Here is a 106,023-nt window from a genome sequence, read left to right as displayed (position 1 = left end):
ATTTCTATGAACCATTGGCTTCTTGCTGGACTAGCGTGGGGGTGCCTCTTTCCGGGTGCATACTCTGGGTTGGAGAGAACTCAACTGGAGCCATCCTGGGCTGCTACTCAGTGACGCGAGGGAGATGACTCATGAACCAAGTTTGTTGTGGTGGCAAGGCAATGCAATAACTTTATTGATCAGAAAGCCAAGGCTTTTAAAGGGTAGACCCAGAAGTGGCAAGTTGGAAACAGAAATGGCTAGGAAAGGGGCAGAGAAAGGCAAAAAGGGCTGGGAAGGTAGAAACTTCCTTAGCAACTGTTGCGAGGGTCTTAACTGGTAAGATTAATACTACCCTGCTGGCAGGGAGGGTCTTGAGGGTAGAAAGAAGACAGATCAAAGGAATGGAATGGGTGGGGATCTTTTAGGCAAAACAATGATTATGTAGATAGGCCATAGTATCAGGAATGCAGGGTGCTTTGTGAGTCCTGCCGAGCTCAACCACATCCTCACAATTTCCCAACAGCTTCTGATGCATAGGGGCAAGAGAATGGCACAAACATACAGGTATAATATTAATCTTTTTAAAAAATTTATTTTATTTATTTATTCCCTTTTGTTGCCCTTGTTGTTTTATTGTTGTAGTTATTATTGTTGTTGTCGTTGTTGGATAGGACAGAGAGAAATTGAGAGAAGGAGGGGAAGACAGAGAGGAGGAGAGAAAGATAGACACCTGCAGACCTGCTTCACCGCCTGTGAAGTGACTCCCCTGCAGGTGGGGAGCCGGGGTTCGAACCGGGATCCTTATGCCGGTCCTTGTGCTTTGCGCCACCTGCGCTTAGCCCGCTGCACTACAGCCCGACTCCCAGAATATTAATCTTAATCAATAGGACATTTGCCTAGCACACAGGTACAGGAATAACAGAAAACATAGAAACTATGATGTGATCTCTAGGGAGAAAAGTGCCCCTGGAATGTGAATGTTCCACAAAGCAGGAGGTGTTCCCTACCTGTGCTGTTCTTATTTGGTGATTTTTGTTTTAATAATCAAAGCCTTGGTGATTTTTCTATTAGTGACTAAAACCTTGGTGATTTTTTTCCAGTAGTCTATACCTTGGTGATTTTTGTTTTAATGATCTAAGCCTTATGAGATTATAAAAATAAAGTTCTGCTTAAGTATGACAGAAATGTCTGCTTAAGCTTGATTCAGCATCAACTCGCTCGTCTCTCATTCTTCATTCTTCGCCGACGCCCTTCCTCATTCAGGATACCCTAGTAACCTGCTGGGGCTGGCCCCCAGTAGAGAGACAGGGTAGGGATAGACAACATAATGGTTACGCAGAAACTCTTGTACCAGAGGCTTCATACTGAAGTCCCAAGTTCAATCTCCTGCACCACCATAAAACAGGAGCTACTCATGGCTGGAGAGGTGGTGCAGTGGACATAAAGCACTGGACTCTCAAACATGAGGTCCTGAGTTTGATGCCCAGCAGCATATGTTCCAGAGTTATGTCCTCCTATCTTTCTCATTAATAAATAAATAAAATCTTTAAAAGGGGTGGGGGTCGGGGAGTTGGGTGGTAGTGCAGCAAGTTAAGCACACGTGGCACGAAGCACAAGGACTGGCATAAGAATTCCGGTTTGAGCCCCTGGTTCCCCACCTGCAGGGGGAGTTGCTTCACAGGTGGTGAAGCAGGTCTTCAGGTGTTTATATATTTAAAAAAAACACTGTAATCAAAAAGAGGGGTCGGGCAGTAGTGCAGAGGGTTAAGCGCACATGGCACGAAGCACAAGGACTGGTGTATGGATGCTGGTTCAAGCCCCCGGCTCCCCACCTGCAGGGAGGTCACTTCACGGGGTGAAGTAGGTCTGCAGGTGTCTTTCTCTCCGTTCTCTGTCTCCCTTCCTCTCTTGATTTCTTTCTATTCTATTCAACAGCAACAACAATGACAACAATAATAGTAAGGGCAGCAACAAGGGCAACAGAATGGGAAAAATGTCCTGCAGGAGCAGTGGATTCGTAGTTCTGGCACTGAGCTCCAGCGATAACCCTGGAGACAAGAAAACAAAGCAAGACAAAACAAAACAAAAAAACCCAGTGCTACTCAGTGCTCTGGTTAAAACAAAAAAAGGCGGGGGGGGGGGGGGAGTTGGGCGGTAGCACAATGGATTAAGTGTGGGTGGTGCAAAACGCAGTAAGGATCCTATAAGGATCCTGGTTGGACCCCAGGCTCCCCACCTGCAGGGGAGTCGCTTCATAGGTGGTGAAGCAGGTCTGCAGGTGTCTTTCTCTCCCCCTCTCTGTTTTCCCCTCCTCTCTCCATTTCTCTCTGCCCTATCCAACAACAACAACATCAATAACAACAACAATAATAACTACAACAATAAAGCAAGGGCAACAAAGGGGGACTAAATCAAATATATATTTTTTAAAAGGTGGAGGAATCAACCCATTAACACCCATGTCCAGTGGGGAAGCAATTACAGAAGCCAGACCTTCCACCTTCTGCACCCCATAATGTCCCTTGGTCCATACTCCCAGAGAGATAAAGGAGAGCACAGGGGAGTGAGTGTTGCTGGCAGGGTGGCACCTCTGTGGTGCTGCCTGGGAAGGCGCACGGGTGGGCAGCTGGAGGCCAAGCTGGTGGTCCTGGGTCCTGCCGTCGTGGGTGCCTCCCCCCGAGGAAGTGGGTCTGGGCCACGCTGAGCCGCGCAGCAAAGTGATGAGAAAGACCAAGAATAGGAGAGCTGTCAGGGGAGGGAATGGGATACAGAGTGTCAGGACCCCGATTCTCAATTCGACTGAGTCAGCTGACCCACTCTGTTGCACACTAGAGGAGGGGGCTGAAGGGGTCGTACCAAGGGCAGCAGGGGTGAATACCAGCTGGATCAAGGCAAGAGAGGAAGTCAAGGATCACCCCAGGACACTATTTGCCTATTAGTAGTGGTTTATTGTATGGCAAGCAAGGGTTTTTATAGGTTAGCGTAGGGGGAAGAACAGGGCAGCTATGGCCTAGCCTGATATGGTCAGGAATGTTAAGGGAGGAGGGGACCGCTGGGGGTCTTCAGAGACAGTTACTTGTTTACACAATATATGGTCAGGAGAGCGGGGAAACAGGAAATGGTGAGGGTCTTTCCAGTAACCTTGGGTAAGTGGACCAAATGGTTTGAGAACAAGGAAGTGAACTTTTGTGCTAACATAGAGAGGATGTGGGGCCCGCGTGGGCGGGGGAGACTAAACCTGGAAAGCCAAGGCCTTCCCCTGCTCGACCAAGGTGGGGGAGACTGACGAGGTGGCTGTACTTTCAGGCACCCGCTTTTCAATAGATGGTCCACACCATGCTCAACCTCAGCCTCACAATTCCCCATAACAGAGTTCTGGTGGTGGGAATTGTGTGGAGTTGTACCTTTTTTTTTTTTTTTTTTTAATATTTATTACCTTTAGTTGCCCTTTTTTTTTTTTTATTGTTGTAATTATTGTTGATGTCGTGATTGTTGGATAGGACAGAGAGAAATGGAGAGAGGAGGGGAAGACAGAGGGGGGAGAGAAAGACACCTGCAGACCTGCTTCACCATCTGTGAAGCGACTCCCCTGTAGGTGGTGAGCCAGGGGCTCGAACGGGGATCCTTACCTTGGTCCTTGTGCTTTGCGCTACCTGAGCTTAACTCACTGTGCTACCACCTGACTCCCAGTTTTTCCTTTTGATAAATAAAAATTTTTTAAAAAAAGAGAAAAAGAAAGAGGGGGCCAGGTGGTGGTGGACCTGGTTGAGCACATATATTACAATGAGCAAGGACTTGGGTTTGAGCCCCTGGTCCTCACCTGCGGGGGGGGGGGGGGGGGGGGACTTTACAAGTGGTGAAGCAGGGCTGTGGTGTCTTCCTCTCTATCAACCCCTCCCTCTTGATTTCTGGCTGTCTTTATCCAATAAATAAAGATAACAAAAAAAAATTTTTTTAAAAAGGAAAACCAAGGTGGGGGGCGGGGGTGGGTGGGTGGTGGCATGCCTGGTTGAGTGCACACATTACAGTGCACAAGGACCCAAGTTTAAGCCCCTGGTCCCCACCTGCAGGGGGGAAGCTTCACAAGTGGTGAAACAGGGCTGCTGGTGTCTCTCTGTCTCTCTCCCTCACTATCTCCACCTACTCTTTCAATTTCTCTGTCTCTATGCAATTAATTAAATAAATAAAATAAGGAGAGGGATAGATAGCCTAAGACTCTCAAGTCCCAGATTCAGTCTCTGCACCATCATAAGCCAGAGCTGAGCAGTGCTCTGGTAAAAAAAATTTTTTTAAAAAAGAGGCAAACAGCACTACTTAACCAATATGAAACTTTCCTTCCATAGGTGGAGACAAGAGTTTGAACCCAAGATCTTTGAGCATTGCATCATGTGTGCTACCACAACATGTGTGCTACTGCCAGCCTCAAATAATAATAAATGTTTAGTAGTGTTTAGCAGAAAGCAGTGGATTTGCTTCCCATCCTAAGGCTTTGGAGGTATCTGGGGGCATTCTAGGTGGCACTTTGGAACCGAGGTGGCTGATCTGAGTGAAACATACGTGGAGTTGGAAGGCGTAGACACTGGTGGATGGCTGCCAGGGAGAAGGAGTGGAGTGAAAGGCAGATGTTGGGAGGTGTTCAAATGCACTAAGAATAGGATTTCCAAGTCTCATGCCTGAGGCTCCAAAGTCCCAGATTCAATCCCCTCCACCATAAACCATAGCTGAGCAGTGCTCTGGCTAAAAACAAGACAAACAAGCAAACAAACAAAAAGAATAAGATTTCATTGCTGAAATCTGGATTTCATTAGTGTTCTCTGAATAGAACAGAAAGAAGTTGAGAGGGGAGGGGAAGGTAGAGAGTATGAAAGAGAAAGAGACATCTGAGAACTGTTTCACTGCTTGTGGAGCATCCCCCCTGCAAGTGGGGAGTGTGGACTTGAACCTGGGTCCTTGTGCTTATTAACATGTGTGCTGAGTGCACCACTGCCCCTCCGGGAAAATATTTTCAATAGGTGGTGAATATCTGTATGAGGAAACATCAACTTCGATCCCTAGCCTCATACAATATGCAAATTTCCTTTATTTGTTTATTTTTAAATAATATATTTTTATATTGTATTTATTTTTCCTTTTGTTGTCCTTGTTGTTTTTTATTGTTGTTGTTATTGATGTCAATAACAACAATAATATCTGCGGGGGGTCACTTTACAGGCAGTGAAGCAGGTCTGCAGGTGTCTGTCTTTCTCTCCCCCTCTCTGTCTTCCCCTCCTCTCTCCATTTCTCTCTGTCCTATCCAGCAATAGCAGCAATGGCAACAACAACAACAACAACAAGGGCAACAAAATGGGAAAAATGGCCTCCAGGAGCAGTGGGTTAGTAGCACAGACATCGAGCCCCAGCAATAACCCTGGAGGCGAAAAAAAGAAAGAAGTAAAGAAAGAAAGAAAGAAAAGGCTAACCATATGAGAATGGATGGTAAATTAGAATTTATTAAAATTGAGAATTCCTTGGAGTGGGTGGGGTAGACAGCATTATGGTTATGCAAAGAGACCCCCAGCCTGAGGCTCCAAATTCCCAGGCTCAGTCTCCTGCACTATCATAATCCAGAGCTGAGCAATGCTCTGGTAAAAATAAATAAGTAAGTAAGTAAGTAAATAAATAAATAAATAATAATTCCTGGGAGGTCAGAAAATGGCTCACCCCTTACAGTGCATACTTCACCATGTCTGAGGACCCAAATTTGAGCCCCTGACCACCACACGGGAGCACCATGCAAAGACAGATCTGCACAGACCTCATAAGTGATGCTGTGGTGTCTCTTCTTTCTGTTTTCTTTTTAAATTTATTCATTTATTTGTTAGGACAGAGAAATTAAGGGGGAGAGAGGGGCTAGAAATCTAGAGAGAGGAGCTCCAGTGGCGCAGTTGGTTAGCGCGCGGTACTTGTACAGAAAGCTAGAGAGAGATGCCTGCATCAGTGCTCCACTTCTAGTGAAGCCTCCCCTAGCAGGTGGCAACAGGGATTTTGAACACCAGTCCTTGTGTACTGTATATAATGTACAACCTGGTGCACCACCACTTGGACCCATCCTGTTTCTTTAATTTTAATTAATTAATTAATTTTTTGCCTTCAGGGTTATTGCTGGGGCTCGGTGCCTGTACTCTGAATCCACTGCTCCTGGAGCCCATTTTTCCCACTGTTTGTTGCCCTTTTGTTGCGTTATAGTTGCATTGCTGTTGTTGTTGGATACGACAGAGAGAAATTGAGAGAAGAGGGGAAGACAGGGGGAGAGAAAGATATAGACACCTGCAAACCTGCTTCACAGCCTGTGAAGTGACGTTCCTTGCAGCTGGGGATCCTGGGGCTCTAACTGGGATCCTCATGCTGGTCCTTGCGCTTTACACCACGTGCACTTAACCTGCTGCACTACCGCCCGACCCCTTATTTATTTATTTATTTATTTATTTATTTATTTTGCCCACAGGGTTATTGCTGGGGCTCAGTGCCTGCACTACAATTCTACTGCTCCTAAAGACCATTTTTTCCCATTTTGTTGCCCTTGTTATTAATCTTGTTGTTGTAGTTGTTATTATTGTCATTGCTGCTGCTGTTGTTGGATAGAACAGAGTTGAAATGGAGAGAGATGGGGAAGACAGAGAGGGGAAGAGAAAGACAGACACCTGCAGACCTGCTTCACCGCCTGTGAAGCTGTGGGATTATGTAAAAGCATGGTAGAGCATACGGGAACTCTCTCATCCTTGAGGTGGAGGTCTGAAAAGAAATCACACCTGTCAGTCTCTCCCTTTCAGGGATACAGCTTGGTGGGAAACGTTTTCCTGACTTAGTTCCCTTTTGTCAGTCTCCCAGGCTTCACAGAGGCGTGCAACTTCTAACACTTAGCTCACTCCCCTGCTACAAACCAAATGGTTGCCTGCTTGAATACTCTGTCACACTGCCTTGCCAGTAACATAACAATGAGACCCTCACACACCTCTTCCCGGTTCTTTGATCATCATGGCTTACTTACATCAATACTCTGCCATTCTCTGCTTTAATCACACTCTGCTGATTTAACAACTATGTTTCTCTTAACATCTTTAGATAATTAACATTTCTTGCCTCATGGAAACTAATTGTTTTGACCTTTTTGTATCTCATCAATTCTGGTCATTCCTTAGCCCTCCCCACCACAGGGGTACCGACCTTTTGAAAACTTGTGATTACTGACATATGTGAAAAATGTTCTTTGTCCCACCTTGCTATATAAGCCTTGACCTTTTCTGAATAAAGTGGAAGTTCATACTTGAATTTCTCCTGGCATTTCCTTCTGCATCACACGCATCCCTTGAATCGGTGATAGGAAAGCCAGCAGCTACTTAGGTTGTGGGGCCACCCACGTGAGCACCAGCATGAAGCGACTCCCCTTCAGGTGGAGATCCAGGGGCTAGAACTGGGATCCTTACACGGGGCCTTGCACTTCGCGCCAAGTGTGCTTAACCCGCTGCTCTACCACCTGACCCCAAACTGGGATTCTTTTTTTTTTTCCGCCAGGGTCATTGCTGGGCTAGGTGCCTGCACCAAGAATCCACCGATCTGTGGTTATCATCACTACCATTGTTGATATTGTCCGTTGTTGGACAGGACAGAGAGAAATGGAAAGAGGAGGGGAAGACAGAGAGGGGGAGAGAAAGATAGAACCTACAGACCTGCTTCACTGCCTGTGAAGCGACTCCCCTGCAGGTAGGGAGTAGGGGGCTCGAACCGGGATCCCCACGCCGGGATCCCCACGGTCCTTGCGCTTTGCGCCACGTGCACTTAACCCACTACGCCACAGCCCGACCCCCTAAACTGGGATTCTTTTTTATTTATTTATTTCTTTATTGGGGAATTAATGTTTTACATTCAACAGTAAATACAATAGATTGTACATGCATAAACTGGGATTCTTAACGCCAGTCCTTGTGCTTCACGCCATGTGCACTTAACCCATTGCACTAAGGCCCGGTCCCTCTTCCCTTTCTTCTTTCCTGGATAGAATCAGAGAGAAATTGAAAGGGAATGGGAGATAGAGAAGAAAAGAGAGATACCTTTGGACCACCTGCTTCACCACCATGAAGCTTCCTCCCTGCAGGTGGGTACCAGGGGCTTGAATCTGGGTCCTTGGCATGGTACTTTGTGCTCAACTGGGTGTGCCACTACCAGGACACCCATTATTAGTGTTATTTTTAGATAGAGGCAGAGAAGCAGAGAGAGGGAATGAAAGTGGCTGTAGCAACGGTTTTATTCAATGCAGTGGAGGCCAGGCTCAAACTTGGGTTGAGTACACTATCCAGGTGAGCTATTTTGCCAATTGTATTTATGTATTTATGTATTTATTATTTTAAAATTTTCCACTAAGTTTATCACTGGGGGTGGTGCCTGCACAATGAATCCACCACTCCCAGTGGCCATTTTTTCACTTTAATTAAATTAATTTTTATTTTTATTTATTTATTCCCTTTTGTTGCCCTTGTTTTATTGTTGTAGTTATTATTGTTGTTGTTGGAGAGAACAGAGAGAAACGGAAAGAGGAGGGGAAGACAGAGAGGGGGAGAGAAAGATAGACACCTGCAGACCTGCTTCACTACTTGTGAAGCGACTCCCCTGCAGGTGGGGAGCCGGGGGTTCGAACTGGGATCCTTTTGCCAGTCCTTGTGCTTTGTGCCACGTGCGCTTAACTGACTATGTTAACGCCGGACTACCTCTTTTAACATTTTTAGAGGATTTTTGCTTTGTTTTGTTTTTTATTGCCACTAGAGTTATGGTTGGATCTTGGGGCCTGCATGACAAATCCACCACTCTGGGCAGCCATTTCATTAATTAATTAATTTATTTCCTTATTTGATAGAACAGATAGAAGTTGAGGGGGGGGGAGCCAGGTGGTAGCCCAGTGGGTTAAGTGCACATGGCTCGAAGCACATAGGGCTCCCTGTTCAAGCCCCGGGCTCCCCACCTACAGAGGGGTCGCTTCAGGTGAAGCAGGTCTGCAGGTGTCTTATCTTTCTTTCTCCCTCTCTGTCTTCTCCTCCTCTCTCCATTTCTCTCTGTCCTATCCAACAACGACAGCAATAACAACAATATAAACAAGGACAACAAAAGGGAAAAAATGGACTCCAGGAACAGTTGATTTGTAGTGCAGGCACCAAGCCCCAGCAGTAACCATGGGGGGGGGGGAGAAGTTGAGAGAGGAGAGAGGAAGAGAGGAAGGGAGAGAGACACCTGCAGCACTTGCTTTCCAGCTCCTGAAGCTTTCCTTGTGTAGGTGGGGAAGATTTATTTTTTCCTCTTTTATTTTCTTCTATCTTTCTCTCACCTCATTTTATTAGAAAGGACAGAGAGAAATTGAGAGGGGAGAGAGAGGGAGGAGGGTAGATAGAATAATGGTTATGCAAACAGACTCTGGTGTTTGAGGCTCCAAAGTCCCAAGTTCAAGCCCCTGCACCACCATAAGCCAGAGCTAAATAGTGCTCTGTTTAAAAAAAAAAAAAAAAAGAGGGGAGGGAGAGAGAAAGATAGATATCCCTTAAAGATAGACACCGCAGATCTGCTTGGCAGGCAGCCTCCCTGCAGGTGGGGGGGAGCTGAGCGCTGGAACTCAGATCAATGACCTTGAGTGGGTCTTTGTGCTTAGTACTATGTGCTCTTAACTGGGTGCACCACCTCCCAGCCCTGGGAAGACTTATTAATAATAGAAAAAAGGAGAACTAGAGCATCACTCTAGCACAGGCAATGCCAGGGACTGAACTGGGAATCTCATGCTTGAAAGTCCAGTGCTGGAGGTCGGGCGGTAGTGCAGCGGGTTAAGTGCATGTGGCGTAAAGCACAAGGACCGGCATAAGGATCCAGGTTCAAGCCCCCGACTCCCCACCTGCAGGGGAGTCGCTTCACAAGTGGTGAAGTAGGTCTGCAGGTGTCTGTCTTTCTCTCCCCCTCTCTGCCTTCCCCTCCTCTCTCCATTTCTCTCTGTCCTATCCAACAACAATGATAACATCAATAATAACAATAATTACTACAACAATAAAAAGCAACAAGGGCAACAAAAGGGAAAATAAATAAATAAAATATTTAAAAAAAAAAACAAACCAACAAGGTCAGCAAACAAGGAAAGAAAAACAGCCTTCAGGAGCAGTGGATTTGTGGTGCAGGCACCGAGCCCCAGCGCTAACCCTGGAGGCAAATAAATAAATAGATAAATAAATAGAAGAAGAAGAAAGTCCAGTGCCACAGTCACTGTGGTGCCCTCCAGACCACTCAACATAAACTTTATTTATTAACTATAAAGATGGAAAGAGTAAGACAGAGAGGGGAAGAAACGGAGAGAGAGAGAGACACCACAGCGCCAAAGCTTCCTTCAATGTGGTGAGGGTTGGGTTTGAGTCTGGGTCTCACACATGACAAAGCAACACACAATCCAAGTAAGTTATTTTACCAGACCTCAACATTCACTTTGAAATCTTAATTTTAGGGGGCCGGGCGGTAGCGCAGTGGGTTAAGGTAAGGATACCAGTTCTAGCTCCTGGCTCCCCACCTGCAGGGGAGTCACTTCACAGGCAGTGAGGCAGGTCTGCAGGTGTCTATTTTTCTCTCCCCCTCTGTCTTCCCCTCCTCTCTCCATTTCTCTCTGTCTTATTCAACAACAATGACACCACCACCACCAATAATAATAATAACCACAACAACAATAAAAACAAGGGCAACAAAAAGGGAAAAAAAAAGTCTCCAGGAGCAGTGGATTCATGGTACAGGCACTGAGCCCCAGAGATAACCCTGGAGGCAAAAATAAGTAAATATATAAAATAAAGTAAAAGAAGAAGAAAGTTCAGTGCCATAGTCACTGTGCTACCCTCCAGACCATTCAACATAATCGTTATTTATTTATTAACTTTTAAGATGGAGTGATCCGGGAGGTGGCACAGTGGCTGAGGAACTAGACTCTTAAGCATGAAGACCTGAGTTCAATCCTCGCAGCACATGTGCCAGAGTGATGTCTGGTTCTTTCTCTCTCTCTCCTATCTTTCACATAAATAAATAAATAAATAAAATATAAAAAAAAAACTTTAAAGATGGAAAGAATAAGACAGAGAAGGGAAGAAAGGGAGAGAGAGAGACACCACAGCGCCAAAGCTTCCTTCAATGTGGTGGGGGTTCGGTTTGAGTCTGGGTCTCACACATGACAAAGCAACACACAATCCAAGTAAGTTATTTTACCAGACCTCAACATTCACTTAAAAAAATTTTTTTAAAGATTTTATTTATTTATTTATGAGAAACTTAGGCAGAGAGAGAAAGAGCCAGACATCACTCTGGTACATGTGCTGCCGGGGATTGAACTCATGACCTCATGCTTGAGAGTCCGATGCTTTATCCACTGTGCCACCTCCCGGACCACATGATTTTTTTTTAAATTTTTTTTATTTAAGAAAGGATTAATTAACAAAACCATAGGGTAGGAGGGGTACAACTCCACACAATTCCCACCGCCCAATCTCCATATCCCACCCCCTCCCCAGTAGCTTTTCCATTCTCTATCCCTCTGGGAGCATGGACCCAGGGTCATTGAGGGTTGCAGAAGGTAGAAGGTCTGGCTTCTGTAATTGCTTCCCCGCTGAACATGGGCGTTGACTGGTCGGTCCATACTCCCAATCTGCCTCTCTCTTTCCCTAGTAGGGTAGGTCTCTGGGGAAGCTGAGCTCTAGGACACATTGGTGGGGTCTTCAATCCAGGGAAGTCTGGCCGGCATCCTGATGGCATCTGGAACCTGGTGACTGAAAAGAGAGTTAACATACAAAGCCAAACAAATTGTTGAGCAATCATGGACCCAAAGCTTGGAATAGTGGAGAGGAAGTGTTAGAGAGGGTACTCACTGCAAACTCTAGTATACTTCTGCTTTCTTACTTTGGTGCCATACTCCAAACTCAGTCAATTTCTGCTTTGCGTTTCTACTTCTTTTTTTTTTTTTTTACATGCATAACATTCCCCAGATTCCCATTTAACAATACAACCCCCACTACTTCATTCATCATTTTTCATGGACCTGTATTCTCCCCACCCACCCACCCACCCCCGAGTCTTTTACTCTGGTGTAATACTCCAATTCCATTTCAGGTTCGACTTGTGTTTTCTTTTCTAATCTTGTTTTTCAACTTCGGCCTGAGAGTGAGATCATCCCATATTCATCCTTCTGTTTCTGACTTATTTCACTCAACATGATTTTTTCAAGGTCCATCCAAGATCGGCTGAAAATGGTGAAGTCACCATTTTTTATAGCTGAGTAGTATTCCATTGTGTATATATACCACAACTTGCTCAGCCACTCATCTGTTGTTGGACACCTGGGTTGCTTCCAGGTTTTGGCTATTACAAATTGTGCTGCCAAGAACATATGTGTACACAGATCTTTTTGGATGGATGTGTTGGGTTCCTTAGGATATATCCCCAGGAGGGGAATTGCAGGGTCATAGGGTAGGTCCATTTCTAGCCTTCTGAGAGTTCTCCAGACTGTTCTCCACAGAGGTTGGATCAATTTACATTCCCACCAGCAGTGCAGGAGGGTTCCTTTGACCCCACACCCTCTCCAGCATTTGCTGCTGTTACCTTTTCTGATGTGTGACATTCTCACAGGAGTGAAGTGATATCTCATTGTTGTCTTGATTTGCATTTCTCTGACAATCAGAGACTTGGAGCATTTTTTCATGTGTTTCTCAGCCTTTTGGATCTCTTCTGTGGTGAATATTCTGTCCAAGTCCTCCCCCCATTTTTGGATGGGGTTATTTGTTGTCTTGTTGTTGAGTCTGGCAAGCTCTTTATATATGTTGGTTATTAAACTCTTATCTGATGTATGGCATGTAAAGATCTTCTCCCATTCTGTGAGGGGTCTCTTGATTTGGGTAGTGGTTTCTTTTGCTATGAAGAAGCTTTTTAATTTGAAGTAGTACCATAGGTTTATACTTGCCTTAGTCTTCCTTGTAATTGGATTCGTTTCATTGAAAATGTCTTTAAATTTATGCGGAAAAAAGTTCTGCCAATATTTTCCTCTAAGTATCTGATAGTTTCTGGTCTAACATCCAAGTCCTTGATCCACTTGGAATTTACTTTTGTATTTGGTGAAATACAGTGATTCAGTTTCATTCTTCTGCATGTTTCAACCCATTGTTTCCAACACCATGTGTTGAAGAGACTCTGCTTTCCCCATGTAATAGTCTGGGCCTCTTTGTCAAAGATTAGATGTCCATAGGTGTGGGGCCTCATTTCTGGGCTCTCAATTCTATTCCACTGGTCAGTGTGTCTGTTCATGTTCCAGTACCAAGCAGTTTTGATGACAATGGCTCTATAATACAGTTTGAGATCTGGGAGTGTGATGCCTCCGGTTCTGTTCTTTTTTCTCAAGATTGTTTTGGCAATTCTAGGTCTTTTCTGGTTCCAGATAAACATTTGTAGCATTTGTTCTATTCTCCTAAAAAATGTGCTTGGGATCTTGATGGGGATAGCATTAAATTTGTAGATGGCTCTGGGTAATATATTCATTTTGATGATGTTAATTCTTCCAACCCATGAACATGTAATATCTTTCCACTTCTTTGTGTCTTTTTCAATTTCTTTGAGTAGTGACTCATAATTTTCAGTATACAAGTCTTTCACTTCTTTGGTTAGGTTTACTCCTAGATATTTTATTGTTTTTGTTGCTATAGTAAAAGGAACTGATTTCTGGATTTCAATTTCTTCTAACTTAGTGTTTGCATAGAGGAATGCCACTGACTTTTGAATGTTAATTTTATAGCCTGACACCTTACTGTATTGCCTGATGATTTCCAAAAGCTTCTTGCTGGATTCCTTAGGTTTTTCCATGTATACTATCATGTCATCTGCAAATAAGGGGAGTTTGACTTCTTCTCTTCCAATCTGTACCCCTTTAATTCCTTGCTCCTGCCTGATTGCTATGGCAAGAACTTCCAACACTATGTTGAATAGTAATGGTGATAGTGGGCAGCCCTGTCTAGTACCTGATCTGAGTGGAAATGCTTCCAGTTTTTCACCATTGAGTATGATGTTGGCTGAAGGTTTGCTATATATAGACTCCACTATCTTCAGGAATTTTCCATCTATTCCCATTTTTTGTAGTGTTTTAATCATAAAGGGATGTTGTATTTTGTCAAAGGCTTTCTCTGCATCTATTGATATGACCATGTGGTTTTTGGTCTTGCTTTTGTTGTTGTGGTGGATCACACTGATTGATTTACGTATATTAAACCAACCTTGCATGCCTGGGATAAACCCCACTTGGTCATGATGAACAATCTTTTTGATATATTGCTGTATCCGGTTGGCTAGAATTTTGTTCAATATTTTCGCATCTATGTTCATCAGAGATATTGGTCTGTAGTTTTCTTTTCTTGTTGTGTCCCTGTCTGCTTTTGGTATCAGGGTGATGTTGGCTTCATAGAAGCTGGCAGGGAGTATTCCAGTGTCTTCAATCTTCTGGAAGACTTTTAAAAGTAGAGGTATTAGTTCTTCTTTGAATGTTTTGTGGAATTCATTTGTAAAACCATCTGGTCCAGGACTTTTATTTTTGGGAAGATTTTTGATAACTGTTTCAATTTCATTAGCTGTGATGGGCCTGTTCATGTTATCCACTTCCTCTTGACTTAGTTTTGGAAGTTGGTAGGTATCTAGGAAATCATTCATTTCTTCCAGGTTCTCTAGCTTGGTGGCATATAGTTGTTCATAGAAGCCTTGCATGATATGTTGAATTTCTGCAGTGTCTGTTATATCGCCTCTTTCATTTACTATCCGATTTATTTGGGTCTTCTCCTTTTTTTGTTTTGTGAATCTGGCTAAAGGTTTGTCGATTTTGTTTACTCTTTCGAAGAACCAACATTTACTTTCATTGATCTTTTGTATGGTTTTCCTATTCTCAATGTTATTTATTTCTGCCCTAACTTTAGTAATTTCTGTCCTTCTGGTTGCTTTAGGATTCCTTTGTTGTTCTTCTTCTAGGTCTTTGAGATGTGCAATCAGGCTGTTTATTTGTGCCTTTTCTTGTTTCCTAATGTGTGCTTGTATAGCTATGAACTTCCCTCTTAGGACTGCTTTAGCTGTGTCCCAAATATTTTGATAGCTTGTGTCTTCATTTTCATTGAACTCTCGAAACATTTTGATTTCTTCCTTGATTTCCTCTTTGACCCAGAAGTTGTGAAGAAGTGTACTGTTGAGCTTCCACATTTTGGCACTGTTACTAATCTTTTGTTGATTGTTAAGTGTTAGTTTAATTCCACTGTGGTCTGAGAAGATGCTTGGGATGATTTCAATGCTCTTGAATTGGCTGATGCTGTCTTTGTGGCCTAACATATGGTCTATCCTTGAGAATGACCCATGTGGATTTGAGTAAAATGTGTATTCCAGTTTCTTGGGATGAATGACTCTGAAAATGTCCAATAGTTCTAGTTTCTCTATCTCTTCATTTAGCTCCCTTATGTCTTTACTGATTTTCTTCCTGGATGATCTGTCAAGTTGAGAGAGTGGGGTGTTGAAGTCCCCTACTATGATTGTGTTACTGTTAATATATTGCTGTAGCTCTTTCAGTAGAAGTTTGATGTATTTAGATGGCTTCTCATTGGGTGCATAGATATTAATAATTGTTAAGTCCTCTTGATTGACTGATCCTCTGAGCAGTAAGTAGTGTCCATTCCTATCTTTTTTAATCTTATCTATTTTAAAGTCTATTATGTCAGATATGAGAATAGCTGTTCCTGCCCTTTTTTGTGGGACATTGGTTTGAATGATAGTTTTCCATCCTTTCACTTTAAGTCTGTGTTTGTCTTGTTGTGTTAGGTGAGTTTCCTGTAGACAACATATTGTTGGGTTGTGTTTTCTGATCCATCTTCCTACTCTGTGTCTTTTAATAGGTGAATTCAGGCCATTGACATTTATTGATATCAAAGATTGAAGATATTTTAACGCCATTCTTGTAGAGTTTTAGAGTGTTTTGATATATGTCCTATTTGTGGTGGTCTGGTTGTTTATAGGAGACCTTTCAGAACTTCTTTCAGGGCAGGCTTGGTGATGGTTGCTTCCTTCAACTGTTGCTTGTCTGAGAAGGTTTTGATGCTTCCATCTAGTCTGAATGACAATCTAGCAGGATATAGTATTCTTGGCTGAAAGCCTTTCTCATTGAGCACTCGATAGATATCTTGCCATTCTCTTCTGGCCTGTAGTGTTTGTATGGAGAAGTCTGCTGCTAATCTTATGGGTTTTCCTTTGTAGGTGACTCTTTGTTTTTCTCTTGCAGCCTTGAGGATCCTTTCTTTATCCTTATTCCTTTCCATTCTAAGTATGACATGTCTTGGTGTCTTTAGGTCTGGGTTAATTCTGTTTGGGACCCTCTGGGCTTCTTGAATCTTTATGTCTTTGGTGTTGTCTAGACTAGAGAAATTTTCAGCTATTATGGCCTGGAGAATGCTTTCTTCCTCTCCTTCTCTTTCTTCCTCTGGTAAGCCAATAATGCGTATATTGTTTCTTTTGAAGTCATCCCATAGGACTCTGTTGTTGTTTTCAGCATCTCTTAATCTCTTTTTGAGATCTCTTACTTCTTTTTTAGTTGTCTCTAATTCATCTTCAATCTTGCTAATTCTGTCTTCAGCCTCATAGATTTTCTCTGCCCTCTACTGCTTTCTGGAGTTCATCTATTTTGTTGCCCTGCTCTGATACTGTTTTAGCTTGTTCAGCTAGTTGCCTTCTTAGCTCAGAGATTTCAGCTTTCAGCTCTCTAATAACCATGAGATTATTAGAATTTTCTTCCATATTCTCATTTGTTGTTCCTGCAGTTCTGATTACAATTTTTTCAAATTCTTTACTCACTCCTGTGATTATTTCCTTAGCTAATGTTTGGATGTTGAACTCGTTGTTTTGTGCTTCACCCTCTGGAGGACTTTTAGCTGGACTCTTGTCCTGGTTCGAGTCCCCAATATTTTTTCTTGTTGTTTTAACCATTTTATATATTATGTTATGAGTTCCCTTTATCAGTACTTTTCAAATTATTGATCACTATTGCCTGGATTGACTTGTGTCTAAGTAATTTAATTAAAGGGTTTACCGTGGTGGAAGTTAACAGTTTTTTTTCAATCCCTGAGTTGGAGCTCAGTGGTGTAAAAGCCTCTTGTTTTTCTTCCCTGTAGGCTATGGGTGCCTGAGGGCTTTTAAACTATCAATAGGCTTCTTAGCTTAATCACTGACTCCTGACCAAGAGATAAAGCAGGGTGTGGCAGAGATAATCCAGTGGTTATGCAAAGAGACTTTCACAGCCCCTCAGCTATGCCAAGGAGGTATAGGTCTTCTCCTGAGTTTCCCGGTTAGATCTCTGTCCCCTGGTGTCCCTCCCTGTTGCTGCTCCAGATTCTGAGGGTAGTAGCAATGGAGACTCAGAGTTGTACTTGGTGAGTCTCTGGGGAGTCCTTTCCTCCCTTCAGCTGTCCCCTTGTTGGTGGAGCAGACTGGAGGTGGTGTCTCCACTGATAAACTGCTGAATGTTAGCAGTCACTTAATCTCTCCTTAGGCCCCTCTCTCCTCTCTGTCACCAGCCACGCGTGTTTGTACTCACGGGTGATTTACTGGGTTCCTGTGGTCATTCTAGTCCTGTCTTGTTTCGGTCCGGGTGGTCTCCTTTGGTATTCCTAGTTGATCCGGGAGAGGAGAGGAGAGGAGAGGAGAGGAGAGGAGAGGAGAGAAAGGGATCTGCTGCTCGTAGCTCCGCCTCCGGAAGTCGCGGACCACATGAATTTAAAAAAATATTTATTTATTCCCTTTTGTTGCCCTTGTTGTTTTATTGTTGTAGTTATTATTGTTGTTGTTATTGATGTTGTTGTTGGGTAGGATAGAGAGAAATGGAGAGAGGAGGGGAAGATAGAGAGGGGGAGGGAAAGATAGACACCTACAAACCTGCTTCACAGCCTGTGAAGTGACTCCCCTGCAAGTGGGGAGCCGGGGGCTCGAATGGGGATCCTTATGTGGGTCCTTGCGCTTTGAGCCACCTGCACTTAACCTGCTGTGCTACTGCCCAACTCCCTCATTTTAATATCTTAATTTTAGGGGGTCAGGCGGTAGCACAGTGGGCTAAGGTAAGGATATAGGTTCAAGTCCCTGGCTCCCCACCTACAGGGGAGTCACTTCACAAGCAGTGAAGCAGGTCTGCAAGTGTCTATTTTTCTCTCCCCCTTTCTGTCTTCCCCTCCTCTCTCCATTTCTCTCTGTCCTATCTAACAACAACGAAATCAATAACAAGAATAACTACTACAACAACCAACAAAGGCAACAAAAGGGAAAGTAAATACAAAATAGAAAGAAAAGTCTGGGAATCTAAGACTTTCTCTCTCTATAAAAAAACAATCTTGGGAGTTGGGCGATAATGCAGCGGGTTAAGCGCAGGTAGCGCAAAGTGCAAGGACCAGCGTTAAGGATCCCGGTTCAAGCCCCAAGCTCCCCACCTGCAGGGGAGTCGCTTCACAATCGCTGCAGCAGGTCTGCAGGTGTCTTTCTCTCCTCCTCTCTGTCTTCCCCTCCTCTCTCCATTTCCCTCTGTCCTATCCCAACAACAATGACATCAATAACAACAATAATAACCACAACAATAAAACAAGGGCAACAAAAGGGAATAAATAAGTAAACATTAAATAAATAAGTAAACAAACAATTTTAATTTTAGGGTAGGGGAAATAACATATTGCTTATGCAAAGACTTTCATGCCTGAGGCTCTGAGCTTCAAATTCAATCCCCAGCACCATTGTAAACCAGAGCTGAGGGGAGTTGGGTGGTGGCGCAGCGGGTTAAGCACACGTGGTGCAAAGCACAAGGACCAGCGTAAGGGTCGGGTTCGAGCCCCTGGCCCACCACCTGTAGGGGAGTGGCTTCACAAGCAGTGAAGCTGCTCTGCAGGTGTCTATCTTTCTCTCCCCCTCTCTGTCTTCCCCTCCTTTCTCCATTTCTCTCTGTCCTATTCAACAACAACAACGACATCAATAACCACAATAATGTTAAACAGCAAGGGCAACAAAAGGGAAAATAAATAAATATTTTTTAAAAAAAGGGAGTTGGGCGGTAGCACAGCGGGCTAAGCGCATGTGGCGCGAAGCACAAGGACCAACCTAAGGATCCCGGTTGGAGTCCCGGATCCCCACCTGGAGGAGGGTTGCTTCACTGGTGATGAAGCAGGTCTGCAGGTGTCTTTCTTTCTCTCCCCCTCTCTGTCTTCCCCATCTCTCTCCATTTCTCTTTGTCCTACCCAACAACGATGACACCAATAACAACAACGATAATAACCACAACAACAATAAAGATACAAGGACAACAAGAGAAAATAAATAAATGTAAAAATACTTTTTTAAAAAAAAAAAGTTAATTAAAAAAAAATAAAGTAAACCAGATCTGAGCAGTGCTCTGACTGCTCTCACTCTTGCAGAACAGAACACACACACACATACACACACACACACACACACACTTGTATATTATAAGCTGTCATTGCTATGACATTTCAATTATATGAAATTGAAGAACAGGCAAAATGAAGTGATGGGAAAGGCTAATAGTGTGAGAAGCAAGACAGAAATGATCTCTCTCTCTCTCTCTTTCTCTCTGAATAGCACCTTATGGTTACACCACCCACCACCTCTCTTTGTTTCAGTTGCCTTCAGCCCCCACACTTCACTGTCACTCTCCCACAGTATACCTATCATCATTTTGAAAAAAAAAATTATTTTCTGCCAGGCCTTCACAGGGGCTCCACACTTGCACAGTACCACTGCTCTCAGCAAACTCCTTTTAATTTTTGATTGAGGGTGAGAAACAGAAAGGAGAAAGAGAAGAGACATGGGCTGGGGAGAGGGCATAATGGTTATGCAAAAGTATTTCAAATCTGAGGCTCTGAGGTCCCAGGTTCAATCACCAGCACCACCATAAGCTAGACCTGAGCAGTGTTCTGGTCTCTCTCTCAGTATCTTTCCCTCTGTATCTACACCTTGTCATTAAAATAGTAAATAAAAATATTGAGAGAGAATAGAGAAAGAGAGAGAGAACAAAGCACTGCTTCACTGCTTGTGAAGTTAGCCCTGTTCAGGTGTCCCTTGTGGTGGCCCAGAGGTTGGAACTCGCATCCTTAAGTATGGATGGGGGAGAGCTCAATTGGAGGAGCTATTCTCTAACCACCCTATCTTAATCCTTCCTTCCTTTCTTTCTCTCTCTCTCTCTCTCTCTTTTTCTCTCTTTCTTTCTTTTTTTCTTTTCCTGTCAGAGCACTGCTGTGCAGCTCTGGCTTATGGTGGTGCTGAGCCTCAGGCATGGAAGTCTCTTGCAGAACCATTATGGTGTCTCCTTTACCCTGATTTCAACCTCCATATAAATGAGCCTTTCAACCCACAGCCCTGTTGGTCCCTTGCTCTCTTCTCATAGTCTGACCCTTTATCTTCAAAGTCTCCATCCTGCTCATTTCCTCCTTAAGCCTCTTTCTCTCCCCAGCACTCTCAATCTGCATGATCTTCTCACCCCCCCCCCACCCACCCCCACCCCCCAATCAGAGCACTTTTTAGTTCTGGCTTAAGGTGCTGAGAATGAACCTGGAACCTCATAGTTTCAGGCATGAAATATTCTTGCATAACCAGTGAAGGAAATATGCTGAGTCCTGACTCCCTACTTTCATGGAAAGAACTTACCTTGTTGAAATAGACTGAGAGGAGAATAAGCAGACCCCCTCACCCACACAGGAAAATTTACTGGACACGAGCAACCAGAAGTGGGTCGTAAATCCATTATTGACTATTGACTTTATTGATGGCCCCATGCCAAAAGTAAATAAGCCCCAAAACCCTATAAAATGCCCATAGCCTAGTGCGAAGCATGAGGAGCAGCTCTCGCCTCTCGGCTCTTTACTTTGCCAGGAGAGTCGACTTTCTCAACTTGCCTTATTACATTTTCCTATGCTCCTGACTCTACTTGCCTCATTTTGCTTCTTGCATTTCTTTCTTTTTTAAAAAATGTTTATTTATTTATTCCCTTTTGTTGCCCCCATATTTTATTATTGTTGTAATTATTAATGTTGTCATTGTTAGATAGGACAGAGAGAAATGGAGAGAGGAGGGGAAGACAGAGAGGGGGAGAGAAAGACAGACACCTGCAGACCTGCTTCACCACTTGTGAAGTGACTCCTCTGCTGGTGGGGAGCCGGGGGCTCCAACTGGGATCCTTGTACCTTGCACTGCTTCTTGTGTTCCTAACATTTGGTGCTAAAACCTGGGAGGGGCTATAGCCCCTTTGCTGTCATTTGTGTCATACTTTCCTAACAACCAGTGTATTGTCTCCCCCACACAAGTAAATAAAATCTGGCACCAGGTGGTGGTGTGCTTGACTGAGCACTCATTACGATGCACAAGGACCCAGGTTCGAGCTCCCCAGTCCCCACACAATGGGAGGAAAGCTTTGTGAGTGGTGAAGCAGTATTGCAGGTGTCTCTCTTCCTCTCTATCACCCCCTTCTCTCTTGATTTCTGGCTGTCTCTATCTAAAAGATAAAAAAGATGAATTACAAATTCATACAATTAAAATAAATAAAATAAAATTATTTTAAAAAATAGGAGAGAGCTACATACATTCTAGTGCAAGGACCTGGGTTCAAGACCCTGATCTACACTTACAAGGGGAAAGCGCAGTGGGTTAAGCGCACGTGGCGCAAAGCGCAAGGACTGGCCGGATCTTCGAACCCCCAGCTCCCCCCATGCAGGGGAGTTGCTTCATAGGTGGTGAAGCAGGTCTGCAGGTGTCTATCTTTCTATGCCCCTCCCCCTCTCTGTCTTCTCCTCCTCTCTCCATTTCTCTCTGTCCTATCCAACAACATTAACGATATCAACAACAATAGTAACCACAACAAGGCTACAATAACAAGGGCAACAAAAGGAGGAAAAATGGCCTCCAGGAGCAGTGGATTCACTGCTACCGCCAGACCCCCTCAAAACAGTATTCTTATGCTGGTCTTTGTACTTCACACCACGTGCGCTTAACCCACTGCTCTACCCCCGGACCTCGAAGTGTCTCTTTATCTCCAGTTGTCTTGGCAGGGCTGGACCAAATAATTTTAAAAAGTATTTATTTTTTATTTGTTTGTTTATTTTTTAAAAAGATTTTATTTATTTATTAATGAGAAATATAGGAGGAGAGAGAGAAAGAACCAGACATTACTCTGGTACATGAGTTGCCTGGAATTGAACCTAGGTCCTCATGCTTGAGAGTCTAGTGCCTTAGCCACTCTGCTGCCTCCTGGGGCCACTTATTTATTTTAACCAAAGCACTTACTCAGCTCTGGTTTATGGTGGTGTGGAAGACTGAACCTGGGACTTTGGAGCCTCAGGCATGAGAGTCTCTTTGCATAACCATTATGCTATGTACCCCACCCCCAAATAACTTTTACTTTATTTTTAAATAAAGTAGAAAAAGGAGAGAAAGACACCTGCAGACCTGCTTCACTGCTTGTGAAGCGAACCTCCCCTGCAGGTGGGGAGCTGGGGGCTTGAACTGGGATCCTTACGCTGTTTTTTGAGCTTTGCACTAAGTGCACTTAACCTGTTGCTCTACCGCCCGACTCCCCCAAATAATTTTTAAGACTTTACATGGTCATCCCCTACCCCTGCACAGCACAGAAGATGCTGGGGATGAAACTTCAGACCTCATGCTTGAGAGTTCAATGGTTTATTCATTGTGGCACCTCTTGAGTCACTATTTATTTAGTTATTTTTTAATTTTATATTTATATTTATATTTATTTACTGGGTAGAGACAGAGAAAGCTAGAGGGAAGTGGGAGACACACACACACACACACACACACACTCACACACAGACACTTGCAGCCCTTCTTCACCACTTGTGAAGCTTTCCTCATGTAGGTGGGGACTGGTCACTTGAACCTGGGTCCTTGTGCCCTGTGTACTCAGGTTGGGGAGATAGCATAATGGTTATGCAAAAGACTCTCATTCCTGAGGCCCCAGGTTCAATCCCCACCCTTATCATAAACCAGAGCTGAGCAGTGTTTGAATTTCTCTCTAAAATAAAATAACTAAAATATTTCCAAGTGTTCCTTCTTTTATGCACTCAACCAAGTGTGCCACCACCTCGCTCCTATTTATTTGATAGAGACAGTCAGAAATCGAGAGGGAAGGGGTTGACAGAGAGAGATAGAGACCTGCAATACTGCTTCACCACTTGTGAAGCTTTCTTTCTGTAGGTGGGGTCTGAGGGATCAAACCTGGGTCCTTGCACATTGTAACATGTGTGTTCAACCAGGTGCACCACCACCCAGCCCCCTTGAACATGTGTGCTTTACTGGGTGCTCTATGGCCCAGTCCCTTTTTTCTTTTAGATTTACAGAAAAGTTGAACAGAAACAGAGTTCCCTTATAGTTATACTTTCTCCCCCCAAACTTCCCATTATTAATATCTAATACTTTTCCACATATGTATCTATTCCATATAAAAGCTTCACATGAGAGAAAAAAAGCCAGAACAGCACTATGACTACACGCAGTGCTGGGTTACTGAGCCAGGGCCTCAGGCACACAAATCCTGCACTCAACCACCTGAGCAATCTCCCCTGTCACTGTCATAAACCTCCTTAATTTGGTGGTACTTTTGTAAGGTAAACGGGGCAAAGGGCATAGCATAGTGGTTATGCCAAAGCCTATCAGGTCTCAGGCTCTGAGATCCCAGGTTCAGTTCTCCCATAAGCCAGAGCTGAGCTGTGCTCTGGTAAAAAGGAAACAAAACAAACAAACCCCAGTAATTTGTAAGATTGATGAATCAGTGTTGGCACAATATTATTTTTTGTTGTTCTTGTAAGGAGGACTTCACCATTCTGGGCTGACTTTTTCAGATATAGAGAGACACAAATGCACTGAAGCTTCTTCTCTCAGTGCCATGGCAACTGGTTGGGGCTAGAAACTGGAGTGAGTGAGGATCACGCACAGAGCAGGGGTGCTCCTAGGTGAGCTACTGATATTTTGCCAGCTTGATACACTGTTAAGTTTTGTAGTTTAGTATTTTCCACAAATGTATACTGTCATGTATCTATTATCAGATACCCTACAGAATAGTTTTAATGTGTCTGTTCACCTTGGCTCTTCAAGCCCGGGCAGCAGCACATGTACCAGAGTGATGTCTGGTTCTTTCTCTCCTCCTATCTTTCTCATCAATCAATAAATAAAATCTTTAAAAAAAATCATGTAGAGTGCGTGTTATAATGCCCGATTTTAAAAAATATTTATTTGCTTTTGTTGCCCTTATTGTTTTATTGTTGTAGTTATTACTGATGTCGTCGTTGTTGGATAGGACAGAGAGAAATGGAGAGAAGAGGGGAAGATAGAGAGGGGGAGAGAAAGATGACACCTGCAGACCTGCTTCACCCCTGTGAAGCGATTCCCCTGCAGGTGGGGAGCTGGGGGCTCGAACCGGGATCCTGATGATGGTCTTTGTGCTTTGTGCCGCCACCTGCGCTTAACCCCGCTGCGCTACCGCCCAACTCCCCGCCTTTTTCTTTTGAAAAGATAAAAGAAACTATTAAGATTAACTTAATAAGCTTTAACCTACATGTGGTACGTAAAGAAAAGAAAAAGTAATAAAAACAAAATCAAGCCTCTCCCCCTTTTTATTGGACGGTTTGCAGTATAGCTGTTGTCACATGGGTACAACTTCTCATCACCCCATGATGTATGCTTGTACAAAGGTTTTATTTATTTTTTTCTTGCCTCCAGGGTTATTGCTGGGGCTTGGTGCCTGCACCACGAATCCACTGCTCCTGGAGGCTATTTCTTTCCCTTTTGTTGCCCTTGTTCTATTGTTGTAGTTATTATTGTTGTTGGATAGGACAGAGAGAAATGGAGAGAGGAGGGGACGACAGAGAGGGCGAGAGAAAGATAGACACCTGCAGACCTGCTTCACGGCCTGCGAAGAGACCCCCCCCCCCGAAGGTGGGGAGCCGGGGGCTCGAACCGGATCCTCGCCCTTTGTGCCACTTGCGCTTAACCGCTGCGCTACCTCCCGACCCCAAGGTTTTATTTATTGTCAGATGGAGAGGTAGAGCCGAGGATCGAACTCGGCCTCATGGTGCAAGTTTCGCGCCCTACTCCTGGCGTCACCTCCCGGCCCCATCATTGCCGGTTCAGGGAATGGAAGGCAACTTGCCCGACGGCACCACAGGGAAGGCGATCGCCGCCCAGGCCCCATCCCGGGGCGTCCCCGGAGCTGCCGCTGCCCGTGGCGCAGCCGAGGCCGGAGCGCAGAGCTCGGGGTCCCCGGGACCCCGCCAGCCCCGGGGGCGGCTCCTCCAACACCCTCCTCTTCCCCCGCCTACCGGGGGCGGAGCGGCGAAGCGCGGGAAAATTCAGCTTCGGCTCCAATAGTACCCGATTCCGGGGGGCGATCGGGCTGTGCGTGAGCGTCCTGGCTCGGACCCTGGCTCTGCACCCCCGAGGTCATGGCTCAAGCCCGAGACTGGTCTCGGCCACGCCGGCACCCGGCACGTCACCTCGTCCCCACTTCCGGTGCGCCAGTCTGGTCCGGAGCAGGTCCCGGGCGCCGTCCACCCCCGCGCCCAACCCTCCCGCACCCGCGGCAACTCGGCGGGCTCCGGCTCTCCGTCCGCGCGGAATAAGCGACCTGGAGACCCGGGCCAGCCGGATGACGTCATGCTTCGGGTGCGCGCCAGTTCGGGACTCGGGCCCGGCGGAGGTGACCCAGAGGCGCCGCTGGAGCGCGGGACACGGATACAGCCCACAGCCTAGCTCGCTGTGGGCTGTATCCCAAACCACCGACTTGTCGCCTAAGTATTCACCGAACCAAGCGGAGTTCCGCAGATTTGCATAAGTGAATTGCAGGCTTCGGGGAGCTCGGCCAATAGGGAGCTAGAGGGCGGAGATGCGCCTGGGAGAGTCTCCGCCTTCGCTAGGAAAACAGTCACGCGGATTGGCTCCTATCTAAAGGGACAATGGTGCCGACCAATTGCTCTTGAGATGGGCAGATGGGGGCTGGAGTCCTGCACAACCAATAGGGAGCGGCCTCTTCAGAAGGACTAGGCTCCAGGCCCAATGAGGCCGGCAAAGCTCAGCGGGGCTTCTGGCGAGCGGCTGTACTTAAGGCCAACCCAATGCGGCGCTGGGCGGGGCGCCGCGCTGATCGACGGGGCGGGGGACCAATGGCGAGTGCGGAAGCTGGCCGCCCTGCTCGGGAACGCAGAGGGAGCTGCAGAAGGGGGAGGCTGAACGGAGAGAAGCAGGAAGTAGCGGTGGCCGCGGGGAGGGTGGCGGCGGCGGCGGCCGGAGCAGTGGAGCGACCTCCGGGGCTCGGCCCTCGCTGCGAGCAGAACAAGTAAGAGTGCTCGGGCAGACACCCGCCCTCGGCCCCGCCCCCCGGGGGGGCGGGTAGTGCCCCCGCCCCTCCCCCACCGCCCGCCACCCCCTCCGCGCCGCCCCCCAGCCTGCGCCCGCCGCCCCGACGGCGTCCCGGCCCGGCTCCGCCGTGGAGCGCGGCCCCCCGCCGGCCCAGCGCCCGGGGTCCTCGGGATCCCCGACCCGGCCGCCCCTCGCCCTCCTCGAGGCGTCCGCAGCGCGGCCCGGACCGAGGCCGCCGGGTGTCGCGACCCAAAATGGTGTCCGCGCCCGTGTGGGGGCGGGGGCCAGGCCGAGAGCCCCGACGGCCGGCGGGTGCGCGGGGCCGGGCCGGGGTCCGAGTCGGGCGCGCCGCCCCCCGCCCCGAGGTGCCGCGCTGACGCCGGGGGCCCGGCGGTGCCCGGCCGCCGCTGCCTCAGTTTCCCCGCCCGGCCCCGCGCGGCTCCGGCTCCGGCTCCCGCCTCTGGCGCAGCAGGCCCGGCGGGGGGGCGCCCTGCGGCCCGGCCGCCGCTTCCTGCTCGGCCCCTTCCTCCCGCTTTGGGGAAGCACAGGGCGCGGGCTGGGGGCCGCAGCCCCACGGGCCAGGCGCAAGGGGCGGGCAGCCCGGGCCTCCACCCCGCAGCCGGGACCTGGGCGCCGCCGCCGCAGGTGCCCCCGCCCGCCCCGGGGCCGCACGTGCGCAGATGTTTTCTGGGGTCCGCATGTGCGCGCCCCACCTGCGGGGCCTGCGCCTGCGCTCGGGCCTGGCCAGGTGCGCCCGGGTGCGGTGCGGTGGGGTGGGGCGGGGGACCCCGAGGCCCTCGCTGGCCAATGGAGGGCTTTTGTGCTAACCCAGAGCTTGTAGGGGGCAGGATGAGAACCCGGCTCCTCTTGTTGGCCCACTCTCCAGCCACCCCCACCTAGGTCCCAGCACTGCCAGCCTCCACCTGCCGGGACTGCTCTCCCCTTACTGGCTAAGGGCTGGAAGAGGTCCCTGAGGGTGGCCTGGATCCCTGCTGGGGACATCTCCCCTTTCTGCTCCGTAGACGCTTGGGGAGGGGGAACTGGCAGCAAACAGACCTCTCTCCCCACCACTCCCACTCTCCTCCCAAGATGTAAGTTGGCTGTCTTGTTGGCCTAGGGTGGCAGGGGAATCTTTTTCCTTTCCCTTTTTGGGCTAGGTAGGGTTTGGGCAAGATTTCCTGGCCTCTCCTGCCAACGGGAAATGGAAGGGTGAGAGCTGGAGTCTCCGGTAAAGTGGGGTGCAGAGCTCAGCCGCCATGTCAGGGTTGGGGGCCTGGCCTGCCTTCACTGTGGCAGCTGTGCCGGCAGTGCTGGTACCCTGGAGCTTTAGCCCAGAGAGAGCAGGTGGAGGGAGGGCGGGCCTGGGCGGGCCTTGCACTCTGGGGAAGCAAGGTGAGCAAGCCGCAGGTGTTTGTGACAGCAGAGGCCCTGGCTGGGGCCTTTGTGGCCAGGCTGCCCTCCCTTCTCTTTGTCTCTTTCTGCTCCTGTGTTTCATTCATTCCATCCCAGCCCATTTCCACAAAGCTCGATTCTCAGGTGCTGTGGTGAGTCCACACACCCCTGAATTGCCTTCCTGTGACCTCAACCCTCATGTCATGACCCTAACCTTATGTTGTCATATTTCTTCTTGCCCAGCCCCTCCTGGCCCCAGTCTGTTCTAGCCTGGGCTGCCCCAGTTGACACAGTAAATGATCTCAGGGTCAAACTCGAGATCTGCAGTTCCAGAGTGTGCCTCAGTGAGCTGTGATTGTGATGTGCATAACTTTTCACATTTGACATTTGTGTATACGTGCCTCATTCACCCCATTTGGAGAGAGGACCAGGAAGGTCGTGGAGTGCCCTGCCTGCTGGAACTCTGATAATTTCTTTTTGTATATTTTACTTACTGGATAGAGACAGCCAGAAATTGAGAGGAAGGGGGAGATAGAGGAGAGAGACACCTGCATCACTACTTCAAACTTGTGAAATGGCCCCCCTGCAGGTGGGGACTGGGAGCTTGAACCTTGTTCCGGATACATTGTAACATGTGCTTTCAGGTAGATGCACCAACGCTCGAGCCCTCTGGGATCATTTCTTAGGCCTGGAGCTGATGCTCCTTTTGGATAGGTGGCTTTTCAGTTCACTGAGAGTCCCAGAAGACCTGTGAAGACTGACTGGGTCTTACTGACACGAGTAAGCCCCCAAACCCAGACCACCATGTCCATTATTCTTATTAGCAGTTGGTTGATTTTGTGCTGGGGAGAGGAGAAGGCTGGGCAGCTTCCAAGTGCCCCACCCTCACCTCTTATGTTACAGGGGTTTCTGAGGAGTGTCTTGTCCTCTGCTCTCTGGAGCCTGGTTTCAACTCCAGTGTGTGCATCCCACCTCCCTGGCAGTTTCTAGGCTTGGAAAGTGATATCTATCTATCTATCTATCTCTGCCTAGCTCTCTCAGCACTGTGGCAGAGACATGCCCCAGTTGGTGCACTTGTTGGGCTCGAGAATCAGTAAATGAGAAGACTGGGGCCTGTGTGCAAGGCTCAGATTTTATTCCTCTTTCGTGCTGTCTCTCTCAGGTTAAGGGCTCGTTGTCATGGGGGACATGAAGACTCCTGACTTCGATGACCTCCTGGCTGCCTTTGACATCCCTGACATCGATGCAAATGAAGCCATTCACTCTGGGCCAGAGGACAGTGAGGAGCCTGTAGGCTCAGGGAAGCCAGAACCTGGTGGAGGAGGCACGTCTGGAGTAGCTGCAGCCACTGGGGACGGAGCTCCTGCCCAAGCCTCAGAGGACCATGGCCTGCCCCCACCCGATATCTCGGCTGTGAGTGTCATCGTCAAGAACACCGTGTGCCCAGAGCAGCCGCCGGCTGGGGGGTCATTGGATGGGGCCCGGGCAGGGATGCCGACTAAGGAGGGGTCTGGCCTTGGGCCTCGCCTTATGCAGAATGGTTTTGGGGGCTCAGATCCCCCCCTTGCAGGAGCTGCCCGGTCTTCAGCGCCTCCTGGTGGTGGGGGCACCTGGAAAGAGAAGACCCTGGAGGGCAAAGTCCCTTTAGATCTCTTTGCTCACTTTGGGTCCAAGTCTGGGCGGTCCTCCGAGCCTTCCCCACCCTGTGAAGGAGCTGCAACGTCCCCTCCTTTCCCCACATCCTTTGAGCTGGCTCAGGAAAATGGCTCAGCCCTGCTGCCCCCCGGGGCCCTGAAACAGGAGTGCTGCACCCCTCCACTCCCCCAGGGCAGCAGTCCCCAGACCACAGACTGCCCCTTCAGCACCTCACCTCCTCGACTAGAGGGGGTACCCTTCATCAAGAAGTCTCCTGGGCACCAGAGCCCTTCCGCCTCCCCCACAGCGCCCAGCTGTCCCTTGAAGGAAGAAGAGGACAACGAAGGGCCTGTGGACAAGTCTCCCCTGGGCAGTCCCCACAGCCCTTCCAGTGGAGCTGAAGCAGCCGACGAGGACAGCAATGACTCCCCTGCCTCCTCCAGCTCCTCCCGGCCCCTCAAGGTGCGCATCAAGACCATCAAGACCTCCTGTGGCAACATCACAAGGACTGTCACTCGAGTCCCCTCAGACCCTGAGCCTCCTGTCCCTGAGGCCGAAGGGGCCCCAGGAACTGAGTCTGGCCTGAAGCTGTCCCCAGCCACCACCACCCCCGAGGGTCCGAAGGTGGTGAGTGTGCAGCTGGGGGATGGCACTCGGCTGAAGGGCACTGTGCTGCCTGTGGCTACTATCCAGAGTGCGAGCACTGCCATGCTGATGGCTGCCAGTGTGGCCCGTAAGGCCGTGGTGTTGCCGGGGCCCACTGTCACGAGCCCCAAGGCTGTGGCCAAGAACGTGCTGGGCTTGGTGCCCCACGCCCTGCCCAAGGCCGATGGGCGGGCCTCGGTGGGGACAGGTGGCCAGAAGCTGAATGGGGCTTCGGTGGTGATGGTGCAGCCATCCAAGCCGGCAGCAGGGCCAGGCGTGGTGAGCGGCACGGTCATCTCCCGCACCCAGTCTAGCCTGGTGGAGGCCTTCAACAAGATTCTCAACACCAAGAACCTGCTGCCCGCCTACCGGCCCAACCTGAGCCCACCTGCTGAGGCCGGCCTAGCTCTGCCACCTGCCGGCTACCGCTGCCTGGAATGCGGGGATGCCTTCTCACTGGAAAAGAGCCTAGCCCGCCACTATGACCGGCGCAGCATGCGCATCGAGGTCACCTGCAACCACTGCGCCCGCCGCCTGGTCTTCTTCAACAAGTGCAGCCTGCTGCTGCACGCGCGTGAGCACAAGGACAAGGGGCTGGTCATGCAGTGCTCCCACCTGGTCATGCGGCCCGTCGCCCTTGACCAGATGGTGGGCCAGCCCGACATCACACCGCTGCTGGCTGTGCCGCCCGCGCTGGCCCCCCCAGCCCTGCCCGCCCTGGTTAAGGGCGACGCGGCTGTCACTTCCTCCTCTGCTGCTGTGGCTGCTGTTGCCACCATGGAGGCTCCTGTGCTGCCACTGGCCACGGAGCCGCCTTCAGCACCTGCCACTGCCTCCTCCACCTGCTTTCGCTGCCTGGAGTGCAAGGAGCAGTGCCGCGACAAGGCAGGCATGGCTGCACACTTCCAGCAGCTGGCGGCCACCAGCAACGTGAGTGGCCTCCTGACCTTCCTATCCCGGGGGTCAGCTCGGGGAGGTGGTGGGGCCAGGGGCCAGGCCGGGCAGCTCAGGGCATCTGGCCTCCCTCCACCCACCTGTGTCTGGGCCCGGTGTCGCTCCACCTGACAGGTGTGTCCAACCTGCCCCATGATGCTCCCCAACCGATGCAGCCTGGGTGCTCACCAGCGCATGCATAAGAACCGGCCGCCCCACGTCTGCCCCGAGTGTGGGGCCAACTTCCTGCAGCCCAGCTTCCAGACACACCTTCGGGATGCCTGCCTGCACTTCTCACGCCGGGTCGGATACAGGTGCTTTCTGGGCCTCCCTGCCTTTCTTGACACCCTTGTCCTGAGGATGCTGTGGGGTGGCCACAGAACCCACCCTCCTCTAGCACCACACTTTCTCTCCCAGGTGTCCCAGCTGTGCAGTGGTGTTTGGGGGCGTGAACTCCATCAAGTCCCATATCCAGACGTCACATTGTGAGGTTTTCCACAAGTGCCCCATCTGCCCCATGGCCTTCAAGTCTGCCCCCAGTGCCCACGCCCACCTCTACACCCAGCACCCCAGCTTCCACACGCAGCAGGCTAAGTGAGTCCCTGGGCAGGCGGGGGTGATGAACGGAGGGTGAGCTGGAGGAGTGTGCTGGCAGGTGTCCATGGTCACACCGTCTTCTCTGTCCCCTGCAGGATGATCTTCAAGTGCGCCATGTGTGACACGGTTTTCACCCACAAACCCCTCCTCTCCTCACACTTTGACCAGCACCTGCTCCCTCAGCGCGTCAGTGTTTTTAAGTGCCCATCTTGTCCCCTGCTGTTTGCCCAGAAAAGGACCATGCTGGATCACCTCAAGGTACAGGAGTCAGGGCAGAGGCTGGGTGTCCCCAGGGGCTGAGGGTTTGCTAGGAGGACCCCAGGTTCTGGCAGGGCTGAGCCTCCCTCCCCAGCAGTTGTTTCATCTCTTTAGAACACACACCAGGCCGGGCACGCTGGGGAGGAGGTTTCGGGGCAAGGGGCCGGGTCGGCCCTGCTCACCCCCAAGACGGAGCCTGAGGAGCCGCTTGAGTCACAGGCAGGAGGAGCGCCTGCAACTGGGGAGTCGTCTTCGTCCTCTGAAGAGGAGCCCCCCAGCTCCCCTGAGCCCCCTCGTCTCACCAAGAGGCCTCGGCCCCGAAGGGAGCTGGGTGGGAGCAAAGGCCTCAAGGGCGGGAGCGGGGGCCCCGGAGGCTGGACCTGTGGCCTCTGCCACTCCTGGTTCCCCGAGCGGGATGAGTACGTGGCACACATGAAGAAGGAGCACGGCAAGGTGAGCAGGGCTCCAGGGAGCGGCTGGGGGCCTTGGGTGAGGGGCTCAGGCCCTGCTCTGAGACACCCCCCCCTGCTGCCCTAGTCGGTGAAGAAATTCCCGTGCCGCCTGTGTGAGCGCTCCTTCTGCTCGGCCCCCAGCCTGCGGCGCCACGTCAGGGTCAACCACGAGGGGATCAAGCGTGTGTACCCCTGCAGGTGAGCCCACCCTCTGCCCTGCCCTCTGCCCAGGCCTGAACCTCCCCCCCAAGCACCTGATTGTGGAGCCCTGGCCTCCACCGCAGCCCTCTCCCCCGCAGGTACTGCACGGAGGGCAAGCGCACCTTTAGCAGCCGCCTGATCCTGGAGAAGCACGTCCAGGTCCGGCACGGCCTGCCACTCGGCGCACAGACCCTTGGCCGGGGGGTCGCCTTGACCCAGGGCACTGGCACCAGAGCCCAGGTAGGTGGGTGTAGGGTTCTGTGGCTTTAGGAGGTAGGCGGGGATGCCAGGACTGTGGGGTTACAGAAGCCCCTTCCTCCCCCTGCTCCAGGGCTCCGGGCGGAAGCGCCGGCCATCTTCTGACTCCTGCAGTGAGGAGCCTGACAGCACGACGCCTCCAGCCAAGTCCCCCCGGGCCTCCGCAGGCCTGGGCCCCCCGAATTTCCGCAGCGCCATGCCTGTGGAACAGGGCCTTCTGGCTGGGCTGAGGGTGGAAGGGGGCGCCCAGCAGTGCATTGACTGTGGTCTGTGTTTTGCCTCCCCCGGTTCCCTGAGCCGGCACCGCTTCATCAGTCACAAGAAGAGACGGGGTGCAGGGAACGCCACCTTGGGCCTAGGTGAGGGGGAGGAGGAGGCCCCCGCTCTGGCCAGGTCTGACCCAGAGGGTGGGGACTCACCCCTGCCTGCTTCTGGAGGCCCCCTGACCTGTAAAGTGTGTGGCAAGAGCTGCGACAGCCCCCTCAACCTCAAGACCCACTTCCGCACACATGGCATGGCGTTCATCAGGGCCCGGCAGGGGGGCAGTGGGGACAACTAGGCCCCAGCTCCATCCTCTGGGGGCCCGGGCCTCTGTTGCCACTTAGTCCCCAGCCAGGGACTTCCACCCAGATCCACATCATGTTCCACTCCTGTTCCCTCTGGCCTGGCCCCGGAGACAGAGCTTTCAAGAGTTACTTGCAACGCACCTCTGGGTCTGGCCCCAGCACCTTAGACTGGGTACTTGGGCCCTCCTCCCTGAGCCCAACACTACTTCCCTCCTGTGGCCCACCCGCCAGGACTCCTCAGGCACAGGTGTCCTCCCAGCCCAGCCACACCCACCCAGCCAGCCCCTACCCCTGCAGTGCCTTTCACTTGTCTTTCTGTTCTCCCTCAGTAGCCCGGGGGGTTGGTGGGGACGAGGCCTGTTGGGGTCCAAGGAGGGGGGCCAGGCTCTCAGGAATCCTTCTGTAATAATACTAACATGGGGACATGGAAGGGGGCGAACCAGACCATTAAAACTGCTCGCGGTTTAATCCCCATCCAGGCTTCTCTGTTTATGGGACTTGCACAATGGGCCTGACAGGGAGGGCGGGCAGAATCTAAAGCTGGGAGGCCCTTAGCCAGGGGGTGGCACTGCCAAAGCAGCAGGAGAGGGTGGTCTCATTCTGCCTCTTCTGTATCCTGGTAGTTGAGTCACTAAAGCCTTTGTCCCCTTCTCACCCTCCCCCCCCCCAATTTCCAGTACAACTTAGAAGTGACACAGGTGGCTAACTAAGGACTTTATTTCAAACAAAAATTAAAAATAAAAAATTGAGAGCTATTTCCCTGGGTGTGGGGGAGGGGTGGGGCAAGGAACTCCCCATAGCTGGGCCGACACCTTTGGGGGGGGGTGCTCCTTTCCTCACCCTGTGCTGGGGGGCCAGGGACCACCTGCCAAGTGCCCGGGGCACGACTGGGCAGCAGCATGGTCAATGGCCAACCACAGGATCAAGTCCCAAGTACTGAGGGCCCACTCCCCTGCCTGGCTCCAGGACAGATGAGCGGAGGGTCTGCAGAGTGGGCCTCTTGAGCCCTGCCAAGCAGAAGGGCCCTGTGCCCGACACATGTGTCACATCTGTTCTCTGGAGGGCGGCGAGTTCTGGACTCTGCTAGGTGGTAATACTGACGCAGACAGGCCAGGGCAGCCCCAGAAGGCTGGGCCCCAAGGCTGGCTCTCCCACCCTGCCCGGCAAGCTCTACAGTTACCACATGATCCTTTGTATTTCTTGCCTTCCATTTCCTTTGGGTGGGTGGATGGGGGTGGGTGGGGTTGCCTGGTTTGGGGTTTCTCTGACCAGGGTCCTCCTGGGAAGGGTCCCTGAGTACCCCCCCCCACTTCAGGGCCTGAGAAAGAGGCTGTCACATGATGCCATTGGTGAGGTACTGGAAGCCGTCGTAGAGCTTGGTGGTGATGGAGCGCATGCTGCCGTCCACCATCTGCTCCACCAGCAGCTGCAGCTGTTCCTCCGTCATGCTCATGTGGAAGCGCTCCTTCAGGTTGCGGATGGTGCTGGAGCCGTGGAAGCAGGGCAGCTGGGAACCTGGGGGAGGGGCGAGGGGGGCATCGGGTAGGGGCTCAGGCCCCATCTGAAGTGCCCCTGCCCTCCCTCCTGAGAGAACTCCCTGCCCTGGAGTGCACTTGACTGGGCAGGGGTGGGAGGTTCTGCCTGGAGCAGCCTCTAGCCCACACGCCTACACCCTCAGAGAGGCCAGCACCCCTCTCCCAGTGCAGGCAGTGAGGGAAGTGGGGAGGAGGCTCTGGGGGCCGGGCCCTGAGCTGGGCACTTATCTGGTTGCAGGCCTCTGCCTACGCTATGTCTGACACTCACAGATGACCTGGGCCACCGTCATCACGGGGCCAGACGGGGACGCTCCTGAGCAACAGCGACAACCTGTGGGGTGGGGCGGGGGCAGGAGGAGGAGACTGGCAGCTCAGACTCGGTTCACAGGGAGCCTTGAGGGGGTGGGGCCCAAAGGCTCTGGGGTGGGGGTTGGGGGTCTCCCAGACAAAAGATGGCAAGGAGTGAGGGGCCTCAACAGTGACAACAATGCCCAGAGGCCAGCTGGGAGGAGTGGTGACAGAGTAGCAGAGCTGGCCAGGGGCTGAACAAAGGCAGGAGACACTCAGAGCAGGATAAGGGAGGGGAAGTGGGGCCACCTCTACCCAATCTAGAGGGGAGGTCTCTAAGGAGAAAGGAGAAAGCAAGAGAGAGGGAGCCCTCTGGGGACCCCGCCCAGGGGCCTGAGGTGGAATCGGCTTTCTGGAAGTTGCAGGGGGCCCAGCCCCACCTTGCTGCATGATCTCCACGATCTGCACCACCTTGTCCATGTGTTTTCGCGCTGCAATCAGCCCCTGCAGCATCAGCATCTTGTAGTAGTTGAACATGTCACCATCCAGGCCACCCATCACCTGGGAGGGAGGGAGAGTCAGGTGACAGGGGTCCTTTACAGAGCTTTCTGCCTCTTCTGTCCTCCGGGTGCTCTAATCGAGAGGGAGCTTAGCAGCTCCCTCCACAGACAGAGAATGCAGGGTGGCCCCAGTCCTTTTTATTATCTTTATTTATTGGCTAGAAACAAATTGAGAGGGAAGGGAAAGATAGGGAGAGAGACAGAGACACCTGCAACACTACTTCACCACTTGTGAAGCTTTCCCCCTGTAGGTGGAGATTGGGGCTCAAACCTGGGCCCTTGCACACTGTAATGTGTGCGCTCAACCAGGCACACCACCACTCAGCACCCCCAGTCCTTCTTGACTCACGTCTACAAACTCTGTGGTCAGCTTAAAGGCTGACGTCTCAAAGCCCAGGTTTCGAGGTGAGCTGGATAGGATGAAGCCAAAGTCGATGTGGATGATGTGGCCTTCTGCGTCCAAAAGGATGTTCCCGTTGTGTCTGAGGAGGGGCAGAGGAAAAAGGAGGCTGCTGTCAGTTTGACTGAGGCAGGGACATGTTGGTCACATGACACCTGGCAGGAGGGAGACCAGCAAACTGCTGACATGGTTTTGGGGTCTGACACTGCTATTATTAGGAACAAGAAGTGTGGCTGAGAGACAGCACAGTGGTTATGCAAAAGGCTTTCATGGCCTAGGCTCCAAGGAATAAGAGTTTCAGATTTTCCTCCAAATTGGGCTTCTGGCCTTCAAACAGACCCCAGTCTAGTAGAGCCCCAGAAACAAGGGGTTAGGACATCTGAGGCTCTGCCAACTGAGAGGCAAGCAGTGGGGGCCTCCACTCAAGTCATGCCATTCCTACTGTACCGCCACAGGCCAGAGAGACTGCCAGAGGGAGCAGACACCTATGGGAAGGGCAGGTGGAGAAAAACTTACAGTGTAGGGACTTTGTGGGGCTAAGTTTTAACTAGCTGGTAAAATCTCTTATGTGAAAACAAGAAGCTAAGGTCCGGGAGGTGGCACAGTGGATAAAACTTTGGACTCTCAAGCATCACCATAGCCAGAGCTTGAGCAGTGCTCTGATTAAAAAAAAAAAAAAGCTATCTTAAAAGAAAACAAAAACACAATACCTTAGCAGACAGTGACTACAGGTGAGCTGTAGGAAGAAAGCTCAGGAGATAAACCCCTGGACTTTGTGATTCGCACATGAATGGTCCCTAGGAGGAAGGATTAGCAAACTGAGCCTATAAATTTGGTTTCTCAAATAACCCAGCCCATAAGTGTCAACAGAGGTGTTGTTAGGATAAGAGGGCTGGCTATCTTTTCTGGGGTTAGGCTGACAGGTCAAAAGGGGGTGGGAGGGTGGCAGGAGGTCTGAGTTCCACCTGGGGGACTCCCCTCTAAGAAAATGTCACAGCACAGGTACAATCCAGAGAGGCCCTAGTCCACTGGCTCATTCACAGCTAAGGGGACAGAAGCTGGAGCACAGGAGTGGTGAACACACTCCAGGTTTGTCTGAGGGGCAGGTTCTCCTCTAGCTGCCAGAGTTAGCTTGGAAGTCTACAAGGTGGGAGAGATCATATACTTGCTTCCAGTTTGGACCCTCTATCTGTTATCACTAATTTAAGGTCTATGTCTTTCCTTTGATCAGCTGTCAGCCCTATCTGGTCCCCATTTTATTTTATTTTATTTCATATATATTTTGGATAGAGACAGAAATTGAGAGGAAAAGGGGAGATAGAGAAGGAGAGATCGGTACCCACAGCACTGTTTTTACCACTTGTGAAGCTTGTGCTCCTGTGGGTCCTGGGACTGGGGGCTTGAAGCTGGATCCCTGTGCATGGTAACATGTGCACACATAGCGTGTACCACAACCCAGCCTCTGCTGACTCCTTTTTTAAAATATTTTATTTTATTTATTTATTCCCTTATGTTGCCCTTGTTTTATTGTTGTAGTTATTATTATTGTTGTTGTCATCGTTGTTGGATAGGACATAGAGAAATGGAGAGAAGAGGGGAAGACAGGGGGAGAGAAAGACACCTGCAGACCTGCTTCACCGCCTGTGAAGCGACTCCCCTGCAGGTGGGGAGCCGGGGTTCGAACTGGGATCCTTATGCCGGTCCTTGTGCTTTGCGCCACCTGCGCTTAACCTGCTGCGCTACAGCCCGACTCCCTCTGCTGACTCCTTTTTAAAAATTATTTATTTATTCCTTTTTGTTGCCCTTGTTTTATTGTTGTAGTTATTATTGTTGTTACTGATGTTGTCGTTGTTGGATAGGACAGAGAGAAAGACGGGGAGAGAAAGGTAGACAGCTGCAGACCTGCTTCACCGCCTGTGAAGCGAACCCCTTGTAAGTGGGGAGCTTGAACGGGGATCTTTATGCCGGCCCTTGCACTTTGCGCCACATGTGCTTAACCTGCTGCACCACCACCCAGCTCCCTTCATTTATTATTTTTTAAATATTTATCTATTTATTTATTGCAAGTGAGGTGGGGAGAGAACCAGAGCATCACTCTGGCTCATGCGATGCTGGAGATGGAACTCAGGACCTCCTACTTAAAGAGTCCAGTGCCTTCTTTTTCTCCACCTCCCAATTTCTTTGTAAGGACTTGACTGCGATCTTTTAGACTTAATTCTGAAAAGGCAGGATCTTGAACACAGGGCCCAAAGCACATAGACTTGAGCCTTAGGTTGGGTGAATAGCAAGAAAGCAAATGCCAGTCAAGTTTTTGGCTTTACTTTAGGAAACCAATATGTTTGAAAGGTGAGAATACATACGGGAAGCCAGGCGGTGGCACATTTGGCTGAGTGCACGTTATAGTGCACAAGGATCCAGGTTAAAACCCCCAGCCCCCACCTGCAGGGGAAAGCTTCACGAGTGGTGAAGCAGGGCTGCAGGTATCTGGATTTCTTTTTTTTTTTTAATTAAAATATTTATTCCTCTGGATTTCTTTTTTTTTTTAATTAAAATATTTATTCCCTTTTGTTGCCCTTGTTGTTTCATTGTTGTAGTTATTATTGTTGTTATTGATGTTGTCATTGTTGGATAGGACAGAGAGAAATGGAGAGAGGAGGGGAAGAAAGACGGGGAGAGAAAGACACCTGCAGACCTGCTTCACCGCCTGTGAAGCGACTCCCCTGCAGGTTGGGAGCCGGTGGCTTGAACTGGGATCCTTATGCAGGCCCTTGCACTTTGCACCACATGCGCTTAACCCGCTGTGCTACCACCCGACTCTCTTCCCTCTGGATTTGTCTCTATCTAATAAATAAAATAGTAATTAAAAAAAAGAGTTTAGGGGGCTGGACAGTGGCGCAGCGGGTTAAGCACACATGGCACGAAGTGCAAAGACCGGCATAAGGATCCTGGTTCGAGGCCCCGGCTCCCTGCCTAAAGGAGGGTCGCTTCACGAGTGGTAAAACAGGTCTGCAGGTGTCTTTCTCTCCCCGTCTCTGTCTTCCCCTCTCTCCATTTCTCTGTCCTAGCCAATAACAACGACAGCAATAACAGCAACAATAACTACAACAATGACGATAAACAAGGGCAACAAAAGGGGAAAAACAAAAAATTAAAAAAAAAAATGAAAACAAGAAAAGAAGTGTTGTTGCTCTTCAGCTACTGACTGGAGTCTGCTGGGCTCACTTGCAGCCTGGCCTAGAGGCCCCTGCATAGGTTCCGATAGCTCACCATACCTGTCCCCTCATGAGGACACACTGGTCTGAGGGTGTTTCACCAAGATTTAGCACAAGGCTATGGCAGGTTTTAGATGATGCCAGATTTTGCACCAGGTGCTGCTAGCTGGACTATAATGTGTCGCTGTTTTATAGGGGCTCTGGACACACAGGTCACTGCCTTTCTGCATTTGAGAGAAAGATGCACATGTGTGCTCAGGGCAGTGCCTCCTGAGTCTTAGTGTGGGCTGGGCTCAGAAAGCAGGACTCAGGGTTGTAATCATCTTTGTATAGGATGCTATTTCCAGATACAAGAAACCGGGCATCATAAAGGTCATGTTTGGGAATAAGGAGAGTTTAAGGTTGGAACTTTCCACTCTATCTCCATTACATCATCCTTATTACTTACTTACTTTTTACCAGAGCACTGCTCAGTTCTGGCTTATGGTGGTGCTGGGGGTTGAACCTGGGAGGCTAAATCTGCAGGCATGGGTCTTTTTCCATTACCACTACGCTACCTCCCAGCCCTACTCTGTCTTCAGCTCCTGCCGTCACTACCCCGCTTTGCTGCTAAAGGCCCATTGACAATCAGCCTTATCCACAAGGTCACAGTCACCAGCTGAATGTCATCCCTCCACCTGCAAAATCCCTTCTGCAGGCTCTTAACACCACTGCCTACTATTTTGCCTGCAGTGTAACCCAAGTGTTCATCATGCTGACTTGTAACCCTGCTTGGTATCTGTGTCCTCAGGCTTCCTCTTCCTTCAAGACTCCTCCCCCAAGCCCTTCATTTCTTCATCTCTTCCTCCTTGTACCATCATTCTGTCTCCTTGGCTTAACCTCATGTAAAACACATCTGTCTCTGCTTCAACTGTGATGCCTGTTTGATCTTCCCATCCTGGCCAAGGAAGGTGGTGACGTGAGTGAGAACTATGAGTGAGGGGACGGGGGAACCTGAAGAAAAGGGCAGAACAAGGGGCAGGAGTCTGCCTACCTGTCCTTGACTTGCAGCAAGTAGCAGACCAAGCAGTAGCCAGCACAACTTTGCACAAAGTTCCGCTGGGCACTGAGGAACGCCTCAGTGGTGTAGCTGCCATGCTCCTGCAGGAAGTAATCGAGCAGAGAGAGCTGTGACTGCTTCTTCACCTGGTGGATGGACACGGCATTCACCACAGGCTCAATCATGCCACTGTCGGCCGAGATCACGAGAATCTTGTACGGCTTGATCCACAGGGGCACACGTTCCTGCTCCCAGATAGCCTGTGGAGAGACCCAGAGGCTCAAACCTCTGCAGTCCCCAGCCTCGACAGCTCCCCTCCTCAGCGGCCTTGGGTTCTAGGCTATCAAGTGAATAAAACCCACCAAAGCAACAAAAGACTGGGTGTTTTGAAAGGAAGTGCAAGGGTCTGACAATATGCAGGAAATCACACTCTGAGGCATGTGGAATGCCATCTTATAGGGACTGGGAAGTGGCTCACCCAGATCCAGCCCCCAGGCCAATGCATGGGAGTGCCTGTAGGGGAGGGAGCTTCATGAGTGCAGGCAGTGCTGTAGTGTCTTACCTCTCACACTCTTGTCTTAAAAAAAAAAAATGGCGAGAGCAGTAGAGCCATGCAGGCAGCAAGCTTCAGCAATAACCTACCTTGATAGCAGAAAAGAAAGAGGGAGGAAGAAAGGGTCAAGGAAAAGACCTCACTGTCTCCTGGCAAGCAGGAAGGGCAGGAGACACTAATACAAGTTGGAAAAGTAAATGACTGAGAAGGATCTAAGTATAGAAAAAGCTTCTCTAGAAACTAAAAACATTTAGTAGAAACAGCTGGTTTAAGCATGTGAAACTGCCTGTGGGCAGCCAACCTGGGGGCCCAAGGGCTCCAGAGCTTAGCACCCAGTTGGGAGTTTTGATCTAAAGGACAAACTCAACACCCATGACCAGATCAGGGCAGGTACAGACCACAGAAGGCAGCCACAAGAGGTCACTGTGGAGCTGTTTTTCCCAGAGAAAGAGTACCTGGCTTAGTGCATTCTCCGCCTAGTACAGATCTGAGCTGGAGCTGTCCCCTCCCTGCAGGAGGACGTGTGTGTGATCATTTCTGTGTGGTTGCAGGTGGGATGAATCCCTCTCCTTTCTCTTACCTGCAGTTGCTTCAACACCTGGAAGGCCAGCAGCTCCTGGCGGAGGTCATCCCCACACTTGACAATGACTGACAGGAGCCGCCAGTTGGGGAGATGGCCATAGGGGGAGCCCTCTCGGATCCGCCTGAGGACAGAGGCAGGAAGTGTCAAAGTGCCAGGCCAGAGTGAGCAGAGAAGCAGCTTCTACCTTCAGCCCAATCAGACGCCACAGGCACCAACACAGGGACAACTGCAGCTGCCAGAACTCTGACAGGTACAGTGATAAGACACACACACACACACTCCACTTACCGCACTTTCTCTTGCCAGGGCTCTTTGAGAGCAACTGCAGAAGGGTCTTCTGGGTCTCGCTTGAAGGCGGTGGGGGTGTGGGCCAACTGCTCTGAAAGGCGCCGTCTAGCATGGAAAAACTGTATCATTTGCTTGGAGGAGTTAGCCCAGAGCTCACATCCCTGACCAGGCTGGCCTTTTCTGCACTGTGGCCTCAGCTCTGGGCACACAGATGGGAACCTGGGCTGAGAGCCTCAAGGAACGAAGCATGCCACCAGCACCTTTGTGCTAACCTTGTGGTTGACAGGCATACTAAATGCAGATGGCCAGGTCCTCACCCCCTCCTGTTCCGTGACTTGGCACCTGCATGTCTAGTAAGTCCTGCTCCCTCTACTGTGTGGCCCTCAGAGCCCACTCTGAAACACTGCTCTAATACCTTCCTCTGGGGGCTCCGTCCCTTTGGAGTCCTTCTAATGTTTCCCCTCCTTCTGTGGGAACCCGGTGACTTCTCAGCCCTCACTAGAACTGCCTCATGTTTGGTGGCCACAGGACGAGGCCCAGGGAAGGAGACAGGTGCAGTTGGCAGGGAAAAGGGACCACGGGCTGGCCATACCGGATGTCCCCAGCAGCAATGAACACAGGTTCCTTGCTCTCCTGGCTGGTGATGCTGTCCACTGAGAACTGGGAGATGTTGTCACAGCTGTTGGTGTGTACTTCAGGGAGCTGGGAGAGCAGGAACTGAGGTCAGAAGTGTGATGCTCACTTCTCTCGCCTCCTCCTCAGATCACCTCAGTGCCACACCTCCAAATCACAGTCAGCCCTCCCTTCCAAACTCTGGTCCCAAGGCCAGCCCTGGTTACGTAGCCTCACCACTTGGGCCCCACAGTGTTTAGGCACACACGGAGACCCCATTTGTGTTTTTCAAACTGACAACTGTCTGCATCAGAACTACTTGGTGCGACAGAGCCCCAATCCCAACAGAGATGTGAATTAGAACTAATGGGATTGCCATCTGACAATCAGAATTTGTAGCAAGTTCCTTAGGAGATGCTCAAACCACAGCCCGACTACCTCAGAAAGCTGAGCATACTGAACTCTTTCCCACAGTTCCCCAGGCCTGCAGGAGTATTGGTTTGCAGAGGCCAGAACCAAGCTTCCCTAGGCTAGCTAGCTACCTCCTCCAATCATTTTTTTCAAGCTAATACTCACTACCTCTGACTCTAAATCATTCTACCAGACCCCAAGGCTAATGCCAAATCTCTTCCTTTTTCCTTCCTTTGTACCAGAACCTTGCAATTCTGTAAATCATTTTTTTGTATGTATCTTACACATTTTTTTCTTAACTGTCAGTGTTCAACATCCTCATCTGGACTGTGAGTTCAAAAATAAGGATTCTGTGGCCATAGAGATGGCACAGTGGGTAAAGCACTGGATTCTCAAGCATGAGGTCCTGAGTTGGCATCATATGTGCTAGAGCGATGCTCTGGTTTTCCTCCTTTTTCATAAATAAATCTTAAAATAACAACAGAAACCCCCCCTTGCTTTTTTCTTTAGAGGCAGAGAAGGGGAGAGGGAGGAAGATAGCATAGTGCCAAAGCTTCCTTTAATGTGGTGGGCACTAGATTGGAATCTGGACAGATCCTATCTTTTCACAAAGTAAAATTTGAGTGTTTCAGAGATCCAAATAAAATTTTTGTTAGGTTCCCTACAGCCCTAGAATGATTTTAGAATATTTCTTTCCACTTGTAGGATTCTCTCTACAAGCTGCCCTATGCTGGTCTCTCCTGACTCATGTTTTATATATATATATATATATATATATATATATATATATATATATATATATATATATATACAGTTTTTTTGGATAGAGACAGGGAGAATTTGAGAGGGAAGAGGGAGACAGAGGTAGAGAAAGAAGGGGCTGGATGGTGGTGCACCTGGTTGAGCGCACATGTTACAATGGGCAAGGACCTAGGTTTGAACCCCCAGTCCTCACCTGTAGGGAGAAAGATTTGCAAGTGGTGAAGCTGTGCTACAGGTGTCTTCCTCCCCACCCCCCCTCTCCCCCCCCCTTTTTTTTTTTACCAGAGCACTGTTCAGCTCTGGCTTATGGTGGTGCAGGGGATTGAACCTGGGACTTAGGAGCCTCAGACATGAAAGTCTATTTTCATAACCATTATGCTATCTACTCTCCGCCCTGTCTCTCCCCCCCTCTACCACCCCATTCCCTCTCAATTTCTCCCTGTCTCTGTCCAATAAATAAAGATAATAAAGAGAGAGAGATTGAGAAAGAGAGACAGCTGCAGCACTGCTTGTGAAGCTTCCCTGCTACAGGTGGGGGTGGGGGCATCCATGCACGTGGCATACTGGGCGTGCCATTGCCCAGTCTTTCTCCTGACTCAGTTTTCATAGCTTCTCACTTCACAGCCATACAAAATTGCTTCCAGTAGTTAAGACGGACCAGACTCCCTCATCTCTTCCAGTCTCTGCTTATTCCTGTTCATCTTCAGACAGTACCTCCTCCAGGGACCCTTTTGGGACATGTCACAACCCCAGGCTTAAGTCAGTGCTACCTCCTCCCTCAAGTTCTCCTATAACGTCCCCTCTCCAGCATGGCCGAGCTACACCTCGCTGCAGCTGCCTGCTGCCTGCTTCTCTTCTACTATGTCACAGACTCCTTGCAGGTAGGGGTCTGGTTGTATTCACTACATGCAGCCCTCAGAGCTGGTCCAAAAAAGAAAAAAAAAAAAAAAAGATTTCTTGGGGTGTGGGGGGGTGCTTCTGATTCTATTCCAGACCACAGCACTGCTCTGCAATTTATGATGATGGAGGGGCTCTGCAGTGGATAAAGCACTGGGCTCTCAAGTATGAGGCATAAAATGGCAAAGCAAGTGGCCTGGTAGGTGGTGCAGTGGACCATCCACCATAAGCTAGAGCTGAGCAGTGCTCTGGTAGATAAATAAATAAATAAATAAATAAATAAATAAGAAACAGAGCACTACTCTGCATATCTGATGCCAGAGTCTAGCTCAGGACCCCACACCTGAAGGTCCAGTGCTTTATCCAGTGTACCTCCTCCTGCACTGCTTGCTTTGCTATTCTTTTCTTTTTTCTAAATATTTTATTTATTTACTAATGAGAAAGATAGGAGGAGAGAGAAAGAACCAGATATCACTCTGGCACATGTGCTGGTAGGGATCGAACTCAGGGCCTCATGCTTTAGAGTCCAAAGCTTTATCACTGCGCCAATCCCAGACCACTCTCTTTTTAATATTTATTTATTTCCTTTTGTTTCCTGTGTTGTTTTATAGTTGTAGTAGTTGTTGCATAGGACAGAGAGAAATGGAGAGAGGAGGGGAAGACAGAGAGGGGGAGAGCAAGATAGACACCTGCAGACCTGCTTCACCGCCTGTGAAGCGATGCTCCTGCAGGTGGGGAGCCGGGGGCTCGAACCTGAATCCTTACGCCTGTCCTTGCACTTTGCACTACCGTCCAACTCCCACTCTCTCTCTTTTAACCAGAGCACAGTTCAGCTCTGGCTTATGGTGGTGCAAGGAGTGGGACTGGGGGTGGGGTAGGGGGATTGAACCTGGGAGCCTCAGGCATAAGAGTCTCTTTGCATAACCATCATGCTATATCTACCTTCTGCCTGCCCTTCACCTCTCTCTAGTGAGATTTTTTGTTTTTAAATGGCAAAGCCATGCTTTGATGTCTCATTCTCATTAAAATAATTCCTCTCTGCAGGGGAGCTAGCATGCCATAATAATTTATGCAAAAATACTTTAAAAAATATTTATGGGAACAACAACAATAATAACTACAACAATAAAAACAACAAGGGCAACAAAAGGGAATAAATAAATAAAAATAAATATTAAAAGAAAAAAAATATTTATGGGAGTCGGGCTGTAGTGCAGCGGGTTAAGCGCAGGTGGCACAAAGCACAAGGACCAGCATAAGGATCCCGGTTCGAACCCCGGCTCCCCACCTGCAGGGGAGTCGCTTCACAGGCAGTGAAGCAGGTCTGCAGGTGTCTATCTTTCTCTCCTCCTCTCTGTCTTCCCCTCCTCCCTCCATTTCTCTTTGTCCTATCCAATGACGACAACAACAATAATAACTACAGCAATAAAACAACAAGGGCAACAAAAGGGAATAAATAAATTAAATTAAAAAATAAATTAAAAAAAATTTATTTCTTATTTTCCCTTTTGTTGCCCTTGTTTTATTGCTGTTATAGCTACTGTTGTTGTTATTGATGTCGTTGTTGGATAGGACAGAGGGAAATGGAGAGAGGAGGGGAAGACAGAGGGGGAGAGAAAGACACCTGCAGACTTGCTTCACCACCTGTGAAGTGAGCCCCCTGCAGGTGGGGAGCTGGGGGCTCAAACCGGGATCCTTATGCCAGTCCTTGTGCTTTGCGCCATGAGTGTTTAGCCTGCTGTGCTACTGCCTGACTCTCGCAAAAAATACTTTTATGTTTTGGGTGGGGGTAGATAGTTTTAATCCCCACACCACCATAAGTCAGAGCTGAGCAGTGCTCTGGTCAAAACAAAAGACAACAATCTCTCTTTTTTAGTTGTGAAAGAGAGTAACACAAAGCAGAATATTGCTCTGGTGTTCATGATGGGTGTTCTGTTTTGCACTCAGTGCGCGCTTGCCCGTGTATGATGTCAGGGCTTGAGCCCAGACTCTCACATCTGCACCGCACACACTCCACTGTTGAGTCACTTCCCAGGCCCAGTATTTTGGGTTAGGTTCCTCTCACTTACACCTCACCTAACTCCCTCCTTCACAGAGGAAGACCTCTGACTCTGTTCCAGATTCTAGCTGTGTGGAGCTGGTTCTCTTTCACCCACTGCCACCAGCACCACTCGCTAGGTAGCTGCCTCAGCCTGCCCCAGGGTGCTGCCTTGTACCAGACTGATGTAAGTTCTGGGAGCCTTCTCACCTCCACCTGCAGCTCGCCTATGTCATCCACGGACCAGGCCTCATCGTCATTGTCATAGTTGGGCACAGTGCTGAAGCTGCCCGCCCGCTGCTCATGGGTGATGCCACATTCCGGCAGGTTCTCGACAGACCGTGTACTCCGGATTCGGTTCTCAGGGATCCGGGCAGGGACATTGGTGGTGTCAAAGTTTTCACATTCGAGGACTTCCACATAGATCAGGTAGGGAGCCTGGAGGGAAAGGGAGAACTGTATGGACAACATATCTCCACCACTGTCTCCCTAAGCTCAAAGCAGTCAATGCAGTTCTTCCTGTTGTCCAATCCTAGCTTCTACCTGCACTGGTAAGGCTGCTGGCATTATGGATGCCATATTCAGGGCAAGGACATGTCCTAGGAACACTGATGTACTAATGAACTTGGGGGAGTGAGCACAGTCTTCAAAATGTTCTAGTTGCACAACCCAGAAGATGGCACAGTGGACAATGTCTTGGACTCTCTCACATGAGATCCCAAGTTCAATCCCTAGCATCTCTTGTGCCACAGTGATGCCCTGGTACTATTTTTATCAATAAGTCTTTTTTCAAAAATGTTTCAATTCACTGGTCCCGGAGTTAGTACAGTGGGAGAGTTCTAGACTCGCAGGCATGAGGTTCCAAGCTCAAGTGCCAGCACTGTATATTCCAGAATGCTGTTTAGACCTGTGTGTGTTTTCTCCCTCATGAAGGAAACTAAATAAAAAAGTTATTGATTAACGAGAGAGATACAGTGAGAGAAAGAGAGAACCAGTGAATCACTCTAGCACATACAATACTGGGGATTGGGGACCGGGTGGTGGCGCACCTGGTTGAGCACAAATGTTACAATACTGGGGATCAAACTCAGGACCTTATGTTTCAGAGTCCAACACTTTATCTACTGAGCCACCTCCTGTGTCATGTAAATCTATAAAAAAATGTTTTAGGGGGGTCGGGCGGTGGCGCAGTGGGTTAAGCGCATGTGGCGCAAAGTGCAAGGACCGGCGTAAGGATCCCGGTTCGAGCCCCCGGCTCCCCACCTGCAGGGGAGTCGCTTCACAGGCAGTGAAGCAGGTCTGCAGGTGTCTATCTTTCTCTCCCCTACTCTGTCTTCCCCTCCTCTCTCCATTTCTCTCTGTCCTATCCAACAACGAATAGCATCAACAAGGGCAATAATAATAACCACAACGAGGCTATAACAACAAGGGCAACAAAAGGGGAAAAAAATGGCCTCCAGGAGCGGTGGACTCATGGTGCAGGCACCGAGTCCAGCAATAACCCTGGAGGGAAAAAAAAAATGTTTTAGATCTGGGGAGACAGCATAATTGCTATGACTTTCATGCCTAAGGCTCTGAGGCCTCAAGTCCAATCTCTGGAACCATCATAAGCCAGGGCTTAGTAATGCTCTGGTTAAAGAAAAGGGGGAAAAAAGTTTCAGTTGAGTCACCTGGGAGGCTGTGTAGTGTAGAGCTTTGAACTTGCAGGCATGGAGTCATGAGCTCAATCCCTGTCACTGCCAGCATCTGCTCTAATCTTTCTCTCCTCCCTCATGAAATAAATGAATCTTAAAAAAATGTATAGTGATTATTATTTTTAAATTTTTTTATATTATCTTTATTTATTTATTGGATAGAGACAGCCAGAAATTGAAAGGGGAGGGGAAGATATAGAGAGGGAGAGAGACAGAGAGACATCTGCAGCCCTGCTTCACAACTCATGAAGCTTCCCCCCTGCAGGTGGGGACCAGGGGCTTGAACCAGGGTCCTTTCACACTGTAACATGTGCGCTCAACCAGGTGCACCACCACCTGGCACCCTTATAGTGATTATTAATGAGAATAAAAGTGGGAGAAGGGGAGAGAGAGACAGAGAAAGAGAACCAGAATATCACTTTGGCACATAGGATGCCCAGGGTCAAACCTGGGACCTCAAGCTTGAAAGTTCAACATTTATTCACCATACCACCTCCCAGGTAATGCAAATATATTTGTTTAAAAAATGCTTCAGGAGGCCAGGTGGTGGTGCAGATTGTAGGGTACACCTGTTACAATGTACAGGGACCCAGGCTCAAGCCCCTGGCCCCATCTGCAGGGGGAGAAGAAGTTTCATGAGGGGGACAGGAAGTGTCACACCTGGTTAAGCACTCATATTATACAGTGCGCAAGGACCTGGGTTCAAGCCTCTGGTCTCCACCTGCAGGGGGAAGCTCCATGACTAGTGAAGCAGGCTGCAGGTGTCTGACTCTCCTCTATCTCTCCCTTTCATCTCAGTTTCTCTATCTCTATCTAAAAAATCATTTCTCCCTGGGAGCTGCACAGTAGCGCAGCGGGTTAAGCGCAGGTGGCGCAAAACACAAGGACCGGCGTAAGGATCCTTGTCTTTCTTTTTTTTTTTTCTTTTTGATTGTGTGTGTTTTTTTTAATGTTTATTTATTCCCTTTTGTTGCCCTTGTTTTTTTAATTGTTGTTATTGATGTCGTTGCTGTTGGACAGGACAGAGAGAAATGGAGAGAGGAGGGGAAGACAGCAAGTGAGAGAAAGATAGACACCTGCAGACCTGCTTCACCGCCTGTGAAGCAACTCTTCTGCAGGTGGGGAGCCGGGGGGCTCGAACAGGTATCCTTATGCTGGTCCTTGCACTTCACACCACTTGTGCTTAACCTGCTGCACTACCGCCTGACTCCCAGGTGTCTATTTTTCTCTCTCCCTCTCTGTCTTCCCCTCCTCGCTCCATCTCTCTCTGTCCTATCACAACGATGACATCAATAACAACAAACAATAATAACTACAACAACAATAAAACAATAGGGGCAACAAAAGGAAAAATAAATAAATGTTAAAAAACTAAAACAAAATAATTTCTCCCTGTCTCTATGCAAAAGTAAATAAGTAAAAATTATTTCAAAATATGTTTCGGTGGAACCTCAAAGGGTAGGGATGATTCAACTGGGTAAAAACTTCTGTAAACTAGGCCTGAAAGCCTTGCTTTTGTGGCTTAGTGTCCTAAAGAAAGACAAAATGGCAGGAGAAGCTGGGCAATGCTCACAGTAGGGTTCTCACCTTCAGCACTCCCGAAAGAGAATCTGAACTATGGGCACTCTACCCAACCAGCAGACAGATTCAGCTAATTCCCTCCAGTGGGGAATGGGCTTCCTTCTCTGCTGGGAAACAAAAGGCTCCCCTATTTGCACTGCTGCCATTCCTGGAAAGTCCATGAGTCATAGCAGGGCTGGAGAAGAGCTCCCGAGAGCTATGGAGGGAGGAGAGCAATTTTCTCCTGAGACACAGCATGAGCAGAGCTGACAGGGTTAGGCCTCTTTGGTCTAGAAACATACCTCAGAGGAGGGACAAGAGGACCCTTGAAACCTCAAGGGCACAGAGACAAGGTTGGTGTGTGCAAGTGAGCTGTGTTGGGAGTCCAGGGGGCTGGTGGGACACCCCTGGGCAGCTATGGAAGCCCCAGATGAGTATGGGAGAAGAGTCAGCCTGAACCCTACCTTGTCCTTGGAGTTGAGGACAACAGCCTGGGTGTGAGGCACACGGACCACGTGGTGGTCAAAACTGGCAGTAGGCAGCCAGACCCGGGCAGGGAGCTTGTGGTTGAGCAGGGAGAGCTCTGAGATCAGCCGCTGAGTCTTCTGTTCCTTGGTGGGGAGCGTCGCCAGTCGTTTGCCAATAGCCATCAGGGACTTGATGAATTCACGCTCGGGGGCCAGTCTGATGGGCTACAGAGGTTGGTGTGAGGGAAAAGATGGTGAAGAAAACATGGGAAGAAGTGACCCGCCCCTCAGTCACTCCTGGCTGTGCCGGCCACGGACCCTATGTCTGCAGAGCTTCAGGAAAGATGCCCTTTCAGCCTGAGATGGCAAGGCCATCAACTTGAACTGGGAGCAGGTGGCAGAGCCGATGCAGGCCTTCTTCACAGGCTATTTCTCCAAGGGGGGGGGAGGTGTGAATTTAGGTTACTGGATGTATCCCTTGAATGTTAGCTCCTCAGAAACTGTCCACAAGGGACAATGTCCATAGGGGCTTGCTGGGGTTCCCAGGAGAAGAGTGTCTATGCTGCCCCCATTCAAGGTCTGGTGGCCCCCTCCCAGCCGGCATCCCTGGACAGGCCTCTGCCCAGGGCCCCCAGCTGGAGAGGGAGGCTCAGAGTCAACATTTCTTTTTCTAAAGAGGACCAAATTTATTTAAAGGACTTGGTGGGATCCCCATTGCACCCCCGCCTGCCCACCTGTCATCCCATCACCCCATGACCTCATGGGATCAGTTTGCATGCAGGGAGGAAGAGATGAGCAGGACTGAAGAGGGGACAATCAACAGGGGAAGCAAAGCAGATGGTGTGAAGGTGGAAGGAGGTATGAGGATGTGTGGGGCAAAGCAACAGTTCCTTTCGCCCTTCAGGCTTCTCTTTGTGCCCTCTTCCCTGCTCTTCAGAATTAGGCTCTCCATGTACACTCTCAACTGAATGCTTGGCTCCTGTGCTTAGCGCTTGCTTCCAGAAAGGGCAAGGTCAGACTGGTGAGCTGGTGGAGGGTGCTAAAAAAGGGAAGATGGAGGTAGCCACAAAGAAGGGCTCTTTTGTCTTAGCTCTTCTGTCAAAGGGGTGTTTTATCAAGATGGCCACCCAGCTTCCTGTGTCCAATCCCTTCAACTAGATAAGAACAATCTCTCTTCCTCTTAACAGAAATATGTCACTTGCCAGTCTCTTCTCTCCTTTTCTGTGTGTCCTGCTTATTCTTTTTCTGATGTGTAATTCTAACTCCCTCATAATGAAAAAAAAGGGGGGTTTCTTTAGACAGTGGGTGGTCCCAGGCCTACCTTTGCATGTACCACTGAGTTAGGGGTCACAGGAACGGCTCACCTCTCAGCTTATACCCTGGGAGGGGTAGGCATGGGCCCCACCCATTAGTGAAAATGGTGTTTTGAGTCAATTGGGAATGCTTTGTGGGGCAGGGATGAAAACAGAGAAGGACATTCTGGGGTCCCTGAAAATATTCCAGGAAGCATAGGAAAGGGAGAGAGGGAGGGAGAAGGAAACTGGAGATTCACTCCATCCATCTTGCCACTGTCATCTACCCACTCAGGTGGCACACAGCCACTGTCCTTAGGGTCACCCCCACTCCAACCAATTGTCAGCCAGCTCAGCTCAGAGAAGGTGGGGTCCCTTCCCATCCTCCCATCAGGACTTGGGGCAGGGGTCAGAGTTCTGTGAACATGCTAGAGATGCAACCCCAGGCCTCAACAGAAAGGCTCTGCCACCTGGGAGGAGACAGGAGTCATGATCAGAAGGGGATCAGTACAGAACAGAGGAAACTGATTGGCTAAATAAACAAACAAAAAAGAAGCTAAAAAAAAAAAATCATCCAAACTCTCAGAGGGTCCAGCATTTCCTCTCACGCCTTTGGCCAGCAACAAGGTCCAGTGAATGTGGGACCAGGGTCAGGGCTAGCTCAGAGGGGACAGGAGAGGACAGAGGGATGGCAACAGCTCCTGGCCAGTGAGCTGGGGAGTGGGAAGGGCTTGAACAGGAAAAGACCTGGGTGGCTGAAGGTACAAAAACCAAACTAGCTTTGGGGAGGCAGAGCTTTCTTTCAGGCCAGATCCTTTTGGCATCTGGATACTGCTGCCCTAGTGCAGGGTGAGTCTATTAAGACACGGAGTCCATCACATCTTTGATGCCCTGATGGCAGAAGCCATGGGAAGAGAATGCTAGAAGGAGAAACAGGGTTTGGGGGGATGTGGGGGGCATCTGCTGAGTATTTCTTGGCTCCAGACCAGAGGAAATTTCTAGCTCTTGCCCAGCTGTTTGCTCAAGAGGCTTGAGAGACCTGAAGCTGGGGGCTGAGTCACACTAGTCCCAGCTGTTCCAAGACACCTTTAACTGGGCCTGAATCAGCCTGGGAAGAATGGGGTGACAAAACCTTCCAGGAAGGAAAAGCACCTTTTAACTCTAGTCTGGGCCCAGAGATCTGGGGACGGAGAGGAAATGCGGCCATGGGGGGAGCCTGCCACCCAGCCCCAGCCTGGCCCCACTTACGGAACTGAATGAATTATCAATACTCTCGGTGCTGGAGGAGAGCTCCTAAGAAAGGGCCAGAGGGCAAGGGGAGAGAAGGGGTGGGGAGGGAGGGAGAGAGAAAAAGGCAAGAGAATTTAGCTCCAACTTGGCCCATCATTGCATCTACCTTCAGCCACATCAAGAGGAGTCACCCCAGAAACACCAACTGGCCAGGTTCAGGATGCTCAAGGGAGAGGCTGGGAGGCCAGCATGGATCTGGAGGCTGAAGGGCTAAAGAAACAGTGGCCTCGGGCCAGGCGGTGGCACACCTGGCGCACCTGGTTAAGCGCACACATTACAGTGCGCAAGGACCCAGGTTCAAGCCCTTGGTCCTAACCTGCAGGAAAGCTTCACGAGTGGTGAAGCAGGGCTGCAGCTGTCTCTCTGTCTCTCTCCATCTCTATCTTCCCTTCCCCTCAATTTCTCTCTGTCTCTTTCCAATAGTAAATAAAGTTAAAAAAAAAAGAAAAGAAAAGAAACAGTGGCCTCTACTCTTTTTAAAATATTTGTTTGTTAATGAGAGTGGGGGAAGAGAACCAGACCATCACTCGGACACATGTAATGCCAGGGACTGAATTCTGAACCTTATGGTTGAGAGTCCAATATATTTTTTAAATTTTTTATATTTATTTATTTCCCTTTTGTTGCCCTTGTTTTTTTTATTGTTGTTGTTAATGATGTCGTCGTTATTAGATAGAACAGAGAGAAATGGAGAGAGGAGGGGAAGACAGAGGGGGGAAGAAAGACAGACACCTGCAGACCTGCTTCACTGCCTGTGAAGTGACTCCCCTGCAGGTGGGGAGCCGGGGGCTTGAACCGTGATCCTTACGCCTGTCCTTGCACTTTGTGCCACTTGTGCTTAACCCACTGCGCTACTGCCCTGAGAGTCCAATATTTTATCCATTGTACCAACTCTTCAGTCCCCTACTTCTTTCCCTTCATTCGTTTAAGAACTACTTATTTTTAAATATTTTATTTATTTATTTTGCCTCCAGGGTTATCACTGGGGCTTGGTGCCTGCACTATTAATCCACTGCTCCTGGAGGCCGTTTTTTCCTCATTTTGTTGCCCTTGTAGTTGTTATTCTTGTTATAGCTGTTGTTGTTTTAAGATAACAGAGAAATCAAGAGGGATGGGGAAGACAGAAAGGAGGAAAGATAAGACACCTGCAGACCTACTGCCCAGCCCCCTATTTTATTTATTTATTTATTATTATTATTTTTTTTCCCTCCTCCAGGGTTATTGCTGGGCTCGGTGCCTGCACCATGAATCCACCGCTCCTGGAGGCCATTTCCCCCCCCCCCTTTTGTCGCCCTTGTAGCTTCGTTGTGGTTATTATTATTGCCCTTGTTGATGCAATTCGTTGTTGGATAGGACAGAGAGAAATGGAGAGAGGAGGGGAAGACAGAGAGGGGGAGAGAAAGATAGACACCTGCAGACCTGCTTCACCGCCTGTGAAGCGACTCCCCTGCAGGTGGGGAGCCGGGGGCTCGAACCGGGATCCTTACGCCGGTCCCTGCGCTTTGCGCCACATGCGCTTAACCCACTGCGCCACCGCCCGACCCCCCTATTTTATTTATTTTAATGAGAGATATTTAGCTAGCCAGCTAGCTAGATAAACACAAACCCAGTGCTGCTCAGTTTTGGTTTATGGTGGGATTGAATCTGGGACCTTTGGTGCCTCAGGCATGAAAGGCTTTTTGTATAACCATTATGCTATCTCCTCAGCCCAAAACATATTTATTCAACAGAGATAGAGAAATTGAGAGGGGAGGGGCAGATAGGGAGAGACACCTGCAGTACTGCTACATGGCTTGTTGAAGCTTCCCCCTGCAGGCATGGATGGGGGCTTGCACCGGGTCCTTGCACATGATAACATGTGCTCAACTGGGCTCACTACTCTTTCTTCCTTTCCTCTCCTTTTCTCCTTATCGGAGCTCTGCTCAGCTCTGGCTTATGGTTGGTGCTGGGGACTAAACCTGGGACCCCTGGAGCTTCAGAGATCAAATTCCTTTTGCTTAACCATTATGCTGTGTCCCCAGCTCCCTGCTTCTTTCCATTCCAATCTACAAATCTCCCTTGTAGGTCTTATGGAGGTCAGCCTGCACAGTCAACCTCCTCCACTTTCTCCTGACCCTTCTCCAGGGAAACCTCTCGGGAGGGGTGAATTGCATACTAGAGAGCCCCGTATTTCTCCAACTTCTGAGGAATATCAGTGGGAAAGCAGAAGAGCCAACCTTTCAGGGCCTGTGGGATTGCCATTCTCAGCCACGCGATCACCCTAACCTACAAATGGGAAACCTCTGGTCTGGATAGTGGTGGGAAGACTACCAGGTCATTTACCCAACTTCTAAAGGCTTTTTGTCAGAAATTACAATATTCTAGAGGCAGAAGGTAGCGCAGTGGATAAAAAGACTTGGATTCTCACGCATGTGGTACAAAGTGCAAGGACCAGCGTAAGGATGCTGGTTCGAGCCCCTGGGTCCCCACCTGCAGGGGAGTCGCTTCACAGGTGGTGAAGCAGGTCTGCAGGTGTCTATCTTTCTCTCCCCCTTTGTCTTCCCCTCCTCTCTCCATTTTCTCTCCTATCCAACAGCGACGACATCAGTAACAACAACTACAACAATAAAACAAGGGCAACAAAAGGGAATAAATAAATAAGTATTAAAAAAAAAGACTTGTACTCTCAACCATGAAGTCCCAAGTTCCATCCCTGGTATCGCACATGCTAGAATGATGCTTTGGTTCTCTCTCCATATCCCATTAATAAACAGATATTAAGAAAAGCGTAATATTATTTACTGGGTAAAGAAAGAAATCAGTGGTCCAGGAGGTGGCACAGTGGATAAAGCATTAGACTCTAATGCTTGAGGTCCTGAGTTCAATCCCTGGCAGCACATATACTAGAGTGATGTCTGGTTCTTTCTCTGTTCCTGTCTTTCTCATTAATAAATAAATAAAAGATTAAAAAAAAGAAAGAAAGAAAGAGAAATCAATAGGGAAAAGGGAGACAGAGAGAGACACCTGTTTCTCTACTCATGAAGTTTGTCCCCTGCAGGTGGGACTGAGGATTTGAACCTGGGTCCTTGCACATTGTAATATGTATGCTCAACTGGGTGCACCACCACCTGGTCAAAGATTTATTCTTATTTGATTTGATTTATTAAGAAAAATGAAATAAATCATAATTTCCCAGCACACACAGTTAAGGAGCTAGTTCTAATACAGGCCTCGTCTCTGACATCGCCCAGAACAAGGCAGGGAGGGGAGGAACTTTGTGTGGGGGAGGGAGTGGGCTGGGCCTCAGAGACAAAGTCTGAGGAGCTTCCAGGGCAGAGGGCAGAGACTCTCCATTGCCAGGCTCCTCCTTTGCAGAGAGTGAGTGGGAAATCAGCCCCACAGCTTAGTTCCACCCCAGCTGGGGCCTTTCAAGAGAGAAGCACAGTCTGAGGACTCTTTTGCTCTGGGTTGGGATGGGGATGGGGGGGGAGGGCTCCTGAGTCCACTCGGACCTAGAGGCTCTATTTCTACCCACGGGTTGGTAGAAAAGGATAGTAGGTGGGGGTGCTGGCTCCATGAAAGTTCCAGCTGATTCTCCCACAGACAGGTCCTGCCTGACTCATGCTCAGCCCTGGGGGTGGGGAGGTGTAGCCAGACCTGCGTCTCTCCTGACTCCATGGGCTTGAGTCACTCACACTGAGTCAGCTCCTCCGCATTCGCAGAGGCCAAGAAGCTGACATCACTCCAGATCAGGCTCAGCGGCCTGTTGGGGCTCCCTGTGCAATATGCAACCAGTCTCTCTCTATACAGAGGCGGCAGCCCTCCCAAGAAACCAAGGCTCTACTGAGAGGCATTACAGGGCTGGCAACATAGCTCTACCATGTGTGCCACCCAAGTTCCAGCCATGCCCCCACTGCATTGAAGGAAGCTTGGGTGCTGTGGTCTCTCTCTCTTTCTGTCTCTTTGTCTTTTCTGTCTGTCTAAAAAAGGAGAAGGAGAAAAGGAGAAAGGAAGGCATTAAGTCGAGGTGGGCACCTAAATTATTCTGCTGTCTGACAAGATTACCGCCACTTGGGCACAAATGGGAGTTCCTGATTAGGCTGATCAGAACTTCCTTGAAAACACGTGCTTTGGTGGGCAGGTGTGCGGCACGAGGTGGGAGAAATCTGTGCTGGGGCCCTCTGATCATAGGGGAGAGTGTAAAGTATTCCTTATTGAAACAAAACAGACTTGCAGCCTGGAAAGTGATGTAGTAGGGAAAACGTGGAGATCTTGAGGGTGAGGTCCAGAGTTCAATACCCAGCATCACATGTGCCAGAGTAAAACTCTAGCTCTCTTCTCTCATAACTAAATAAAAAAATATATCTTTAAGAAAAGGAGGAGAGAGAGAAACAGAAAATAGACTCGGGGGGAGAGGGTGGGTCAGGTGGTAGTGCAGTGGGTTAAGTGCATGTGGCATGAAGCGCAAGGTCTGGCGTAAGGATCCCAGTTCGAGCCTCCAGCTCCCCATCTGCAGGGGAGTCGCTTCAAAGGTGGTGAAGCAGGTTTGCAGATGTCTTTCTCTCCCCTCTCTGTCTTCTCCTTCTCTCTCCATTTCTCTGTCTTATCCAACAACAACATCATCAATAACAACAACAATACAATAACAGCAACAATAATAAAAACAAGGGCAACAAAAGGGAAAAAAAAACAAAGGCAACAAAAGGAAAAAAATAGCCTCCAGGAATAGTGGGTTCATAGTGCAGGCACTGAGTCCCAGCAATAACCCTGGAGGGTACTCAGCTATAAAAAATGGTGACTCCGTGGCCCAAGAGGTGGCACAGTGATAAAACATCAGACTCTCAATCATGAGGTCCTGAGTTCAATCCCTGGCAGCACATGTACCAGAGTGATGTCTGGCTCTTTCTCTCTCCTCCGATGTTTCTCATTAATAAATAAAATCTTTAAAAAAAAAAATGGTGACTTCAAGAAGGATGACAGAGGACCTAGTGGGGGTTGTATTGTTATATGGGAAACTGGGGAATGTTATGCATATACAAACTATTTTATTTACTGTTGAATGTAAAACATTAATTCCCCAATAAAGAAATAAATTTTTTAAAAAAATGGTGACTTCAAGAAGGATGACAGAGAACCTAGTGGGGGTTGTATTGTTATATGGGAAACTAGGGAATGTTATGCATGTACAAACTATTATATTTACTGTTGAATATAAAACATTAATTCCCCAATAAAGAAATGAAAAAAAAAAGGTGACCTCACTGTTTTCAGCCGATCTTGGATGGACCTTGAAAAATTCATGTTACGTGAAATAAGTCAGAAACAGAAGGATGAATATGGGATGATCTCACTCTCAGGCAGAAGTTGAAAAACAAGATCAGAAAAAAAAAAAAAAAAAAACACAAGTAGAACCTGAACTGGAATTGGCATATTGCACCAAAGTAAAAGACTCTGGGGTGGGTGGGTGGGAAGAATACAGATCCAAGAAGGATGACAGAGGACCTAGTGGGGGTTGTACTGTTATTTGGAAAACTGGGGAATGTTATGCATGTACAAACTAGTGTATTTACCGTTGAATGTAAAACATTAATTCCCCAATATAGAAATTAAAAAATAATAATAACCCTGTAGGGAAAAATAAATAAATAAATAAATAAATAAATGTAAAGAAAAGGGGAGTCAGGTGGTAGTGCAGCGGGTTAAGCACAGGTGGCGCAAAGCACAAAGACTAGTGTAAGGATCCTGGTTTGTTGTATGCTTTACATTGGGTAGTTCTCCCCCGCCAAGAGAATTGGATCAGTCCAGTTATTTCGTGGGCCTGCTTGGCCCCGCCCCGAAGGAACCCCGCCAGAGTTTGAGAGTAAGAGTTCCAGAGTGACAGAGTTCCAGGGTTCCTGAGTTCGAGAGTAAGAGAGAGTGCTGCGCCGCCGCAAAGAGAGCAGAGTTCTGTTTGGTGATTAGTTTGGTTTAGTTTATGAATCGTTGTTCCTGAATAAAGAAATACAGCTTCCCTGCCCAGCCCTTGTCTCCGTGTCTCTGTTACCCGCCCGTGAAGCCAACCCGGCCGGCTAGAGTCTCCGAAATTTTAACAACAAATGGCGCCCACGTGGACCTGACCTGCGCATCTCTCAGATAAGTAAAGACAATTTGGCTACCTATGCACTATGGCCTTCTCTTCTGCTTGTGAAGAGATCTCCAAAGGCCTCTGCTCTTTCTTCACGAGACTATTTTGCTGTTTCTGGAACATTTATCTCTGGACCACTCTGTGGTTTCCACTCGCTCGGGTGAACTCAGAACAGCCAGCGGGAATAGCCAGCGGGCGGGAGGCGAGGCGCGGAGCTGCCGTTTCCACCTGGTTAAACAGCCAGCCAGCCGGCTGCGCCCAGACAACCCTGTGCACCACGCCTGCAGCCCCGCAGCCCTGCAGCCCGCAGGAGGCTGACGCCACCACAAAGGAGCCCGATGCCAGCACACAGGAGCCCGATGCCAGCACGCAGGAGCCCGATGCCAGCACGCAGGAGCCCGATGCCAACACACTGGAGCCCGATGCCACCACACAGGAGCCCGATGCCACCACACAGGAGCCCGATGCCACCACACAGGAGCCCAATGCCACCACACAGGAGCCCGATGCCACCACACAGGAGCCCGATGCCACCATGCTAGAGCCCGAGGCCATCCCACAGGAGCCGGCTCTCCACCGCGTGGCGCAGGACACTAGATGCGTGATCCCTCCACGCTGCTCGGCCACTGCGAGCAGGGCAGCAGACATGGCAGGGCCATGGGGCAGGGCCGCGGCGGCCTATCATGGCCACCACCCCTGGGCACCTCGGCCCACGCCTTTTACAATGCTGTCCTGCACGCCCTCTTGCTATAAATTCTGGAACGATCCCGGACCTCCCGGACCCCCGGGCTCCCTGCCGAAACTGGGCACACGAGATCTCCAGCTGCCGATCCGGTCTGAAGGCAGACAAGCTGGAGTACGCAGAGATTTGTATAGAGATTGCAACCTGCAATTCCTAGAAGTGGAGCTGTGTGGGAAGCCACCTCCAGATGGTGAACCCCCCCCTCCCCCAACAACTAAGACAGTACAGATTTAAATTTGTGTTTGAAATGACATGTCTTCGTAACAAAGGTTTCTCTCCTTGTGTATTAATGACCATGTTTATGTGTATGTTTAAAGTTTGGTAAACAATAACTTTAAGGTTAAAAACAGTAACTTTAAGGCTAAATTCTTACTAGTCAAAGTTAAATGAAAAAGGTTTTCAACGTAATTCTCATGAAGATAAAATTAACTTACATTTAGAGTCTGAGGTAAAAATTAGTTAACAATCAATATATTTTAATTAAGTTGGTCTAAACAAAAGGTTAAATAGACTTGTTGATATGTAAAACTCTCCACTACCTTCTCTATTAGAAATGGTAGATCGCACAATGGCTATGCTAATTATTCTCATGCCTGAGGTTTCCTTTCCTGACTCCATCTTGAATGGTGTAACAAAAGGTTAAAAAGACGTTGTTGATATGTAAAAGTCTCAAATTCCTTCTCTATTAGAAATATGCTAATAACAAGTTTTGTTTCATAGTAAGTAAATTGCAGCCAGCTGCCTTTGGGACTCTAGGCTGTTCCCCGCCCCCATGCAAATGCCTGTCGATGCAAGTACGCCCCCCAGAGGCAAGAAATGTTTTTTTTAAGCTGATAAAGTTTAGCCCACAGAGGCAGAAATGGCCCCCTCAGGCCTTCCCTTGGCAACACACTGGTTCTTGTTACTTGCTTACATGTTTCTCCATGTTTGTGCCAGTTTCTTTTTTAAAAATGCCTGTATGATATATGTTTCTGTTCACCCCACACCCTTGATACTATAGTCATTTAGTTAAAAAGAAAAGGGGGAATTGTTGTATGCTTTACATTGGGCAGTTCTCCCCCGCCAAGAGAACTGGATCAGTCCAGTTAGTTTCGCGGGCCTGCTTGGCCCCGCCCCGAAGGAACCCCGCGAGAGTTCGAGAGTTCAGAGAGTTCCAGAGTTACAGAGTTCCAGAGTTACAGAGTAAGGGAGAGTGCTTGCGCCGCCGCAAAGAGACAGCAGAGTTCTGTTTGGTGATTAGTTTGTCTTAGTTTATGAATCGTTGTTCCTGAATAAAGAAATACAGCTTCCCTGCCCAGCCGTATGTCTCTGGTTGTCTCTGTTACCCACCTGTGAAGCAACACCGGCCAGCTGGAGCCTCCGAATATTAACAACACTGGTTCCAGCTTCCGGCTCCCCACCTGCATGCAGGGGAGTTGCTTCACAGGCGGTGAAGCAGGTCTGCAGGTGTCTATCTTTCTCTCCCCCTCTCTGTCTTCCCCTCCTCTCTCCACTTCTCTCTATCCTATCCAACAATGGCGACATCAATAACAACAACAATAATAACTACAACAAAGGCAACAAAAGGAAATAAATACATTTTTTTAAAAAGGGAAAAGAAAAGAAGAAAATAGACTTCTGGGCCAAGAGACAGCTCACCCAGTAGAACGCACACTTTATCAGACCAGAGTTCAAGTCAGGGCCACCACAGAGAAACACTGTGCAAGAGGAGTTGCATCTGCTGTGCAACTCAGACATCCAAGTTCGACATCCTCGAGGAAACACTCACGAAAGACATGTCTCTGATATCTGATTACTGTCAAAAATGGCGACTAATCCCTAGCACTGCAAAAACGGTATCATCTGTTTTCCATCTACACCATGCCTCGGCCTTGCGTGAGCTTAATGTGCAGCTTGGCGATACGAGAATCCGGCATGAAGCCCAGCCAGTCTATCTTGGTGTTACTCTCGATCGCACTCTGTCATTTCACGAACATCTCATCAAAACTGCAGCAAAGGTGGGCGCGAGGAATAACATCATTGCAAGACTGGCCAGCTCCTCATGGGGCGCGAGCGCTTCCACACTATGATCATCATCTCTGGCATTATGCTATTCCACTGCAGAATACTGTGCCCCAGGATGGTTCCGTAGCCCCCATGTGCACTTGGTCGATTCCAAATTATATTCCTCCATGAGGATAATTTCTGGAACCATCCGTTCCACCCCGGTTCCATGGCTGCCAGTTCTTAGCAACATCGCCCCGCCAGATATTCGTCGGGATGCGGCATCATCTAAGTTCATTTCCCACGTCTACGCTTGACCGGACCTGCCAATATACGCGGATATCTTTGCCCACCCTGTCCAACGCTTGACGTCTCGTCACCCAATCTGGTCCCCTACGCCTACACTGAACTTCTCTGTTCCAGACTCTTGGAAACAGAGCTGGCAGTCAGCTGAGGTAAAGAACAAACACCTCATCACAGACCCCTGCAAGCGTCAACCCGGCTTTGACCTAGCACGTTATGATTGGGCCCTCCTCAATCGTTATCGAACAGGCCATGGCCGGTGCACCGCTATGTTCCATCACTGGGGAGCCAGAGACGACCCGAACTGCCCCTGCGGCTACAGACAGACTATGACCCACATAGTCAATGACTGCCACCTCTCCAGATTCAAAGGAGGTCTCGAAACTTGACATCAGGCTCAACCTGACGCTGTTGACTGGCTACAGAAGAAGGGCAAATGCTAGAAGAAGAAGAAGGAAGCTTCATGAATGGTGGTGAGGCAGTGCTGTGGTTTCTCTTCTGCACTCTCTCTCTCTGCCTTTCTCCCTCCCTGTTCCTTTAACTAAAAGGAACAAAAGTAGCAGCATTGGAATCTCACAGACAAGAAGCTATGACAGAAAATAAAGAAAAAAGTCTTATCTGTGGAGAACTGGCAGACTCCAGGTAGCCCCTAGTCTTTTCTCTGAGGCCTCCCTTCATGACCCCATAACTTCTCTGCTGGTGGTAGGAACAGAAAAGCCCAAGAGAAAGGAAGAACTGGGGAGCAGGGACCACCCAGAAATTCTCCCAGATAATCTTTGCTCAGATCTCAAATAACTCTGTTGCTTGTTTAAGGAAACTGTATGCTTTCTCCTTGTGTGCAGGGAATCAACTTCTTGAGTCACAGATTCCACCAAGAAATTGAAAGCTGACACATTTAGTAAAGTTTCAAACTGCAAAATTGAGGCACACAGACCTAGCCATTCCCTGATCTGGGGTTGTTATAGCACCTAGGAGGTTCCTGGTGGGCTGTATGTGTGTGTGTGTGGGGGTGCTGAATGTGTGGGGTTGGGGGGGGATGGCATTTTATTCACCAGCCTTTACTGCCTTTAGCAAAGGATTCTGTACATTACACATGATCAATAACTGTTTAATGAATGTTGCAGGCACAGGAGAGGAAAAACCAACCCGCTTGGGGGCTGGGGAGTGGCATACCTGATTGAGCACACATGTTATAATGCAGAAGGACCCAGGTTCAAGTCCCCAGCCCCTAACTATAGGGGGAAGCTTCATGATTGATGAAGCAATGCTGCAGGTATCTCTCTTTCTACCTATCTCCCCCTTCCCTCTTGATTTCTCTCTGTCTCTATGTAATAAATTAATATAGTATTAAAAAAAAAAGAAAGAAAGAAAAAGAAAAACCAACCCTCTGAGTTTTTTTGGGAGGAAGTACGTGCAAGAGCCTTGACAGATATATCCTCAAAACAGTCAAGGGGCGGAGAGAGATCTTTGCGCTATCCATACTTATCCCCACTCAGTTTTTTTTTTTTTTGCCTTTAGGGTTATCTATCTGGGAGTCGGTGCCTGCACTATGAATCCACTGTTTCTATGGCCATTTTTTTCTTTTTTTTTTTTTTTTGGCTGGATAGAACAGTACAAAGAGGGGAAGGGAAGATAGGGAGAGAGAGAGAAAGACGGACACCTGCAGATCTGCTTCACCACTTGTGAAGCTCTCCCCCTGCAGGTAGGGAGTCGGGGCCCCATTCACTCTACAGCTCATGTTTCTTGAGGAGCCAGGAGGGATTCAGGTGTTTTGCCCTGCCAGCATCTGATAACTAAGAAGGGCTTGGGCTTGTGGTGCCTCCTTCCTTTCAGATCTAGTGACTGAAGATAAAGAAGCAGGTCGAGAAGCTGAAGAAGCCACCCTAGAGGGTTTAGGCACTCCTAGAATCCAGCTGAGTGTCACCCATAACCCAGTCCTGAACAGGAGCTGGAGGGAAGAAAGGAGGACCTATGACTAGTAGGAGGAAGAAAAGGCCTCAGGCCTTGCTCTTCCTACTTCTAAGATTTGATCTACAACCTGCACAGAGAGAAGAGTTGGTTCTTTTTTTTTTAACTTTTAAAGAAGTATTTATTTATTTATTCATCCCCTTTTGTTGTTCTTGTTGTAGTTATTGTTGTTGTTACTGATGTCATTGTTGCTGATATCACTGTATAGGACAGAGAGAAATAGAGGAGGGGAAGACAGAGAGGGGGAGAGAAAGATAGACATCTGCAGACCTGCTTCACCATTTGTGAAGTGACACCCTGCAAGTGGGAAGCCTGGGGCTCGAACTGGGATTCTTATGCTGGTCCTTGCGCTTTGCACCATGTGGGCTTAATCCGCTGCGCTACCGCCCGACTCCTAAGAAGAGTTGGTTCTGGGAGTCGGGCGGTAGCACAGTGGTTAAGCGCAGGTGGCGCAAAGCACAATGACTGGCGAGAGGATACTGGTTCAAGCCCCTGGCTCCCCACCTGCAGGGGAGTCGTTTCACAAGTGGTGAAGCAGGTCTGCAGGTGTCTATCTTTCTCTTCCCTCTCTATCTCCCCCTCCTCTCTCCATTTCTCTCTGTCCTATCCTACAACAAAGACATCAATAACAACAACAATAAAAAAACAAGGGCAAAAACAAAGGGAAAATGAATAAATTAAAAAAAAAAAAGAAGAGTTGGTTCTAACAAGGTGTGAGGCACTATTTCCCAGGAGCCCACACTCACACTGTTACAGGTCGGACCTCTAAGGAGGGGCACCCGAAGTTCTTCCTGACCGTCAGTCTACCACATCTGAAGGGATCGCTTGGTTCTGTATGACCTGGGTTTCCCCGTGGAGCTCAACCAGAAAGCAAGAGGCCCCAGGGGCAGGGGTGCTGCTGGGAAGTCCAGCCAGTTGGGTTGGGTGGTTCGGAAGTTGGGTTGGGTGGTTCTGAAGCTGGCTCTGAGAACCACAAATGTCCACCTCCTAAGCCTGTCTCATTGGTCAAACAAGGTCTGTAGGACTGAGGACACAGCACAATGGTGATGCAAAAGACTCATACCTAAGGTTCTGGGGTCCCAGGTTCAATCCCTAGTGCTACCATATGCCAGAGTTGAGCAATACTCTGGTCTCTCTCCCCCCTCTGTTATCTCTCTCATTAAAATAAATAAAATTAGTGGTCCAGGAGGTGGCGAAGTGGATAAAGCACTGATCTCTCAAGCATGAGGTCCTGAGTTCAATCCCCAGCAGCACATGTACCAGAGTGATGTCTGGTTCCTTCTCTCTCTCCTATCTTTCTCATTAATAAATAAATAAAATCTTTAAAAATAAGTAAATAAATAAATTAATTTAATTAAATAAATAATAAAACAAAGCCTGTATCTCAGGACTTTTGTGAGAGTTCAATGTAAAGTACTTGGTGTGGTGTTTGGCATGTAAGTCTCAATAAATGTTAGTTCTTTAGGTCTTGTTCTTAAGTTACCAGAATTAAACCACTAAACTTCCAGGGAGGCAGGCCCTGTATTCTCCCTGCCGCCTGCCTTTTCTCTTCCTCAGACTCCCTGACCTTCCTGTGGAAAGAAGTCTCATTGTAGCAAAAACATGAGTGGGCTACATGCTCTGCAGGGGCAGATGCCAGCACCATGACTATCCATATTTTCAAACAAGAGCAAATTCCTCTCTCTGCTCACCCTTCCTAAGCTGGGCAGGCAGCCAGGGGAGAGGCAGGGGGAAGCAGGTTCTGGAACACCACTGTCTGCTAGGATGCCAGGTTGCTGATGCTTGGCTGTCCATGGAGTGATGTGTCCTGCTACCTGTCCAGGTGTGGAGAATTTAGCTGTGGGGGCTGGGTGGTGGCACACATATTACAATGCACAAGGACCTGGGTTCGAGCCCCCGGTCCCCACCTGCAGGGGGAAAGCTTTGCAAGTGGTGAAGCAGGGCTGCAGGTGTCTCTGTCTCTCTCCCTCTCTATCACCCCCTTCCCTCTTGATTTCTGGCTGTCTCTATCCAATAAGTAAAGATTAAAAAATAATAAAAAAATAAAAAGAATTTAGCTGTGGCCTGCAGTGAGTGAGCCTGAGCCTTACTTCAACTTACTTCAACAGGAAATTGGGTCTAGAGGGAGTAGGGGAGGTGGACTAAAGGGAGAGCAAAGCTGAGGCCCTGCCCTAGCACATAGCAGTGCGTGCAGGCAGTCCCACTCCTCCCATGCTTGCTGCTCTGAGTGGCACAGCATGGGGGGTGGGGAGTCCCCCGCCACAGTTCTCAGTAAGTGGTGATGAAATGGCAGTGCAGTTCAGTCAGAAGAGATCACTGGGCCGGGGCAGAGTCCCAGCCTTGCCACTAGCTAGCTACCTGAGCTGAGGCTAGTCACTTTATCCCACCAGGTCTCTAAGTCCTTCCTTTGTAAAATGGGGCAGTGGGAATACAGGAATCCTAAGGCCTTTTTCCATCCTACCATTCCATGCTTTGCCCAGTGAAATGAAACAGAGGGAGGAAGGTAAGACAAGGATGAGTAACCTGATGCCAGACCTCCTGGCTCCATGCCAGGAGGCCCCTCTGCCCCTCCCAGGAGCTTACCTCATCCTCATTCTCCACTTTTGGGTTGCTGGCTGTCCGTTTCAGGTTGCTGCTGAGGCTGATGCTGGCGGTGGCATCTGACTTGGAGCGCTGGTGAGTCCTTTTTGAGGGAGACAGCCCCGTGTCAGGGGCTGGGCTCAAGGAGGGAAGCTCCCTCTTCCGGTGAGCTGGCTTCAGCTCATCGGAGAGGATTAGCTTTCGGAGCTTAGTCCCACGGGAGTGTCGTTGGGTGGAAATGTGCATGTCAGAGGAGTAGGCCCCAAGCAGCAGGGCACACTGGAGGGAAAAGTTAATGCTCTGGCGGCAGCGGTGGACAATGTAGGGCTTGATGGCATCTCCCACATCCTCATCCATGTGGATGTACATGTTTAGCAGCTGGGGCAGATAGAAGTCCACATCCTCGTTCCGGAAGCAAAAGAGTCGGTTGCCAATGTAGGCCTGTACCCCTGGCTCCTTGGAGTTGTACAGGTACGAGATGGCCATGGAGATGTCAAAGAGTTTGGACTCAAACAGCCTTAGAAGCCAGGACTGCTTGGCCGAGTTGTTCTGCCGCCTCCTCCTTGCTCCCTTGGCTGTGCCTGAGGCCACAGCAGCCTCCAGCTCCTCCTCCTCCTCCCTGATCTGGGCAGGTGGGTCATCCAGGCACCGGATCTCGGTGCCCACACCATCCCCGTTGACCAGCTCCAGTGGGGTGTCCCTGCTTGAGACGGCCACGCCTCCGTGTAGGAGCTTGACTTTCTCTAGCACCTCCTGGCAGGCCTTCTGGGCCACCTCGGGGTCAATCACTGACAGCTCCCCAACCCCCTCCGTGATGACACTTAGCAGGGAGCCCCCATTACTCCCTGGTGAGCCGGAAGCAGGCTCAGAAGCTGGCTTCAGGGGCGCAGACTCCACAACTGTGTCTCCCATTGCCACAGCCAGACCTCGAGCTTCCAAGCTAGAGAAGGAAAAGGAGAAAGGGAGAGACACACACACATTGGTCAATGGTGCTGCCTCAGGTCTCCCCTTGACCCTGATACTTTCCTCTCTTTTCATCTTCCTAGACTCCTTTCAAAATCAGGGGCCAAGAGCTCACCTTCCAGCACGCTTCCCCCATTTACCTCCACTTCTGATTGCTGCATTATTCTTTATTCCTCAGCTCAGCCTCTGTTCTTAAGGTGAATTTGCAAAATGTTGTGCTACATGCACTATGTTTATGTGAATTTACAAATTTTTTTTTTTTTGGTTTTGTTTGTTTACCAGAACACTGCTCAGCTCTGGCTTATGGTGATGGTGGTATGGGGGACTGAACCTGGGACCTTGGAGCCTCAGACATGAAAGTATCTTTGCATAATCATTATGCTATCTACCCCCAAATTATTTTATTATTTTATTTATTTTATTTTTTATTTATTTTTTTTTCCTCCAGGATTATTGTTGGGCTCGCTGCCTGCACCATGAATCCACCGCTCCTGGAGGCCATTTTTTCTCCCTTTTTGTTGCCCTAGTTGTTGCAGCCTCGTTGCGGTTATTATTGCCATTGTTGACTATTATTGCCATTGTTGACGTTGCTTTGTTGTTGGATAGGACAGAGAGAAATGGAGAGAGGAGGGGAAGACAGAGAGAGGGGGAGAGAAAGATAGACACCTGCAGACCTGCTTCACCGCCCGTGAAGCAACTCCCCTGCAGGTGGGGAGCCGGGGGCTCGAACTGGGATCCTTACGCCGGTCCCTGCGCTCTGCGCCACCTGCGCTTAACCCACTGCGCCACCGCCCGACCCCCTATTTTTAAATTTTTACCATCTTTATTTACTGTATAGAGACAGCCAGAAATCAAGAGGGTAAGGGGCGATAGAGAGGGGGAGAGAGACACCTGCAGCACTGCTTTACTACTTTCAAAGCCTTCCCCCTTCAGGTGGGGGCTGGTTGCTCGAACCTGGGTTCTCGTGCATTGTAATATGTGCGCTCAACCAGGTGCACCACCGCCTGGGCCCTGTTTATGGATTCTTCAGGTAGACTGGCAAGCAGTTATGGTCTTATTCTCATCTCTGGCTCTTGGCTGCTCTATCTCTGTGTTCTGCCCATGTATCCCTTTAGATGCCTACTAGTAACCTTGTTCTCTTCCTCCTTACACTGTACTTCCTGTATTTATTTATTTGACACTAAGGTTATCACTGGGGTTAGTGCCTGCACTACAAATCCACTGCTCCTGTGGTCACCTTTTCAATGTTCTTTTAAAAGAATTTATGTATTCATTAATGAGAAAGATAGGCGAGAGAAAGAACCAGACATCACTCTGGTACATGTGATGCCGGGGATTGAACTTGGGACCTCAAGCTTGAGAATCCAATGCTTTATCCACTGCGCCACCTCCCGGACCACATCTTCTCAAATTTTTTGGATAGGACAGAGAGAAATTGAGAAGGGTGGGGGAGATAGAGAGGGAGAGATAGACACCTACAGACCTGCTTCATCATTTGTGAAACAACTCCCCAGGTGGGGGGGATGCTTGAACCAGGACCCTTGCATGGGTCCTTACACTTTGGACTATGTGCGCTTAAACCTGGTGTGTTGGGAGTCAGGTGGTAGAGCAGCGGTTAAGTGCACATGGTGCAAAGCACAAGGACCGGCATAAGGATCCCGGTTCGAGCCCCCAGCTCCCCACCTGCAGGGGAGTTGCTTCACAGGTGGTGAAGCAGGTCTGCAGGTGTCTATCTTTCTCTCCCCCTCCTCTCTCCATTTCTCTCTGTCCTATCTAACAACGACATCAACAACAACAATAACTACAACAACAATAAAACAAGGGCAACAAAAGGGAAAATAAATATAAAAAAAACTGGTGTGTCACCACCGGGCCCCTTATTACTTATTTTTTAAATTTTAAACCAGAATAGAGCACTGCTCAATTCTGGCTTATGGTGGTGCTGGGGATTGAACTTGGGACCTCAGACTCTGAGGCATGAAAGTCTTTTTGCATAACCATTATACTGTCTCCCCGGCCCATTGTATTTACTCACATAACATTATATACACAGCTACTAAGCATACGGTCTTTGGTTAGTAACAAAGTCTTGATATATCTTTCTCATTAAAGGTACTTTCCTATCTTTGCTTTCAGATTCAAAATTGCCCAGAGTAAGGAAATCCTAGCCAAACCGATACCTAGTTTCACTTAGGAGAAGTGTGCTCTGGAATGGCCACCACCAGCCCTGCTGAAGCTTCTCTCTGGTTGTCTACCTTCACGGCCTCACCCCCTCCTTCTCCAGTGCTACGGTGGTGGAAAAGGAATGAAGAGTCCTAAACAGAAAATCAAATAGGCTGGGATCCAAAATTCTGGCTCAGTCATTAGAAAATGCAAATATTTATGCAAGTAGTGCATCTTCTGAGTTTCTGTTTCCTCAACTGCCAAAAGGGAAAAACACCTCAGTGTTGATATGTGAAATATAAATAACTCCACGTGTGTTAAAAAACAAAACAAAACAAAACAAAAAGATCTCTGGCATACAAACTACTCGGTAAATTCGAGTTGAACCCTAATAACCTAAGAGGCTATTAAGTGTGTGTGTGTGTGTGTGTGTGTGTGTGTGTGTGTGTTCAAAGGAATGTAAATTACAGTTAACACTCACTGTTTGAGAATCATGGGGGCAGGGGTAGACAGCATAATGGTTATTCAAAGAGGCTTTCATGCCTGAGGCTTCAAAGTCTCAGATTCAATCCCCCAACCACCATAAGCAAGAGTTGAGCAGTGCTCTGGTAAACATAATAAAATAAAAAGAGAATCTTCCAAACCATTTATGACGGTCCTCTCCCTTTAAACCAATGCTACTCCCCCATCCCCTCCCCACCCATACACAATTTTAGAACTGAGGAGTCGGGCTGGGGAGACAGCATAATGGTTATGCAAACAGACTCTGAATCCTGAGAACCTCCCACCCCCCAGGTCCCAGGTTCAATCCCCAGTACTACCGCAAACCAGAGCTGAACAGTGCTCTGGTCTTTCTCTCTGTATGGCTTCCTCTCATTAAATAAATAAAAAGAGAAACTATATGAAGGCAAAAAGACAGGCTAGAACTCCTTGATCTAGAAGCTCCAAAAATCAGGGAGAAACAAGAATCCTATAGTTTTTCTCTGCAGGGACTCTAAAAAAGGAATTTGTTGAGAAGACAGTGTTGACAGAAGCTGCTATCTCACAGAAGGATTCTTTAGAACCTCACCAGAGGCCAGGTCCAGAGATCTGGTACAGAACCAGAGGAACCTTCAAAGGAAAGACTGGGAAATGAACCTGGTACTGTCAGATCACCCTCTGCAGAGCCTGACTACTGACAGCAAACAGCACAGTAAAAAGAAAGAAAGAAAGAAAGAAAGAAAGAAAGAAAGAAAGAAAGAAAGAAAGAAAGGAAGGAAGGAAGGAAGGAAGGAAGGAAGAAAGAAAGAAAGAAAGAAAGGAAGAAATATAGGAAGAAAGAAAGAAAGAAACAAACAAACAAAGAAAGAAAGAGCGAGTAGCAGGTTAAGCGCACATGGCGCAAAGCACAAGGACTGGCATAAGGATCGCGATTCGAGCCCCTGGCTCCCCACCTGCAGGGGGCTCGCTTCACAGATGGTGAAGCAGGTCTGCAGGTGTCTATCTTTCTCTTCTCTCTGTCTTCCCCTCTCTCCATTTCTCTCTGTTCTAACAATGACAACAACAAAAAACACACACACAAAAAAAACAAGGGCAACAAAAGGGAAAATATAAAAAAAATTAAAAAGAAAAAAAGAAAAGCAAATAGAGTGAGTCTGAGACACACTCAGAGTAAGAGGGAGAGAGAGACTGGAGCAGACCTGTTGTGCAGACAATTTCTTTTTTTCTTCTTTTTCTTTCCTTCTTTTGGGGTAGAAGTAATGGTACTTCTCTTGATCTAACTTTACTATTATCCTTACAGGTCTCAACATATTAATTACAGCAGCATACACAGATTCTATTTATTTATTTTTAAAAATTTATTTATTTATTTATTTCCTTTTGTTGCCCTTGTTGTTTTATTGTTGTAGTTATTGATGTTGGATAGGAAAGAGAAATGGGGAGAGGAGGGGAAGACAGAGAGGGGGAGAGAAAGACAGACACCTGCAGACCTGCTTCACCGCCTGTGAAGCGACTCCCCTGCAGGTGGGGAGCTGGGGGCTTGAACCGGGATCCTTATGCTGGTCTTTGCGCTTTGTGCCAACCTGCGCTTAACCCGCTGCACTACCGCCCGACTCCCACAGATTTTATTTTATTTTTTTTTTCCTATTTTTTTACCAGGAGCACTGCTCAGCTCTGGCTTATGGTGGTACAGGGGATTGAACCTGGGACTTTGGAGCCTCAAGCATGAGAGTCTCTTTGCAGTCAAATGCTCTACCAACTGAGCATACCCCGAGAGTCTCTTTGCATAACCATTATGCTATCTACCCCTGCCTGTGCAGGCAATTTCTGATGATGCCTCCTCCGACCCCACTGAGCTAAGCAGATGCAGTTTGGGCCCAGAGTGCAGATTCTATAACCCCTTTGGGAATCCTCGATGTCTGCTGCCTCCTTCCGGTGCCTCTTCTTGAACCTCTGAAATGTTAAGAGTCTAGGGTATTCTGATGTGCCCACAGACAATAAAGACCCCTTTCTCCCCTTAGTGACCACTGAAGTCTTTCAGGGAAAACAGATGAGGACACTTCTGTTCTCAGGGATCACCAAGCAAGCTGCCTTCCTACCAACACTGGTAAGGCAGAAGGTCATCCCCAAAGCTGAACTTTCTGATGCAACCTGAGCTTAGCATCAGGAAAAGGTGGTACCTCTCATACCGTTCTTTCCCCACTCTGGGCAGTGCCCTCTGTTCTGAGCTGCAGAACCAGCATGGCTGCCTCTGTAGATCTGTCTTTACTTGAACGCTGGGCTTACAGGAGGAAGCTTTAATCATGCTCTGCCACACCTCTGCACCAGAGGATGATTCCCGTTCAGTTAAAACTACTACTCTCAGGGCAGCCTCAACAACTGGGTCTTCTCCCTTACTCTCTTGACACTTAGCACATCTTTCCCTTTTCCTGCTAGTCCAGATGTCTACGGCATGAAAAGCCCCTAAAAGTGCTTTTCAAGTCTTCCAAGGGGAATGAAGGCCCGACTTTCTCCCATATATAGCCTCAGACAGCAGCTATCTGACCCAAATGGCAACTGGGACCAGGAAGGCAGTGAAGGGTACCAGCATTTCTTTCATTCCAAGACTTAGGTAGGAAACCCACATCACTTTAGTGAGGGGCCTCCCCTGGAGACCACCATTTGGCACCCTTTACTCCCCAGGGAAATGGATGTTGTCAAAAGGTCTAGACCCCTCTCCCATAGCAACCTCTTCCACTAGAAGCTACCAAACTGAAGCCGGACCTTTCTCCTGGCCTCTCTGCACCTCAAAGACTGCTTGCATCAGAAGTAAGTGATTGGGTGGAAGGTGGCACTGGAGGGAATATAGGTTTGTTTTGTCAATTTAGTCTGGAAGAAGAGATTCTGACACTACATCTTAGCAAGGTGCTCAAGAGCAATTCATTTTCAAGTGTGAAAAGACAGCTTTGAGGGAGCTGGGTGGTAGTGCAATAGGTTAAGAACACATGGAGCGAAGTGCAAGGACCAGTATAAGGATCCGGGTTCAAGCCCTTGGCTCCCCACCTGCAGGAGGGTCGCTTCACAGGCAGTGAACCAGGTTTGCATGTGTCTGTCTCTCCTCCTCTCAATTTCTGTCCTATACAATAACAACAACAGTAAACAACAAGGGCAACAAAAGGGAAAAAATAGTCTCCAGGAGCAGTGGATTTGTAGTGCAGGCACCAAGCCCCAGCATAACCCTGGAGGGGAAAAAGAAAGAAAGAAAGCTTTGCTCAGTTAACACCCTAAAGTGAAGGGACTAGAAAGTGAGGGCTGGGGTGGTGGCTTACCTACTAGGACATATTACCATGTTACTGTTACATGCTACCATGCACCTGGTTTCAAGACTCCTGGTCCCCACTTGCAGGGAGAGGCTTCATGAGCACTGTAGCAGTGCTGCAGAGATCTTGCCCTCCCTTTCTCTCTTCCCCTCTACGGGGAAAAAAAAAGTTGTCATGAGTGGAGAGGTAGTGTGGGCGTCAAACCCACTGAGGGGATATATATTATTATTTTTTTATAGAAATAGGGCTGGGGAGACAGCATAATGGTTATGCAAAAGATTTTCATTCCTGAAGCCCTAAAGTCCCAGGTTCAATCCCCAGCACCACAAACCCCACCTGCAGGGGGTTGCTTCCCAAGCGGTGAAGCAGGTCTGCAGGTGTCTTTCTCCCATCTTCCCTCCTCTTTCAATTTGTCTGTCCTATCCAACAACAACAGCAGCAACAACAACAGCAGCAGCAGCAACAACAACAATGGGAAAAAGATGGCTTCAAGAAACAGTGAATTAGTAGTACAGGCACTGAGTCCCAGTGATAATCCTGGAGGCAAAAAATAAAATAAGAAACAAATGTTTACAAAAGAGAGGAGAGAGAGAGAGAATGTGTGTTGGGCACCACAGCACTGAAGCTTCCTTTAATTTGGTGGGGGCTGGACTTGAACCTGGGTCACACACATGGGAAAGCAGTACACTATCCAAGTGAACTACTTTGCTGGTCTCTCCTGATGGAGGAAAAAATAAAGTGAAAAAAAAGGAAGGAACATGAAGGATGATAGATGACATAGTGGGCATTGTATTGTTATATGGGAAACTGGGGAATGTTATGCATGTACAAACTATTGTATTTACTGTTGAATGTAAAACATTAATTCCCCAATAAAGAAATAAATTTTTAAAAAAAGCAAGTAAAAAAAAAGAAGGGAAGGAACAGATTCTGTATTTACCCCTTTGCAAGTCAGCAAATAAGAAAAAAGAAAATCTCAACCTTTCATACTGACTTCTACAGCCCCAAGGATTCAGACACCGGAGGACTCATAGCTCTCCTTGGGCGCCTACAGAGGCCTCTAGCGAGACCTCGGAGTAACTGAGGAGGCCCCACCCCACCCCCACACCAGTCTAGTAGCTGGTCAGCTGGTTTCTAGGAAAGGGATACTGACAACTGACCTAGGAAATGGACAGAAGCCCCGTCTGAGCCACCAGGGGCTATTCAGGACAGGTGGCAGTAGTGGAGGGCAGAATGTGCACACATATTCTCCTTTTCTTTCAAAAGCTGCTCTTCAAAAAGAGATTGCACACCACCTTTAGGTGCCTGCTTTGAAGCTGAGAAGCACCTCCTTCTGTCTTCAGACCTGACTCAAGTCTTACTTATTTTTTTAAATATTTATTTATTCCATTTTTGTTGCCCTTGTTGTTTTACTGTTGTAGTTATTGTTGTTTTTATTGATGTCATCGTTGTTGGATAGGACAGAGAAAAATGGCAAGAGGAGGAGAAGACAGAGAGGGGGAGAGAAAGATAGACACCTGCAGACCTGCTTCACCGCCTGTGAAGCGACTCCCCTGCAGGTGGGGGAGCTGGGGGATCAAACCGGGATCCTTATGCCGGTCCTTGCGCTTTGTGCCACATGCGCTTAAACCGCTGTGCTATCGCCCAAGTCCTAAGTCTTACTTATTTTTATCACAGGACTGCTCAGCTCTGGTTTATGGTGGTGCTCGGGATGGAACCTGGCATCTCAGAGCCTCAGTTAGGAAAGCCATTTGCATAAGTATTCTGTTGTCTCCCCAGCCTCTCAAGTCTCTCTTTGAGCAGGTCTCATCTCACCTTTCCCCCTGACTTTAGTAGTACATAGGTGGGGACTGAATACTATATTTTCCTGGTAGAAGCTCGGAGCTGAGCAGTCAAACAGGCTTGAGCCCTACAGGTGAATGCTTACCTAAGGCTCCAAGAGGGGTGGCATCAGGGGAGAGGGCATTCTCAAGCCACTGGCAGGATGGCAAGGAAGGCAGTGGTCTGAGGGTAGTTAAGTCAATACTGAATCCGACAGAGAACTCGAAGCAGAGCCACATGAGCAGATTCCGGCCAGGCAGCCCCAGCAAGCCCCAGCAAGCCCCAGAGCCCAGATGAAGCATACTGATGGCAAAGCAGGCAACCTATCCACTCACCTCTCCACTGTTCCTCCCAGATGCAAGTTCCAAGTCAGCTTGGACTCAGGCCTCTCTTATCTTGTGCCAGCTACTAAGAGGTTCCTCCCAAACTCCTTCCCAAAATCAAAGTCTCTCAATGTGTTACTTTGGAAGGTGTTCAGCAAATGCTTTCTTTTTTTACTTTTATTTTAAATATTTATTTTCTCTTTTGTTGCCCTTTTTTTGTTTGTTTTGATTTTTACTTATTTATTCTGCATAGAGACAGAGAGAATTTGAGAAGGGAAGAGGGATAGAGAGGGGGAGAGAAAGATAGACAGACAACCTGCAGACCTGCTTCACTGCCTGTGAAGTGACTCCCCTGCAGGTGGGGAGCTGGGGGCTTGAACCAGGATCCTTACACCGGTCCTTGAGCTTTGCGCCACCTGCGCTTAACCCACTGTGCTACCACCTGACTCTCTCAGCAAACATGTCCTAAGGTGCGCTAAGGGAACCCAGCACCGAAAAGCAAGCAGGGAAACTAGAGGGAAAAGGATTTCTCATTCAGGGTGCAAAGTTACTCCTGATGGGGAAGGATTAGAAGGAAACACAGCAAATGAGACGGAAGAGCAGGGAGAAGTGGGGCAAGCCGGCATGACTGTCCTCAAACAGGACTAGAACTGGAAGACGAATGGAACTAACGCTGAGAGGTTTCTCCCTAACAGGACTTGAGCGCAAAGAAGCAACCTATTTCTTGCTTTTCTTTCCCTTCCTTCCTTCCTTCCTTCCTTCCTCTCTCTTTCTTTTTTTTTTAATTTATTTTATTTATTTATTCCCTTTTGTTGCCCTTGTTGTTTTATTGTTGTAGTTATTATTGTTGTTGTCGTTGTTGGATAGGAACAGAGAGAAATGGAGAGAGGAGCGGAAGACAGAGAGGAGGAGAGAAAGATAGACACCTGCAGACCTGCTTCACTGCCTGTGAAGCGACTCCCCTGCAGGTGGGGAGCCGGGGTTCGAACCGGGATCCTTATGCCGGTCCTTGTGCTTTGCGCCACCTGCGCTTAACCCGCTGCGCTACAGCCCGACTCCCTTTCTTTTTCTTTTTTAAACTTCATTTTCTTTTTTTTTTGACTCCAGGGTTATCACTGGGGCTCAGTGTCTGCACCATGAATCAATCCACTGCTCCTGGCAATCACCTTCTTTCCATTTTAATTGTTGTTGTTGGATAGGACAGAGAGAAATCCAGAAAGGAGGGGAAGACGGGGGGGGGGGGGGGGGAGATACCTGCAGACTTGCTTCACCACTCATGAAGTGACCCTCTCTACAGGTGGGGAGCCGGGGGCTTGGACTGGGATCCTTGGCCTGTCTTGCGCTTCACTATGTGTGCGTAACCTAGTGCACCACCACTCACTCCCTCTTTCTTTTTCTAGAGACAAAGAGGAGAGGGAAAGAGGAGATGGAGACAGAGAAAAGAAAAACACTTGCAGCATTGCTTCAGCACTCATGAAACTAACCCTTGCAGGTGAGGACTAGGGGCTTGAACCAGGGTCTTTGAACATGGTAATGTGTCAACTCAACCAGGTGTGCCACTATGCTACCATCTGGCACTGTTTCTTGTTTCTTTTCTTTTTTTTTTAAATATTTATTTATTAATTCACTTTTGTTGCCCTTGTTTTATTGTTGTAGTTGTTATTGATATCGTCATTGTTGGATAGGACAGAGAAATGGGAGAGAGGAGGAGAGAAAGACAGACACCTGCAGACCTGCTTCACTATCTGTGAAGCGACTCCCCTGCAGGTGGGGAGCTAGGAACTTGAACTGGGATCCTGACGCCGGTCCTTGCGCTTTGCACCACGTGCGCTTGATGTTTCTTGTTTTTCTTTTTTTTTTACAAAGATTCTACTTTTTTTTTTAAATTAATTTTCCCTTTTGTTGCCCTTGTTTATCGTTGTTGTTGTTATTGCTGTCATTGTTGTTGGATAGAACAGAGAGAAATGGAGAGAGATGGGGAAGATAGAGAGGGGGAGAGAAAGACAGACACCTGCAGACCTGCTTCACCACCTGTGAAGTGACTCCCCTGCAGGTGGGGAGCCGGGGGCTTGAACCGGGATCCTTATGCCGATCTTTGTGCTTTGCGCCACCTGCGCTTAACCCACTGAGCTACGCCCGACTCCCTATGTTTCTTGTTTCTTAAGGCTCAATGCATTCCAAGTTCATGTCCAGCTTCCTCGAAGAGCTTTCCCACAAACATACTCTCCACCTACAGACTTGAGAGAAATGTGTAGACCAAGCACAAGAGGATATAGTACAGGCAGCCAGAAGATTAATGCAGCTGGGGGTGGTAGGGAGAAAGCACAGAGGAGAAAAGAAGCAAGCCTGGAACTATCTCACCCCTCACCTCTCTATTTAATTAAATTTTCTTGTCATCACTGGGGCTTCACTGCTACAAGCTGACTTTTTTGAAAAAATATTTTATTTATTTATGAGAAAGACAGGAGGAGACAGAAAGAACCAGACATCACTCTGGCACATGTGCTGCCAGGGATCAAACTCGGGACCTCATGCTTGAGAGTCCAAAGCTTTATCACTGCACCTCCTGGACCACAAAGTGTGATGATTTTTTTTTTTTATTTTCCCTTTTGTTGCCCTTGTTGCTTTTCATTGCTGTTGTAGTTATTATTGTTGTTGTTACTGCTGTCATTGTTGCTGGATAGGACAGACAGAAATGGAGAGAGGAGGGGAAGACAGAGAGGGGGAGAGAAAGACAGACATTTGCAGACCTGCCTCACCGCCTGTGAAGCGACTCCCCTGCAGGTGGGGAGCCGGGGGCTCAAACCCGGATCCTTAAGCCGGTCCTTGCACTTTGCACCACGTGCGCTTAACCCACTGCTCTACCGCCCGACTCCCAAGTGTGAGGATTTTAAAAAATATTTTATTTATTCCCTTTTGTTGCCCTTGTTTTTTTTAATTTTTGTAGTTGTTGTTGTTGGATAGGACAGAGAGAAATGTAGAGAGGAGGGGAAGACAGAGAGGGGGAGAGAAGGACACCTGCAGACCTGCTTCACCACCTGTGAAGCAACTCCCCTGTAGGTGGGGAGCTGGGGGCTTGAACTTGGATCCTTACACTGATCCTTGAGCTTTGCACCATGTGTGCTTAACCCGCTGCGCTACTGCCCAACTCCCCTAACAAGCTGACTTTTTCAGAGAGAGAGACATGGCAAGACCATGGCCCTGAAGCTATTCCAACTTGGTGAGGATCAGCAAAGTAGGTGCACTATCCAGGTAAGCTGTCTTGCTGACCTGTGAACTAGTCTTTTGAACTGCCTTCCTCCTATTGCTACTCACTAGAAAACCTGACAGAGACCAAGAGTAAGGAAAATTCCTTGGATAAACTAATAAATACTTTTAGTCCGGAGGAACTCACAATGTCTTGTAAACAAATAAACCAAGTTTAAACCCCCAAACCACACCCTGCTGTTTATTAGCTTATTACTGCACTGATGCCTACAGAGTGGGCCATTTTTCCAAAAAAGGTGACTACAGAGTCACATGAGAATGTCACATGCTGAACCCTGAAGTCCTGAGTTTGGCTGCAAAAACTTTTCTGTCTCCTGTCTCCCAGTCATCCCTATCCCCCATCTCCAGCTCCAACCCAGGCCCAAGCTCTTATGGATTTGACCAAAACTATTCCAGCAAACCACAAACAGTAAACAAACTCCTCTTGAGCAGTGGGGGGGGGGGGGGAATATGACACTAGGTCCTGTGGTTCCTTCAAGAAAAACCTAAACCTGAGTAATCCCAAACAAGATCTCTTACAGTCTCACTTAGTGTCCATACAGGTCTTTCTGTTCATCTGAGTGGCTAATCCTGAATGTAATCTGATAGGGACGATCTTCAAAACCTACTCTTATCTTTCAGAAAGACTCTTCTGTCCAGAAAAGCCTGAGACCCAGACAGCTGAGGCTGCCCCTTCTCCAGGCACCGTCTTGTCATAGCTCAAGACTGAGCTGGTCCTGGAATAAGTAATACGTGGAGACAAAGAGCGTGGCCGAAGATGAGATAAGATCACCAACCCCGGTTTGAGCCCCCGGGTCCCCACCTGCAGGGGAGTCGCTTCACAGGCAGTGAAGCAGGTCTGCAGGTGTCTATCTTTCTCTCCCCCTCTCTGTCTTCCCCTCCTCTCTCCATTTCTCTCTGTCCTATCCAACAACAATGACATCAACAATAATAACTACAACAATAAAAAAAAAAAACAAGGGCAACAAAAGGGAATAAATAAATAAATATTTAAAAAAATCACAAAGCCAAGTGTCCCGGGGATGGTGAAATACTGGAAACCCCAGGGAGGGGTCAGAAGTTGGAGGTGTGACTGGGGAATGACTGTCAGACCAGCTCTCTCCCACAGGAATGAATCCCAAAGCCTGGGGGTGGGAGGGGAGGTGTGCGTGAAGGGGGGAGAGGAGAGCGGACGAAGTGACAGCGGCCACAAAGCACTCCGGCGCAGAAGGGGAGGACTAAGGTGAAAGCAGAAATGCACAGAGCGCTGGGTGGGGGCACCGTGACCCCTAAGACTCCTGACGCTCGGTGCAGGCTGGTGAGGTCGTGGAGTCACAGGCGGAGGAGGGTGGCTCTGATCTCCAGCTGGGGAACCCGGGGCTGGGGTTGCACAGAGACGCCGAGGGAAAGGACGGGTGGGGGCGACGGGGGAGGATAAGGATAAAGTCCAGCGTCAGGGCCTGGTGCAGGGGCACGGACGAGGAGCTCGTCCAGGCCACGGTGGACCGGGCCACGGCGCCCATCTGTGGCAAGGGCTCGTTCCGGACTCCGGAGACCAAATAATTCGGGATGGAGGCCACGGGATAGGAGGACCGGAGGAGGGAATCCCCGAGGCAGAGGGAGGAGCTAGACAGAAGAGGAAGCCAGAAAGCAGAGGGGGACCCCCGGCCCGGGCGGGCAGGGGGGCGGGAGTCGGGGTGCAGCTGCCCCCGGGAGGGCAGTTTCGTAGTCGAACTCAGGTGTGGGGGCGGGGGCGGCGGGGCGGGACGGGGCGGGACCCGGGCCTCCCCCACACACAGGGTCAATAGGGCTCCCTTGGCAGGACTCGCTTACCTCCGGGGGAGCCCTGCGGAGGGGGTGCGGGCGGTCGGGGTCGGGCTGCAGACACCGCTGCCTCAGCAGCAGCGGCCGCTCCCGGGCTCCATTGGCCGCCTGCGCTTCCCTGACAGCGGCCGCGGCGGCTGCACCAGGCCCCGGCTGCGGGGCTGTCCTCGGCGCCGCCTGAGGGGGCCTTCGCGCTGCCTCCAGTGTGGCCGGGATGCCAGCCTCCACTTCCTCCCTCTGCACCACCCGGGCCGGAACGAGAAAAAAAAAAAAAAAACCCAGCACGCCCTGATATTTCTTCGAAGTCCGAGCCCTTCTGCTTGGCCAGCGCGCTTCAGGTTCTCCCCGCTCAGGACCCCAGCGGCCGCACAGTAATCTAAGGAGCCGGGCGAGCTGTCTGGAATATGCCTGTCCAGAAATAGCAAAGGGGGCGGGGTGAGAGGATGCGGGGCGGAGCCTACGGGGGGTGGGGTCAATCTTGGGGAGGCGGACCTGAGAGCGAGCGTGGGTGAAGCTAAAGAAGTTTAAAGGGAAGGGAAATGAGCTGGATGGGGAGGCCAGGGGCTCCCTAGCTAGAGCAGAGGTAGGACAGCGGGTGTGGACGCCCTGTGGGAGGAGAAATGGAGACTCCCGGTGTACTTCCATGTGTACAAGAGCATGCGAATTCTGTCATTGAGCAAGTCTGCGGGAGCAACAGGGCTGCAGTCACTGCGAAGGGTGACTTCCCTCCCTCCCCCGTTCGTAAATTGGGCAGCGATGATGGGGATCCAGCGGGAAGAATGGAAAGGGCTGGCTGCAAAGATAGTTAACAACACCCCCCCACACACACACACACACACACAGCCACCCCGTCCTTTTTCTGCCTGAGACGAAGCCCAAATGATGCTCCTTAATGTTCCAGTCACGCTGCAGCCTCCGAGGCCACCCTCCCTCCGCTGGCCTTGGGCCTCCAGTCTGCAGACATGGATCCAGGGGATCCATGGATCTTGCTTCACAGAGGTACAAGACAGGGACAGGTTGGGAGAGGTGAGTGAGATGACAGGAGTGCATAGCACACCCCCTCCTTCCAAACCAGATAGACCTGTAAAACGAAATAAATGGGAAAATGCAGGTGGACTTCTATTGTGGGTTTTGTGTATTGATGGCTGGGTTAACTTTGTCTACACACACCACCCCCCCCCGCCACGCCCCAGCCTCTGTCCCAGGGAAACACTGCCAGCCCTCACAGTGTCTTCTTGCTTCACAGTCTGCCTTGAAACTGGTTATTTCAGCTCAGATTCTGGTTGCCACCTTCCTTGCCACTGAAAGCCTCTTTCATTTGGCAGGACTGGTTTAACCTCTTGGAATCTTGGTTTCCAGGTTTGCAAGGATACAGGAGTACATTTTCCAGGGATTTTTGTGGGGACTAAAAGTGAGTACAGATTACTATTACTACGTCCTCTTGCCGGCAATGGAATAGAATATAGCATAGATGAGAGTCCGGCGGTAGCGCAGCGGGTTAAGCACAGGTGGTGCAAAGCACAAGGACCGGCATAAGGATCCCAGTTGGAGCCCCCGGCTCCCCACCTGCAGGGGAGTCTTCACAAGCGGTGAAGCAGGTCTGCGGGTATCTATCTTTCTTCCCCCTCTCTGTTTTCCCCCTCTTCTCTCCATTTCTCTCTGTCCAATCCAACAACAATGACAACAACAATAACTACAACAATAAAACAAGGGCAACAAAAGGAAATAAATAAATAAAATAAATATTAAAAAAAGAATATAGCATAGATGGTGAAAGAAAAAAGGTTACAGGTGGAGGGTAGATAGCATAATGGTTATGCAAAGAGACTCTCATGCCTGAGGCTCCAAGGTTCCAGGTTCAGTCCCCTGCACCACCATAAACCAGAGCTAAGCAATGCTCTGGTAAAAGAGAGGGGATGAGGGGGAGGAGAGGAGGGAAAGAAAAAGGGTTGCAGCAGCTGAGGCAGTGTTGCAGTGGCTATAGCAATGGACTTGCAAGCAAAGGGCCTAAGTTCAATCCCCAGCATCACATGTGCCAGAAAAATGCACTAGTTATAAAAGGTAATAGCAGCAAATGCTGGAGAGGTTGTGGGGTCAAAGGAACCCTCTTACACTGCTGGTGGGAATGTAAATTGGTCCAACCTCTGTGGAGAACACTCTGGAGAACTCTCAGAAGGCTAGAAATGGACCTACCCTAAGATCCTGCAATTCATCTCCTGGTGATATATCCTTTTTTTTTTTTTTTAAAGACTTTATTTATTTATTTATTTATTTATGAGAAAGACAGAGGAGAGAGAAAGAACCAGACATCACTCTGGTACATGTGCTGCCAGGGATTGAATTCAGGACCTCATGCTTGAGAGTCCAATGCTTTATCCACTATGCCATCTCCTGGACCACACTTGGGGACATATCCTAAGGAACCCAACACACCCATCCTAAAAGATCTGTGTACACAAATGTTCTTGGCAGCACAATTTGTAATAGCCAAAACCTGGAAGCAACCCAGGTGTCCAACAACAGATGAGTGGCTGAGCAAGTTGTGGTCTATATATACAATGGAATACTACTCAGCTATAAAAAGTGGTGACTTCACTGTTTTCAGCCGATCTTGGATGGACCTTGAAAAATTCATGTTAAGTGAAATAAGTCAGAAACAGCAGGATGAATATGGGATGATCTCACTCTCAGGCAGAAGTTGAAAAACAAGATCAGAAGAGCAAACACAAGTAGAACCTGAACTGGAATTGGCGTATTCCACCAAAGTAAAAGACTCTGGGGTGGGTGGGTGGAGAGAATACAGGTCCAAGAAGGATTACAGAGGACCTAGTGGGGGTTGTATTGTTATGTGGAAAACTGGGGAATATTATGCATGTACAAACTATTGTATTTACTGTTGAATGTAAAACATTAATTCCCCAATAAGAAATTAAAAATATAATAATAAAATGTAAGATTAAAAAATGCTCTAGTTCTAACTCTTGTTACTAAGTAAATAAATGAGAGAGAGAGAGACTGGGTGGTGGCTATCTGGTTGAATTCACACCATATGCACCAGCCAGGTTCAAGCCTCAGGTCCCCAAAATTTCACAACTGATGAAGCAGTTGCTGTAGGTCTCCCCCACTCTCTCTCATATTCTCTCTCCCTTTTCTCCTCCCTCTCCCTGTCTCCCCTTCCCTTCTCAGTTTTTCTCTAATTAAACAGAAGAAGAAGAAGAGAGAGAAAAAGACAGGTTTACAGGTTCTGTGTTTTACCAAAGGGCAGAATAAAGACTGGTAACCTAAAAATTCCCACTAAAACATGTAATATGGGAACTAGAAAGTAGCACACATGGTAGAATTCAAGACTTGCCTATTGTTAAATGGGAAACTGGGGAATGTTATGCATGTACAAACTATTGTATTTACTGTTGAATGTAAAACATTAATTCCCCAATAAAGAAATAAATTATTAAAAAAAAAAAAAAAGACTTGCCTTGGGAGAACTGCTGTAGCTTACAGTGGAGGGAGTGGGATAGGTGGTGGGAACGGTGCGGAGTTGTACCCCTGTTATCTTGTAATTTTGTAAATCAATATTAAATCACTAGTAAAAAAAAATAAAGGGATTTAATAAGGAAAAAAAAAAGAATTCCAGGTTTGCTGTGCATCAGGCTCTGGACTGAAGACCTGAGGGTGACATGAGAGAACCATGGGTGGTGGAGCAATGCTGTGTATCTCTCCATTTCCCCCTTACTCCCTCTCAAAAATAAATAAATAAAAACCTGGGTCAGAGGTTGGAAAGACAGCTCACAAGGTAGGGCTTATGCCTTGCCATGTGTGCCCTGGCACCACATGGGGGGGGTGCTATGGTAGCAGAAGAAGCTCAGAGGCGTGGTGTGCTGCCTCTTCCTGTCACTGAATGAAAAAGTAGCCCAGAGCAGTAAAATCACCAATGCCTGAGGACCAGGTTCAGCTCTGCAGTATTACACAAAGCCCTGGTTTCACTCCCCAGCACAGTAAAATAAAATATGTAATAGGTGCAAAAGTAGCACAAATGGGGTACCTTGTATGCTAAGTGTGGCAAAATAATATGGAAGATCTGGCCACTAAGTGTATGGTGAATGAATAAAAGAATGAAGACTCCTCAGAAATAGTGTGAACCAGATCTTAGAGAAGGGGGTGGGGTAGGTAGAATAATAGCTATGCAAAGTGACTTTAATTAATGCCTGAGGCTCCAAATTCCCAAATTCAACCCACCCCCCACACCACCACAAGCCAGAATTGAGGGGTGGGGCAGTGGAACAGCCAGTTGAATGCACATATTACCATATGCAAGGACCTGGGTTCAAGCCCCCAGTCCCCACCTGCAGGGGGGAAGCTTCACTATCAGTGAAGCAGTGCTGCAAGTGTCTCTCTTTCTCTCTCTCTCCTCTCTTGATTTCTGTCTCTACCAAACAAACAACCAACCAAATAAAATAAATAAATAGCCAGAACTGAGTAGTGCTCTGGTTTCTCTATTCATTTTTCTCTCATTAAAACAAATAGGGAGTCAGCGGTAGCGCAGTGGGTTAAGCACACATGTCGCAAAGAGCAAGGAACAGCGCAAGGACCCGGTTTGAGCCCCAGGCTCCCCACAAGCAGGGGCATCTCTTCACAAGTGGTGAAGTAGGTCTGCAGGTGTCTTTCTCTCCCCCCTCTGCCTTCCCCTCCCCTCTCCATTTCTCTCTGTCCTATTCAACAACGATGACAACAATAATAGCTGCAATAATAAAACAACAAAGGTAACAAAAGGGAATGAATAAATATTTAAAATAATAAATAAATAAATAAGTAAAACAAATAGGGAGCCGGGTGGTGGCTCAGTGGTTTAAGCACACGTAGCCCAAAGCTCAAGGAATGGCGTAAGGATCCTGATTTGAACACCCGGCTCCCCACCTGCAAGGGGGGTTGCTTCATAGGCCGTGAAGCAGGTCTGCAGGTGTCTCTTTCACTCCCCCTCTCTGTCTTCCTCTCCTCTCGCAATTTCTCTCTGCCCTATCCAACAACAACGACAGCAATAATAACGACAATAAACAAGGGCAACAAAAGGGAAAGAAATAATAAAATAAAATAAAACAAAATATATATTCCTTAACAGGCAGTGAAGCAGGTCTGCAGGTGTCTTTCTCTCTCCCTCTCTGTCTTCCCCTCCTCTCTCCATTTCTCTCTGTCCTATCCAGCAACAATGACAGCAATAACAGCAATAATAATAATAACAACAGGGACTGGGTGGTGGCGCACCTGTTTGAGCGCACATGTTACAGTGCGGAAGGACCCAGCTTCACCCCTAGCCCCAACCTGTAGGGGTGAAGCTTCATGAGTGGTGAAGCAGGGCTGCATTGTTTCTCTGTCACTCTTCCTCTCTATCTCCCTCTCCCTTCTCGATTTCTGGCTGTCTCTATCAAATAAATAAAGACAATAAAAAATTTAAAATAATAATAAACAACAAGGGCAACAAAAGGAAAAAAAATAGCCTCCAGGAGCAGTGGATTCATAGTGCAGGCACTGAGACCCAGCAATAACCCTGGAGGAGTCAATATATATACTCCTTTTTAAAAAGGATGTACTGGGTATGGTCCAGCAGAACATTAAAGGGGAAGAGCATTCTGAAAGGAGTGGGGAAGCGTTGAAGAAGAGATAGGAGTCTGTTGAATGTAAAACATTAATTCCCCAATAAAGAAATTAAAAAAAAAAAAGAAGAGATAGGAGAATCTGCCAAGATCACTGGAGGACAAGTAGATAAAGTAGGTTATGGCAGTAACCTACAGTAGTGAGTGAGCAGAGGAAAAGGCTCAGCCTGCCAGAGAGAGCTGAGATTTGTTACCTCTGCTCTGGAGTAGGGACTCCCCAGTCCACCTGGCAGGCACAGCTGTGCTTCCAGTCTGCCTGTTCAGCTGTCAGGCAAGAGGTGATAAGCCTGCTTGAGCCTAGAGCGGAAAAAGTCACATATCCATCCCTTCTGGGCAGTGTTCCAGAGCATGGCAAGACTAGATTCTTGAAATATTTTCAAGAGCATCCAGCCAGAGGGAAATGGCTCAATAGCTAGAGCAGTGAACTTGAGCTCAGGGTTCTATCTCCATTACTGCATGTAATAGGGTGGTGTTGTGACTTGTCTTCCTCTCTCCCACTTTCTGATTCACATGAAACATTCTCTATGTAATAAATATAGTAAATCTTTTTTTTAAATGGATACATTGTTAAAGTTCTTTAAAAAGATATTTAGAACATCAGTTTATGTGGGTAAATTCCATTTGTAAGAGCGAACACAGAGAGAAGATAGCCCTGGAGCTGAGGAACAGCTTTGATTCTTGGCAAAATTTGTGAGTCCACAGCTTTCTGATCAACCTTGTGTTGCTCTGTAGTCTCGTATTTCTCCTTCTCTGTGTCGAAGATCTCACCTTCCTGGTGTCTGAGCTTTTGCAGCTTCTTCTTTTTGAAGTAAGTTATCAGTGAGATGCTTGGGGATTTTCACACTACTGATATCAATTTTGGTGGAGGTGGCAATGACAAATTCCTGGTGTGTTCTATGCAGAGGAACTCGGTTGAGTGACAGAGGTCCAGTCGCAAGGAGCAAGCCACTCTCCAGCTGCTTCAGGAAAACCACCTTCTTGCCTCTGTGACGCCCAGTGAGGATGGTCAGAATGGTCCCGGGACTGATGCTGGCTCGAAGCTTCCAGACATGCTGGCTGAAGGGCTTTTTGCCGTGGCTCAACAGTTTCCGAGGCACATCTTCAGTTGGGTAGTATCTAGGCATTTTTCAAAGGTTAATCACTGGGGTACCACCATTCTTGTCACCACCAACTGGCTTTGTTACAGTTGCAAGGACCCTTTCCTTCTTTTTCTTCTCAACTTTGGATTTAGCATCTGAGTACTTCCTCTTGTACATGGCCTTTCTGGAATACATAGCCGATCGGGAGTACCTGCCAAAGCCTCTGACAAGGACTGGGTTCTGGCTGCAGTGTGGCTTTCCCTTTCTGGCCTTGGCCTTAACCTTGGCTTTCGCCTTACTCTGGGCCCCAGCATCAGTCTTCTTGGCTTCTGGCTTTTTCTCTTTTGCAACAGACTTCTCAGTCTTTTCACCTGCCATCTTGCAAGATGGGAAAGAGAACTAATACAATAAATCTTTAAAGGACCAGAGAAATAGCTCACTTGAATAGTGCACTTGCTTTGCCATGCATGTGATCCAGGTGTGAGACTGGTCCCCACCGCATTAAAGGAAGCTTTAGTGCTGTAATCTCTCTCGAATCAATATATAAATCTTCAAAAAAGAGAGAGGGGTTGCCACAATCTACAGCTGGAAGACTTTTATTTTCCATTAACAACATCTCTGTTCAAATCTTTTTATTTATTTCTCCTTCTTTATCTTTTCTTCCCTCTGTGGGGCTTGTGCCACCAAGATTTCACCACACATGCCAGAAGAATTTTCACCCCCTTTAATTTCAGAAAGAGACTGAGAGGGAGAAAGCAAGGATACCACAGCACCACTCCACTGTTGATGGTGCTCCCCGTGGTCCCAGGGGCTCAAATGTGGTCTTCCCACCTGGTTGTGTGTGCTCCACCAGGGAAGTGCACCATCTTCTGGTCCCTGCTCAAACTTTCCAGTAAGAGCTTTTTGTGATGACAGGTAGTTCTAATTTTTTAAAAAATATTTATCTTCCCTTTTGTTGCCCTTGTTGTTTTTCATTGTTGTTGTAGTTATTGTTGTTGTTATTGATGTCGTCGTTATTAGATAGGACAGAGAGAAATGGAGAGAGGAGGGGAAGACAGAGAAGGGGAGAAAAAGAAAGACACCTGCAGACCTGCTTCACTGCCTGTGAAGTGACTCCCCTGCAGGTGGGGACCTGGGGGCTTGAACCAGCATCCTTAAGCCGGCCCTCACGCTTTGTGCCACATGCGCTTAACCTGCCGTGCTACCGCCGGACTCCCATTTTTTTTTTTTTAAATTAAGGGTGGGGATAGATAGCATAATGGTTATACAAACAGTCTCACATGCCTGAGGCTCTAAAGTCCCAGGTTCAGTCCTCCATACCACCATAAGCCAGAGCTGAGCAATGCTCTGGTTAAAAATTAATAATAATAATAATAATAATAATTATTATTATTTTATCAAACAAGTTATATCACCTTTCATAGGTACATGCACAACCTCTTTTTTTCTTTATTGGGGGGATTAATGGTTTACAGTCAACAGTAAAACACAGTAGTCTGTACATGTATAACACTTCTCAGTTTTCCACATAACAATTCAACCCCCTCTAGGTTCTCCTCTGCCATGGTGTTCTAGGACCTGAGCTCCCCACCCCCACCCCAGAGTCTTTTACTTTGGTACAATATACCAATAACCTCTCTCTTCTTTTTTTTTTTTAATATTTATTTTATTTATTTATTCCCTTTTGTTGCCCTTGTTGTTTTATTGTTGTAGTTATTCTTGTTGTTGTCGTCGTTGTTGGATAGGACAGAGAGAAATGGAGAGAGGAGGGGAAGACAGAGAGGAGGAGAGAAAGATAGACACCTGCAGACCTGCTTCACCGCCTGTGAAGCGACTCCCCTGCAGGTGGGGAGCCGGGGTTCGAACCCAGATCCTTATGCCGGTCCTTGTGCTTTGCGCCACCTGCGCTTAACCCGCTGCGCTACAGCCCGACTCCCTCTTATTTTTTTTTAATTTTTATTTTGATGAGAGAGATACAGAAACCAGAGCACTGCTCAGCTCTGGCTTATGGTGGTGCTGGGGACTGAATTTTTTAAAAATCATTTAAAAATATATTTATTTATTTTCCCTTTTGTTGCCCTTGTTGTTTTATTGTTGTAGTCATTATTGTTGTTGTTATTGATATTGTTGTTGGATAGGACAGAGAGAAATGGAGAGAGGAAGGGAAGACAGAGGGGGAGAGAAAGATAGACACCTGCAGACCTGCTTCACCACCTATGAAGCGACTCCCCTGCAGGTGGGGAGCCGGGGGCTTGAACCAAGCTCAAACCAGTCCTTGCATGTGCACTTAACCCGTTGCACTAACACTTGACCCCCTGGGGATTGAATTTAGTACTTCAGATCCTCAGGCATGATGGTCTTTGCATAACTATTATGCATAACCATTATTCAGTCTCCCCAACCCAATTCATTTATTAGCACAAGAGACAGGAGAGAGAAATAGAGCATTACTCTGGCATATGCTGGGGATTGAACTTGAGACCCCACATTTGAGAGCCCCACATTTCAGCCATTGTATTACCTCCCAGGCTACCAAAGCCTCTTATTTGTAGAAGAAAACACCGTTTACCTGCAGGCTATCACTTACCTGCTTGGGAAAAACACATGTGTACCTATTCAGGTGTGTCACCACCTGGCCTCTTCTCTCTTAAAGATTTACTGATTTATACCATCACTGAAAGGGAAGCGAATCTGGAAAACATAAGAGGAAGCCAGGCACTGTTTTTCTTATCTGAGAGTGAAGAGGAAAAAAAGCAAGGGCACTCAGAAATAATAATAGGTATAGTTCTAACTTAGAAAGGAAGTGGGGCTGGGAAGATAGCATAATGGAAAGCAAAAAGACTTTCATCCCTGAGGCACCAAAGGTCCCAGATTCAATCCCCAGCACCACCATAATAAACCAGAGCTGAGCAGTGCTCTGGTAAAAAACAAACAAACAAACAAACAAAAAACAGAACCACACATAAAAATCTATATATCTATAAATAGATATAAAGTCAACCCATCTCTTCAACCTTGGGAGAACTACTGCAGTTTCCAGTGGAAGGGATGAGGACACAGAACTCTGGCGGTGGGAATATTATGGAATTATACCCCTACTATCTTATATGTGAGGTTAAAGAAAAGCCCTGAATATTGAGAACAGCCGTTAACCTGAAACCAACTGTTCCTTGTTCTGTGTAAGTATTTCCACCTGTACCCACCCTGTGCTAACTATAACAAGGTGGGATGAAAAATGATCGGGGACACAGACTCTCCCCTTGTGTAGAAGGGTATCGGCGGGCCAAGCTTAAGCTTGCTAATAAAGGCTCTTGCTATTGCATATGATTCTGGTCTTCTTTTCGTGAGATTGGGACACGAACCTCTGGGCATAACATAATTTTGTAAATCAGTAATAAGTCACTAATAAAAAAAGATTTATTAATAGAGAGAGAACCAGAGCATCACTCTGGCACATGTTATGCCAGGGGTTGAACTCAAGACCTCATGTCCGAGAGTCCAATACTTTATAAACTGTACCACTTTGTGGGCTATTTCTCAACACTTCTTTTTTTAAATATTTATTTATTTTCCTTTTTGTTGCCTTTGTTCTCGACACTTCTTAAGGAAGATGTATACGGCTTGGGAGACATCATAATGGTTATGCAAACAACTTTCATATCTGAGGCTCCTGTGGTTACAGGTTCAATGACCTGCACCATGTTAAGCCAGAGCTGAGCAGTGCTTTCATCTCTATCTTTCTCTCTGTATCTCTTGCATTAAAATATATGTGTATATATATATTAAAAAATAAAATATATTGAAAAGATAGATATATTATTTATAATATATATTTATATATAACAACATAAATATATAATATATATTTGTATGTAGGTAGAGTATATTTAGCCTTATCCCATAGGATGATCCTGTAGGACTGTATCATGAGGCAAACCATTTTTTAAAAGATTTTATTTATTCATGAGAAAGATAGGTGGAGGGGGTTGGGCTGTAGCGCAGTGGGTTAAATGCACATGGCGTAAAGCACAAGGACCCCGGTAAGGATCCTGGTTCGAGCCCCCAGCTCCCCTCCCACAGGGGGCTCGGTTGCTTCACAAGCGGTGAAGCCCGTCTACAGGTGTGTTTATCTTTCACTTCCCCTCTCTGTCTTCCCCTCCTCTCTCCATTTTTCTCTGTCCGATCTGGCAACAACGGCATCAATAACAACAATAATAACCACAACAATGATAAAAACAAGGGCAACAAAAAGGAAAATAAATAAGTAAAGTATAAAAAAAATAGGTGGCGAGAGAGAAAAAAGCAGACTATGGTACATGTGCTGCTGGGGATTGAACAAGGGACCTCACACTCAGAGTCCAATGCTTTATCCACTGCACTTTTCAGGTGAATATAACACAAATGTTCCTGCTTAGTATGCGTGTGAATGTATCACTAGCTGATGTCTAAAGGAAGTTGATTTAAAAAGAAAAAATATATATATATATTTTTGAAAGTTGATTTTTAACCACAAAGGCAAATAAATTATTTTGTTTGGGGTCATAATAGACACAGTTTGTCTTTTTTTTTTTTTTAAGATTCAGAACCCTGGTGGTGGGAATGGAGTGGATTTATATCCCTGTTGACATGTAATTTTGTAAATCATTATTAAATCACACATAAAATTAAAGAAATTGTACCAATGTGTCAACAACTGTACTATAAACCATTACCACCCTCATTAAATAAATAAATATTTTAAAAAATAAATAAATGGATGGGCAAGATAGCATCATGGTTAAGCAAATGGCTTTCATGCCTGAGGCTCTGAAGTCCTAGTTTCTTTTTTTTTAATTTTTTTTTTTTAATTTAAGAAAGGATTAATTAACAAAACCATAGGGTAGGAGGGGTACAACTCCACACAATTCCCACCGCCCAATCTCCATATCCCACCCCCTCCCCCGATAGCTTTCCCATTCTCTATCCCTCTGGGAGCATGGACCCAGGGTCATTGAGGGTTGCAGAAGGTAGAAGGTCTGGCTTCTGTAATTGCTTCCTCGCTGAACATGGGCGTTGACTGGTCGGTCCATACTCCCAGTCTGCCTCTCTCTTTCCCTAGTAGGATGGGTCTCTGGGGAAGCTGAGCTCCAGGACACATTGGTGGTGTCTTCAATCCAGGGAAGTCTGGCCGGCATCCTGATGACACCTGGAACCTGGTGACTGAAAAGAGAGTTAACATACAAAGCCAAACAAATTGTTGAGCAATCATGGACCCAAAGCTTGGAAAAGTGGAGAGGAAGTATTAGGGAGGTACTCACTGCAAACTCTAGTATACTTCTGCTTTCTTACTTTGGTGCCATACTCCAAACTCAGTCATTTTCTGCTTTGCGTTTCTACTTCTTCTTTTTTTTTTTTTTTTACATGCATAACGTTCCCCAGATTTCCATTTAGCAATACAACCCCCACTATTTCATTCATCATTTTTCATGGACCTGTATTCTACCGACCCACCCACCCACCCCAGAGTCTTTTACTTTGGTGTAATACTCCAATTCCATTTCAGGTTCGACTTGTGTTTTCTTTTCTAATCTTGTTTTTCAACTTCGGCCTGAGAGTGAGATCATCCCATATTCATCCTTCTGTTTCTGACTTATTTCACTCAACATGATTTTTTCAAGGTCCATCCAAGATCGGCTGAAAACGGTGAAGTCATCATTTTTTACAGCTGAGTAGTATTCCATTGTGTATATATACCACAACTTGCTCAGCCACTCATCTGTTGTTGGACACCTGGGTTGCTTCCAGGTTTTGGCTATTACAAATTGTGCTGCCAAGAACATATGTGTACACAGATCTTTTTGGATGGATGTGTTGGGATCCTTAGGATATATCCCCAGGAGGGGAATTGCAGGGTCATAGGGTAGGTCCATTTCTAGCCTTCTGAGAGTTCTCCAGACTGTTCTCCACAGAGGTTGGACCAATTGACATTTCCACCAGCAGTGCAGGAGGGTTCCTTTGACCCCACATCCTCTCCAGCATTTGCTGCTGTTACCTTTTCTGATGTATGACATTCTCACAGGAGTGAAGTGATATCTCGTTGTTGTCTTGATTTGCATTTCTCTGACAATCAGAGACTTGGAGCATTTTTTCATGTGTTTCTCGGCCTTTTGGATATCCTCTGTGATGAATATTCTGTCCAATTCCTCCCCCCATTTTTGGATGGGGTTATTTGTTGTCTTGTTGTTGAGTCTGGTAAGCTCTTTATATATGTTGGTTATTAAACTCTTATCTGATGTATGGCATGTAAAGATCTTCTCCCATTCTGTGAGGGGTCTCTTGATTTGGGTAGTGGTTTCTTTTGCTGTGAAGAAGCTTTTTAATTTGATGTAGTCCCATAGGTTTATACTTGCCTTAGTCTTCCTTGTAATTGGATTCGTTTCATTGAAAATGTCTTTAAAATTTATGCAGAAAAAAGTTCTTCCAATATTTTCCTCTAAGTATCTGATAGTTTGTGGTCTAACATCCAAGCCCTTGATCCACTTGGAATTTACTTTTGTATTTGGTGAAATACAGTGATTCAGCTTCATTCTTCTGCATGTTTCAACCCATTGTTTCCAACACCATTTGTTGAAGAGACTCTGCTTTCCCCATGTAATAGTCTGGGCTCCTTTGTCAAAGATTAGATGTCCATAGGTGTGGGGCCTCATTTCTGGGCTCTCAGTTCTATTCCACTGGTCAGTGTGTCTGTTCATGTTCCAGTACCAAGCAGTTTTGATGACAATGGCCCTATAATATAGTTTGAGATCTGGCAGTGTGATGCCTCCAGTTCTGTTCTTTTTTCTCAAGATTGTTTTGGCAATTCTAGGTCTTTTCTGGTTCCAGATAAACATTTGTAGCATTTTTTCTATTCTCCTAAAAAATGTGCTTGGGATCTTGATGGGGATAGCATTAAATTTGTAGATGGCTCTGGGTAATATATTCATTTTGATGATGTTAATTCTTCCAACCCATGAGCATGGAATATCTTTCCACTTCTTTGTGTCTTTTTCAATTTCTTTGAGTAGTGACTCATAATTTTCAGTATACAAGTCTTTCACTTCTTTGGTTAGGTTTATTCCTAGATATTTTATTGTTTTTGTTGCTATAGAAAAAGGAACTGATTTCTGGATTTCAATTTCTTCTTAGTGTTTGCATAGAGGAATGCCACTGACTTTTGAATGTTAATTTTATAGCCTGACACATTACTGTATTGCCTGATGATTTCCAAAAGCTTCTTGCTAGATTCCTTAGGTTTTTCCATGTATACTATCATGTCATCTGCAAATAAGGAGAGTTTGACTTCTTCTCTTCCAATCTGTATTCCTTTAATTCCTTGCTCCTGCCTGATTGCTATGGCAAGAACTTCCAACACTATGTTGAATAGTAATGGTGATAGTGGGCAGCCCTGTCTAGTACCTGATCTGAGGGGAAATGCTTCCAGTTTTTCACCATTGAGTATGATGTTGGCTGTAGGTTTGCTATATATAGACTCCACTATCTTCAGGAATTTTCCATCTATTCCTATTTTTTGTAGTGTTTTGATCATAAAGGGATGTTGTATTTTGTCAAAGGCTTTCTCTGCATCTATTGATATGACCATGTGGTTTTTGGTCTTGCTTTTGTTGATGTGGTGGATCACATTGATTGATTTACGTATATTAAACCAACCTTGCATGCCTGGGATAAACCCCACTTGGTCATGATGAACAATTTTTTTGATATACTGCTGTATCCGGTTGGCTAGAATTTTGTTCAATATTTTCGCATCTATGTTCATCAGAGATATTGGTCTGTAGTTTTCTTTTTTGGTTGTGTCCCTGTCTGCTTTTGGTATCAGGGTGATGTTGGCTTCATAGAAGCTGGCAGGGAGTATTCCAGTGTCTTCAATCTTCTGGAAGACTTTTAAAAGTAGAGGTATTAGTTCTTCTTTGAAAGTTTTGTAGAATTCATTTGTAAAACCATCTGGTCCAGGACTTTTATTTTTGGGAAGATTTTTGATAACTGTTTCAATTTCATTAGCTGTGATGGGCCTGTTCATGTTATCCACTTCCTCTTGACTTAGTTTTGGAAGTTGGTAGGTATCTAGGAAATCATTCATTTCTTCCAGGTTCTCTAACTTGGTGGCATATAGTTGTTCATAGAAGCCTCGCATGATATGTTGAATTTCTGCAATGTCTGTTGTGATATCTCCTCTTTCATTTACTATCCGATTTATTTGGGTCTTCTCCCTTTTTTGTTTTGTGAGTCTGGCTAAAGGTTTGTCGATTTTGTTTACTCTTTCGAAGAACCAACATTTACTTTCATTGATCTTTTGTATGGTTTTCCTATTCTCAATGTTATTTATTTCTGCCCTAACTTTAGTAATTTCTGTCCTTCTGGTTGCTTTAGGGTTCCTTTGTTGTTCTTCTTCTAGGTCTTTAAGATGTGCCATCAGGCTGTTTATTTGTGCCTTTTCTTGTTTCCTAATGTGTGCTTGTATAGCTATGAACTTCCCTCTTAGGACTGCTTTAGCTGTGTCCCAATTATTTTGATAGCTTGTGTCTTCATTTTCATTGAACTCTCGAAACATTTTGATTTCTTCTTTGATTTCCTCTTTGACCCAGAAGTTGTTAAGAAGTGTACTGTTGAGCTTCCACATTTTGGCACTGTTACTAATCTTTTGTTGATTGTTAAGTGTTAGTTTAATTCCACTGTGGTCTGAGAAGATGCTTGGGATGATTTCAGTGCTCTTGAATAGGCTGATGCTGTCTTTGTGGCCTAACATATGGTCTATCCTTGAGAATGATCCATGTGGATTTGAGTAAAATGTGTATTCCAGTTTCTTGGGATGAATGACTCTGAAAATGTCCAATAGTTCTAGTTTATCTATCTCTTCATTTAGCCCCCTTATGTCTTTACTGATTTTCTTCCTGGATGATCTGTCAAGTTGAGATAGTGGGGTGTTGAAGTCCCCTACTATGATTGTGTTACTGTTAATATATTGCTGTAGCTCTTTCAGTAGAAGTTTGATGTATTTAGATGGCTTCTCATTGGGTGCATAGATATTAATAATTGTTAAGTCCTCTTGATTGACTGATCCTCTGAGCATTAAGTAGTGTCCATTCCTATCTTTTTTAATCTTATGTATTTTAAAGTCTATCATGTCAGATATGAGAATAGCTGTTCCTGCCCTTTTTTGTGGGCCATTGGCTTGAATGATAGTTTTCCACCCTTTCACTTTAAGTCTGTGTTTGTCTTGTTGCGTTAGGTGAGCTTCCTGTAGACAACATATTGTTGGGTTGTGTTTTCTGATCCATCTTCCTACTCTGTGTCTTTTAATAGGTGAATTCAGGCCATTCACATTTATTGATATCAAAGATTGAAGATATTTTAACGCCATTCTTGTAGAGTTTTAGAGTGTTTTGATATATGTTCTATTTGTGGTGGTCTGGTTGTTTATAGGAAACCTTTCAGAACTTCTTTCAAGGCAGGCTTGGTGATGGTTGCTTCCTTCAACTGTTGCTTGTCTGAGAAGGTTTTGATGCTTCCATCTAGTCTGAATGACAATCTAGCAGGATATAGTATTCTTGGCTGAAAGCCTTTCTCATTGAGCACTCGATAGATATCTTGCCATTCTCTTCTGGCCTGTAGTGTTTGTATGGAGAAGTCTGCTGCTAATCTTATGGGTTTTCCTTTGTAGTTGACTCTTTGTTTTTCTCTTGCAGCCTTGAGGATCCTTTCTTTATCCTTATTCCTTTCCAATCTAAGTATGACATGTCTTGGTGTCTTTAGGTCTGGGTTAATTCTGTTTGGGACCCTCTGGGCTTCTTGAATCTTTATGTCTTTGGTGTTGTCTAGACTAGAGAAATTTTCAGCTATTATGGCCTGGAGAATGCTTTCTTCCTCCCCTTCTCTTTCTTCCTCTGGTAAGCCAATAATGCGTATATTGTTTCTTTTGAAGTCATCCCATAGGACTCTGTTGTTGTTTTCAGCATCTCTTAATCTCTTTTTGAGATCTCTTACTTCTTTTTTAGTTGTCTCTAATTCATCCTCAATCTTGCTAATTCTGTCTTCAGCCTCATAGATTCTATTCTCTCTGCCCTCTACTGCTTTCTGGAGTTCATCTATTTTGTTGCCCTGCTCTGATACTGTTTTAGTTTGTTCAGCTAGTTGCCTTCTTAGCTCAGCAATTTCAGCTTTCAGCTCTCTAATAACCATGAGATTATTAGAATTTTCTTCCATATTCTCATTTGTTGTTCCTGCAGTTCTGATTACAATTTTTTCAAATTCTTTACTCACTCTTGTGATTATTTCCTTAGCTAATGTTTGGATGTTGAACTCGTTGTTTTGTGCTTCACCCTCTGGAGGACTTTTAGCTGGACTCTTGTCCTGGTTCGAGTCTCCATTATTTTTTCTTGTTGTTTTAACCATTTTATATAAGTTAAGAGGTTTTTCAATCCTTGAGTTGGAGTTCAGTGGTTTAAAAGCCTTTTTTTTTTTCCCCTGTAGGCTATGGTAGCCTGAGGGCTTTTAAACTATCAATAGGCTTCTTGGCTTAATCAATGACTCCTGACCAAGAGATAAAGCAGGGTGTGGCAGAGATAATCCAGTGGTTATGCAAAGAGACTTTCACAGCCCTTCAGCTATGCCACCGAGGTATAGGTCTTCTCCTGAGTTTCCCGGTTAGATCTCTGTGCCCTGGTGTCCCTCCCTGTTGCTGCTCCAGATTCTGAGGGTAGTAGCAATGGAGACTCAGAGTTGTACTTGGTGAGTCTCTGGGGAGTCCTTTCCTCCCTTCAGCTGTCCCCTTGTTGGTGGAGCAGACTGGAGGTGGTGTCTCCACTGACAAACTGTTGAACTGTTAGCAGTCACTTAATCTCTCCTTAGGCCCCTCTCTCCTCTCTATCACCAGCCACGCGTGTTTGTACTCACGGGTGATTTACTGGGTTCCTGTGGTCATTATAGTCCTGTCTTGTTTTTGGTCCGGGTGGTCTCCTTTGGTATTCCTAGTTGATCCGGGAGAGGAGAGGAGAGAAAGACAGTTTGTCTTAATATGCAAAATTTTCACATTTTAGTAAGTTATCAGTTATTTTTTAATTATGACAGGGAAGAAAGTAAAAGACAACAATGGGACATGTAGGGCATAGGGATGGAGGAACTGGAGAGAAAATACCTAAGAAGTAGTAGAAGGATCAGCAAGCTATTCAAAAATCTGCTTGGACTACAGAAGAATAACTAGTTTCATCTTCAATCTCCCAAATAGGGCAAAAATTATTTTTAAAACAGGTTATTTTAATAGAATATTGACATACATATCCAGTGCCTTGGTATCCCAGAGTGAATGGATCCACTCTCAAACCCAGTCATAGGAAGGGCAGCCTTTGGTCAAGTTGTCAAGTTGTCTAGTGTCAGCAGACTGATTCTGTTTCCTTCCATGGGGATAATGACAGCAGTGACCTGCTTGGTTTCTTCTGCCCTCTGATATAAAGGTCATACCACCCACCCATCCATTCATTCATCCAATCAGTAGATAACTATAGCAGTTACGTGTTCTTCTTGCTTACATCTCATTATTGTTCATGAAATCTCCTCTGCCTAGCAGGTCTCTGCTCTCCTGTGCTGCCATGCTTACACTGACACATGCCCACCTCCTCAAGCCTGTTGTTCCTGGAATACCCTCTATTAATCTACCAAAGCTCTATTTAACCTTCAGAACTGAATTTGTGTCCACTCTTTCCATGAAGGCTTCCCAGATTACTCAGCACAAGCTTGTAACTCCTCCTAGGCAGTAGAGTATCATGATTGATAAGAAAGAAAGAAAGAAAGAAAGAAAGAAAGAAAGAGAGGGAGGGAGGGAGGAAGGAAGGAAGGAAGGAACCATGTCTTATGTATTTCTGTCCAAGCTTATGGGCTAGCTCTGTCCAGCTAACTGATGCTCAGCTCTACAGAGAAGTCATCCCTGATCCTTGTATGACTCATGTGCTGTCCCTCTGGGCACCTGCAGCTGTCTGTGCTTACAGCTGGCATAACTGACACTCTAGTGTGAACTTTCCTGACCTGAGGATAGTGTTGAACACAGATAGCTTCTAACAGGTGTCCAGAACTTAAAAGCAAGAGGGAGGGGACTGAAGATAGCTCACCCTGCCAGTGATTGCCTTGCTGTGGGTGAGGCCCTGCGTTTGAATCCCAGAACATGGGAGCTCCACAGAGGGCACTGGTGGAACAGTGCTGTGATGTCTTTCTCCTCTGTCAACCTCTCTCTCAAAGAAATGAAGAATGAAAAAGTTCACCTATGGGCTGGCCCACACAGTACCATATGCAAGGACCCAGGTCTCCACCTGTGGTGGTGGGAGGGGCTTCACAAGCAGTGGAGCAGTGCTGCAGGTGTCTATCTTCCTCTCCTCTCTTTTTCTCTCTACTCTATCAAATAAAAAGTGTGTGGGGGGGAATAAATGGTCACTGGGAATGGCAGATTCATTGTGCAGGTACTGAGATGTAGTAATAGGCCTGGTGGCAATTAAAAATAAAAGTCTGTGGCTCTGCACATGGACGAGGCCCCTTTGACGCTTTTTTTTTTTTTTTTCCCCCTCAGAGCACTGCTCAGCTCTGGCTTATGGTGGTGCAGGGGATTGAACCTAGGACTTTGGAGCCTCAGGCATGAGAGTCTGTTTGCATAACTATTATTGTTATCTACCCCTGCCCCTCTTTGACGCTTTTAAAAGGAGAATACAATAGTGGGCTCCCACTACTGGCAGCAAGGGCGAGGGCAAGAGTCACCTGCTAGACACACTAGATCCAGGGAAAGTTAAGAGAAATCACTAAAAGTAGAAAAAAAAAAAAAAGAACATTAAACTTAAGCCCATAGAAAGAATGAATAACCTGTGGTAGGACAAATAGATTTGCCTGCTTATCACTTTCAGAATGGTGTGGCCACTATCAGTATGATGAACAGAGGCTAAACTTTGGCCATAGCCAAGAACAGGAAGAAAACTTGGAACCCCTGAATTAAATGTGACCTTTAAAAGAGGGTTTTTTTTTTTTTTGTCTCTAGGATTATCTCTGGGGCTCAGTGCCTGCACTATGAATCCACTGCTCCTGGGGGCCATTTTTTCCCATTTTGTTGCCCTTGTTGTCATTATTATTATTGTTGTCATTGCTGTTGTTGTTGCTGGATAGGGCAGAGAGAAATGTAGAGAGGAGGGGAAGACAGAGAGGGGGAGAGAAAGATAGACATCTGCAGACCTGCTTCACCACTTGTGAAGTGACTCCCCTGCAGGTGGGGAGCCGGGGGCTTGAACCTGCCTCATGCCAGTCCTTGCGCTTTGTGCCTTGTGCACTTAAACCACTGTGCTACTGACCGACTGCCTAAAATAGTTTTTTTTTTAGAATTAAAAAAATTTAAATATTTATTCCCTTTTGTTGCCCTTGTTTTATTGCTGTAGTTATTATTGTTATTATTGATGTCATTGTTGTTGGATAGGACAGAGAGAAATGGAGAGAAGAGGGGAAGACAGGGGGAGAGAAAGATAAAGACACCCACAGACCTGCTTCACCACCTGTGAAGCAACTCCCCTACAGGTGGGGAGCTGGGATCCTTAATGCCGGTTCTTGAGCTTTGCGCCACTTGCACTTAACCCGCTGCACTACTGTCCAACTCCTTAAAAGAGGTTTTTATGGTGTATTGCACCAAAGTGAAGGACTGTGTGTGTGTGTGGGGGGGGGCTATGGGGGGGGCAGGGAGGCTTTCAGGTCATGGTTGCATGATAGTAGAGGAAGACCAAGGCTGGAGGTGAGAGTATTTTGCAGAAAACTGGGAAATTTTATACATGTACCAACAACTGTATTTACTGTAAACCATTAACTATCCCCAATAAAAATATAACAATAAACAAATACAAGAGATGTTCATAGTGCCAGGTCAGGAGAACCCTTTGACTCATGACAGAAGCAAATGCAATTCTTCCTGGAGAAAAGCACTCCCAAGTCTAGGCTCTCTGGTTAACAAAACAGGAGCCCAAAATTCAAAACTACAAAATTGAGGGGCCGGGTGGTGGTGCACCTGGTTGAACACACATGTTACAATGCATAAGGATCCAGGTTCAAGTCCCCAGTCCCCACTTGCAGAGGGGAGGCTTCACGAGTGGACTGGTGAAGCAGGTCTGCAGGTGGCTGTCTCTCTTCCTCTCTATTACCCCCTTCCCTCTCAGTTTCTGACTGTCTCTATCCAATAAATAAAGATAATACAATTTCTTTAATTATAAAAATTAGGCAAAGAATGAGCTGTCAAGATCAATGAAAGACTATGAAACTATGAAAGAGCACTTTGAAGAAAATTTCTAAGAATTGGTAGCACAGAACCTACTTTGAGTGCAGATGGTTAAGCTTAAGACATTCTCAAAAAGATTTTTTTTTTAGATAGGACAGAGAGAAATGGAGAGAGGAGGGGAAGACAGAGAGGGGGAGAGAAAGATACACACCTGCAGACCTGCTTCACCACCTGTGAAGTGACTCCCCTGCAAGTGGGGAGCCAGGGGCTCCAACTGTGATCTTTAGCTGGTCCTTGTGCTTTTTGCCACCTGTGCTTAACCTGCTGTGACTCCCTAATATTTATTTTTAATGAAAGACAAAGACACACACACACACACACACACACACACACAAATAGCAGAGCACTGCTCAGCACTGGCATATGGTGATGCTGGGAATTAAACCTCGGACCTCATAGTCTCAGGCATGAAAATATGTATTTTTAAATTATCTTTACTTACTGGATTGAGACAGCCAGAAATTGAGAGGGAAGGGAGAGACAGAAGTAGATAGATAGATAGATAGATGCCTGCATCACTACTTAACCACTTGCAAAGCTTTCTCCCTGCAGGTGGGACTAGGGACTTAAACACGAGTAATTGTGCATTCGCTCAACCAGGTGCACCACCGCCAGATCCCCAAAATCTTTTTTTTTAATTTAATCATCTTTATTTGATAGAGACAGCCAGATATTGAGAGGGAAAGGGGAGCTAGAGAGGAAGAGACACAGAGCAACACCTGCAGACTTACTTCTTCACTTGTGAAACTATCCCCCTGCAGGCAGGGAGTGAAGGCTTGAACCTGGGTCCTTCCTAATCAGATGCACCGTCACCTACCCCCCCACCCCCGCATGAAAACCTTTTACATAAACATTATGTTATCTCCTCAGCCACTATAAGTTTTTAAATATCCAGATATTTGGTAATTTGACTTTTTTTTTTTTTTTTAAAGATTTCATTTATTTATGAGAAAGATAGTAGGAGAGGGAGAACCAGACATCACTCTGGCACATGTGCTGCCGAGGATCAACTCGGGACCTCATACTTGAGAGTCCAAAGCTTTATCACTGCACCATCCCCCTGGACCATGAAATTTATGACTCTTTAAAAATAATTCATGAGGTCAGAGGTAGATAGAATAATGGTTATGCAGAGACTCTCATGTCTGAGGTTCCAGAGGCCCAGGTTCAACCCCCTGCACCACCATAAGCCAGAACTGAGCAGTGCTCTGGTAAAAATAAGTAAATAAATAAATAAAATCCATGAGCCAAAAAGTCATCAAGGCAATTTAAATATCCTTATGACTAAATAGTAGTTTAAATGCTTTACAACAGAAAAACTTGGGGAATGTAGAGATGCCTGAAAACTAACTAGGTATTAAAATTAGTGTTAGGAGAGAACATAAAATATAAAAAAGCAGAAGAAAGTAAAACTACAGATAAGATCTATAATTAAAAAAAAATGAAAGACATATGGAAAAAAATCAAAGCTCAAGTAGTAGCTAAAACAGACAAGTAAAATTAATTTCTGTAACAATTTAACAAGGGAAAAACAGCACAAATGGACTGCAGAGACAAAGAGAAATGTAAGAAGTCGTCCTGGTTGAAAATGGCAATGGTGGCTGTATCCTGGGTTTCTAGGCTGCTGGGTCAGTTCCTGCCACCACTGGGGTGGCCTATCTTGAGTGGCACCCATGGCAAGGAAGATTCAGCTTGTCTGAGGAAGGCCCTCATCTACTTGGTGGTGCTTCCTGGGGTAGCAGTGAGCATGCTGAATGTCTTCCTGAAGGCACAGCACGGAGAGCACAAGAGACCCGAGTTCAACCCGAGTTCAACCCCCTTCATTTTCACATCAGGTCCAAGCCCTTTCCCTAGGGAGTCTATTTCCACAGTCTATTCCTAACTCTCATGTTGCCAACCAGCTATAAGGAATAAAGAGAATCTGAACCAGTACTAGTTTGGAACATTACTCTGCATGTGGATCAAAAAAGTGCATAGGGCCTTACTTAGCTCACCTTCTTTACTTTATTTATTTTATTTTTTTATTTTAAAGAATTTATTTATTCACTCATGAGAAAGACAGGAGGAGAGAAAGAACCAGACATCACTCTGGTACATGTGCTGCTGGGGAGCAAACTCAGGACCTCATGGTTGAGAATTCAATGCTTTATCCACTGCACCACCTCCCGGACCACCCTTCTTTACTTCTATCAATCTTTAACCAAGTTACTGATCTTCCATCCTTGTTTATGGCAGGAGATGGCTTAAATAGCTTAGATTGGCTTAAAAAAAAAAAAAAAAAAGACATGCTCAGAGAGCAGAAGCAAAAAAGAAAATAGAAGAAATGTTCAAAAAAGACATGAAGTGGGCCTGGGAGGTGGTGCCTTGAGTAGGGTACTGAACTGTTGGGCTGTCAGAAAATTCATGGTGCCTTTTTGCATAGAAAAACATACCATGTGGTCTGGGAGGTGGCACAGTAGAAAAAGCATTGGACTCTTAAGTATGAGGTCCCTAGTTCAACAGACGGCAGCACACATACCAGAGTGATATCTGGTTCTTTCTCTCTTTTCACCTATCATTCTTCATAAACAAACAAACAAACGAACAAACAAATAAAATTGGGGCCAGATGGTGGCACACTTGTTAAGTGCACATTGTTAAGTGTACAAAATACAAGGACCTGTGCAAGGATCCAAGCTTGAATCCCTGCTCCCCACCTGCAGGGGGATGCTTCACAAGTGATGAAGCAGGTCTGCAGGTGCCACTTACTCTCTCCCTATCTACCCCCCCCTTTTGATATCTATCCTATCCAATAAAATGGAAAAAAGGGCCGCCAGGAGCAGTAGATTCATAATGCTAGAACTGAGCTCCAGTGATAACCCTGGAGGCTAAAAAAAGAAATAAAATTTGGAGGTTGGGCGGTAGTACAGCGGGTTAAGTGCACACGATGCAAAGCTCAAGTACCGGTGTAAGGATCCCGGTTCGAGCCCCTGGCTCCCCACCTGCAGGGGGGTCACTTCTCAGGTGGTGAAACAGGTCAGCAGGTGTCTATCTTTCTCTCTCCCTGTCTTCCCCTTCCCTCTTGATTTCTGTCCTATCCAACAACATCAATAACAACAACACAACAATAATAACCACAACAATAAAAAAACAAGGGCAACAAAAGGGAAAAAATAGCCTCCAGGAGCAATGGGCTTATGGTGCAGGCACCTAGCTCCCGGTATCCCATGTACCAGAGTGATGCTCTGGCTCCCTGTCTTGTGTCAAAATAAAAAATCTTTTTTTTGGGGGGCCAGATGGTGGCACACCTGGCTGAGCACACAATACAGTGCTCAAAAACCCAGGTTCAAGCCCCCAGTCCCCACCTACAGGGGGGAAGCTTCATGAGTGGTGAAGCGTATTGCAGGTCTCTCTCTCTCTCTCTTCCTATTACCTCCTTCCCTCTTGATTTTTGGCTGTCTCTATCCAACAAATAAAGGTAAAAAAAATTATTTTCAAATCTTTTTAAGACAAAGTACATACAATCCTAGAAAAAAATTTTACCTAAATTGACTCAATAATAATTAAGTTCTGGGCTAGCTATATAGGTTTCCTGGATAGTGCACTGCTTTGCTACATTCAATTCCGGCCCCCAGTGCACTGAAGGAAGCTTCAGTTCTCTCCCTCCCTGTCTCTATCTAAAACAACAGAAAGTCCAAATAGATTATGATTAAAAAAAACTGAATCAATAGTTAACCAATAACCCACAATGAAACATATGCTTAGGGAGTCGGGCAGTAGCGTGGCGGGTTAAGTGCACATAGCTCGAAGCACAAGGACCCGCGTTAAGGATCCGGATTTCAGCCCCCAGCTCCCCACCTGCAGGGGGTCGATTCACAAGCAGTGAAACATGTCTGCAGGTGTCTCTTTCTCTCCCCCTCTGGATTTCTCTCTGTCCTATCCAACAACAATGACAGTAGTGACAATAATAATATTAACAATAATGATAAACAAGGGCAACAGAATGGGAAAAAAAAGCCTTCAGAAGCAGTAGATTTGTAGTGCAGGCACCGAGCCCCAGCAATAACCCTAGAGGCAAAAAAAAAAAAAAAAAAGAAAATTATTTAAAAAAAAGTTCAAGCTGATATAAAAAGTAACAGTCCCCAATTCAGAGGGTACACAGACTAAGAGAACCATTTTAGAAAGCTTTTGAGAAATCTTAAAAGACTGTCCACAGCAGAATTTTTATAGAAAGAAAAAAAAAACTGGGAATAACCCGAACATCCATTGATAAATGGATAAATGGCTCAAATGGTTTATGTGTTTGATGCAATGTTGTACAGGTGAACATGAAGAAACCACTTAC

General features: G+C 47.4%; 2 protein-coding genes and 1 pseudogene across 7 annotated transcripts; 1 reads left to right on the top strand and 2 right to left on the bottom strand.

The window, feature by feature from the left end:
• Positions 1-26,263: 26,263 nt before the first annotated feature.
• On the top strand, positions 26,264-33,844 carry ZNF687 (zinc finger protein 687). Of its 2 annotated transcripts, none has more exons than XM_007530643.3 (9): positions 26,264-26,410; positions 28,988-31,035; positions 31,174-31,352; positions 31,456-31,632; positions 31,731-31,893; positions 32,008-32,346; positions 32,431-32,543; positions 32,645-32,786; positions 32,878-33,844. In XM_007530643.3, the coding sequence occupies exons 2-9, from the start codon at positions 29,005-29,007 to the stop codon at positions 33,361-33,363; spliced, it is 3,630 nt and encodes a 1,209-aa protein (XP_007530705.1). In that variant the 5' UTR covers positions 26,264-26,410; positions 28,988-29,004; the 3' UTR covers positions 33,364-33,844. The 2 variants fall into 2 exon arrangements, with proteins under 2 accessions (XP_007530705.1, XP_060057681.1); XM_060201698.1 differs by lacking the exon at positions 26,264-26,410 and adding an exon at positions 27,390-27,524.
• A 225-nt stretch (positions 33,845-34,069) lies between these two features.
• On the bottom strand, positions 34,070-81,085 carry PI4KB (phosphatidylinositol 4-kinase beta). 5 transcript variants are annotated; one of them, XM_016191516.2, is made up of 13 exons: positions 80,659-81,085; positions 66,534-67,470; positions 52,810-52,854; positions 50,267-50,494; positions 46,759-46,986; positions 42,421-42,530; positions 41,829-41,933; positions 41,538-41,661; positions 40,399-40,664; positions 36,103-36,235; positions 35,634-35,754; positions 35,174-35,236; positions 34,070-34,885 (listed from the first exon to the last, which is right to left on the bottom strand). In XM_016191516.2, exons 2-13 carry the CDS (start codon positions 67,440-67,442, stop codon positions 34,704-34,706), a joined length of 2,514 nt encoding a protein of 837 aa, XP_016047002.1. In that variant the 5' UTR covers positions 67,443-67,470; positions 80,659-81,085; the 3' UTR covers positions 34,070-34,703. The 5 variants fall into 5 exon arrangements, with proteins under 5 accessions (XP_016047002.1, XP_016047003.1, XP_060057682.1 ...); XM_016191517.2 differs by lacking the exon at positions 35,174-35,236 and having other exon boundaries at positions 80,659-80,989; XM_060201699.1 differs by lacking the exon at positions 52,810-52,854 and having other exon boundaries at positions 80,659-80,989.
• Positions 81,086-86,870: 5,785 nt separating this feature from the next.
• On the bottom strand, positions 86,871-87,769 carry LOC103120269 (large ribosomal subunit protein eL6-like; annotated as a pseudogene).
• Between the last annotated feature and the right edge of the window lie 18,254 nt (positions 87,770-106,023).

Source organism: Erinaceus europaeus, chromosome 11 (assembly GCF_950295315.1).
Source record: "Erinaceus europaeus chromosome 11, mEriEur2.1, whole genome shotgun sequence".
Taxonomy (NCBI): Eukaryota; Metazoa; Chordata; class Mammalia; order Eulipotyphla; family Erinaceidae; genus Erinaceus; species Erinaceus europaeus.
Note: the sequence above shows the minus strand (reverse complement) of the source record. Positions and strands in the feature narration are given on the sequence as shown.

Coding starts and splice junctions, on each gene's coding strand:
- ZNF687 (XM_007530643.3), top strand. CDS start 29,005: ATGGGGGACATGAAGACTCCTGACTTCGATGACCTCCTGGCTGCCTTT. Junction 32,347..32,430: donor TGAAGAAGGAGCACGGCAAG/GTGAGCAGGGCT, acceptor CTGCTGCCCTAG/TCGGTGAAGAAATTCCCGTG. Junction 32,544..32,644: donor AAGCGTGTGTACCCCTGCAG/GTGAGCCCACCC, acceptor TCTCCCCCGCAG/GTACTGCACGGAGGGCAAGC.
- PI4KB (XM_016191516.2), bottom strand. CDS start 67,442: ATGGGAGACACAGTTGTGGAGTCTGCGCCCCTGAAGCCAGCTTCTGAG. Junction 36,236..40,398: donor TTGCTGCAAGTCAAGGACAG/GTAGGCAGACTC, acceptor GCCCCTCCTCAG/ACACAACGGGAACATCCTTT. Junction 35,755..36,102: donor TGACCACAGAGTTTGTAGAC/GTGAGTCAAGAA, acceptor CCTCCCTCCCAG/GTGATGGGTGGCCTGGATGG.